Source organism: Cryptomeria japonica, chromosome 4 (assembly GCF_030272615.1).
Source record: "Cryptomeria japonica chromosome 4, Sugi_1.0, whole genome shotgun sequence".
NCBI lineage: Eukaryota > Viridiplantae > Streptophyta > Pinopsida > Cupressales > Cupressaceae > Cryptomeria > Cryptomeria japonica.
Genome location: NC_081408.1, coordinates 376,368,765 through 376,512,943, shown reverse-complemented (window position 1 = coordinate 376,512,943; position 144,179 = coordinate 376,368,765). Strand labels below are relative to the sequence as shown.

Sequence of the window (144,179 nt, the reverse complement as noted above, 5' to 3'; positions counted from 1 at the left end):
TAAATCCACTGAAACCGATCTTGTCAGAGCCCTATCCGGAGTCCCATATGGAGTTTTGCATGTAGAGGATATTAGATCATACATTCACTATAAGTTGGAAGATCTTGGAATTTTTGCTATATTTGATCAATATAGGGTAATGTATGACAAAGATGGAGTGTTGAAAGAACAGTATAGGAGGGTTACCAATAAAGGTTTTCACCATGCATTGAATTCTATTGATGATTTTGATGATGATCTTATGAGATATGTTTTGAGCCGTGTGCAAGACCAGTTTATGTGGCTTGATCGACCACATAAGATCACTAAGGAAGTGATTCATGCAGTAACTAGATTGTGTTCCACCGGTGAAGTTCCAGTACTGAGATCAGTTCCTAAGAATGATGTTACCGACTTGACCAAGTCACGATGGGATGGAAGAGCTATGACTGTTAATGAGATTGATGATCCCGCAGTGAAATTTGCTTCAATGGTCATAGGATACCGGGTATATCATTCTAGCAGGATGCACATCATCCCTGCTAGAGCCATCCATATTGCTTACCGGATGATCAAAGAAAATGTTGATTATGATTTGTCTGAGGCATTCAGAAGTCGGTTGGTGCTCAATCTTGAATCCATCAAGAAAGACAAAAGACTGAAGTTTAAATTTGGGCAACTGATTGTTGGATTGTTCTTCTATTTTCAGAATTACTATCCTGGTATTGGTGATGTTCAATGGTCTAAGGACACACCGGCATTGTTACAGATGAAGAAGAACATCAGGATGTTGGGTAATGATTTTGGTAAAGATTGTCTGGGGTTATTTCAAAGATTTTCAGAAAAAGATGCATGCAAGAGAAAGGATACCGACACAAGTTGTTGTTAGATATAAGGACACCATTTGTTTTTTGGTTGATATAAACACATGTCAGATGGAGGCAATTGATCCCAGGACAACTTGGGTGATGCCTATGGGCTACAAAGTTGAAGAAGAACTTTTGCTTGCTTATGTTGAACACTTTCTAGCACAACCGGTAGATACTATTGTTGAAAGATTTGGAACCTATAAGGAGAAATCTATTGAGGTGCATTTTGAGCTTGCCAAACTAGTAATTGCTAAGAAAGTGAGAAAGGAAGTTGAGCAGTTTGTCGAGCAACGAGATTTTACCAAGGAGGCAATAGTAGAGGCTAGAGAAAAATATGAAGCTAAAAAAACAAGAGCATATAGTGCCCCAACCGGTACCATCACCGGTAGACAAACAAGGAGTACAATGGTGAAGGATAAACCTATAGAGGCAAAGGAGGAGAAGCCTTCCAAGATACAATTCAAGAGAAAAGGTAAAGTCATTGAGCCCCCTTCACCTAAAGCACCCAAGGTGAAAGAAGTTTACAGGAAGAGGAAAAAGGAGCAAGAAAAGAAACCGGCAACTGATTATGAAGAAGAAACTGTATCTGAAGGTGAGAAGAAAGCTCTGAGAGCTAGTGGAAAAAATTCAAAGGTTGTAGGAGCATCTACTGTCAATTCCGTCAAGAAACCGATAACTAAACATACACCTTTTGAAAAGATGTTAATATATATTAAGGAATATGGTGTTCTTAAGGGTTTGGATAAGCTGTATAATAAGTTTAGTGAGGATGAACAAAGGCAGATAGAGGATGTTGTTGCTTTTATGATGAATAAATATAGTAAAGCCCTAATTAAACTGCAAGGGCAGATTTCAATTTTTTTGTATGATAAGCTTGATGCTAGATGGCAGGTAGCCATAAAACAAGATAGAGAATTTATTGAATGTATTCTTACAAACTTGCAACCTGAAGCCACAATGGAGGAGATAGATGAAATTCTTGCAAAGGCTAAATCATCTTTTAGATCTAAGAAAAGGTTGACAAGATTATTAGTTGGTGAATCCCAATCGGTACATGCTGAGACTGAGTAAATTGTGAAGAAATTTATGGGTTTGATACCTGATGAAGAAGAAGAGAAACCAGAGAAGTTTAAGGCAGAAGATATTCCGGACAATGTTGATATCAGTGATTTTCCACCTGATAAGATTGTTATGGGAAATCAACCGGAAGATGATAAACCGGTCAATGTACAAACTGAAACTATTATAATTCCAGATGATAATACAACATATTACACTGATGATATACAGGTTAAAGGTGTTTAGATGACTGAACAATAGGAACAGGAACTGAAGAGAGGAGAAGAAAAGCAAAGTGAGCAAGAGCCACCAGTGATCACTCAAATAGTTGATACTCAGACACCACCGGTAATGGAAAAGGAGAAGATAGAAGAGAAGAAAGAAGAGGAATTGAAACTGGAACCTAAAGTGATATCTCTATCACTTACTTCTAAGAAGAAAATTGAAGATGATGAGGACGATAATGCATTAAGTATACAAGGACCCATCAATATGGATGCATTAAGTTCTACAGAACTAATGGAGATTGCAACTGCCATTCAATCTAGAGCTAAGAAGAAAAGAATGAAGGAACAACAAAAGGAAGCTCAAACTATACAATGCGCAGTTGAGATTTTGTCTAGTCTGATACCGGAGACAAACACAAATAGACCGTCTACACCAATTGATAAGTTAGGTCAATTGGTTGTTGATGATGGTGAACAGATGAAAAGTTTTGAAGATGCAGCATTTTTAAATGTGGAAAAGGAATGCAAGAAGAAAAGAATAGAGCAGTTGATGAATGATATTGATAAAGACAAAGTTGCTCTGACAGTTAATAAAGATCATATTAAATATGCAATTGAAACCGGACGTAAAATCCTATCCACTGTTGCAAAGTTTTCATTATTCTGTGATGATCTGATAAAAAGGGAACAGGAAGCTGAAAAGGAACCTGAAGTTCTAAGTGAATCATTTAGCCCCCTAAATGATTCTGCTATAACTTATGGTTGATCGGTTGTTGAACTTCAACATAAGCTAAAAACTTATGAGAATGAACAGGTCAAAAGGACTAAGTCACTACAAAAACTCCAGACACTTTTGATCCCTAAGGTTGAAATTTTGCAAAGAGGTTACAAGGAAACTAGAGCTATTCTAGCTACACCCTAGATGAGTACAATTGATGCCATGGAGGAGTTGTCTTGCCAGATAAGGACACATGTTGAGATAACCAGTACTCTTTTAAAAACTTGGCACAATGATTTGAAGCAATTAAAGTCTCATTTTGGAGATGCATTTTCTAAGATGGCATTGTAAAACATTTTGAACTTTTATATCTATAAATGATAATGCAAATTTTGATGTATATTGCATTTATCTTTCATGTATTTACTTGCCTTTGTCATTGTTGTCAAAGGGGGAGTAGTAGTATGAGGTAAAATTTTCAATTGTAATGGGGAGTAGTAGTATATATGTTTGTAAATTTTGTAATGGCATGCAATTGCTAGGGGGGGGGTATGTGTCATGCGTTGAGTCAATTTTTGTATTGCACACTTAGACAAAAATTTCCTAAGTGTTGCCATCAATGCCAAAGAAGGAGATTGTTGGCTTGATGATGATGTTTTAATGTAATAGGTTGATTAATGACTTGTTTTATGTTGTCATTGATGGCAGCTATGTTTTGATAGTCATCTAAGTCTTTTAGGCTAACCGGTAGAGGAGACAGTTTTCAGTGAACCAACAAATAGGACTTCAACTAGTAAACAAGAACAGAGTTGTATTCAAGCAATCAGTATGAGAAATCAATGAAGAGTTAGGTGATGCGGTTTTGCAAGAGTGTTGGAGATTGTATCAGGTAGCTATGTTTCACACCGCAGTGGCATATTCAACAACATGAGTGAGTTATGTTGTACAGAGCAGTCAATCATGAAGAACATCTAACTGGTAGAACAAAGTCATTAAGATCAGTAACCAGTACACATTATGTTTTATTTTTGGCTTGTTATGTGGGTGGCCGACATAAGCAAAGCGTGTAGTGCAAGATTGACTAGATTCATTGAACCTAGAAAATTGTTCCAAGGTTGTTAGCTGACTAAGTTGATGTCTATAAAAAGTGTGATGAGTTATGAGATGAAGCATGAGATCGTGAGTGAATATTGAGAGTTTGATTGTGCGGTAATCTGAGAAGCTTTGTATGGATATGTTGTTGATGTATTGAGCAGAACTGAAGCGGATCTTATCAAGAACAGAGGTGCTACATGCAAATCATTTTACTGTTGCTTTCCTAATAGTTGCAGCAGTCAAATCCCCTAACAGGCCTGAATTTGTAAATCCCCTAACAAGGTAGCTCATTAACTTGAGTCTAAATCCTCTTGTGAGGTTGCTCCTAATAGGGCAAATCTTTTAATAGGGCTGAGGTAAATCCCATAACCGGGTGACTCCTAACAGGGTCTCCTCCTAACCGAGCATATTTGTAAGACCTTAACCGGTCAAAGATTTCTATCCTCCAGATAGTGAATCTTGTGGGTATTAACTCCCACCGTGTTTTTTCCCTTTTGGGTTTCCACGTATAAATCTTTGTGTTATGTGAAGTTGATATATTGGGTGTTAGCTTATGTGGTGATATTTCTCTTATGTTTATTAAGCTTTAAGTTATTTAAAGTGGCGATCATATTTGTGTTATTGTTTTTGTTTGCACTGTTTCACCCCCCCCCCCCCTCTTAGTGCCTTATAAGTTTATCAGGTTCAATTATACCTCGATGCTTGTGTCATCTTGCAATATCAAAATCCATGAAAGTTATACTCAGGTCATTATGGTTCAATTATACCAAAATGCTTGTATCAACTTTCAACAAATGAAGGCCCGATGATGAAAACAAAGGAAGCACCGACACTTTGATCAAAATAGATGGAAACATTTGGGAACGAGAATGCATTAGTATCATTTCATTATCATCTTAAATCTTGCATTAAGTTGTGTATCATTTTAATCTTGCATTAGTATCATTATCATTATCACTATCATTACCATATCATATTAAAATCTGCATTTAGTTGCATTATCATATCATGGCATTTAGTTGCATATCGTCGTCTAGTCACATTCATCATTGCATCCATCACATGCATATATATCGCATCATCATGGAATCTTTCTTCACTTTCATATCTTCATCATTCATCCAACTCTCATCTATCATGTCTTATACAGGATGTATCTTTCCTGAAACCAGATGCTTTGATCAGGTCTTATACAAGATATATCGTTCCTGAAACCAGCCATTTTGATCATCTTTGTCTTATACAGGAGATGTCATTCCTGAAACCAGACTTGATCTCAATCTTATCAATTCTATCAATCCATTTCATCTGATCCATTCTATCATGTCTTATACAGGATGTATATTTCATGAAACCAGATGTTTTGATCAGGTCTTATACAAGATATATCGTTCCTGAAACTAGATGTTTTGATCATATGTGTCTTATACATGAGGTGTCATTCCTAAAACCAGACTTGATCTCAATCTTATCAATTCTATCAATCCATTTCATCTAATCCATTCTAACATGTCTTATACATGATGTATCTTTCCTTAAACCAGATGTTTTGATCATGTCTTATACAAGATATATCATTCCTGAAACCAGACATTTTGATCATCTTTGTCTTATACAGGAGGTGTCATTCCTGAAACCAGACTCAATCTCATTCTTCTCAATCTGATCAATCTTATCAATCCAATCAATCTGATCAATCTTATCAAACCCATGCATGTCAACAACTATCCACTCCTTTATCTTTCAAATAACATTCTTCTTCTTTCGAGAGATCATTCATGCCTTTAGTGCACGAATGATCTCACGAGGGGGCATTATCATATCGAATCTCCATATCAGTCTCGTATTAGCTTCATATCGACATAATCACACCAGCTTCATATCGACTTTCATATCAAATCAATTCTTCATATCTGGGGCATCATATCGACAATTTTGACGACAACATTATCATATCAAATCTCCATATCAGTCTTGTATCAGCTTCATATCGATCAATCAAAATCACATCAGTGTATCATATCAAAATCATTATTTCATATCCAGGGAATCATATCGACAATTTTGGCGACAGCATCATATCAAAAAAATTTGATGACAAATTGAGTGTTTTTCTTTGAATCAACATGTGCTCACGCGTTGACTCAAAGAGGGGCAAAATGTAGACACCTAAAAGTTTCACAATGAATTAAGTGAATTTTATTCATTTAATTATCCCTAATTCTTCCAATTAATTAAATTAAGATTTAATTAATATCCCTATTCTTCTAATTGACCTTTTAATCAAATGAAAATTTTGATTAAATCTCATTCTTCTAGCCTAACCTATTAATTAAACTAAGGTTTGATTAAGTACCCTTAGCCATTTGATTAAATAAATCTTATTTATTTGCTTAAAATCCATTTACCCCCTTTTGATTAAATTCACATTTAATTAAAAATCCCCTTTGCAAATAAATAAATCATTGTTTATTTGTGAATAGTCCCCCAACTTGCAAAATCCTACAAATGCAAGTTGCATCCCTTTTGGCTAAATTAAATCATTTTAATTTAACTAAAAATCCTATTTTCCTCACCCACTTGCATTCTCCTACATCTCCCACTTGCCTCCATAATCATCCTTCTAGAAACCTCCTAATCCCATCTTGATCATGTCTAATCTCCTAATCATGTCCTTTCCCTAAATTTGGGGGAGTCACTTCTCCAAATTTTGAAGAAAGTCTTCAAAATGCATTTAAGACTTTATCTATTTCAACAAGTTAACTTGTTGAGTCTTCCAAACATGTAAGACTCTTACATAAACTACTATTGGTTTTCCTCTTTGGGCAAGTTAGCCTCCAAAGTCTTCAAAAGGCATTTAATGCCTCTTACAAACCCACACCCCTTAGCCATGATGGTTGTCCCTTTAACCATTTTCCCATGTTGCACAAGAGTTTACCTCTTGAGTAATAGCATGCCTCTCGAATTAATGACATTATCCAATGATGTCCCTCCTTGAGGTTACCCCTAATTGCATGCTTAGCATCTAATGCTTGTTTAGCATCCTCTCAAGCCCTCTCAAGGTGACATTTGTCAACTTGGGATTGGATTGTATCTCTCCCATGGATTGATAACTTTCAATCCTAGCCCTTGTTGAGATTACTCAATCTCAACCATCCATTTCTTTATTTTGCCTATAAATAGAGCTCATTTCTTCAATTAAAAAATCCCAATCTTGTGCATCAAAATTATAGTCTTTTTCAAGTTATCAAAGGAGCTCATTGGTCACCTTCAAGCATACAAGCCTTCTATCATTAGCATCATAGCGTTTAGCTTAATTGCATTATGTTTTAGATCATATCAATTACATGATTTTTCATATTCATCTAGCTTAATTAGCTCATCGTAATCTTCAATTTGGAATTAACTTAGCCTCATATCATTTCCACCATCTTGATCATCACTAGCTTTTCATCTTGCATCCTTAGCTTTTATTCATATCATCATCTTAGCAATTCAATAGGATCAAAGTTGCATTTATTTTGATCCTAGAATCATCATTAAAATCTCGTTCTCTAGGTTGTCATCTAAGAGATCAAGTGCTCTTCCAAGTGAGGGCCAAATGAACCTTGAAGATCTTTAGGCATAGAGGAGCATGGAATGAATTTGAGAGTTTATGGTTCGCTAACTTGTTTTGTGATTTTGAACTCTAATGCAATGTTTCATGTGTATGTTTGAGATGTTTTCCCCTCTTGCAGGCTGATACCACATTCCTGCCATACAAGAAGCAATCTTAATTTCTTGAGAACGCATCAATACTAGGATAATTTTGTCTAGTATCCTACATGAAATACTTCCTGGCAAGGTCAGTAAGATCTCAAACATTCCATGATAAAATTCATGATAACATTTCTTGCATATCATCCACATCCTTTAGAGAGGAGTAACGATTTTGCAAGAAATATGAAGCCTTTTGGAAACCAAGCATACCATTCCTTCGATTTTCTTGAATATGTACTTTCCCTCCTGCACATGCCCAAAAGGATTGCAAGAGAAAAATAAACTTTGTGGTTAAGAAGAGAATCGAGGCCAACTGAGGCATTCGCAAAAACTTTGGTTGAGTAGGATCCTCGGAGTCAGCGAAGATAGTACTATCTGAACCACATCCATGAGGATCTTAGAAAGGAAACCTCGTGAAATACTTTTGGCATGAATTTTGGGGTCTCTTGTTCAAAGGAGCCATTATTCACAAACACCAAACCATCAACACCAACAACAACTACTAGCTTCAAGTTGGTCGTGGCCATTAAAAACTAAAGCTATCGCAATTAAAAACTAAATATTGTGCGAACTCCTTAACGAAAAAGGGAAGAGCAAGTGTTGAATGGCGAACATGCAACTATTAAAAGATACTTGCAAATATCCTAGTGAGGAGTCCCCTCCCTTAGAGAACTATGAGGATATTAACATGGAATTATTAGGGATTAAATATCCCTAACAAATGGTGTAGGACTAAAGACCAATCAGATACTCTATTGGTCAACATTGTGTTGCTATAGGAAACAAATTTAAACAAAGTGGAGGGGGATTCACTCATCAAGCATTACAAAGGATGAACTAGATGGTTCTTTGAGAATACAAGCATTACAGGTCCATTTACCTTGTTAAGGAATCTCCCCAATTGACAATTGGCTAAGGCATACAATTCCATTTCAGACTTAAATTTCTTAATATTCAATATTTACATGTCTTCCAAAACAAAAGACAAAAAAATGTAGCAAATAAAATCAAAAACAAGATTGAGGCCTTTAGGAAAGAGAAATTTGTTATTGGTGGGGATTTTGATGCAATCCTCGATTGGTCAAAAAATAAGGGGGTTTGGGAAGAATCTCCCAAAAACAAAATAATTTTACAAGATTTGTTAATTCTCTCAACCTCATCGACATCGACCCCATTAATGGCAAATATACATGGAAAATTAGGAGATCAAGATTTCCGAACATCACTGAGAGATTGGATCATTTTTTATTATCTTTCAATTGGATTAATGCCCAAATGGTAACATAATCCTTAATCAAGCCTATTTCAAATTCTAACCATTATTATTGGATTAAAAATGTTCATATTTTATATATAAATACTCCAACACATTAAAGAAAAGATAAAAGTGTGGAACAAGGAATCATTTAAAGATATCTTCAAAGAAAAAGAGTGGATACAGGAAAAACTGAAGTCAGTTAATGAACAGGGCATTGTAGATGGGATATTCCAGAATGATTACATGAAAGAAAAGGAGTTTTTGGTTGAGAATGATGAGATCCTCACAAGAGAAGAAATCTATTGGAAATCAAATCCTAGAGAAACATGGCTTGTAAAGGGCAACCAAAACACAAAAATACTTTCATAGCATGACAAAAGTTTGTTGAAGTCATAATAGAATAACAAATATCATAGCAATTGATAACAAAACTCTAACCACCCCTACCAAAAGTCAACCCGAAGTGGCCAATTTTTCCTTGTGCCTTTTGGGATGGGAGAATTGGTTGATCCCATATGTAGTGATATATTGGAAAACATCTCAAATTTGATAAAATAAATAAAGAACAAGTTCTTAGCAACATTTGTAACATTTGAGGAAGTAAAATGCATAAATTTCCACCTCCACCCAAATAAGGTCCCAATGGATTTCACACTACCTTTTATCAGTCCTGTTGGGATTTCATGGGTTGTGATGTTTGGAAGATGGTTAAAGAACCAATAAAATTAGGCAAAATTCTAAGATCTTTTGATGATAACACAAACATTGTACTCATCCCACAAAAAGAAAGCCTACACCTTATTTGTTTATTATCATTCAATCTCTCTATGCAACATAAATTACAAAATTGTTTCCCTTCCATAATATCACAAAGGTATGATTCTAAAGATTGACATAAGTAACACATGTGATAGGGTTAGCTAGATATTTCTACTTAAAACTTTAAAGAATTGGTTTTTAGTAGAAATGGCTAGGGTAGACTTATGCATGTATCTCGTCTACTTGATAGTCTGTGATTGTGAATGGTGCCCCATACTAATTTTTTGAGGCTACTTGAGATATTTGGCAAGGAGACCACATGTCCTCCTTCCTAATCATAATCATGGCTGAAGCATTGAATGGGGGGTTGCAAAGAAAGTGGAGAGTAGAAAATCAAAAGTCATCCCAATTGCCTACAATATTGTGACCATCACACATTAGCTCTTCATTGGTGATACGCTACTTTATACAACAACTGATGCCCTCCTAAATGGCACAATGTTAGTCTAAGATCAATCAACACCAAACACACAAAACGTTAGAGTTAATCAATCAAAAACCAAAACATACGAAGGCATTCCAAAGGAGACACTAAAAACATGCTAATGAATCTAACTAAAGAAGTAAGACAATGAGATATCTCCAACTATCTCTTAACATGACATTAGCTCTTTCTCCCTTGTTCCTCTCCTCTCCAAGTTCCAAAATAGTGTAGCTCTCAGCAGCTTTTTGCACTATGGATGCTTATGGAGGATTGAGATTGTAGAATAGCTCCAAACATGAAATGAAAAAGCTATTTTAATGCTAAAATGATGTATTTTACCAAAAGACAAGATTTAGTTTGTTTATGCTAAAATGCTCTCTAAAATGGCTATAGTCTAAATGCATACAAGTTTTCAGGATCTGGATTATGAAGGAATGGGCTCTATTTATAGGAAAAATGGAGCAATGGATGGCTAGGATTGAAAGGTTTGATCAAGGGTCAAGCTTGAAAGTTGGGGATCCATGTGCACAATTGGCACCAATAAAATAGTGACAAGTGTCAACACAGGATTGGGTTGAAAGAAGAGGTTGGAGGCATTAAAGGCCTGAGAAGACCTCATGGTTATCTAAAGGCTAAGGGTCAAGCCTAAATTAGGATTACCCATTGAATTAGGAGTTAATCCCAGGATAAACCTTTGTGCAAATGATTAAGAGATAATCATGGTCAAAGTATTAAATGCTTGATGAGACCTTTGTGGTTGGGTAGAGGTTGAGTCAAACAAATGTTTTAACCATGTGGGAGGGTTGAATTAACCATTAATGGTTATTGGAGACTTTGGGGAATTAAGTGGTTGAAAGTTGGAAGCCTTTAATGGTTTTCAAAGACTTTGGGGTTTTTGGTGGTTGAAGGTTGAAAACCTTCAATGGTTATCCAAGACTTTGGGCCATTTGAGAAGTGACTCCATTTTGCTTAGGAATGTGACAATATTTAGGGGATGGATTAGGCTAATTAGGAAGGGGTTAGAAGAATCTAGAAGGGGATTAGATTTTGCAAGTGGATTTGGTGGGTGAGGGAAAATAAGATTTTATTAAAATAAAAATTCATTTATTTCAATAAATGTGTGCAAGTTGCATTTGTAGGAAAATGCAAGTGGGGTGGGGATAATGATTTAAATAAATGTTTTATTTAATTTATTTAAAAGAGGAATAGGGGGATTTAATTAAATAAATAGATTTTATTTAATTGATTGGAATTGGATTTAATGAATTAATTAAAATAAATTGAATAATTTATTTAATTAATAGAAGAATGTTTGGGGATGAATTAATTAAATATTAATTTAATTAATTGGTGGCTAGTGGATTTTTAATCAAATAAATACGAAATATTCATTTAATTAAAATGGACAGATTTATGTGACTACATTTGCCCCTCTTTGAGACGGTGCGGTTTATCGCATCGTTTCAAAGAAAGAAAAACTAGTGTGAAGAAATGCCCCATAAAATGTAAATTTAATGGGTGGTATGCCCCCTCGAGAGATGGGCCGAAAAAATTTCGAAAAATCGGGCGATCTCTCGAAAAAGAATGAGAAGTGGAGGGGAGGTAGAATAGAAGAAATTAGCAACAACAGTGAAAGAATGGAAGAAAACGGGGATAAAATGGAGAAACATCAAGCCAGTGAGTACCCTTAGGTCATACAGGAGATACAGTGAAAATGTGGTGGTTGTTCTTTCGAGTGATGCTATACAAGTGATCAAAATTGGTTGAACAATCTGGTGCAATCGGTTTAATTGCCCCGGTCAAGTCAAAGCATGACAGTTGATGCCAGTTGTTTGCTTGGACAAGATAAAGTCTGAGTAAGTGAAGCAAAGTGACCTGATGAGACTTAGGCAATTGATGCAATTGCCCGATGAAGTCAAGGTATATGAAACAAAAATACTCGTTGAGACTGAGCCAATTGATGTAATTGTCCGATGTGATTGTGTTTGATTGGTTGATCAATTGATGGTGTGTGCATGTGATGGATGGTTGTGGGGAATCATGGCAACCCCGTTGAGACTAGGTCATTATGATAAATGCCTGATGTAGTCTAGGATTACCATAATCGATTACCTATTGAGACCCGAAGATACTTGATCAGAGTATCTGTTGATAGTCTAGGTGTGTGGGAGTCGATGTATCTGTGTAGACAGAGTAACTTGCTTGATTGTGTGGATGAATGAGGATGGGAAACACAATCCCTCCTATTTAGAGATGGATGGTGATGAACGTGGCTTGATTGGGTTGATTGAGAAACGATGTAGGTATGTGATGCTGATCATCGAGATGGGGAGGGTGAGGGGGGGTGGGTTCGATGTTAGATAGAAGAAATGGAAAACCTATGACTCATTCCTATGGAAGAAGAGGAAAATAGAGTATGCATTATTATGACTATGTATGCATGATATGTAGCTATTATGAGTGTATGGATGGGTGGAATGCAACGAAATGCAATATATACAGATGAGATGAAATGACGATCCATAGTGCTCTATTTTCATCATTGAGCTTTAAAATGTTGGAAGAGAATACAAGCATCTTGACATAATGATTCAAGATGACCTGAGTATTCCTTTCATGGATTTGATATAGCAAGTTAATACAAGCGACTTGATATAAGGGTCAAGTCGACCAGAGTATTGCTTGCGGAACAGACAAGGATTATCTCCTTTCATGCATGACTTGGATCGTCCTCCTTGATCTTAGGCTGATCATATCCTGAGACAAGTGCATACCGTACTAAGAGATAAAACCTTTATCCAGTTTGGATGAGGTAGGAGGAACCAAAGGAAGAGCATTGTACCTGCAAACAAATAATATATACATAAAGAATAAAGAATATGGATCCTTGGTAATGGTTCATGCCCATATGGTCGAGGTATATGCTGTAGTCAGCAAGCCGTAATGATCTATGATTGCATTTTGCATAAGATCACGTAGCTTAGTGAACTTCCCACGTAGACACCATTAGTACATGCCCCAGAACTTCATTGGAAATGATGCGCAAATGATACAAAACAATGCTGAAAGATCCCGATACAGACAAACAAATGAATTACTCACGCATCAACCAAGCATTTGATAGCTTAACGGAATTTTCTTGTCAAAGAAAACGTCATCTTGTCTTTGTTTTTGATAAGGAAGGATGCATCCTTGTGTTAAAGACAGTTTGGTTTGTTGATGTTGATTGTGTGGTTGATTGGTAAATGGTCAGTGTGTGAGTAGTTTGTCAATGCTTGTTTGGGTATCTGCATAGATGGGTATGTACAAAGTTTTGTCATGTTTTTGTGTGATTTTCAATGTTTTCTGATGTTTTTTGTATTTTGTGAAACAATTTTTGAATGTTTGTGGATTTTGTTGAGACATTTTTGAATGTTTTTGGATTTTACGAGACATTTTTGAATGTTTTTGGATTTTGCGAGACATTTTTGAATGTTTTTGGATTTTGCGAGACATTTTTAAATGTTTTTGTATTTTCTTCAGGACATTTTCTGAATGTTTTTGTATTTTCTTGATGATTGCTTGAATGAAGAGCGTAATGATATATAAGACAATGTAGAATCTACTTCCATTACGAGGGTAAGGGTATTGCCCCCAGTTTGTAGACCTGACTATGAAAAGGTGAAATGCTAGATGTATGTGTGCATGAATGTGATCGCAACGAGCCTGAAAGATATTGGAGCCATTGCCTTTACGAGTGGCGCCTGTTTGCCAGGTTTTCACCATCGTACTTACCCAAGGTGCCACCGGAGTGGTTGTTCAACGTTTGGATGCATGATTTTTCTTTACTTTTTTGAATGTTTTTGTATTTTCTGATATGTAGGGGAGCCTGATGCCTTGTACACCTTAGGTATAAAACCTTTTGAGGTGCATGCTGTTGATTGGATCTGCGAGCGGTTCTCCTTCTGGTGTAGCCAACTGATATGCCCCGGACCCGAACACAGCAGTGACAACATATGGGCCCAGCCAGTTTGATTCAAATTTGCCTTGATGTTCTCTGTTTGGTTGGTTGCGAGGATTCTCTCGAAGAACAAGATCACCTACCTCAAATGTACGAGGTCTAACTCGGTGATTGTAGCTTCTACTCATGCGCTGCTGATAGGCTTTGAGATGGTTGTATGCAGCTTGTCGCTTCTCATCAAGTAGCTCCAAGTCCTGAAGGCGTGAGACTCTGTATGCGTCATCATCAATGAGATTGTGCAAGGAAACCCGTAGTGACGGTATCTCGACCTCAATAGGTAAGATAGCTTCTGCACCATAGACCAATGAATAAGGAGTTGCACCTGTAGGGGTTCGAATGCTAGTTCGATATGCCCATAATGCTGGATTCAATTGAACATGCCAATCACGGTCGGCATCATTGACTGTCTTCTTTAGGATTCTCAATATGTTTTTATTGGATGCTTCGGCCTGACCATTGCCTTGTGGGTAATAGGGAGTGGAAAAGCGGTGTTGGATATGAAATTTCTCACAAAGTTCACGGACATCCTGATTTTTGAAAGGGAGACCGTTATCTGTGACAATAGACATGGGTACACCATACCGGCAGATGATGTAATTGAGGATGAATGAGGCGATCTGCTTGCCGGTAACTTGGGTAAGTGGAACAGCTTCGATCCACTTGGTGAAATATTCAGTGGCGGTAATAATGAATTTATGGCCATTGGATGAAGATGGATGAATCTTACCCACAAGGTCAAGGCCCCATTGACAAAAAGGCCATGGTGTCGTGATTGGTTGCAGTTCCTGGGCCGGTGCATGTATCAGGTCGCCGTGAACTTGACATTTCTTGCATTTCTTGACAAAGTAGTAGGAATCCTTTTCCATAGACGGCCAATAGTATCCAGCTCGCAAGAGTTTCTTGGCGAGTGACGGACCACTTGAGTGAGTCCCGCAAATTCCTTCATGTACCTCTTCCAAAGCCTTTGTTATCTCATCTTGTTCCAGACATCGAAGGAGAGTACCATCAAGACTACGTCGGTATAGGGTTTCGGCAATAATGGTATATCGAGCAGTTTGGCGAATGAAGGTTTTTCGTTGGTTATTTGATTGGTTGGGAGGAAGGGTGTGATCGCGAAGATAGGCGTAGAACTCACCGTACCATGGGGATTCGGAGCCAACAAGGCGACATATCATTTCGGATTCAGGGATATCATAAGCAGGAATCCAAAGCTGTTCTACCAAGAACTCGTAGCGTGTTGAATTCTGTGAAAGATCTAGGAGAGATGCGATAGTAGCCATAGCGTCAGCAGCTCGATTCTGATCTCTTGGTATCTGCTCAAAAGTGATAGTAGTAAATGATGTCTTTAGAGTGTCCACCATTTGCTTGTATGGCATGAGTTTATCATCTTTGGTCTGATATTCATCAGTTGCTTGTCGAATGACCAGTTGTGAGTCGCCATATACTTGAAGTTCTTTTAATTTCCATTGTATGGCTAGCCTGAGTCCTGTGATCAAGGCCTCATACTCTGCTATGTTATTTGTGCATGGAAATGTGAGCCTGTAAGACTTCGGGATGCTATCACCTTGAGGTGTGATAAACAAAATGCCTGCCCCCGAGCCGTGCCTAGTGTATGAACCATCAAAATATAATTTCCATGGTTGTACTTCTGTGATCATGAATATCTCTTCGTCTGGAAAATTGGAAATGAGGGGATGATCACCTATGAGAGGTGCATCAGCCAACTGATCTGCAATGACCTGCCCTTTGATAGCTTTACGGTCCACATACTCAATGTCAAATTCACTTAGAATCATTACCCATTTGGCCAAACGACCTGTCAATGCTGCTTTGCTGAGTAAGTACTTGAGTGGATCAATCTTTGCGATGAGTTGTACCTTGTGTGTCAATAGATAGTGCCGCAATTTAGTGGCTGCCAAGATTACTGCTAAGCAAGCTCGCTCAATAGGTGTGTAATTGAGTTCATAGCCAACCAGTGTGCGAGAGATGTAGTAAATAGCACACTCTTTTCCTTCTGCATTATGTTGTGCCAGTAGTACACCCAATGCTGTACTTGTTGCTGAAATATAGAGTAACAACGGTCTACTTGGATCTGGTGGCATCAACAATGGTGGATTCATGAGATAGTCTTTAAGTGCCTGAAATGCTTGCTGGCATCTGTCATCCCATTGAAAGCGTATGTTCTTGTGTAGCAGGTGTGTGAAGGGGTGACACTTATCAGCCAATTGTGCAATGAATCTTCGGATGGATTGAAGCCGTCCTTGTAGTGTTCTTAGCTGACTGATATTCTTTGGTGGTGGCATGTCCATTATTGCCTGAACCTTTGCTGGATCGACCTCAATGCCTTTGCTTGAGACAATGTATCCTAGAAGCTTCCCGGAGGTCACTCCGAAGACACATTTCTTTGGGTTGAGTCGAACATGGTACTGTTCCAGTCTATCAAAGATTTTATCTAAGATGTGAAGATGTCCATCTCTTGTGAGTGATTTTGCTAGTAAATCATCCACATAGTCTTCCATCATAGTATGCATCATGTCATGGAAGATGGTGGTCATTGCTCTTTGATAGGTCGCTCCTGCATTCTTTAGACCAAAAGGCATTACATTCCAGCAGTATGTGCCCCATGGACATGTGAAGGCTGTCTTATGTTGGTCCTCTGGTGCGATCTTTATTTGATTGTATCCTGAAAAGCCATCCATGAGTGAAAGCATGGCATGTCCTACTGTCAAATCTACTATGATGTCGATATTTGGTAGAGGGAAGTCATCCTTAGGACATGCCTTATTTAGATCTCTGAAGTCAGTACAAATGCGGATGCCCCCTTTTGGTTTGCCAACTGGTACAATGTTGGAGATCCATTCTGCATAATCAATTGGTCTAATGAAACCAACATCCAGGAGTTTCTTGAGTTCTGTTTTGACTAGCACGGCAATCTGAGGATGCATCTTACGAAGCTTCTGCTTGACAGGTTTGGCTCCTTTTGCTACTGTGAGATGATGCATGACTAAATCAGGGTCAAGCCCAGGCATGTCTGCATATGACCATGCAAAGTTGATCTGACGCTGTTGGAAGAACTCTATAAATTGAGGTTGTTCCTCTGGAGTGAGAAGAGATGCCAGATGTATGATATGAGGGTTTTCAGGAGTCCCTACATTGTATTCTTTAGTCTCCTCAATGAGAATCGTCGATCGTTCCTGTTGTGTACTAGCAGGAAGAATGTCAAACCCTTCATCCTTAGGCGCCTCAGAGAGGTTTTCACCATTGGATACGCTCTTTCTTTTTACTTTTGCCGGATCAAACAGTGCCACAGTGTGGTTTTCACTGGAAGATCCATGTTTTAATGTTATATTTTTGCAGCTGAAGGGTTTGGCATCTGCCCCGAAGTATGCTGCGCTATTAAGTTCAATGGCGAATCCAGCTTTGTGATCCCCGCTTGGTAGATTATCCCTTAATTCCAAAAAGTCAATGATAGCCTCATCGTTTTGGAAGAGGTCAAGACATGGGGGATTTGGTTGGTTCCATTCAATGAGTTCAGGGTGGACAATGGGCATTACGTCATCGATTAGGTTAAGTGCGGGAGATGTATCAGTGAGGGTTAAGACAGTGTGGTGAAGGTAGTTGATGGTACTTTCCCTGTCAGAATCAGGCGTAGGATGAGACGTAGGGTCTGTGGAAGATGTTTCCAGCTCAGGTACCCAAGTGGTCTTTATCTGTGCTTCTCCGTAAACAGGAATGTCTTTGCGTGGCGGAGGTGGTGATGTGTCTTCCTCATCTGAAGTGTTAAGTTGCACTGAATCGAATTCCCACTCATGTGAGTCGGTCTCTGAATCACTTTCCAGCATCCGATTGCTATACCATACTGGGATGTCTTTGGAGTTAAACACGGCAGGTGTGATTGGTTTATGTATCCTTGAGGTGATCGGTGCTACAGGAACCGTGATGGGGTTTAAAGGATTTGTTACTGGAAGTATCGACAGTGTTGATTTAGTGGCTGCTGTTGGAACGGCTGGTGCCATAGATGTTGCTGCGGGTTCTGATACAGTTGTTGCTACAAATGGTTTTATTGATGTGATGGCTGCTGCGGATGGGATTACTGATTCGATTGGTGGGATGTTTGGCACTGGTGATGGTTGCGGTGGGGTTGTGAGTCTCGATGGTGCTTTGAGTATGAAAGGTGTCCTCTTTGCAGTAGGTGGGCAATATGGTTTGCTAGGTTTTCCTTTAAATCTGAGTTTAGGAAGGACTTCTTTTTCAAAGCCTAGGCCTGTATTACCTTTGGGCTTGAACTCTGGCAACAGCGGTTCTTGTCGTCCTTGTTTGCAGGATCCCAAAGCACTTTGACCATCATACCCCATTCTTTGCATAATGAGGAGGCCTTTGCCATACTGTTCTGTAGGAAGCGTAACTCGCGTTTTATCAGTGGTAACGGGGTCTTTATAGATCCAGTCTGCTAGGTCCTCATCTTGTGTTTCTTCCTCTTGACTCTTTCCAAGGACGAAAGGCGTTAAAGCACATGCGGGCGTGACTATGGATTGTTGGAGCAACTGCTGGGGTTTACCATGCGTTCTAGGAGAAGTGGGCATTTGTCCCACACAAAAGAGCTGACTCAAGTTATATTCCCCGGGACCTTCCTCTGTGACTTTCATCTTAAGCTTTTCTTGCTTGGGTATAGGAGTGTTTGAACTGGCAAGAGAGGCGGGATTTACATATGATGTGGAGGAAATGGCTTCCCTATTATTAGGAACAGTAATCTCTGGTTGATGGCTGATATTATGGCAAAATGCAAAGGGATTTGCATCGCCCAGGATTGTGATCTCTACACCGTTATGTGGGAACTTGATACATTGATGGTAGGTAGATGGAACGGCTTGCATGGCATGTATCCAAGGTCTCCCTAATAATAGATTATATGGCAGAGGAAGGTCCAGAACCTGACAGATGATGTGCTTTACCACAGGGCCTACTCGGATTGGTAGTACCACAGCTCCTTTGGATGAACGCTCTGCATCATCATAGGCCTTGATGGTGATCTTCTTGCGAGGATCCACTGATTCTACTGCATAGCCCAATGCTGTGACCAACTGTAGTGTGCAAATGTTTAGGCCTGCTCCATTATCAATCAAGACTCGCTTGATCCTGTGTTGGTTGACAAAGCCTTCAATGTGGAGTGAGGCGTTATGAGGTTGCTGGAAGGAAGAGTTATCACTTTCGGAAAAAGTGAGACAAGGTGATGACTTTAGACTTCCAACCATGGCTTGAAATTGGTCTGTGTTCAGGTTTGCAGGGACTGACGCCTCTTGGAGTGCTTGATCCAAGATTGTTTTATGAGAGGGTGACAGACGCAAAAGCTCCAAGATGGATATAAGCGCAGGGGTTTTGTCTAATTGTTCCACAAGATTGTACTGCTTTGGGATGGAGGTGGTGCCTTGTGGAGCTGCCTTGATGGTAACTTTGCCACGACGCGTAACAACATTGCAATTTGAGGTGGGATTTTTGAAGGTGATAGTTGCAATTTTTTCACTGGCATCATACAGGTGATTTACAGTGTAATTATACGCAGCTTGCGTATAATCAGTGGTATCAGGACCTCGACTGGACGTCGAAGGACCCCTTTGATCTTGCGATGGAAGTGGATTCTTGAACATCTGATGATCATTATTGGTTGTTTTTGGGTCATGCCCTTCAATTTCAATTTCTCGTTGCCTTGATCGTGATCGGGTTTGAGCCATTTTGTTTACAAGTTTGTTTTTGAAGTTGATTGAAGATGATGATGAGTTGTTTGATGAAGGATTGATGATTTTAGTGGATTGGTGGTATGTAGATCTCTAGCACTTTAAGGTAGATGCAACCGAAATTCCTTCTTTGAATTGCTTGTTTGTTTTGATAAGATTTGATGTGATAAGGTGTAGAGAAATCTGAGATGTGTTACAGATTTTGACTACCTAGCAATGAGAGGATTCACTCATGAACTAGTTTTAACCTGCGTAGATGTGTCTCTTAGGATGAGCTTATCCTAGATGTAGAAACAATCTAAAAAGTGATGTGATGTGTTTGATTTCAAGCAATATCTAAAAAGGAATCGTGGGACAAGAACCTCTTAATGTTTTGAGAGTTTTGGGATGGATTGATGATGAAGTGATGATGTATGAGTGAGATGATGGATGTTTTTGTTTTCAACTTCAATCTTTCAATAAAAACTTTGTGTCACAAATGGGACAAACTCTATCTCTTCCCTTTCAGGCGTTGGTGGCATTTCTCGAGCTGTGTTGTAGGTGATACAGATGTTTGGGAAGAAGTTGGGATTAATCTTTCCTCCTTGATTTTTGTGATAACTCAGAGCTCTATATTGCATAAAAGCTCTGCGGTTCAATGATTTGGAATCAAACTCGTTTGTTTTACCTTGAAGATAGAGACGTATGCGATGTAGAAAGACTCTATGGGAGACAAAGATTTGTCGATTGATATAGAAGAATTTCCTCCTTTTGATCAAAGCCTTTGAGCTTAGTGGTCTCCTTTTCAAGGTGATATTCTGATGACACTTCTTCTTTCGCAAGATGTGAAGAATGGTCATAAAATGTGATTCTTCGTTGTTGGCACTGTGTTTTTGGTATTTTTGGTTGTGTTGACAGATGTTGGATGAATACTTTGTTTTTGGGATTGATTTTCTGATTTTTCTTTGACAAGAAAACAAAGCAAGCACACAAACACAAGAATGTTGCCTCAAAAGGCACAAATGAGTATGGGTCTAGATCAACCCAATCCTTGGACTTGTTTTTGACCCTTCCTTTAGATTTATTTTAAGGTGTAATTCCAAAGCCTGAAGTCGGCTCAATTTGCACTAGGTCTATAAAACGAACACACTTCAAACACTCTTTATCCCTAAGGTCAAATGGCCAGTTGTGATAAATTTAGCCCACATCTTGATATTTCTTCGACTTTGGTACTACATACCTTATCAATCCCGTCGTGGCAGGTAAGGATGTGATATACTAAGTCTTGCACGAGCATAACAAATAGATGATCCCTATGATGGGGGAGTCACCACTTTTATCAAGCCACAAGTGACCTTTCAAAAAGCTATGTTTCTACTCAAGGAAATATGTATGGTGAGTATCTTGGGAGCAAAACCATCTATGCTCTTGCACTAAATTATACCTCAAATATCCTCAATCAATAGAACAGGTGGGCTACTACTTAAAGGTGTTTAGTCATGTTCGATGGCTTTGGACATAAGTTCATTCTGCAGTGACTCACTTAAGAGCCTTGTAACTGGTGGTGGGGCCCATTTGTCCTTTCGGCCAGTTACACTGTAGGAACAGCTATACCCAAGGCTACAGCTTTCGCTCTCACCTGATTTCTATAGCGGCTCGAAGGATTTACCGCTCGAGGTCGTTCCCAAGAGTATCAATCCCTTGGCAGGCCTCTCTTAAAAAGATAAAATTTTGAGCGTTACTAACACTTTTCTCTTGCACCTAGGACCACGAGAGCCAAGGGAGAGGATAGTGTGTGTTAGAAGTAGGACCACTCGACTGACTTTTTGTGCACAAGCGTGCCAAACACGTAAAACACTTGTTCCTTTTAATCCAGCATTTGCAAATGTGATCTAACTATTTGGAGATGTTGCTCCAACAGCCATGGTGTTCTTTTTAACTTCAAAGCAATATGTTTTGTAATCTAGAAGTTGAAAGTCCTGGTCAACTTAATGAAAAACACGATTGCATGAAGGAAAATTTGTTTTTGCCAAAATAAAGACAAGTGGATTGTTCTTTTTACTGCACCAAAAAAAATTTGAAGTGTGGATTGTGATTTTTAAGTCCCAATTGATGCAAGAAATAAAGTTTGTTTGGTTGATTTTAAGCACCAAAACAAAATGTATCCCTAACTAGAAAACAATGAAACTATTTTTTTTTTTTTGTGTTTTTAAGTTCTTTTTAAGCACTAAATGAAAATTTTTTTGTGATTTTTGTTGTGTTGTTTTAACCTGCACAAAGAAAAGAAACAAGTTAATAAAATCGATGCTCAAAGGGGGGCTTCCACAAGCCTAATTTTTGATTTTTTTCGGTTACAAGTCCCTTTGGTCGACACTCTGTCGCAATAGCGCTATTCTGTGTTTTTTTACAGAAGCGCTAATTAATACGAAAGCGCTAGTCTGCGTGAGCAGAAGCGCTAATTTACACAGTAGCGCTTAAATAAAAGAAAATCCCGAGAATACAAAAGCGCTAGAATGGAGTCAAAAGCGCTGAAACAGTGACAATAGCGCTGGAATGTTGTTAATAGCGCTGAAACATTTTCAATAGCGCTACTTTAGGGTCAATAGCGCTAAAAGAAATTTTTCAATAGCGCTAAAACGCGTTCAATAGCGCCGAAGCGCGACCTGTGTGGCAATTTCAACAAGAAAAATGTTAATTTCAAAAAAATCAATCAGAAGGTTGCGTGTTCGATTCACGTCGGGTTCACCAAATGATGCCCTCCTAAATGGCACAATGTTAGTCTAAGATCAATCAACACCAAACACACAAAACGTTAGAGTTAATCAATCAAAAACCAAAACATACGAAGGCATTCCAAAGGAGACACTAAAAACATGCTAATGAATCTAACTAAAGAAGTAAGACAATGAGATATCTCCAACTATCTCTTAACATGACATTAGCTCTTTCTCCCTTGTTCCTCTCCTCTCCAAGTTCCAAAATAGTGTAGCTCTCAGCAGCTTTTTGCACTATGGATGCTTATGGAGGATTGAGATTGTAGAATAGCTCCAAACATGAAATGAAAAAGCTATTTTAATGCTAAAATGATGTATTTTACCAAAAGACAAGATTTAGTTTGTTTATGCTAAAATGCTCTCTAAAATGGCTATAGTCTAAATGCATACAAGTTTTCAGGATCTGGATTATGAAGGAATGGGCTCTATTTATAGGAAAAATGGAGCAATGGATGGCTAGGATTGAAAGGTTTGATCAAGGGTCAAGCTTGAAAGTTGGGGATCCATGTGCACAATTGGCACCAATAAAATAGTGACAAGTGTCAACACAGGATTGGGTTGAAAGAAGAGGTTGGAGGCATTAAAGGCCTGAGAAGACCTCATGGTTATCTAAAGGCTAAGGGTCAAGCCTAAATTAGGATTACCCATTGAATTAGGAGTTAATCCCAGGATAAACCTTTGTGCAAATGATTAAGAGATAATCATGGTCAAAGTATTAAATGCTTGATGAGACCTTTGTGGTTGGGTAGAGGTTGAGTCAAACAAATGTTTTAACCATGTGGGAGGGTTGAATTAACCATTAATGGTTATTGGAGACTTTGGGGAATTAAGTGGTTGAAAGTTGGAAGCCTTTAATGGTTTTCAAAGACTTTGGGGTTTTTGGTGGTTGAAGGTTGAAAACCTTCAATGGTTATCCAAGACTTTGGGCCATTTGAGAAGTGACTCCATTTTGCTTGGGAATGTGACAATATTTAGGGGATGGATTAGGCTAATTAGGAAGGGGTTAGAAGAATCTAGAAGGGGATTAGATTTTGCAAGTGGATTTGGTGGGTGAGGGAAAATAAGATTTTATTAAAATAAAAATTCATTTATTTCAATAAATGTGTGCAAGTTGCATTTGTAGGAAAATGCAAGTGGGGTGGGGATAATGATTTAAATAAATGTTTTATTTAATTTATTTAAAAGAGGAATAGGGGGATTTAATTAAATAAATAGATTTTATTTAATTGATTGGAATTGGATTTAATGAATTAATTAAAATAAATTGAATAATTTATTTAATTAATAGAAGAATGTTTGGGGATGAATTAATTAAATATTAATTTAATTAATTGGTGGCTAGTGGATTTTTAATCAAATAAATACGAAATATTCATTTAATTAAAATGGACAGATTTATGTGACTACAACAACATTCAAAGATCCCGCAATTATAAAAACTACATTAGAAGAATGCATATACTACTCAGGGCAACTAATAAATAAAGAAAAATCAAAAAACTATTTTTCCAAACCAAATGATGGTGCAAAGACGAATAGCCACTTTGTTGGGCTTATGCATTGGAAGCCACCATACAAGTATCTAGAAATTCCACTATTCAAAGGGGAAATGAGATCCAATTTGTGAGATGATACCATTAGAAAATGCAAAAGCCTTATATCGTGGAAGGGATGATGACTCTCTTTGGAAGGAAGAATAAGCATGATTAACACAATACTAGTTGCTATCCCCTTTTATATACTCTACTATCTAGAATTAACAACCAAAACAAATACAGACTTCAATTGTATCCAACACATTTTTTTATCAAAGGGATATAAGGAGGTTAAACGGATCCCTCTCATTGCATGGTATGTTTCATGTAAGAAGGATAATGGTGGTGCATGATTAGGAATATCTAGATCCATAATTGAGCCTCGGGAGCTAAGTTGTCTTGGCAAATATATTGAAACCTCAATGCTCTTTGGTGGAAGATCCTATGAAACAAGTACCTTGTTTAAGAGATCTCTCACAATGTACTCAAAATTGCAAATCCTCCTTGTAGCTCACACTTGTGCAATTTCAAGATGAAGAGTATACCAATAATAAGAAAACATCTACACTAGAAGATAAATAGTGGCAACTTGACACTATTTTGATACAATTCATGGAATGATTATAAACCTCTTGCAGACTTACCAAAGATCAAAGATTACCTTGAACTATTGAAAGAAGATTATGGAGATAAAGTCAAAGATTACATGATAGTAAGGAATGAAACTAAAGGTCTAGACTACTCTTGGAAAATCTTTGATATCCTCTACCCACGAGTCAAAGGCACTACACACCAAGAAATTGTCACACAAAAATATGATGCCCTCAAACAAAGCGAGTGAATTAATCTAGTCTAGAGCCAAAATAGGAAAATGCATGGTCAAGATAAGTTATGAAATGTATATTTAATAGAATCAAATCCAAAGTTGCCCTTATGATTTGTGTTGGAGTTTAGATGTTCTTCCCAAATATAGTTCTTTTGCTTGGTTTTCCTTACACAATTCCATACTAACAAGAGATAGATCAACCAAGTTGGGCTTCTTAAAACCTTTTCATTACCCTCTATGTGAGCATAATGAAGCGATGGTAGATTCATTTTACCTAAATGAAATTGGTGAGTGCACAATTACACATGTACACATAGAAGCCAATCACACTATGGATTTTGTTATGACTCTAACCCTATAGTATGTATTGTGTTGAGTAGACGGCTTGTGGTACCTTAACTATTAAATAAGTAACAAAATTATTATTAATATGTATGTATGTATGTATGTATGTATGTATGTATGAACTCAAGTTGCACTAGGAGTTATATTAAAGTATTTAAGTTGACCTAGGTGGTACCCAAGGCATAAGTATGGTATATGTAGGAGGTATGGGTTAGTTATTATCATCATGTTGAGTATTGAGTTTCTATTAAAGACTATGTGAGGTATTCCCCTCGAAGTGGCATATTACTATCAAGTATTTGCAACATATTTCATTTCAAATTATTCTTATGCAAGCTATTTCAAAACAAGTGGTATCAAAGAATATGATCTTGGCACCATGGAGGCAAGTCATTTTCTTTAATTTTGGGGTCATTTTAAAAATTGCATACCTTTCAAATTTAGGTAAAAAAATTAGTTTAATATTTGAAGGGTATTTTAAGAACATAGTGAATCATCTTCAGTCCAAAAATTTTAAAAATTGGAGTAGAATTAGGTGATTTAATAAAGATTTAGGGTTTATGACCAATTTTTTTATGAAGCATATATCTCTCAAATAAAAGCAAATTTCTCCTTGATGTTTAAAGGGTTTTTCAGGTCACAAAGGAATATACAGTAAAAATTTCAAATAAATTGGAGCATAGGTAAGTGATTTATTAGAGAATTAGGGTTTCCAATAAATTCACTCCTTATGTTGCAATCAGCTAATTTCTTGGAAATTTTTCTAAGAAAGTGATATCTAGGCTTTGGTAAGTTACAAAAAAACAAATCATTTTGATTTCATTTGTGTGATTTCTTTCAAAATTATTATGTTGGAACTTGTTTCACAAAAAGAAGTAGAAAAACAAGAATAGGAATAAGACCAACGAATGAACAATCACAAGAGTAAGAGTAAGAGCAAGAGAAAGAGCAAGAGCAAGAGAAATAGCAAGAACAAGAACAAGAACAAGAGAAAGAACAAAAATAACAAGAGAAGAAGTAGAATTTAAAAACGAGATGAAGAAGAAAGAAAAAATGTTAGCATTGAGGAAAATGCTTTAGTAAAGAGGGAGGCAATATTATACCCCTAACCCTTTAGTGTGTAGTGTGTTATGAGTAGTCAACTTGTGGCTACCTTAACTATTAATTAAATTACATAATTATTATTATAATCATATATATATGTATTTATGTCATCCTAGGAGTTTTATTCAAGTATCTAAGTTAGCCTAGGTGTTAACCAAGGCATAAGTATGGTATTTAAAGGAGGTATAGGTTAGAACTTATTATCATCAATTGAGTATTGAGTTGTTATTAAAGACTATGGGAGGTATCAACCTCGAAGTGGCATATTATTATCAAGTATTTGCAACATAGATTTTTTATTATATTCTTCTTGTGCAAGTTATTTTATAAAAGATTTCTTCTCCAATCATGACACAGATCAAATGGAAAGAATCAAATTTTGAAAGAAATGGATTTGTGGGACGATTTGACCAGAAAAATTAATGAATGAAAATCCTCAAATGGGATTCAAAGCACAAGGAGGTTATGAGCTAAGGAATTTGATGCTTGCTTCCGTAGGAAGCTCTGGTTAGAAGTATGGTCATAGAGATCACACAAATTTTTGGAACTATGAGTCAACTCTATTTAAAATCTTGCCTTGACTGGTTAATAAACACAAGACGACAAAGAGTATACTTTTTCCAAGCTATGTGTATAATTGCAACTCAAGAGATTTGGGGACCCAACCCCATCGAACTTTTAAATTCTCTTTTAAATATGAAGAAAGCGTCATTAAGGAGGTCATTGGTAAGACATGACTACAACATGCTCACTCCATTACGCAATGTTGTTGGAGTTGTTTCTATACAAGGTGCTGAGAATACTAGATGATGAGAATTAGGTAATATCAATAATAAATAGATACATTTTTCCAACACTCAGAATGACAATGGTCAGTGTCATTTCAACATTTAAGAAAAGACTTGATTTTTTAACTAGTTGGTGATATGATCTACATCACAATTGCTAGGATGAATGAGGACCTCAAACAAGCAATTGTTATCTTAAGAGATGGGCTAGCCAAAAATAACATGGAGACCTATATGTTCTTTATGAATCATCAAGACAATTCTCACATCCTCACAAATCAAAAGATTGCACGAAATGATTTTTGTGCTACACACTCTACTACATAAATTAATTTTATATTAAAGATTGTATGAAACTATGTCATATGTAATGTATGGTGGCAAGAGGGTTTCAACGGGATTCTCAAATGGTGTTGGTTTTCCTCAGGGTCAACTGGGAGCTGGCACCCCTAAACCAGCTGACGATACAGACAAGCTGGGGGAGGTTGATTCTGAAGATGTTGCGGACCCGAAAACGGGGTTTCAGGTGCACCCGAGAGATGGGGCCCCTAAGTCGGTTTCTTCCATAAAGAATCCCTGCGACAAAGATGATTCACAGGTTCCCAGATCTGATCAACCGATCACTGGTGCTACAGAGCATGCTTTTCTTATGGGTGTCATGGGTAATCGTTGGGCTTCCTTGTTTGGGGTCAAACCGACTGGATAGTCTTCCTTCCCTCCTGTGTCTTTAATCTCTGATAGGGACAATGGAAAGTTATCTCTTTCGATTCCGGATCAAGTGATTGACCATAACATTGCTTTGATGGAGCTATCCCTTGTTGGTAAGTTTTTCTGGACCGAGACCTAACATCGACTTGGTTAAGGTTTTTGTTAGCAAAAGATGGAAGCCAAAAGGACAAGTTGAAGTTTCTACTCTCCCGAGGGGTTTTTTCTCCTTTTCTTTCTCTTGTGCAGAGGATGTTCTAGCAATTCTCTATATGGGTCCATGGGTCCTTGGGAGGTCTTCTCTTACCCTAAAAAAGTGGACTCCCTCCTTTGCTTTCTCTTGTGCAGAGGATGTACTAGCAATTCTCTGTGGGGGTCCATGGGTCCTTGGGAGGTCTTCACTTACCCTAAAAAAGTGGACTCCCAATATGGATATGTTTGATGCTTTCTTTGAAGTTGTGCCAGTGTGGGTTAGGCTTCCAGGGCTTCCCCTGGAATATTGGCATCAGGATATCTTTAAGGGTATTGCTAGAGGTTTTGGTGAACTCCTCTCGATTGATCCTATGACTGCGACTAGGAAAAGAATGGTTTATGCTCGTTTATGTGTGGGGATCACTCGATCCAAGGACCTTCCCACCTCGGTAGAACTTGTTTCCGAGTTGGGGTCTCTTTTCCAGGCCATTGAATATGAATCACTACCGTTTGGTTGCTTTGTGTGCAAAAAGGCAAGACATTGGGCGAAGAAATGCCCTCAGAATAGTAAGAAAGATGTGACCAGAACTAATGGCTCTAGGGTAAGGAAGCCTAAGCCTAAGGTGGTTGAGGGACAGGGAAATCCAACTGTGAACAAGGAGTATGAAGATTCCTCTATTTATGCTAAGGAACAACAAGAAGGGAAGAAGGGTGATTCCAAAGAAAAGGACCAGGATGTGATTGACCCTAAAGAGGAGGTTCCCGAGCAGGAAATGGCTGACAATAGTTTGAGGGGTGAGTCTAAAGAGAAGGACCTGGTTGTGATTGCTCCTCATGAGGATGTTCCTAAGTAGGAAAAGGATGATAACAATATTAAGGGTAGAAGTTCTAATAAGGTTGCTAATGATGCAAAGGAAAAGAGGGATGATATTGAGGATGGAGTTGATCATATCTAATGATGTTGGTTCTTGATATATCTCACCAAGCAACAGAAGGTTGGATTTTGAGGCTGCGGAGAATGGCCCCATCTACACCTTTAAGGATCGTCAATCCTCTCCTGTTCTAGGTTCTTCTTTTGGAGGCTTGGTTTTGGGGTTCCTGAATACATCTACTCCTGAGTTCTCTCCCTCCCAGAACTCCAAAGGTACTCTTTTACCCTTGGAACATAACATTATCATTTTGGAAACTATGCAATCTCCCAAGGATGAGAAGGGTAGAAACGAGAAAAAGAATATTAGCCTTGATGAGATTGAGTTTGATGAAGACATGTCCTACACAAAAGTGGAAAATAAGAAGAAGAAAATGTAGCAAAATTATGGATCAGGTGTTTCTACTTGCAATAGGTCAAAAGCGGATTGTGAGCCTCATTGAAGTGCGGGTCGAAAATCTAACATGTGGCAAAGAGAACATGAATGCTTGAAAAACATTGTTGGTGGGTTGCAAAAGATGATCCATGAAAGTCTATTTAATTCTCCTGGTAAGAAATGAAAATACTTTCTTGGAATATAAGGGGGATTAATAGTTGCCATAAACAAGATATAGATCGGAATTTCGCTAGGGATCATAGGTCGGATATTCTACTTATTCGGGAAACTAAGATGCCCAAGGAAAGGGTTGAAAAACTTAAGTTTTTCAAGTTCTGTGAATCTCAAGGTAGTAGTTCTAATGGTGCCTCTGGGGGTGTTGTTACCCTATGGAATTCTCATTTTATTCAAGGTATCCCTCTTTGTGATGAGGGTAACCATGTTGCCACTTTGTTTAAGCACACTAGAGATGGTTTTTCTTGGATTTTATCTAATATATATGCGCCAAATACGTTTCTAGAAGGAGATTTTGGGCGAGTCTTTCTTCTTTCCGAAGAAATCACTCTAATACTCCTTGGATTATCATGGGGGATTTTAATACTCCTCTTCAAGAATCTGAAAAGTTTGGAGGGTCCCCAATCCAGATGGACAACAAACAGGATCTGGCTGACTTCATTAATGATCAGTGTCTCAATGATCTAGATCTTTTTGGAGCTACATATACCTGGACTAATAGAAGGGTCGGGGATGAGTTTATTCAATTCAGACTGGATTGCACCCTTATTTCTACAGATTGGTTGCATCTTTATTATTGTTCCTTAAAAGATATGTCCAGAGTTGGATCTAACCATTTTCCTATAAGTTTTACTGCTAAACCTAAAGGAGGTAGAAGAAGGTTCCCATTTAGGTTTGAAAAAATGTGGCTTTCTCATTCTAGCTTGCATACCTGTGTGAACAATTGGTGGGATGTTAAAAGTGATGCTACAACGATGTTTCATGTGGCCAAAAAGCTTAGAATTGTGAAGGAGAGGGTTAGAAAGTGGAATAAGGAGACGTTTGGAGACATTTTCATGATGAAATCTGCCCTTCAAGCGGATCTCAACATTATCCAAGGAAAAATCCAAAGAGAAGGTTGTGTTGGTGATAATTTTTCTAGAGAGAGTGACATTCTTTCGAAATACCATAGTATTATTTCAAGAGAGCAAAATTTTTGGAGGCAGAGGTCGAGATCATTATGGCTTAATGTTGGAGACAGAAATGTCGAATTCTTTCATATCACCACTCTTAAACACAAATCAGCTAATAGAATTGATCACATTTTTAGTAATGGTGTTAAGCTTAAGCGTGAAGACAAGATTAGTGAAGCTGTTGTTGAATTTTTTGAGAGGCTTCTCAAGGCTGATTCTATGCTAGATCTAGAAGCCCAGAATTCTTTGGCGGAGTCCATTCCGAGGGTGTTGTCTGCTGATTAGAACAAAATGTTGGCTGCTATCCCCTCTAATGAGGAAATTAAGAAAGATGTCTTCTCCTTTGATGGTAACAAAGCTCCCGGCCCGGATGGCTTCCCAATGTTTTTCTTTCAAACCTTTTGGGATATTGTTGAGAGTGATGTTTCTAGTGTTTTCAAAGAATTCTTTGGAGCCAGATCTTTACTTAAGGAACTTAATGCCACTTTTAGTGTCCTCATTCCGAAAAAGTAGGGGGCTAACTCGTTGGATGCTTTTCAGCCTATCACCCTATGCAATTCCTTTTATAAAATCATTTCCAAGGTCTTGACTTCCAGGTTGCTGAGGATCTTGCCCCTTTTGATCGCTCCCTAATAGAATGGTTTTGTTCCAGGGAGACAGATCTTCAACTCCATCATCACTGTTCATGAGATTACTCACTCCTTGACTGTGTCTAAGGCTCAATGATTCTTGCTTAAGCTGGACATTGCTAAGGCTTATGCTAGGGTGGATTGGGCTTTCCTGAAGAAAATCCTTGTTGCTTTTGACTTTTCTGATAGGGTTATTTGTCTCATTTGGTAGCTTATCTCCACTGTTTCTATGGCGGTCATCGTCAATGGTTCGCCTTCCCATTTCTTCAAAACCTCTCGGGGCTTAAGGCAGGGAGATCCTATTTCTCCTATTTTTTTCACTATTATGGCAAAGAGCTTTGCTAGGTTTATCCAGAAACAAGTTGTGGATGGACTTTTAAGAGGATTGAAACCTTCTTCAGCTAGCTTGATATGCTCTCATCAACAATTTGTTGATGATGCTATTCTGATGGGGAGTTCGTTTGTTGGGGAAGCTAGAGTTTAAAAGTCAACTTTAAATCTTTATGAAAGAGCTTTGGGGCAGATGGTTAATAGAGCTAAAAGTTCTATTTTTTTCTTCCACACTCTTGAGGCGAGACAAAAGAAGATTGCTGACATTCTCGAATGCTCAGTTGGTGTGCTCCCCTCCACGTATCTTGGTCTTCCTCTAGGGTTTAAACCATCTGATCCTTTATGGATTTCTCTTATTGATCGTTTTAACAGAAAGTTGCCTGGGTGAAAGGGTGCACGTTTAAGTCAGGCTGGGAAAGTCCAACTTTTAAAGTCCACTCTTCATAATCTACTTGTATATGCCCTTAGTCTATTCAAGATCCCTTCAAAGTATGTTGCGGCGATCGAGAAAATTCAAAGAAGATTTATGTGGTCGAGAGTGGAGGATCGGAATAGAATCCCTCTGGTAGCGTGGGAGAATGTTTGTAGACCAAGGAAACAAGGTGGGTTGGGGATTAGGAGAATCAAACCTTTTAACTCTGCTCTCCTTGCTAAACAAGTTTGGAAAACTTATGGATGCAAGCGGGAATGGAACAACCTGTGGCATAATAGGTATCTTTCTAATATTCGTAATTTTTAGGAATTCCTTAAATATCCTCATCTCCCTGCGGGTTCTCATCTTTGGAATAATATCATTAAGGTTAGGGATGTTGCTCTTAGTGGGACCTGTTGGAAGTTGGGGAATGATCGGAGCATCCTCTTTTGGGATGATAGTTGGATTAGTAAAAATCCGTTGGCCTCTAACCCCGTGATTGGAGATTTTAGAGATGCTTGTGTTGCCTCATTTGGGCTGAAGGTGGTTGACTACTGGGCTAGCGGTAATTGGGTGGATCTTTCTATTATTAGCCCTACCTTAGGGTCATTGCAATCTACTTCGAATTCTTTTACTTGAGAGAATGTTAACTCTGAAGATGAGCTGATATGGCGGTCTTCTTCAAATGGTAAATTTTCAGTTGCTTCAGCTGCATATCATTTGGATCCTCCTGTTTCCCAGTAGTCCAAAATTTGGATTAAATATTTGATTCCTAAAATCAATATGTTCTTTTGGCTCCTTTTCGTGAACAAAATCATGACCACGGATAATCTCTATAAAATAAGTTTTTCTATACCTAACAGATGTTATCTTTGCTTGAAGGAAGCTGAGTCTGTTGATCATCTCTTCTTGCATTGCTCCTTTGCAGTTGATATATGGAGTCAAGTGCTTCAGCGTTGGGACCTATGCTGGGTTTTTCCTAGTTCAATTAAAGAGTTCATTTTTCATTGGAAGGCACCTACCAAGAACCACACTTTAGCGACTTTGTGGTCCTTTGTGTTTCCCCATGTGGCGTGGGGTATATGGAAGGAGCGAAAAAATCATATTTTCAGGGAAGCATATCTCCAACCGGATATTGTCTTCAGAAAAATTAACCGGGTCATCAATGACAATCTTTCTATTCTATGTCCCAGACCAAGTTCCCATAGCAGTGTGGCTTGCAATGACTATGAGTCTAGGGTTACAAGGGCCTGGGAAATTCATGTTGATGTTTCCTTGACTTTAAAGCCCAATTATAAAAACAAAACTAGCCAGGGTTGGAGAAGACCACCTCAGGGTTGGGCCAAAATTAATTTTGATGGCGCAGCCAAAGGTAACCCAGGGCCAGCAGGATGTGGGGGAGTGTTGCGAGATCATAATGGCAATCTTGTTTTAGTGGTGGCGCTCCCCTTTGGAATTCAGACTAACCACCTTGTTGAAGCCATAGGAGCATACCAATGACTCAATTCAGCTAGAAAACATAACTACAAGCTTGTGTGGGTGGACGATGATTCCAAAAATATTATTAACTATCTTAAAGGTATATCGAAGCCCTCTTGGAATGTCGAAGTCTGGATTAATAAGGCTAGGTCAATCATTAACTCTTTTGATCAATGCTTCATATCCCATGTTTTTAGGGAGTCCAACTATGTGGCTGACTACTTAGCTAATAAGGGAGTGAGAAGTACTAATCAAATGAGTTGGACCAATGAGGCTAATTTGGACACTGAACTCTATATGCTTGCTCTTCATGACAAAAGTCGAGGCAACTAAATTTATGAGTACTTTAGCCATCATAACTAGATATGTATCTAGAAAGATTAGCCCCTTCTCGCATATGACATGTGTTTATAGTGGTCAGTGTCATTATTGCATAATTAATTTGCATGCTTTGTGGGTCGATATTGGCTTCATTTGGGCTTTCTTTCTCAGTCTGAAAGTCATGAGTTTCTTCAGTTACAGAGTGAAGAGAAGAATGGGTGGGGCTAGGAAGAGAATTGAACCTTCAAGCTGTGTGCAGCTCAAGAAGGACAAGAAAATATGGAGGCTCCTGGAGAAAGGGGGTGTCACCTCATATATTGAGAGGTTAAAGGGGAGAAATAAGGATGTGATGGTTTGAGAAGCATTGGAAAGATGGCACTATCACTCTACATGGGCACAAGGTGCTAATTGATGAGAGTTTGATTGCACAAGTCACTGGCCTCTCGACTGATGGGATGAAATATTACATGGATAGAAACTATACAAAGATGGCGGTGCAAAACTTCCCTAAAAATGAAAAGGAGAGGGCCAAGATGGTGAAGAAAACGACAAGCTACTACGACATCTTTGTCATCAAGGAATTCTGGGTGAAACTCCTCAAGGTAATAATGGAATATTTCACTCTTCATCGTTGTTTCACTAGGGTTTATGGGCATCACTTTGTGCTTTTGAATCACTTTTGTTATGGTGTCAAGGTGTCTTTTCCTTTTTATCTGATGTCTGCCTTGAGGGCTAATATTAGGGACCATAAAAGAACCCTGTTAAGTTCCCTATCCTCCATGAAGGGCTTCTGGTGCTTATTGACTCCCATTTTCGTGCCCTCCCTGCCCCGTCCGATTATATCCCTACATCTTTTGAGGATGACACTAGTGTTGGGGAGTTGGGAGGTGAGGAACCCAATTCGGACTGAGGCGGATTCTCCTCCCCCTCATAAAAAATCCAAATCTGAGATTTCCCTGAAGGCTAAATCTCCTTTAGGTAAGGGTAATAATGTGTGGAAGCAATTGGTTGTTTCTTCTTCGTCCACCTCGGCTAGCAAGGATTCCCCTGGGTCTAGTGGTAATAAGGCTAATTATGAGGGCTCAATGAGCAGTAATAGGGCTTGCATGAAGCCTAATAGATAGAACCTTGAGAAGCCCCTTTTGCCACCCCCTTTGCCACCCCCACAAAATACCACCAAGTACCTTCATGCGAAGAGTGCGGAGCTGAGTGATAAGAGGGATGACTATGACAATGTTATGGGAATGGCCAGGGACCACACCATTAATACTTTTAGCATGTTCAAGTGGCTCTTTCATGAGCTTAAATAGGTCAAACTCAACCAAAGGGCCTTGGGTAGCAGGATGGAAGCTATTCCTGTGGTCACTACTCAAGAAAATCAGAAAGGTAACGAGCAATGGATGGAAGATGACAATAAATTTGTGGTGGACTGCATCAACAAAGCAGTTGGGGGCATTGATCAAATGCAAAAAAGATTTGAGGATAGGCTCACCCATCTGGAAGAAAACTATAAGAAAATTCAAGCCACCCTCAGGACAATTATGACCAACAGTCACAAGATTGTCAAACAGACGATGGATGACATGAATGCCATGGTGAGTAATCTTGACAAAGACAACAAGAGAAAGTTATGATCAATATTGGTGATGATAGTGAGAAGACTCGAGCTAATCAAGGCCCTTGGAAGCGGACCCAGGGCAACATGAAGAAAAAAGCTACGACTCGGAGCGTGGATTACAAAGAGATGAGGATGGTTGCTGACAAGATGAGCCCGCTGGAGGCTGAGGTCACTGAAACCATTAAGAGCCTCATGTAATTGTGTTGTCTTTTCTATGTTTTTTGTGTTTTGTGTTCTGGTTCTTTGTTGGTCTTTTGTCTGCCCGTTTGGGCGTTTGTTGGTTTCTTGACTGCTCTATGTTTTGTCCTATCTTTTGCAGCCTGTTTTGTTTTGGATCTTCTAATGCTTTGATTCTAAGCCTTTTAGAATCTTCTATGTAAAGGGTTTCAGGGCCCCTTCAAAACCTGGTTTTGCCTTAATCCAAAACAATTTGCCAAAAAATAATAATAAATTTATCTCTAAAGAAAAAAAGATAAATAATATTAGTAAATAGACATGTTATTTTATTTTACTATTTAAATAAATATCAAAAGTGAGATATTTACAAATACATTTATGTTATATAGAAGAATATAGAGTGTTATATACATAACACGTATAATGCTACTAGCATATATATTTTAGATAAATCTATGTAAAAGACATTGAGAGATACCCTTCCCAAAGCACTTATTCCACTTGCATATGACAAATTGAAAGAAAAAGTGTGCTTCAAAATCTCTCTCTCAATGTCTTCTACATAGATTTAATGAGATAAATCTGCTAGTACTTTTTCACTCACAAGGTTTTTGAGAAATTTTACCAAATAACAACACTGAATTGAATTTTCCAAAAATAATATACATCAAACTAAAATAATTGCTCCCATCTATTTTAAGATCTCCATAGTAATTTCAACCTAAGACTTGAAACATCATATGCAACCACCTAGTGTATGCATGGTCAAAATGAGAATGCAAGCAAGCATGTGTTTGAATTAAATAGAAGAATAGTTTTGATTGACTATGCAAACCCTCAATGCTAAAATGGAAAAAATCTTTACTACACACAAGCAACCTTGCGAAGACCCAATCTCACTTCTATTCCTTTAACTATCTTCATGCAATCCACAAGAATGTTTTTGCAACCAACAGGAACTCGTACCATGAAGAGGAGAGGACCAATGGAGCATAACAAATGTTTTAAAAACCCTTCTCATTTTTCTTTTACTCTAAAAATCCGTAAACCCCAATGTCAATTCTTTTCTTTTCACAACCCAACTAGTTATTTCAATAAGATTATTTGAAATAAAAATATATTTCACTTAGCATTTTTATTTTCAAATGCTTTTTGAAAAAATACATTTTGAAAGATTAGTGTAGCAATTTCACTAAAATTGACTAATTCATCTTAATTTAAATAATTTCATTTAACTTGTTGCATATTTCAAATGCTTTTGCTATTAAAATGCATTAGCTCTTTTCACATATTTTAAGCTTTAATGAAATGAATATTATTCTTTCTAATAATATTCACTAGATAATTCCTTTTTGTTTAAAATACATTTTATCTATTTAAACTATGTATTTAGCTTAAATGCAATATACTACAATTAATATGGACTTCTAAATTAACTAAATCCATTTAACCCCTCCTAAATCAAGTTGTATATTAGCATTCCTCATAAATCATTAAATTGTTTTGAACACTCAAGGCAACCAACTTGCATTTCAAGAATAAAACTAGCATACCTATCTTTAGAGGGACATAGATAAAGTACGTCGAAAGATATCATATTTGTTCATTATTCCATTTAAAAAATTATTATATTATTATATATAATTAATATTAAATAATTATTATATTATTATATATAATTAATATTAAATAATTATTATATTATGATATTGTAATTATTATTAAATTATTATTAAGATATGATTTTATTATTATGTTTTAATATATTCTTATTTTTATATTCTCATTAAACTCTTTACAAAAGTAAAAAAGCTTTTAGTACCAAATTATAATTATATTATTATATTTCTATTAAACTCGCAAAGCAAAAAATCTATTAAGACTACATCATCATCGTCATTATCATTACATGATATCATTATATTTTTGTTTTAGATTCTCATAATTAATTAGCATATTACACTCACATAATGACTGCACAAATATGTGTTAATAAAAACTAGAATCATTAAATTTGATGTGTATGTGACACTTAAATGCATGAAAAAAAAATAAAAAATTATTTAATTTCTCCTCTCAACTACCACTCACTTTGAGTTTAACTATTAATTAATTTTATCTATCTCCATGATACTAATAGTTAACTTCGTAATTATGTCAATCTAATATTATAATAATAATATAAAAATATGATAATATAATAATAATAATTAGTTTTAAATAGATTTTTTTGTTTTGGTGAAGAGTTTAATAGAAATATAAAAAAATATAATAACATCTTAACAATAATTTAATATTGATTACAATATCATAATATAATAATAATTTAATATTAATTATAATATAATAATACAATTATTTTTAAGTGGAATAATGAACAAATATGATATCTTTTGGCATACTTTACATATATTTCTCCAAAAATAGGTATACTAGTAATATTAGATTGAGATAATTACAAAGTTAACTCATTCAATGATGGAGATAGACAAAATTGATTGATCACTAAATTAAAGTGAGTGGTAGTTGAGAGGTGGAAGTGAAGATATAATTAGCATTAAATAATTAAAAATAATATAAAATTAAAATAATAATAATAAAATATTTTTTTTGCTTTTGATGCATTTAAGTGTCACAAACACATCAAATAAAAAGCTTCTAGTTTTTATTGAACAACGTTTTTGCATCCATATGTGAGTGTAATACGCCTTCGACATCTATTTAAACTATGCATTTGCCTTAAATGCAATATACTACAATTAAAATGGACTTACAAATTAATTAAATCCATTTAACCCCTCCTAAACCAAGTTGTATATTAGCATTCCTCACAAACCATTCAATTATTTTGAACACTCAAGGCAACCAACTTGCATTCAAGAATAAAATAATAGACAAGGAAAGCTTGCAATTCCTAGGCTTCACACGGTAGGGATCCTAAATCACATTGATTCAAATTACTGACCAACTACATAACCACAAGGAATATCCTTTTATTTGCAACCAAATAGGATGGGTTAAGCAACTAAACATACCACAAGAGTCACAAGGTCACTAACTCAACTACAAGGACTAGGTTTGATGAGAAGGTCAAGTGAATCCATGTCGTTCTCCTCCACATCCTTTCACCAGTTAAACCCCTGTATATATCCTACACACTCAAAGTGAAGCATCATATCTACGATAGAGATGGCAACAAAAGCAACATATAATGACCAATAAGAGCATGTGATCTAGCAAGGCACATAATCATCCTACAATTACATAATATAATAATCAACTCAATATAACCTTTAATCCAATCATAAGAAACATTAGGACAAGACAAGAGTTAACACGTAGGTGGGCATTACATTCCTAGCCTACCATTGAAATATTGGGAGGACAATGGTATAATGGGAATGGCAAAAATCAAGTGGTCAACTCATAGCTTTTGGTGTTGTTACTAAATACAAAAGGCAGCTAAATTATGCAAGATTATGTGTTAGTATCAATGGTGATAAAAAAGTGTCCTCAGCTATCATCTATCATCTTTTCTATGACAACTAGATTGAAAAGATTATAATTGAGAAGTCCTTTGTTTGTCAATTTGCCATAAAAGTGGCCATGTCGCTAGTCAATTCTTCGCCAAAAAAGTAATAAAATGATATGGAAAAAGAAAAATTTAGAAGGAAAAGATTAATAAGGTTGCGTTGAAGGAGGTTCCAATTTGCCTAGCTAATCATGAATTAGCATAGGTAACAAGTCGTAAAGAAAGATAAATTAAGGATTGGTTGAAAGAGGTTATAGGAAGGAATTGTAGTCAAGCTTTAAAGTCCAATGGTGAGAAAGTTGTCAATAAAAGTGGAGGGAGATTGTTAGTAGTATAGGGGCTGCAATGAGTAAAGATTTGACATGTCTAACCTTAGATGAACAAATTGTCTATGCAGCACACAAACTGCACTATTGATCATATCTATTAATTAATTAAAAATAAATAAAAAATAAAAACTATTATATTTTAATTTTTAACTAATTAATAAATATGATCAATGATACATTTTGTATGCTGCATAGACATTGCCGCTTCAAAAAACCTAAAAGGGAGGGTTCAAGAGACATCAATGAAACACATTGAGAACAAGGGGAGACTTCTCATCCAACAGTAAATTATTAGAAACTTCCTTTTCTAAGTTACCAACTACAGAATTAGGGCAGGTAGGAAGTAGGACCATACCTTGAAGGCTGCTAACATTTTCATCTAATAATTTAGTGTTGGATGAGAAGTCTCCCCTTGTTCTCAATGTGTTTCGTTGATGTCTCTTGAACCCTCCCTTCTAGGCTTTTTGAAGCTAGCTTTACACTCTACTCGAAGCTCTTTGAGAGCTACTAACCTATGGGTGGTTTTTGAGGTGGGGAAGACTAAGAAGGAAATTCGATTCAGGGAAACAGAGAAAGATGCAGCTGATAGCTGTCAGTGCACTTTGAATCTTATGGGTACCAAGCCACCTGTAAGGATTCTGTTTTAGCTTCTTGATTATAGTTCTCCTCTTATTGTGTTTTGGTTGTTAGAACAGCGTCTTTTGCCGTTGGTTAACAGCTTTTATGTGGATGGACTCTTTTGTTAGTCCTTAATTGGTTGATTGGGTTTCATTGTCATATCTGTGGTAGTCTGTCAAAGGGTTTGAGTTTTTTTTAAAAACCCATGTTCAACTTCCAATCAATAAAAAACTTATTGATTAGTGAAAGCTCTACTTCCAACTTAAAGACAAATAAAGCCGAGGTCAACATGTTATGTGAATTTCTTCTGAGCATACCACTGTCTTCTGCCAAAAAGTAGCTATCAATTCGTTGGTTTCAGGACTTGAGGTCGCAGACAATCTTGAAAAGAAAATCAACAAGGGTACATGCAAAAATACTTCCTTAAAATAAGAGTTCTGGGATCCATACAACCATAAAATTTTAAGGATGATAAAATAAAAATACAAAATTTTAATCAACATAAACTTACTAGGTTATTATGGTATGTTTCTTTGTTAGCTGATGTTCTGGACTTTGGTTACTATCCGGATGGCTATGTTATTGCTGTCGAACTGCTGTGACTTTTGCTGTTACTGGTTTGCTGTAATTTTGCTGCTATTTTTGGACGCCTTCGGACTGTGGATGTTATAGGGACAGCGCCTTTGTTATGCTCCTTTCAATATCAAAAACAAGTATACTCAATCTGCTCAACATCTGTGTTCAACAATGTGCTCAACAAAATAACTCAATCTGTTAGACATAAAATGAATTATATAAACTTACCACGGACGTATTCAAAATTTCAAATATACTTGAGAATTTCTATGAGTGGAATGTGATTGTTGCATTAAAAAAGTTTACTAATTAGTCAATTTGGTTTCCAACTATTAAAACCAATGCAAACTGAAAAGTCAGTGGATAAAATTAGTGTACATTATTCATTGCATGAAAGACTACCAAGTGAACCTTTTTTAAGAAACAGGGATTTAAGCCACAAAACGAATTTTGAGAAATGAAACTGTGCCTCAACATAGGTGCTTCAACTTAAACTTATCCTTATTCTTCATTCTTCTTTGCACTCTAGCCAACAAATCTTGAACACAGGAGACTGGGTCTTAACTCGGTTATTTTACCTGAATATTTCCTTACCATTTAATCTCATTTGTCTAATGCAGTAGAACTGCTGCTAACTAGAGCATCAATCAAAACAAATGTTTCTACTTCTTCGCAAGTAGTATGGTGTAAATGTAGAATTGCTTTGATTGGTATGTACTCAATTCACACATGTAATATGCACAAACACTAAATACTACAGGTCAACCTTCTTTAAAGTTAATAATTAATACCATTCAAACAAACAGCATAGCTACTGTATACAATTATATTGGTGGGGTACCATATGTGATAGATTGATCTCATACCTGTTGTGTTTTCCTTTCAATTGCTCATAGCAAATTACTGGATCAATGGGACACGAACTTGCTTGTATAGATGATAAGGTAACTAATGCAAAACAACAACAATGTAAGTCTATATGTTATTATGTAGTCTTGAATGCTGAAATAAAACAACAGTATTGGGGCTGGAAGACAGAGATAAGATCCTATTAAAAACTTATCAAAGACCATGAAAATAAGCTGATTTCAGCAAACGGGATGATTGATAAAGTGAATCGTGAAGTTGTCTAATTGAATGCTGCTTTCAAATGGAGAAGACACTCATTTCCCAGATCATTTCGTTGGTGTCAAATTTGTGTAATACCGCAGAATTCCAGTTAAATATTTTATCATCCCAAACTTGACCTGGTAACCTCATAAGCAAGGAAACATGCTGCATTGGCAGGAATGCTTCTAGCCATGGCAGGTCCTAAGCCTTTGTACAAACCTTTAATCCCTTCAGAAGCAACAATTTTCCGGAATGCATCAATTGAACCAGAGTACTTTGGCTGGCGGAAATCATCAATCTGGATAACACTCTTCACAACATCAGTTGGATATATAATCAGCCAGCAAGCAGCACCAGCAAGCCCACCTGAAGTAAGAAGAGCACTTCGGCCCAATTCAGAAGTATCACGTCCTCCTGCCAAATACTGCTTTAGACCCTCGTAGACACCAAACATAACTGCATTTCCAGGCACTTCTCGTGCTAAAGTAGGGATGAGACCCTTATATAGTCCTATAATCCCTCCCTCAGACTTTAAAACATGTTTGGCTACATTCATTGGTCCATTGTACTTGATGGATGCTGCTACTACTGTGGAAGCACCTGTTTAGAGGGAATCTTGAAGAACTTGATAAATGTTATATGTTAATATTTCAGAAAAAAAAAAGATTTACTAATAAAAATTTATGGAGTACATCAGCAAGGCTCAAAACTAAAAGATGTAAAGATGCATTGTACTGAACTGTTGAGGTTTGCTCTATGCAACGTGAAGTTTATTCTAATGTGTTTGAAGTAGATATCAACCTTTCCACGCACTATGCATATTTATTTCCCGTTGTATAGTGTAGAACTCAACAGCTCACTACAATGCTTAAGCCCTGCTGATGTATTCCATAATTTATTATCAGGAATGGCATAAGTTTAATCCAATCAAAGCATAATGCATCTACGCTAGTCCATATGATATATAAATGTTGATTCTACATATTTAGGCCAAATGGAGTCAATTGAACTTAAGCTAACTTCAAGTTGGCAGACTTTAAAATGTACAAAGAAATTAGCCAATTGACAAAAGTTCCTGACCTGTTGTTGTCCCGGCAGTGGCAACTGCAACAGCTTCTCCAGTGGCAAGAGCACTTTGAGCTTGCAATCTACACTTCACTAGTTCAGTTGGGCAAGCTAGCATTGACACAGCAACACCAGCCCCTGCTCCACAAATTACCTGCTGCCCCACAGAAAGGGGGATCCCAGGACCCGTTCTGACTAAGTTTTCCATCTGACCTCTTGCAGTAAAGAGAACTGCATTTAGTGCTGCCACTGTGGCTAATGGGGCTCCCATTCCTTTGTACAGGCCTTGAGGACCTTCTGCTGTGACTGTCTGCCTGACAGCATCCATTGCACCAGCATAGCGTGGGGGTTGGCCATGACGAGGCATTGACTGGCTCTGCAGCTTCACCTTGATTGTGTCAAATGGATGCCCACATATCAATTGTGCAGCTCCTCCAACAGTGCCAGAAAGCAGATCCTTGCTTGCATCATTTGCCATTATTCCTTTCAAAGCCAGTATCTATATGTACCACAAAGCTCAAATAAGATAAAACAAATTTAGAAAACAAAGAATGGGCGCCCTAAATAAATAACAGAACATTTTCCCAGGACTATTGATGGAGAGCTTGCCTGTTTAGGTTCCCCAGTCAATAAAAAACCATAAAAACAATATTATTACGAGATGGCTATAATAATCGCCATAAACCTTCCTATAAGTCTTACAGTTCTTTCCTATTGAACTTAACATACATTGCTTGGGTCTGTTCTTTCTTTTTCAGTACAAAGGAATTTCACTTAGTAGTAGGGCTGTAGTGTAATGCCCCCTTATGTTATTGTTTTGGAAATTAGGGAACAACTGACTTGCAAATCAATTGCTAGACACTTTTTTATATAAAAATTTCAATTGCAAGAGAGTTATTTCCAAAATAAACTTTAATAACACTTAGAATAATGATAATTGCTGCTATTTAAGAATGATAGATTATGATATCACTTATAGTATGATGATATATAAGATAAAGTATCACTGCTATCTCTGATACAGCAGTTTGATTTATGCAAAGATGACTTCTGATCTATATATCTGATCTGCACTTCTGATAGACAATATGAATTGTGCAATTAATGTAGTTGATAGCTGTTTCTGATATGGCACTGAGAAATATGCTTCAATCTGCTTCTATCACTTATAGAAATGTTACTGCTATTTCTGATTTGTCTATACAAGTATGCAAGTATATTCAATATCGCATATAGCGATGTTATTGCTGTTTCTGATCTTGTTCCTTAGATGTATGCAATCATCTTCAATATCACTTATAATGACAATATTGATGTGCCTGATCTGAACCTTAGAAATATGCAATGGTGGTGCTCTTCCTGATTTCTTTCCTTAATCGTATACAACCCAATTTGCCAAAGGCCAATGCTTACTTGAGCGATCCAATAAGGATGTATAAGAGGATAAGAAGTAATCGATGATGTCTTGATTGAATGGATTTGATATCTATTACATATCTTGCAATATCGAAAGGGTTGCATCTCATGAATGTTTAAGAGACATGTCACTTCCTAATCGCATCTCTCCATAACATAGGCAGATTGGTTTGTTATTGTAGCATTGTAAATTGTACACCCTTAATCAGGTTGTCCAATTTCACGCTTAAGTTAGCACCCGCCTTAGTGTGTTTCATTTCATTTTGCATTTTCAAGGTTCCTTTATGCATTTAATATTTAATTAATTAAATCTAAGGTCCTCTCTCATCAATTCACACATTATAAAATTGGGCCCTTAACCCTAGGTCAGCCCCTTTTTATTTTATTTCTATTAATCCTAATAAAGTCCTATTTCTCATCTTTAAAGTGCATTTTCGCACATCTAAACACCTTGGATTGACGCACTGAGCTGGATTTGACTTTGTAATCACAATATTTTGCTTCCCTAGAAATTTGAAAAAAAGTTGGCCGGACCGTAGCGACCACCACCACGGTCCCGACTTTTTCTCCCCGAATTTTGGGAGCTTAATTTGGCGGTATTATAATGTTCAAGTCCCGCTTTGTGCAAAATTTTATCAATTCTAGGTCAGCCTATGATCAAAATTAAAGTTAGGGTTTCATATATATAAGCTTTCCTTTCTTTATTTGAAGGATTCAAAATCAAGCAATTGAAGGAGCCTCTTATGAAGTGAAAGTGCAAGTTTTATGTGAAGTCTTCAATCAACAAATTCATCATCAATCAAGTCTTCATCAACCTTTTTCAGCAATCATGGAAGCTTAGAAGATATTGAAGAATAATAACGAGATCGCCGGTTGTTGATTGGCTTGTACCTCTCCCTTAGGGTTTGGTATGATTTAATGTTATTTTCATATCTCTATTTGAGTTTGCAGATCTACATATAATTCATTTTGAGATTTATATTATTGCTTTAAATCCATATTGCATTTGTGATTTGAAGCATTTACATTATGGGTTTTTACTCCAAACAAAGGGTAGAACTCTAGTTTGCATTTTAGCTCATAGGAATCTTACAAACACATGAGATTCTAGGGCACACACACTTTTCAATACTTTATTGGTTATTTGTGGAGGTGGAAATCACCAAAACAAGGGGTTTGACTAACGCAAAACCCTATATAACTGCATACACACCATTTGTCAAATTACAGGTGCAATTATAGGTTTCCGTCAGAGCTGCAACTTTCCAAGAAGTCTCAGTCAACAGGCACAGATCCAAATCCAAAATCAGGGCCTAGACCCCTAAGACCAGAGCGTTGGTGCAGGAGCACCCAATAGGCCTTCATGCCTTAATGAGGCCATGATGCAATATCCTAAGGATTTTGAGTCCATTTTATGTAATAAGGTCAATCATGACCATTCTTGATGTAATAAGTGTCTTTGAGGTCATTAAATAGGGTTTTGAATCATAATAAGGTCATATTGACAAGATTGTCAAAAGTTGTCATTATGTTGAAAATGTGTGTCAATGAGTCATGTAAGGTATTTTATGATGTATTTGGACCTATTTGAATCACTATGGAGTCATGGAAGTCATAGATTAGGTCTATGTTCAATTTGGAGCAAAATTGTCAAAGTTGACAAAGCAACTTTTTGCATTATGAGGGTAATTAGGAGTGAGTTTGTTAAAAACAAGTTGAAAGGGTGGTTGTAACCGTTTTGAAAGCTTGGAGGACATTATAAAGGTCTTTCCTCGTTCAATGTAAGGTTGGTTGCCATGTATTGAGGAAGAATATCAATAAAAGTTGAGATTTCCTGCACTTTCTTGTGTGTTTCAGACGTGACAGTCTGATATCAATTGTTTTTCTTATTGAAAACTTATTTATTTGCATTGGGAAGCATTTGAGGATGATAGAGGGGTGAATCCCCAGTAGTCTGATCTTTGTTTAGTTTCTTTCCATCAAGTTTTGTGATAGATCTAACAAATTTTGTAAAACACTGTCAAAACCCTACTAGGGTAAACAGTGAGAATATAAAATGTATTACTCCTCCATTCCAAGTTGATCAAAGGCCAGATCTTGGTGGAATGGAGAGCACTTGTATATATTTTGTTTTTGTTTTACTTGCAGGGATCCATGTTCACTTTTGCACGTGCAAAATGATGACAAATTGCTGATTGACAGTACCACAGTCTGAAAATACAGTGTTTTCATTAGTTTTGAGTGGTGTAAATGCAACAAAGGTGTTTGAATGGTGTTGTAAATGAAGAAAGGGATGTGTGAGGGACCCCTTGGCATGATCCAAGTGTTGAGTGACCAAGGAAGCCAATCTACTCATGAGGATTTATGACTGTCCCAGAAATTGCTTTGTGACTGTTACAGTTGACAGTGTTATGGACTTTCCCTTGTTCGCTAGATTGAGTGAGTATGGTTGAGAGTTGGTGTGTGTGAGGTCAAGTGAAGGTATTGGAGAGTGTGTGGGGTTCCTTTGATGTGGAACAAGTGTTAACAAGATTGAGAAACACCATAAATGAATAAACTTATTGACTGTCCCAAAGTAGCAGTGATTGTCCTTGTTGACAGTGTACAAGAACCTAGTGTTTGCATGGATGAGTGTTGGTTGGTTTTTGGTAGTTGGAGTTTGGAGAGAGTTTTGGGGCACACTATTGAGTACTTAGAAGCCTTTGAAGACATTGAGTTGAAGGGAGAAAGCCTTAAGTTGTTGACTGTCCCTAAAGGTACTTGACTGCCATTAAAACAGTGAAACAAATCTAGGAGTTGTGTGACCTTTTGGGAGGTTGTGTGGGTAGAGAGAGCCAAGGTTGAACATGTGGAGAGGCCTTGTAGGAATGACAAGGGAGTATGAGTGTGTTTGTGAGGAACCTTACATTTTGGGAGTTGGCATTAGTGGAGAAAAGGAAGTCCTAATTGGGGTAGTTTTGGTTGAGTGACTAGTAAGGAGTTTGTGGGTGTTTGAGCGTTGTGAAGCATGGATGTGGGTTCAAGATGGTTGAATATGTATGGAGGAATGTGTGTGAGTGGTTGGATAAGGGTTTGAGGAGATTGGATGTGTTTGGGCTATTGTAGCCTTGTGAGTGGATTAGGAGCCTAGTGAGGAATTTGTTAAGTTATAGAAGGATTAGACCTATTGAATAGGTAAGTTGGGAGAAAGAAATCTCCCTAATGTGATTTTGGTGTGGATGCTCTGCATCAAGCGCCCAACGCCCTGGTCCTCCATAGTTGGTTGCAGAAGTTGGCAGTTCAGATCTGGAGCCTTTCAATTTACAGATCTCCAGTTTGCAAGTCAGTGTAGTCACTGGGACCAGAGCGCCCAACACCCTGGTCTTGCCAATTCAAGCTCAATTTTCAGTATCAGGTGCACATCAAAATTCCCTTTTCAGCTTTGTACTCTGTATCTCAATTTCAGTTTTGTATTTGTCTGTTATTTATTGTTATCTTAGTTGTTCTCATACTTCCACTAGCTTAGTTTGTGTGCATCCTACATTTGACTCATTCCCTTTCATATCAGCGAATGAATAGAAACCCTAAAAGTATTCCTCGATTCTCTTTCATAAGAGTTAGTCAAAGTGAATCACTTCTTTAGGCTCTTTCATATTCCAATGTATGGATGAAAGTGGAACTAGGTCCTAAACTACCCGATCCCATTTTTCACCATCACAGTTATGTATATCGCATCTCTTCACGCTTAATGATTATTTGTTACCTTTGTCTCATCGATGTCATTAGATTGCACATGTTCATCGTAATTGCTGCTTAGCCTTAGTTGTTGTCTCTTGATCGCTGCCATCCATAATCATTCAAATCGCCTATGTTTAGTCGCTGTCTTATTAATGGTTGTGACCAATCATTTGATTAGTTAACTTCTTCCTTAAAGCGATGATAGTGATGATCAATCTTCTTCTTCTTCTATTAGTTTGCTAATAATCGATAGGCAATGAAGGGTAATCGATATGCTTTGCTGACTGTTAATACATCGACACCAAGTTTACTTGATCGATGCTTATTATCTAATTAGTTTGCCAATTGATCTTCTGTGATGATGATATCCTTCGACTTTGCTGATGGTAAATGATTCTCGATCAAGCTCTTTCTGCTATCTTCTCATCACAGTGATATTACTGATGGATGCTATGATATCTTCATCATCTTCTTTGGTCTGATAGAGATATCAAAGAAGACTTGCCCTTATGATCGATGCTATGAGTCTTTATGTGATGTTATATCTTCAGCATACTTCCTTTATGTTAACATGACGATTGTTGCAATGTTGGTATCGGTCTGATTGCTCTTCATGTGTGATGGATGCATTATGATTAGGTACTAGACTACTTTCTTGTCTTCACTACATCTTATCTTCTATGCTTCAAATGAGTCCTTGATAGGAAAATCGTGAAGTCTTATGAATAAGACGATTTTCCATAATATCTTTCATGTTATAAATATACAACTACCTACTTGAACTTTGTACAATTTGTTATTTCCTAACTACTAGCTAATTGAAAGTGTTTTCAAGGCTGCCACCCTTGATCACATAAGTGTTTTATTGCTTCTTATTATAAGGTTAAAGATGGGGACATCACATGTAGCTTTAGCCTGTAAGGGTAGCCATTCATAAGGGGCACTAAGCCCTTAAAATTAGCCAGTCTCTTAGCTGGCCATTGAGGGCCAATGGAGTTCCAAAGTACTAAATTTGAATTAGAGGCATACATCTAAGATCTGTAATGTCAGTGGGGAGAAGCATTATTCGAAGCATGCTGCCTAGGGTAATGGAAATTTGTGAATCTAGTTCAGCTATGGGGGGCAAGCAGGACAAGGAAAGTTGTATGTGGAGAGTTCCAAGCTCAGTCTTCCCAGCAATACTGATTTCATTTTGGTTAGTAGTATTATTGGAAAAGTATGATGTGCCTTGCATAATGACATTGGAATGTTTTTGTTAGGAAGGCATGTTGTGCACCTTGTATAATCACATTAAATGTTCTTGTAAGTTGTGGTCTTGGGATGCCACACTTGATCATTAGGTAGTTTCTCCTAGTGTAATGTTGTACAAGACATTGGAATTGCAAACATAATTAGGGGTCATGAAAGGATAAACAAAGAGACAAAGCATTGGAAGGAGAAATGACATATGAGACAAGGAGAACCATAAGGGATGCATTGGATTGTGGAGACTCTTGGTGGATGTCTATAATGTCCCCAAACTTGGACCTTGCATCGCTAGTACTTCTTCAATTTTGTGAAGTCTCTAAGAGAGACAAAATTGCAAAATGAATCGAAAGGTCATTAAAGGAAATAGGCAGAGAATTGAATGATCTATTACAATCATATCTTTATCATCCAAACTTAAATTTGTAAACTAACAAACTATCATACCAAGCTGATCGATAAGAATGATTAAGTCATTGTTAGAGGTTAAGTGTATGATGGGAGGTCATCATGCTTAATACGATTATATGAGTCAACAGTCAAGAAGGATCATCATAAGCGGTGATCATGTAAACAAACAACTCAGCAAAGTGTATGCTGATAATTGCCATGTAAGACTTGGTCAAGAAATCATTGACACTTCAATAACAAAGCACCATGACTTGGAGAATAAAAATGGTGATTATAGGGTAGAAGACTATCGTGTAAATCACAATTCATAAACACAGTAATATTGAAGAGCGACTATGTTTCTGAAGAAGACGACGATTAGATTAACACATGCAATTGAATAAAAGAGCAAATAATCATTAATTATGAATAGCAGCGACCAGAGCAACTAGCAAATAATGGTGGAGAGGAGCGATTAAAGCATTAATCATTGTTTATGAAAAGAGGTTATTAAGGAAGGTAAACATCTCATCACATCCAAAGGATGTAACCTTTCAGGTTTGCAAGATACATAATGAAGATTGATCTCATTCTCTCAAACATCATTGGACATCTTTATTTCTTATTCACCCTTTGTGGATTTTCTCACCTTGAGCAAGCAGCCTTTGGCTTTTGGATGCACATTTACCAGTGAAACATATCAGACACAGCGCCTATAAGTCACAAGATAAAACAGGCAAGCATCCATATGTGAAGATCATATAGAATCACTACATCATCATATATATCAGGCAAGCGATCGAAGGTCTTATTAGACCAGTACAATATACCATTGCATACATTAACAGTCTTGATCAGAAACAGCAAACCAAGCAACATAGTTTACACTGTCATATCAGAGATAGCAGAGTAAACTCCCCCCTTGCAGATCAGAGATCATCGTTGCACAATTATCATCAACTTTATCAGAGACAGCAGAGATACTCTATCCATACTTAACATTGATTACATTGCACTAATCATAGTGTTGGTGTCTGTTTTATCATCTACCAAACATTAGAATAAAGTACCCAAAGATAATTTATCCTCTCTTGAAAAATCACCACGTATGCTAAGATTGCTAGAAGATCACATGGCAATTCCAAGGTTTCTTTAGTCAGGTCTTGACATGTGGATAAGCTCAATGGGCGTTGTGATTTGCTGGTAATACACAAAGGGACTTATGCTTGAACGAGTTGTAAACAACTTTGGGACTTAGATAGATTTGTCGATTAAAGCTCTCTCTCTTTCTTTCTTTTTTGGGATTTTCGGGGTTTAAGACTTTCAAAAAGACAAAAGGGATATAAGGGTCGAGGATTCTACTCTAATCCTATGAATTCCAGAGATGGTATTGATTCGGTGAACTCAATAAACCACACTTTGTTCCGCCTCACTTAAGACAACTTACACAAAGTGGTTGCAATCTTCAAGGGATGTGCTTATGATCGGAAGTTTAAGCACATGCACAAAATGGAAAGCTCAGACTAACTTTGCACGGTGAATGAAAATCATCCATTCACCAAAAGTATGAGTGGAGATACACCATAAATCAATACTTATCAGATCTTTCATTCAATGTAACAACATGAAATAAATTCTAAGCTAATGTGTTGAAGAAATTGAAAACCTTGTTGTATCACTCAAACAATAGGGATTGCAAAGCCTTAAGAGAAAGCACACATGTAATACATTATTTGAAAAATGACCTTCATGCAACAATATTTCAAAACCCTCACACTCTCCAAATGAGAGGAGGCAACCATATATAGTAGTCTAGAAATTATGAACGGCCGAGATCGAACAATGATCAAGGGTTCAAATTGAAAGATAAAACCCTAATTAGAGTTTCCTAAAACTAACTACCCCTCTACCAATGAGAAAATTACATTTGGGGACACTTGTCCTTCTTGCTAAATATGAACCAATAATAAAAATAGAAGGTTGTTGCATTGTGAAATGTGTCGTCTAGAAGCTTTTGTGGATAAGTGATGCAGAGGGTTTGGTGTTAATGAGCAAGTTCTTTGGTTTCTTTTGAGGGTTAACACTTGGTACCATCCAATGGTCCAATCTCTCCAACCATTCAAAGGTTCTTAAGCCTGTCCTTGATCCTTCCCAAGGATCAATCTACTCAGGACAACTTAGTTTCTCTAGGAGACTCCTACTCCTATGTACTCAACCCCTAAACCAAGACACCTCACAACCCCAAGCCCTTTGCCAACAGGACCTTTTGCTCAAATGGTGGAATTTATCATATGTGAGTGTTTGTACATGTTTTATATGGTATTTGCATTGACCTTGACCCCTTTGATAGGTATTTACAAGTCCTTTGTGCCTTTTGTCCTTAGGGACCTAGGAAATAGGGCTACAAGCAATTAGCCCTCCGTTTCAGCTTTTCCCACTTTATCTATCAAACTATCTGAACAAGCCCTTGAACAAATTTGATATTCAAGTACCCTTTTGGGCATTCTGAAAGATTTCAAACTTCTGCATCTGGGTTTTGAGTGCAATTTTTCAAACCCTATTGGGCCTATTTTGGTCTAATTAGTCGATATAGAGTTTTTAGGTCTCAAAACCTTCACCAGTCGGATGGAAATGAAGTCAAGGCTCTTGGAGAGGGTCTGCACATGTCTAGGGGTCCCCTCTAAGCAAGTTTTGACCACCGGTGTGTCCACTGTCTCAAGGATTCATTCAATCCTTCACTACACAGACTTGCCACATGGAAGATGTCAAGTCTAGGGCATCACTCCAACAGTACCAAGGCGAGACCTTCTGCTCCCCAAACCAAGTAAATCATCTAGTGTACATGGTGATCCAACATTCCCCAGGGTTTCAGACCTTTCCCATTGAGGAATGTTGAATGGTGACTCCTTTTGCATCCAAACCCTGGTTTTGGGGGTTTTACCAGGCAGCGAGAAAGAAAAATCAACTACTCCTCAACCACAAAACTTCAAGACCTCAAACCTACTTCAAATGAAAGGTGATTCACTGCTACAACCGATTCAAGACATCAGCCCTTCCAAAAGTCCGTACAAATCTGTACCAAAGCCAAGAACTCAAGAAAAAGCAGTAAAAATGACACTTTCAGATTGGTAGGAAGCATAAATTTCATTCAAAGTCTCAAGCTAACCTTTGGGAATTGTTCCTCAGGGTTAAATAAGGCTAAGGAAGCCTTCCAACCACTTCCCAACATACAAAATGTAACCAACTAGCCGTTGGGCAACCACAACTCAAAAAATTGCAAAATTGCCTATGACAACATAGCAACTTTTGACAAATTATGACATCACACACTTGCCTTCATTTTGAAGGTTACAAATTCGACACACAACATCTCTAGGACCCCTAGACAACAAAAACATAAATAAAATGCCCATACAAGGCTTGTGACCAAGCATACAACTTTGGAGCCTTAGGGCTTATTACATAGCATTGGTAGCATTGGACCTACCATATCCATCTAGGACCTACACAAGAAACCTTCAAGACAACACATCATGTTGCTTGCAAACACATGTTCTATCACACCTTTGAGTCACCTTTGAGTGCCCCTGCACCAATAAGTCAGGTTCATTGAACTTGGACATGCTGACTTGGAACAATCCGATTGGTTGGAAGATGACAAGGCGCCACCTTAGCGTGTTGGATGTCTTCCTTGAATTCTCCAATTTGTGTGAAGAAATTGTCTAAGTATGGAAATTCGATTCTTCTTGTCACCATCTGATTTTGATTGGGAGCTTGTCTTTAATTCTTCAGGAAATGAAATCCTTCAAGATGTCTAAAATTTATTTAATTTTTCATCAAGTCCGAGGGCTTTTCTTTCTTGATACCTTGAGATTCTTTCAAGTGTCTTAAATTTGGAGAAGAATTCCTTTATGCTTTCGCCATAATGGAGGAAATTTGTAATAGTTTTCCCATACTTAGCCAAATTTTGGCTATCTCTATGCTTGGAGGAACCTTGCTCGTGAACTTGTCTTCAATTCTGAATTTGGCTTGAATTTCCATTTGTGTTCTCTGCGATGATCCCACCTTTAGCTGCCATTTGTGATCTGCAAAACCAAAATAAAATTAAGCCAGAATCGTTTTTGACAGATTGTAAGCACTTAGAATTTGGAAATACTCAGGGAACTTGATCTGATTTGAGAATTTGGAATTGAAATTGGTCCTCAAGAAACCTGAAAATGGAAAACTCAGTCCCCAAAATCTGCGAATTAAAGTTGAAATCATATTCAAATTCTGGAAAATATGTGAAAATCAGACCAAAATTTCCCAAAAATCTTGAAAAGTGGATTGAAAACCCCACAATCATGCCTCGGCTTCTTGATAATTTCCGAATTGTTCCTGAAGTCTCCTGAAATCTTTTAAAAACTCTCAAAACTTGTTGAAAACTCTTGAGACCTGCCAAGAAAAAACTCTTAAAATTCTCCTAAAGTTCGAACTTTCATCATGAATGAAACGAATGAATGACCATTTGTATAAACCTTCAAGTAGTTCGATTTTTTGCAATTAGAAACACAGCTGGTCATTCCAATCTTGAACTAGTTTTGTTTCTATTTTTCTTCCATTCATCGAACCTAGACATGTCTTGTTTTAGTCTCTTAAGAAAGTTTCTATTTTCATTTCAGTTGAACTCAGTCACTTGGGAAAGTTCTGATTTTGTTTCGAGTTTGAGTTTAGTTCCTTGAGAAAGTTTCTATTTTTTCAGTTTGAGTTCATGAATTGAACTCCATCTTTCTTTCTTCTTCCAAATTTTGAAACTTTCTAAAACTTTCTTCTTTCCCTTAAGCTCGAATTTTGAAACTTTCTTTCTTGAATTCTTTGTTCGAACTTAAATACTTGATAGCTGGGTGGACTTTGTGAAGTTTAGGCACCATGTATCATGCTAGGGCGGACTTCATCATGTTTGTGCACTCAACTCTTGATAGGGCGGACTTTGTGAAGGTTATGCACTTCATACCTTGATCAAGGGCAGACTTCCTTGATTTTTTAACTTCATACCATGTTATTCTCATTCAGTTGGGCGGACTTCATGAAGTTTGTTTCTATTTGCACTTGAGGCAGGGTGGACTTCAAAACCTTTCCTAACAGCTCCAAGGCGGACTTTATTGAAATCAGGAACCATAGACTTGCAGGTTGGGCAGACTTTACTAACTTTGTGCACCATTTACCACCTCCAAGGCGGACTTGACTGATTGCCTAACTTTATACCCTCTCTCTAGGGCAGACTTCCTTGATTTCTTAACTCTTTTCCATAGGGCGGACTTGGTGAGAATTGTGCTCTATCTCCATAGGCGGGGTTCATCCAATTCATGCATCTCACTTAAACCAAGGGCAGACTTTGCTGTTCTTAGGCACCAAGTGTATGCTGATATAGGGCAGACTTTATTAACTTCATGCCACATTGCTTGTTTGCTAGACGGACTTTCCTTGGGTTGTGCACCATTCTTCATGTTTCAAGAGGACTTTATCAGCTTGTAGGGGAAGGGCGGAAACTTAAGAACCTTTGCCTATTATCATTCCTTACTTCAAGTCGGACTTCATTAGCATGCTTCCCATTGTGTTGACTAGTCCTAGGCTTCAGCTCATGCACTTGGATTTGTAGGAGGGCGGACTTGGTGTGACTTGTTCACCATTCACTTGCACTTCTCCCACATGCTGCTTCCTTCACCCTTAGGCGAACTTCACTATCATCATGACCCACTGCTTCATTTTCAAGGCGGACTTGACTAAAATCAAGAACCACGGGATCGAAACCTAAAATCTTCATAACTTGTGCAATTCTAGCCGGATTTGCTTGAAATTTGAAATTCGTACATCTTTCATCCTTTGAATTCCTCAGGATCCCTAAAATTTAGGAGATTGGCTTTTTTGATCAAAACTTGAATTTTGGAAGATTTGACGATTGTTTTCAATGCATCTCAGTGTGAATAGTGCAAACCCTAGATCCACTTTCTAAAAATAGAAAAAGCAAGGTTCCCTCAAAAATAGGAAAAACTTTCTAAAAATAGCCATTTCGGGATCGTGCTCAAAATGCCAAAAATGAAACTTCCTAGAAAATAGGAAAAAGCAAAAAGCAAAATTTTCTAAAAATAGAAAATTGTCCAAATTACCTCAAATCAATTGCGATCTTTGTCCCTTGGGCTTTCTAGACACAATGACTACTTCTAGACTCTGTTCTAACCATGGCTTGCACACACTGACAAACTTGACAATACTAATGCCGGAAGGTCACAAGGCTCTAACAAAAACCCTAGAAAGCAAGAAAAAGGGAGGGTCCCCATTCTCAATGGGGCGATGTGTGAAAAAGGTCACAACACACAGCAAATCGGATATAAGATAATCTTTGCATGCATCTAAGTGTTATATCAGAGATAGCAGTGATAATCTATCATATTGATTAGTATAATATTTTATATCATCATATTATAAGTGGTATTATTGTTGCATTTAGTGGTATCAATTATCATTCTATTAAACATTGGTTATCAAGATTCATAAGGAATTTGGGTTTGGATATAAAAGAAGTCTCTTGCAATTGATTTTCAAGTTAATTGTTCCCTTATTCCTGAGTATTAACATAAGGGGACATTACAATGTCAAGAGTCACATATGGGTGTTTAGATTCACTTGTGAAACATGAATATTCATATGTGCAGCATGAGGTGTGAGGGATCATGTGTAGCAAATGAGGAGATATGTGTGGAATATGAAAGGTGATTGCCAATGGTTTTGTACCCATTGTTTAATGAAACCATTTGGTGATTTATTGTGAGCTTTGTGCCCATAAATACAAGCTCGTGACAATTTAAAAACAAACAAGAAGGTTGCAGGTTACATATTGTTGTGACAAGATCTAGTGAAGGCACAAAAATGGATGTATTGTTACATGGTGTTGTAATCATTTTCCAAATGTTGTTGGAATAATTTTAATGGGTGCAACTCATAGAGTTCACAGAGAAGAAATTCTCTAAGTGCATGTTGCATTCAGAACATGCTCTCTAAAGGTGCATGCTATCAAACTTAATAAAGGATGAAAATGGGATGAATTGATGAAGATCTCTTTTAGCACAAGTCAAATCTCTCGTATATTGTAATCTTGTTCTTTGTAGAGTGATGTTATGTTTCTTATTACGTTTGTCTATTTTGTTTTGTCGTTATGTTGTGCTAAATTTTGCTCGAGTCCCTTCTTGTTTAGCCTTTATTTACCCATTTGTTGATAACCAATTTGAGATATCTAATCTCGGTGATCCTTTACCAAACTCAACACAGTTGGGTTGACAACCTAGTTGCTTTTGGATGTTTTGCAAAATTCTCTAAGGGAAGGAAGTTATGGCTTTGCAGGTTTTTTCCTTCCAACCAACTCAAGTGCAATTTAGATGATTTTTCTTGCAAGGTGCAATCTAGTTAGGTTAAGTGCCAGTTCAATTACCAATCCCCACAAAAGGAAGAAAAAATAGAAAAAATTGTTAAGTAATGTTTTTGTGAGAATTCGACATTTTACTAAACTCCCCCTCTTAAGTGTAAATGTTCGGTTCAATTATCCTTTTTCTACATATCTGGTTGGAGCGACTTTATCCCCCTTTAATGTTTTACGAGTTCGAACTAGCCAAGTTCACATGGTCTTTCCCACAAATGATCGGTTCACTTGCCTTTTCCCACATCCGGTCATGCATTAAGCCAATTTAATAGCTTGTGGAGATCCAACCTCCATCTAAATTGGATCCATTAACCTTGCATTTCATCCAATTGAAAAGTTCCACAACTCGCACCTCCATGGCATCATGCCTTCGTCATCATTTCATTATCATCCCTTCGAAGACTTTCTTTGGCCAGCTGAATTGAACCTTTTTCAAAGCCTCATTTCAAACCTATTTAGTTGGATTTTATTGCAAACTAGGTCCATCACTTCCACCCGCATCTCATCCATTTGTTGACGTCACTATGTCATTTGCTAGTGTCATCCAACCTTTCTAACGCCATTATGATGACACCTCATTTGCAGCACCCCAATCCATTGATGACATCATGCTAACATCATCCTTATTGACATCATTTTGTCCTTTTGTTGATGTCATCTTCGGAACTTCTCATCTAAATTGAACATCAAAACATGTGAAGTTGGTTAGTTCAGTCCTAATGGTTTTTTTCCACAGTTTCACTTGAAAGTTTGATCTCTACAAGCCTGGTTCATTACTATGTAAGTGCATTTCAGTAGGAGGACAAGGTTTCAATGGAACTCAATAAGTTCTCGATGCTAGGCTAGACAAAAGAGACAAATAAGGATGGTGACAAAGGAAAATGTAAAGGTAAAAGGAAAGGAAGATTCAAGTGAACTAGACAAAGGCTTGATATGAATATATCCACTTGGAGGTCCATTTCCCGCATGTCCTGATGGAGTTTGATTTCCTACAAAAGGTCATAATGAATGGATGGCTCATCTTGCAACACTGTTAATGTGCAACCACCTTTGTAACTACCCCAATGTCTATCCAAGAAGGCTTCATATTGGCCTTTAATGCATTTTTGTGCCGATCCAAGGGAAATAACAATGTCCATACCTCATTTATTATTTGTGAAACCACTTTTTTGTCAGACAACACCTCCAAGACATGATTTCTACAAATTTTGTGGATGATTTCACTCGATATTACACTCAAACCTGTTGACGTGTTTTTTATGACAGCGTCGAACACAAAATAAAGTTACCAACAGTCACCTTATCCTCTCTTGATCAAAATTAGTCCGTATGCTAAGATTGCATAAAGTTCAAATGGCTAATTCCAAGGTTCCTCCAGTGCCTGGACGTGACTCAGTCGTTTGATGGGTTTGTTGTTAACCCAAGGGACCTTACGTGTGTTCAATTGAAGAAGATGATAAACTCATGCAAGCTCGAGAATTTCTATATGGATGATTCACAATGAAAGCCCTAGTTTTGGATTTTTTTTGGTTTTTCGAAATATGTTGAAAGTAAATGAGAGTAGGGTAGAGAGAACTATGCTAAAACTAATCTAATCCTAAGAACAGGAGACGGGATCACTCGTGCAAAATCAAACCACGCTTCGCTTCGCCAGCGGAGCACAACTATGCGAAGGCGGTGCAATCTTCAAAGGGTGTGTAGAGGTTTTTCAGATCACCAATATGGACCATCGGATCGAACAATCTTCACTGATGATTGAAGTTAAGCGTACACACATAACAAAAGGCTCAGGCTAACTTTGCACAGTATACAACAATCCGCTACACACCAAAAGTATGAGCTCAGATTCTGCAACAAGTACTCCTATCAAATCCGATTCTCCTAACAACATGTAAGCAAATCTAATCTAATTGAAGAGAGCAAGACCATGCAGATTGCTAAAATAGAACAAGAATACACCATCAAAATCGAACAATGTATTAAGTTGGCTACTTCAACAATCCTGATGCAACAATCTCAAATAATAATCTCTCCTCCCTACAAATGAGGGGGGTCGCCCCTTTATATAGTCTTCTGGCATTGGCTACATGCAAACCCTAATTAGGGTTTTCCCTAAAAGATTCTCCACTCAAGATGCAACAAGGTGGGAATCAGCAATAAATACCCCATAAAGCCCATATACAATTAATTACAATCCTACCAAAAATGGCACCCATAAAGCATTAATTAACCATTACATTCAAAAAGTGCCCACTATGCAATGAATGTACCCTCATGCAAAAATCACCCATGATGCCATAAATGCACCATCACCTCCTGAATGTGACGACTGCATGTAGAAGGAATCTGCCATAATGCCATAAATGTGACGGCTGCATGCAAAGAGATGCTTCATTAATTCAACGTCCATTGACTCGGCTACCACTTGGCGAGAAAAACCCCGGAGAGAGAAAACTTCAAGAGGGAGAATCTCCGACTCTGGAAGTATTTTCTTGAAGTTTTTGAACTTGCCTTGCTCTGGAAAAGATTTTCAATGATTTTTCAACATCTCCTATTTTTTAGGAACTTTCCTAAAATAGGGCCCGGGTCTGGGAGAGAGATAATTCTCTCATGATTCCAAATCTGCAAGAATTTTTGGATTCTGATAAGATTTGGTGTCCAAAAATGGAAATTTCAAAATTTTTCCTGAGGGGATTTCTGCTTTTCCATTCCTCCTTGACCCTTGGATTTTCATGCCTTAGACAAATTTCCAATTTTCAGGCTTAAGCATGGAATTCATTATGTCTTGGAATTTGATCATTTTCCATGCCTCCAAGCACCCCTCAATTCGGCGTTGTCCATTAGTCTAGGGCGCTATTTCCATGTGCAGAGGAATTCACACTTTGTTTGGAATCTTCCATCACTTCCTTGTTTTGGCGCCTTCACCATGCATTGGGCGGAATTTCACTAAAGGCAAGGAATTTCGTTGAATATTGAATCCTCCATGACCCATCCATTTTGGTGCCCTGTTGAGTGTTTGGGCGGAATTTCACTGTGGAGGAGGAATTTCATCAAATGTTGAATCCTCCATGACCCCTCCATTTTGGTGCCCTGCTGAGTGTTTGGGCGGAATTTCACTGTGGAGGAGGAATTTCATCTTTTCATGCTTCTCCTTGATACCTTGACTTGGGCCCCTGCCTTTGAACTTGGGCAATGATTCTGCATTGGTAAGGAATTTTGTGATTTTGAAGCTTTCCATGACCATCAAGTTTTGGCACCCTGGTACCTTCCTTGGGCGCAATTCTCCCTAAGGCGAGGAATTCTTAACTTCAACATTTTTCCATGCATCATCCACTTTGGCACCCTTCCATGTCTTAGGGCGGAATTTTGCTAGGATGAAGGAATTTCATCACATTGAAGGTTTTCCAAGATAACACCTCTTCGGCACCTTCATCATGGCTTGGGTGCTAATCTCCTTTAGGCATGGAATTCTAAACTTTCTCCATTCTCCTTGAGCACTCCACTTTGGCGCCCTCCCTTGGAGTAGGACGAAATTTTCACTAAGTGGTGGAATCCACAATTTTCCATGCTTTCCATGTTAACTTCACTTTGGCGCCCTTGGTGAAGTATGGGCGCTAAAACCACCTAGGCAAGGATTTTCACAATCTCCACGTTCTCCATGGACTCCTTTGTTTGGCGCCCTTGGCCAAACTTGGGCATTGAATTGACTTGGGGAAGGATTTTCATGATTTTTCCTCATTCTCTTCATCAGGATATATATGAAATATAACATTTAAGTATAAGTGCTTTAAGTTATATTTCATATATATTGTCAGGATGTTTGAGAGTGGTTTTAGGTCCCTAGGACTCATAATGCAAATTCTGGATCTTGGAAGATCTTTCAAATTTTCAGAATTAGTCAAATTTCAAGCCATTTTCGGATCAGGATGACATTGGTGGATTGATGTGAATTTCCAGACTTGGATGATTTTGCATGCTTTCCTCTTCTGGAATAGGAGTTCCAAACTTAACTATTTTGTTTTATCCAACTTGTTTGCCTTCCGACTCTTCCGGATTTAGAAATGATCTTCAGGAGCGTTCAGTCTTCAGCGTCTTCAGGGATGTTCAGTTTTCAGTGTTTTCTTGTAAAGAACCTGCCAAAAATAGATTTTCCCAAATAGTAAGTGTTTCAAAATGTCAAGGTTTGGGCAAAATAAGTCAGAAAAGCACTTACTAAAAATAGAAACTTACTCAAAATAGAAATTACTAAAAATAGTAAGTTTGATTTTTGGCAAAATTAGACCAATCCGAGGGGCAGTGAAACTTACTCAAAATAGACTTACTAAAAATAGTAAGTGCTCAAAATTCGCTCAAATTTTACTGGGAGGTTCCTTGAAGGGTCCCGATTCCAGTTCTAAGTTTAGTTTTTCCAAAACCCTAAAAGAAACCCCTAAAATCTAGGACTAAAGGAAGAAACCCTAAAATTAAGAAAATGAGTCCTAGACTTCATCAAATTCACCCAAACGAAAAGCAGACTTGACCAATATGAACCCCAAACACTCGCAAACTTAGAGAGAGACTGACGAGAGTGCTGCGAAAAGACCCAAAAAACCAAAACAAAAGACCGAGAGGGCCTAAAAAGTAGGGGGTCCCCATCTGGAATGGGGCGAGGTGTGAAAACGTCACAACAAAACCCATGAATTGTCAGTTCTCGAGTATTGTGGAGGTCAAAATGAATGTTATTTTATGCCTCTTGGTGATCAAATTGGACTTGCAAAGGACATGTTCTTGCACAACGTTGGGTGAGGTTGTGGCTTGGTCTTCAACCGACACCATGGTCTTCTAGCAACTAATACACCTTGTTGTGGGTATATCTACATTTGTTGCCATTTTGAAAAGAGATGAGAGGATAACATTTTTCACAAAAGGAGAGGCAATTGCAGAACCGACAGAGATGTGATATTCACAGGAAGCCCTAGGGTTTCAATTTTCAGATTTGGGTATTATAATGATCTAGGTTTATCCCATTGGTAGAGGCAACCTAAGTTGAGTGTCTCCTTGTGTGCGAAATATATTTTTGGACATATGTTGTTTAGTTGGTCAGCTAGAAGTCTGTAAAATCCTTGCAAAGCGTTTGTATCTTTTCAACATAGTAAAAGAAATGTTTGGTTCTGCTCAAGGGTTACTAAGTAGACTTGCTTAATATTCTACAACCATTTATTATTTTTTCTGAATGTATTGTAGAGCCCAGCTTGCCTATGTATTCTGAAAGGCGTGGTCTTTTGTAGTATCTTAACCTATGTTACCCCGAGTTTCCAGGACAAGGACGACAGGGGACAATGGGACGAGTTTCCGGGACGGCAATTTGTTTTGCCAATTTTGGGGACAGTGGGAAGACGGAAAAGGGGACAGCTATATAAAATATATGGAAAATTTAAAATATATAGGGAAATCTTAAATGTTAATATGAAAAATAGATAAAGCATGTATATATACGTTATATTCATATGAAAACATGGATAAAGCAGGTATATGTACATTATAGAACCTTAACATATCACATTTGTGTTCAGAATTAATTGTCAATACTCAATATGCATTCAGAATTCAGAATTCATTGTCAATACTCAGTATGCATTCATAATTAAAAATTCATTGTCAATATGCCAACACTTGCTTGCATGCAATTCATTGTTTCTTTCTGGTTGGAGGATATTTTGATAGTCTTCCATTACTATTATGACCTACAACCGCTTCTTTATGTCCTACAAAGTTTTGGGTGTTTGTGAAATTCATTACCAAGCTGTTATTCATATTTCTGAGTGCTTTTAGCTATGATTCAGACCTCTTTACCTTTCATATCAGTAAAAAGTCCAATATTGCAGACCTACAACCACTTTTTTACGCACTACCGAGTTCTAAGTGTTTGTGAAATTTATTACCAGGCTGCTACTCATTATTTCTAAGTGCTTTTGGAAGTGATTCAGACATGTTTACCCATCATATTAGTGAAAATTCAGTTTTACACAGCTATAATAAAATTAAAAAATGTTTTGTTTGAGCATTTGAGTCTTTTTTATTTATTTTTAAATGTGCTGGGAAAAGGGAGACAGTTAGGGGATGTCACACACATCCCCAACCATATTGGGGACGGGGGGACGTCCCCTTTGAGAATCACTGCCGTCCACAGGTTTCTGGGACGTTTCTCACAGATTTTGCAATTTTGGGGACGGCGGGGGGACGTCCCCTTGTTGTCCCCAAGTCCCCGGGGGACGAGGGATTTTAGCCCAGGGACGCATCCCCGAGTAACGTAGATCTTAACTAAGAACACCTAGGTTTTTTCTATTACATGTTTAATTGAATTCAAGGACTCTATTGCCCAAATGGATAAAGGCACCAATCTTTGACTTGCTTTTGTTGCAGATTTTGTCATTGATGTCAAATGTTGATGATCAAGGTTGTATGAATGCTTGTCTAGTTACTGATTATTTATTAGATTTTCACCATTTGTTCAGTTGTCTACTTGGTTGAGCTGCTTGAGCTCCTTGCTTGTCTTTTTGAGCTACTTGCCTGTCTGGTTAAGCTCCTTGGGTATCTATTTGAGCTTCTTGGTTGTCAACTTGAGCTTGATGACTGTATGTTTAAGTTGCCTACTTGTTTTCTTCACATGCTTGCTGATTTATTTTGCCAAGTCATCACTGAAGCATATTAGTGTGGGTATATCGAATGGTAACGGACATTCAAAGCTGAAGCCGTGCACCACATACAAGGGAGTCTTTATTTAGCATGTGCCTTTGATGTTTTTGAAATTATAAAAGGGACTCACGTTTTTTTGGTAACGGCTGGAGATAGACTATTAGCAAGTAGAATCAAATAAAATTTATTCGTGGCAGCTACCTTAATATCCATTTGACGAAATTGAAGGAGACTTCAATGCTTGGTATATGCTGTGAGAGTTTTTTGGGTCTGCAATTGTTATTAGATGCAGAGCATTGTTTTTGCCTAAGATTTGAGGCATTAAAATCTTCATTTCAAAGATATTGTGGGTTGAATTTTATTTTTGGTTTGTTCGCGTTGAACGGTTTTGAGAAGCTATCGACGTGTGTTGAACATACTCTTTGTGGTACACGTTATGCTCTTTGAATACGGGTTCAAGATGATTACAAGTGCGCAACATATCAAAGAGATTTGATGGTAGAGAAATGAGGTTACAGTGGCATGCAAAAGATTGTGGTCCGTGAAATAATTATAGTAGAAAATCGTGGGTTTGAGTTGTGACTGTGGTGTGTTTCAGAACTGATGTGAAAAGCATTTTTTTAATCTAAGGCTATGATAGTGTGTTTTTGAGAGACTTTGGAGTGATGTGCAGTTTCTTTTTATCTATTGGCTGTGTGATTTCTATGAAAAAGATTGTAAGAGCAGCATATATGAGTGTGTCGGCATGGATCATATCAAGCATGGTGATTGAGACATACAGATTTGAATTAAAAACATAGCAGTTGTCTCCTGTTTTGTTAGAGTATTTTAGAGTCTTTGCAAAGTGACCAAGTCAAGCATGGGCTTTGAATAAAATAGAGCATGCTGAGTCAATGCTAAAGGAGACTGTAAATGATGTGGTTGTTAGTTGTGCATGTTGTGTTAGAAAGAAGGCAAGAGCAGATATGCAGAGATAAGAAGATCACAAAAGTCCAGTTATATAGAACAAAAATTTTGGGAGACTTTGAAGCTGCGTTTGAGTGTGAAAAAGTGTGTGATAGTGCAGGAAGTCATAGGAGTGAACATTGGAGTATATTGCTTGATCTGGTGATTCAAGTGATAATATTGTAAAGGAACTAGCCAAAATAGATTCAGATTTCAGTATTTCTGAGTTGGTGCTCAACCTGAGGTTGGTGCCTCAGTTGTTCAGAGTTGGTGCTCTTTGTGTAATTCGGGTTGGTGCCCATTTTGTTAATGAAAGATATTGCATGCTGCGGTTTTTTACCCAAAAGGGTTTTCCATGAGAAATCTTGTGTTTGCGTCTTGGTGGTTACTCTCTTTAAGTTATATGTGGTTTCATGCATCTGAAAGTTTCCTCGCCCCGCCACCCACCCCCTCTTAGTATTTCCTGTGTGCTCTTTAGCTTTCTCTCCCATCATGCTCAGCACACTTAAAATGCATCAATCTCAATACCTTTTCAGTTTTCTTTGTGTGTTTGTTCAATTGATGTCTAAATGTATATAGAGGCATGAGACATCATAAAATAAATTCTCAGACACTTCTATTACATGTAATAATCTGCCCTCTTTGCCATAAATTCCTTGTCTAACTGGCTGTTGGTATTTCATCAAAAGCAATCACTATAGTGTCTGATTTTTCCCCCTTTCTATTTTATATCTGTGGTTCACCTGGTACCTGGTGCGTTTTTGTTTATATTTTTGTAGACATTCTTTCATTATAAAATACATGCATTGTTGAAATTACATATTCTAACAATTTAGGCAATGGCTACACAACTATCAAGGAATTTATTAAACTTCAAGTATTTTATCCACCATATAATAATATTGCAGGTTTCAAACATTCAACTACAACAGAAAATATACCGTATTCCAATTACACAATTATTATCAAAGAACTTGTAACCATGCTGCTTAAGATCACTACTTAGTCGCTGCTTTAACTCCAGCACATCGCCAAGAACAGACCACGGCTAACATTCTCCCACGACCCTTCCAAAAGCAAGTCACGTCCCTGGCAACTGGACGGCTAAACTTCTAGAATACTTATCGGCACCCTTTTTGATTGATTCAACCTCACAATACGTGGCAGGGGTATCATGCAGCTGAGACACTGAGTGCGACCTTTGAGCTGGAACCCGACTTAACTTCAACGGCCTAGAAGCTAATCCAATGGATATCAAGCTGCTGATTAACAAAAGAAAACGTTCTTTCAACCCCCTTCCCCTACAATAACACATTAATAACTGGACTTCTCAAACTGTCAATCCATTAAACTCTATGTTCTCTCTATCTGATCGACCTCCAGCCATACTGAAAAACAACACCCTTACTCTTACAAATTCCAATTTTTGTTTTGTAGATTTCCCAGATTTGATCTTCCACAAATGTGGGAAATGTTGTCGATGAGGGTGTACATCCCCAAAAGCCAAGAAATTTTCCAGATTCCTCTAGAAATCCAAATTCCAAGAAAATCACCAATTCCCAAATGATATAATCTGCATGTAATGCTTCCATTTATAACTCCAATTGGGCTCATTTCCCAAGACACTGCAAATGTGGGATAAATGAATTATATAATAAAAATTATTATCCCCTTATGTCTCCACAAGGAAAGGGTACTTTTAATTTAAATTTAACTTAGGAACTTTTGATTTATTGCCCAATTAATTAATAGCCCATTAAATTTGCAATCCAGGCGAAGAATTAAATGCACCAAAATACTGACAATCAAAATTGCTTCAAAAATTATTAGTCACTATGTCATAATTGACTTACTATAAATAGTAAGTATCTGGAAAACCCGACAAAACACCTCCGATAGGCCTAAAACTGAAATTGCCTATGCCAAATCGTTCACCGACCCCTGTATAGTCCTGATTAGTCCTCGGGACCAAGGCAAGATGGGCTAACGACAAATCATCTCACAACTGCTAAAAAGGGGACATTACAGTCCGCCCCCCTTGAAATTACTTGTCCTCAAGCAATCTCAACTCTGGATGCTGCAAAACATGCTCGCCCTCCCAAGTAGCATCCTCTACCGGCAAGTTCTTCCATTTCACTAAATACTCCCTGATGACCTATCTCCGTAAAGTATGCTCCCTAGTATCAAGAATGGCCTCGGGAACCAAGATAAGCTTCCCCTCATCATCAAGAGGAGGTAACTCTATTGAAGGTACCACATTATGACCCAACGCCTTTTTAAGGCGAGATACATTAAACACATCATGTACCTTACTGTCTGTCGACAACTTAAGCTCATAAGCCACCTCACCAACCTTCCTGATAACTCTGAACGATCCATAATAGTGTGGCTTCAACTTCTCTGCACCACTCCTTTTGAGAGTGGATTGTCGGTAAGGCTGCAACATAAGGTAAACCATGTCGCTGACCTCAAAAGATCTCTCCACTCTGTGCTGGTTTGCATATTGTTTCTATTGGTTTTGAGCCTTCTGCATGTTTTCCTTCAAGGACCTCATAATATCCTGACTCTCCTCCAAGAGATTCTTAGCCTTAGGTACCCGACTATCACCAAACAACAAATCCAAGAAACACGGAGCCTCGTAGCCATAGAGAGCCATAAAAGGTGACATCTAGATAGACATATGATAAATGGTGTTATAACAATACTCTCCTAAATGCAACCACTTCATCCATGCCTTTTGCTGCCCTGCAATATAGTTATGGAGATATCCTTCCACCCACTTGTTCACAATCTCGGATTGGCCATCTGTCTGCGAGTTATAGCTAGTGCTCGGTGTAAGGTCTGTCCCACGCAACTTGAAAAGCTCCTGCCAAAAATTGCTCGAGCCTGCTGTCCCTATCACTGACAATGCTTCGTGGCAATCCGTGCAACCTGAATACCACTCTAAAAAATAACTCTGTTGTCTGAACCGCTCTATAGGTGGATGAAATAGTGAAGAAATGTGCAAAATTTGTCAACCAATCCACCACAACATATATGCAATCCCTGCCTTGGACCTTAGGTAGGCCTATAATAAAATCCATTGATACACTGTCCCACTTCCTCTTAGGAATGGGTAGGGGCTGCAATATTCCACCTGGGAAAGAATGCTCATGCTTACAAGAGTGCTCATGCTGACACACCGGGCACTCCCTCACATACTATAACACCTCTATCTTGAGCCCTTTCCATGTGAAGCGCTCTCTCACCTGCCTGAAGTTTTGAAATAACTTGGGTGTCCTGCTGTGGGTGAGTCATGGAAAGCTCTCAAGATCTTCTGCTTCATAGCAGATCTAGGCACTAAGAAGATCCTCTCCTTGCAAATGATCAAGTCATTTACTACTGTGTGCCTGTTATCCTGAATAGTGCCATCAATAATCCTAGTAGCCCACTTGTCCTTCGCACACTCTGCAGAAATCAACTCCCTCCAGTCATTTGCCAACACTCCCAAAGCACACAAGTGAGGTCTCCTAGATAAAGCGTCAGCAACTATGTTTTTCTTGCCCTTGACAAAAACTATGTCAAAGTCATAAGCCTGCAGTTTGCTGACCCACTTCTACTGCCTATCATTTAAATCCTTCTACCCAAGGAAATGCCTCAAACTGTTATGATCCGTCTTGACTGTAAACTTACTGCCAACCAAGTACTGCCTGAATTTAGACAAGGCGTGCATTATCGCCAACATCTCCTTGTCATATATACTGTAGCTCCTCTCAACATCCCTCAAGTTCCTGCTCTCAAATGCAATGGGGTGTCTATCTTGCATCAATACCGCACCAAGGCCTTCGCCCGAAGCATCACAATGCAAGTTGAAAGGTCTATTGAAATTAGGAATGGCCAAAATTGGGCATATGCTCATCAACTCCTTAATTCTGTCAAAACACTGCTGAGCTCTGTTTGACCACTCAAAAGCATCTTTCCGAGTCAAATCTGTAAAGGGAGCAGCAGTCTAAGAAAAACCCCTCACAAAGCGGCGATAGAATCCACACAAACCAAGGAATCCCTTCAGTTGAGAAATATTCTTTGGCGGCGGCCAATCCATAATAGTCTTGATCTTATCCGGATCCAGACAAACACCCTCAGCACTGATATGTGCCCCAAATATAGCAACTATGTCATCCCAAAAGCACATTTAGACATCTTTGTGTACAAGGATTCACACTCAAGAATACTCAACACAATGTCTATGTGTTTCAAATGCTCCTCCCAAGTCTTACTGTAAATCAGTATGTCATCAAAAAATATCAACACAAATCTCCTCAACTGATCTCTTAATGTCCTGTTCATATAGGACTAGAAGGTAGTTGGTGCATTAGTCAAGCCAAAGGGCATGACTAAGAACTTGAATTGTCCATAATGGCACCTGAAAGTTGTCTTCTCCACATAATCCTCCGTGATCCGAATCTGATGGAAGCCAGATCTCAAGTCTATCTTGGACAAGTAACGGGCTCCATGTAACTCATCTATGAGTTCATCAATACGGGGAATCGGATATCTGTTTTTAATTGTTTTCTTATTCAATTCCCTGTAGTCAATGCACATTCTTAAAGTTCCATCTTTCTTTTTAACCAACACAGCTAAAGAGGCAAATGGGCTCTTACTAGGCCTAATGTTTCCCATCTCAAGAAGCTCTCTGATAGCCTTCTCATTTTCATCTTTATACCTCTTCGAATGCCTGTAGGGTGTGGTAATAACTGGTTTAGCCCCCTCCTCTAATTCTATCACATGCTCAAATCCCCCGTCAAGAGGTCTACCTGGTGGAATATCACCAAACACTTTGGAGTGTTTGGTCAACAATGTCTGAACCTGTGAAGGAAACTCCTACTTCTACTGTCCAGTAACCTCTAGCATCACCAAAATCTCTGTGGCCCACTGCACCTAGTCATGATGAATCAACCTATCCATCCGCCTAAGTGATACCACTCTAAGTCCACCATCTGATAAGCCACGAAGTACCACTTTCCTGCCTTGATGTTCAAATTTCATTTCCACCTCCTCCAAATTAAATGTGAACTCAACTAGAGAAGCCATCCAAGTCATGCCTAGTATAACATCATAGTCACCCATGTCAACCACATAGAAATCATCAACCAACTCATAATCACCAATCCTCATATGCAAGTTAGAAATTTTCTGCGTGCATAAAATTTTGTGTCCGCTAGCCACCATGACTCTAAACCCATCATGCTCCCCTGTTTGTAAACCCCACTTTGCCACTACCTAAGCATCAATGAAATTATGAGTAGCACCAATGTCAATCAAGGATATCACACGCTGCCCCTATATCACACCACGAACCTTAAATGTAATAGCCTTCTGAATACCTGTCAAACACGCTATCACCCTGTCATCACTATCATTCTCTCCAGCTGCTGATTTACCATCACTGTCCCCAAAATTTGAAGAATTTTTTGAACTTTCCAAAGCTGTATCCTCTACTGAAAAATACTCAATCTGCTTGGCCTTAGCCTTATGAGGACATTTATGAGAGGGGTCCCATGGCTCCCTATAGTGAAAACACATTTTTTTCCTTCTAAGTTCATTTAGTTGGTCATTGTCCAATTTCTTAGTACCCTCTCATGGCTGATGTGTGTCTTTTTGGGTTGGTTTCTTATCTTTGTCTTTTTTGAAATGTGAGTCCTTAGGCTGAAATTTACTTTTATAGGATGATGATGCCAAGTCTCTAGCCTTTTTAAAGGCCTCCTGTAATGTCAAAGGATCGTGTCCCTTGACCCAACCACCCAATGGATCAGAAAGACCATCCATGAATAAAACAACAAGCCTCCTCTCAGAGTTATCTATTACTAGCACTGCAATCCTCTAGAAATCTGCAATATATGCATCTATTGATCCCCACTGTCTAAGTTGTGCTAGCTCCTTGAAATGCAACTCGGGATACTTGTTTCAAACCTCTCAATCAATCGTTCTGTAAACTTGACATAGGAAGTAATTTGTCCATGTCCCATAGTCATCATGCCATGGTGCCATCACTCATGTGCAACTCCATCAAGGTGTATAGTGGCATATTTAATGGCTTCTTCTTCAGGCATAGGATTAAGCTGAAGGTAAGTGTCCACCTTTTGTACCCAAGCTCGTGCTGTAGTTTTTCCAAAAGTGTCAAAATATGGTAGAGACAACTTCCCTGCTTTCTTCCGTAAGTCGTAGTTTTGGTTCCTGTCACCTGCACGAGGCATATGTCTCATCCTCACATCAATGTAGTCACGTAGAGATATAGCTGCCTTAAAGTCTTGTCCTCCACTCTCCCAGTCTCTCCTAAACTAATTGGTAGATCTATAATATGTGGCTCAACAACCGGTTGTGCTAGAACTCTGGGTGGAAAGGTGGACAAGATGGGCCTAGAACTCTGTATCCTAGTAGGTTGTGCTACATGACCAAAATTATCACCCATCTGTCCTCCTCCATTTCCCCCGTTTCCGTTATGTCCACCATTGTTGCCTCCATTATTTCCCCCATTGTTGTCTCCATTATTTCCCCCATTGTTGCAACCGTTTTGCCCATTATTACCCCCTTGTTGATTGTTACTAGCATTATGTCCACCACCTAAGTTATTCACATTAAAACCCATATGTCGTGCTATCATCTGTGTCAACAAATCCGACCGCTGATTTTGTTGTTGTGCTCTTTGTTCTGCTAACTGTTGCCCTTGTACCAGCATGTCTAATAGTTGAATAAACCTTTCCTCACCTGGGTCTCTTCTCTCACCCATATTTTCAATGTGTTGTTCACCTGCAACTTCGTGCTCAAATACAGCTATATCGTTGGGGTAAGCGACAATGGAAATGGAATCTCCCTGTTGTGAAAAAGAACCTCGGTTAATACCCAAAATACCTAGCGCAGTTTGTCCTTTTGGAATTAATGGTGGTTGCCACTCTTTTCTTAGTTCACGCTGATAATATCTTCTCTCTCTGTCACTCATTAACCCTCACAGGTTGGCAGGTCTTAAAGCTCTGATACCACTGTAATAATCTGCCCTGTTTGCTATAAATTCCTTGTCTAACTGGCTGTTGGTATTTTGTCAAACAGTTGGCAATCAATCACTATAGTGTTTGATTTTTCCCCCTTTCTATTTTATATCTGTGGTTACCTAGTGCGTTTTGTTTTATATTTTTGCAGACATTCTTTTGTTACAAAATACATGCATTGTTGAAATCACATATTCTAACAATTTAGACAATGGCTACACAACTATCAACGAATTTATTAAACTTCAAGTATTTTATCCAGCATATAATAATATTGCAGGTTTCAAACATTCAACTACATTAGAAAATACACAGTATTCCAATTACACAATTATTATCAAAGAACTTGTAACCATGCTGCTAAAGATCACTACTTAGTCACTGCTTTAACTCCAGCACATCGCCAAGAACAGACCACGGCTAACATTCTCCCACGACCCTTCAAAAAGCCAGTCACGTCCCTGGCAACTAGGTGGCTAAACTTCTAGAATACTTATCGGCACCCTTTTTGACTGATTCAACCTTACAATACGTGGCAGGGCTATCACGCAGCTGAGACACTGAGTGCAACCTGTGAGTTGGAACCCGACTTAACTTCAACGGCCTGGAAGCTAATCCAATGGATATCAAGCTGCTGATTAACAAAAGAAAACATTCTTTCAACCCCCTTCCTCTGCAATAACACATTGATCGCTGGACTTCTCAGACTGTCAATCCATTAAACTCTGTGTTCTCTCTATCTGATCGACCTCCAGCCATACTGAAAAACAATGCCCTTACTCTTACAAATTCCAATTTTTGTTTTGTAGATTTCCTAGATTTGATCTTCCACAAACATGGGAAATGTTGCCAATGAGGGTGTACATCCCCAAAAGCCAAGAAATTTTCCAGATTCCTCCAGAAATCCAAATTCCAAGAAAAACACCAATTCCCAGATGATACAATCTACATGTAATGCTTTCATTTATAACTCCAATTGGGCTCATTTCCCAAGACACTGCGAATGTGGGATAAATGAATGATATAATAAAAATTATTATCCCCTTATGTCTCCACAAGGAAAGGGTACTTTTAATTTTTCCCCTTTAACATTAGACTCAACATTAATTAATCACTAAAGTTAAATATTTAAATTTAACTTTAGGAACTTTTGATTTATTGCCCAATTAATTAATAGCCCATTAAATTTGCAATACAGGCGAAGAATTAAATGCACCAAAATACTGACAACCAAAATTGCTTCAAAAATTATCAGTCACTATGCCATAATTGACTTACTATAAATAGTAAGCATCTGGAAAACCCGACAAAACACCTCCGATCGGCCTGAAACTGAAATTGATCATCACTTAAATCATTTGCCGACTGAGTGCAGGGAATTCCAAGTATCTAGAGCCAGCGAATCATACTACAGGATGTGCATATCCATCATCACAAACCAACAAGAGCAACAAGGACTTTGTAAATCACTTAGGGGAAATTCTACACCTAAATTTGGGGTCTTGCGGGAGGGGAACTTAAGTGAAATCTATTAACAATTATGCCACCCAACCTCAAGAGTTCACCAGTATCACCAACCACTCATTCAGAATCAGTTTGAGCCTTCTTTGGATGATAATCCACTTCACCAATCAGCATAGGGAATAATATAACTATCTTGCACTAGTCACTAGTCACACACAGATTTGCAGTATTGGACTTGAATTTGTAGATTACTAGCATCAAGTTATCAATAAGCAGTGTCCTTGAGGGTTTCATGCGTCAAGATGAGGACAATCACCAAGCAGAAGATATTTTCCAGGGATCTGAAGGCATCAACTTCTAGTTTTGATTTTATTTTCTGCCCAGATCACCTGAGACAAGAAGGTTTAAGGACCATCAAGCATCCACACCATTTCCAATCCGTGTTTCAATCAGTTGTAATATCAAACTGTCATTTTGTATCAGGTTCATCGCTGAACTGTGATTTGAGCTATTTAATATTTGAAATTTGAATATTACTACAAACTGTGCACATCAACATTTGAAATTTCTTTGTTGTGTTTTGTGCTACTTATAAATTGTTACAATAGGATACTAGGATGAATTAACCTCTTGTTACAAACTGAATTTGAGTTTAAAACCCTAGATCATAATAGTGGTATCAGAGCAGGCAATCCTGCCAACCTGCTGGATGATTGTGCATGCAAAGTCAAAGAGATTAGAGAGCCTTAGAGAGAGAGGAAGAAATTGGAAGCAACCACACAAGCTAACAGTAATGAAATTGGAGGCAGAGGTAAGGAGATGGCCGATCAGGAAGATGATTTGAAGGCATACCTTAAAAGGCAAGAACAAATGACACAAATGTTAGTGCAAATGATGTAGAACCTAACCAACACAATTACTCACAGCAGATCTATGCCGAACCATGATAGAGAAGGAAGTAATTCAGATCACTATGGAGCTGGAAATCATATTGATAACAGCAGAACCTTAACTGGATCAGCCCTTTAACCCTTCCAGCTCACCTTTTTGCCTAGAGTGAAATCACCACAGGGAGAAGCGGAGCAAAATCAGACTACAGATGATTTCACCGCCATTGTGGATGGGTTCACAAGACTTGATACAGATGCCAGAAGGGAGATTTCATTTGAACAATATAGTAATGCTAGATCAAACCAAGGAGTGACAAGAGATAACGTATGCAATAGTTTAATAGAGATCTTCAACACAAAGTGAGTAAATTGAAACTTCCTTTGTTTGATGATTCTGGAAATGTTACTGCACGGGCTTGTGTTAAAAAATTAGATATATACCTTTCACTTATCCCTATGATAGAAGATGAAGCTATCAATTGCCATTCTACATTTAGAGGGCATGGCTCATGATTGGTGGCATCAAGGTTTGATAACACAAGGACTTGACCATATTGTGTCATGTTGATTTCACACAAAAGCTCGCAGACAAGTTCAAGCAAAGGGATCAGGAAGTGTATTTCAAGAAGTTGACATGCTTGGGGCAGCATGGTTCAGTGGAGGATTATGTAGCAAAATTTCAAAGGCTTTCAGTCATGGTTCTAGATGTGACAAATAAGAGACTCGTGTTCTTATTATTGAGGGATTATGAGGGATTATCAAAGTCATTTTGTGGTTTGGTGAGAGATTTTGAGCAAATGACTTTGGAGTACGCCAAAGGGCCTTATGTTTAGAGGACTCCAAGGTGAAGAATAAGTCTTTTTCCAAGAGCGTACCAATAGGGGAGCAAAGTATCCATTTCATAAGAATGTTCCCCAAACGAAGATGTTGCCTCCAAAGCCTAGCAAGATGGATGAATCTAAAAATGAACCATGGAGGAAAACAATATGTTACATTGTAAAGAGCCTTGGGTACCAAGTCATAGGTGTTTGGGAAAAGGACAAATTCACTATATAGAGGTACTTTCTGATGAGGATTTAGAGATAGGAGAATTTGAGCCTCAGGATGTTGCAAATGAGGTTAAGCGCGAAGAGAAGGTAGAGGGAGAACATGTCAGGGGCACAGTTGTAGCACTTTCAAGAGCACCTAGATATCACTCCTTTTATGTTAGAGAAGTCCTACAAGAACAAAGGGTGACAGTTTTGATCAATAGAGGAGCCACCCGCAATTTCATTGATGAAAGGTTGGTGGCTAAAATGGAGATAAGGATAAAGAATTTGAAGGGTTTAATGTCAAAGTGACATAAGAGTATACTATTCCATGCAACCGAAGGATTCGACAACTAAAGTATACTCTAGGACACAAGATGCAAGATGACTTCTATGTGATTCACATTGGTGAGACAAAGTTGGTATTGGCGGTGCAATGGTTGCACTCACCTGGCAAGCATACATAGAATTATTAGACCTTAGAGTTGAAGTTCAAATATAATGGGAAGGAGGTAGTTCTCTGAGGCCTATCCAATGGAGGTCCCATGGTTGTTTCAACTAAGAGGATGGAGATAACTTTTTTAAGAGATCAAGTAGCCTAGGCAGCAGAGTGTTTGATTACAAATACCAGTCCATCCAAGGAGACATCTTAACATGTTGATATTCAACCCCTCTTGGATAAACATAGCAAGGTGTTCAATGAAATTCCTCCTAGCTTGCCATCACATAAGGGTTTTCAACATGTGATGAGCTTGAGGAATGAGCAAAACCCGTCATCACTACTCATTGTCATCCTAGGAGATACAAGGAAGAGATTGAGAAGGCAATTAAGGTGTTATATGACCTAATTCTAGTCCATTCGCTTCATCAATAATGTTGGTTAAGAAAAATGATGGGACTATGAGGACATGCATTGATTGTAGAGCTTTCAACAAGAAGACAATCAAGAATTGCTACCTTGTACCTAGGATTGATGAGTTGATAGATGAACTTCATGGTGCAATGTACTCCAAGATTGACCTATGATAGGGATATTTTCAGATAAGGGTTAGAAAGGAGGATGTACACAAAACAACTTTCAAGTGTCACTATGGGCACTATGAGTTCTTAGTCATGTCATTTGATTTGACCAATGCTTCAGCCACCTTTCAGTCATGCATGAATTAGGGTTTCATCTTACAATTGAGGATATTTGTGCTAGTTTTCTTTGATGACATCTTGATCTATAGTGAGACGTGGAAGGATCACTTGAAGCATATAGATGAGGTGCTTGGCATACTTGAGCAGCATTCATTCTACACTAATGTATTCAAATGTTGGTTTGGTTTGACTGAAATATTATATATTTGGGGCATAAGATTTAGTGCCCAAGGGATCAACGTGGATGAGGAGAAGATCAAAAGCGATTCAAGATTGGCCAAGACCAAGGAATTTATCACATTTGAGGGATTTGTGGTGTTGAAATTATTAGAATATTTAATTATATTTTAGTCACCTATAATTAGTTCCTTGTTTAATGGTCATTTAGCTTTTTAGTTAATTAGCTTTTAAGCTTTATTTAGCATTTAGCTTTTTCTTTTTAGTTAATTAGCTTTTAAGCTTAATTTAGCTTTAGCTCTTTAATCTTTTACTTTAACAATTATAGAACATCGTCTTGTAACCTCTATATATACGTGTGTATATCGTTCAATGTGATCATTCGATTATTGAATCATTCATTCAATTTATTTTTCATGGTATCAGAGCATGGAAATTAAAAATTTCGAAATTTTTTGTTATTCAAATTTTTCAAAGTTTTTAATGAAGAGATTTTTTTTAAATTGTTTTTTTTTAAGAAAAGAGCAGATTTTTTTTTGCAGGTTGAAAATTTTCCTAGGGTTTTTGCAATTTTTGACTAGGTTTTGACCCTTCAATTCAAGTCGAAATTTTATTCTGGTTGCAAATTCTTGGTGGGTTTTTTGAGACCTTAACTGGGTCATCGTCATATTTTTTGGGTGCATCGTTTTTCGTGCCTAAATTTTTGAGCCGTCAGATCTGCATTCTGTTTTTAGATTCTTGGTGGGTTTTTCGAGAGCTTTTCTGGGTTGGTCTCAATTTTTTTTGGGTGCCTCGTTTTCCGCACCTCGAATTTTGTGCCAGCAAATTTGCCTTGGAATTTAAAAACAGTTCACAATTTCTGCTATTTCTGTGGACGTTGGGATTTTTGCTGGTTTTTTTTTGGCACCATTTATGCTGTTTTAAGTGTAGAAAATTTTAATTTTTTGGGTTTCTTCCAAACCTCGAAATTCGTGCCTTGGAATTCGTGCCAGAATTCTCCTATAGGGTTTCAGTTTTTTCAGCAGCTACTTCTATTCTGATTTTTTTTTTAATCAGATTCTTCTGTCTCTTGCTTTCACTCAGTTGACCTTGATCAACCTCGATTTCTGTGATGGCATCATTAACCAACATCAAGTTGGAACACAGTCAGAAGTTCAACAGCCGCAACTGCAACACCTGGAAACAACGTATGCTTACCATCTTTGAGTGTCGTTGCCTTGATCAGCTTGTTTTGGGCAAGGAATCTCGTCCTACAACAACAGGTGATGATCAAGACAAACATGATGTGAAGAATCGAGAGGTTGTCATGCTTATCAAACTCTCTGTCACAGATGATCAACTCCCACAGTTGCCTTTAGGTAAAACAACAAAAGAGATCTGGGATCTTTTGAAGGATCTTCATGAAACTTCCAACAAGAGCCGAGCTTTCTTTTTGAAGAATATGTTGTTTTCTATCATGATGGATGAGAAGTCATCTATCCAGGCACATCTTACGAAGATCAAGGACATCCGTGATTAGTTAGAAGCTATAGGCCGAACCATGGTGGAAGAGGATATGGTAGTGATCACGCTGAAAAGCCTTCCCAGATCCTACGAGCATTTCATTGATACGCTCAATATCTCCTCTACTAGTGTCGATTTGAAGTTTCCTGATCTTTGCAACAAGCTGCTACAACAGGATCAATGGAAGCCGCAGTTTGGAAGCAGTGCTAGTTCATCCACTGAACAGGCTTTCACAGCCTCAGCTTCGCATAAGTACAAGGGTAAAGCTCCATCCTTCCAACAGAAAGGACAAGGTCAAGGTCAACCTCAGCAGTCTTCCAAAAAGAAGAGCTTGCAGTGTTCCTACTGTCATATATATGGCCATTTGGTGAAAGATTGTCGGAAATTGATAGCATCCCAGCAATCCAAACAGGGAGGGTCCAAGCAAAAAGCCAATTCTGCCACGCATCCTGATTAGAAGGAATCTGCCTTCTATGCATTCATGGCCCAAACCTCCTCTGATGATGTTCAATCATCAGCCTGATACATTGACTCTGGAGCCTCTCGACATTTCACACATCGTCGGGATTGGTTTACAGAGTACATGCCTTTCACTGATTCAGTGATCTTTGGTGGAGGCGAAGAGTATACTGTTGTCGGCATGGGCAACGTTCAGATTTCATCTGGTGGGAGGGGTTTAATATTCCTCAATGTATACTTTGTACCTGGTATGAAGCTCAATCTACTGTCAGTCAGTCAGATTATGCAGCATTCACCACAGCTGGATGTCGTCTTCGGGTTGCACAAGTGCAGCATTGTTGACAGGGAGACTCGCACTACAGTTGCAGTTGGTATTGAGGATCATGGTATTTATAGACTTGTTGATTCTCCTGGTTTTCAGGAGCTCGCCATGGCAGCTAGGAGTACTTCCATCAGCATTCTTTGGCATCAGCGATATGGGCATCTCAATGTCCACTATCTCTCTCAGTTGGTTTGAGAGGATCTAGTCGTAGGATTACCTGAGATTCAAACTCAGAATCATGGAGTTTGCGGAGCGTGTCAAGCTGGAAAGCAGCATAGGACTCCGTTTTCAGATGGAGACGCTTGGAGAGCATCCAAGGTCTTGCAACTCGTTCATGCAGACATTTGTGGTCCCATGAACGATGCAGGTATTTTCTATTATTTGTTGATGATTTCAGCAGACGCATGTGGGTTTATTTTCTTAAGCAGAAATCAAAGGTGTTCACCATGTTTCAAACGTTTAAGGCCTTAGTGGAAAAAGAGTCTAGCTGTCAGATAGTCACTCTTCGGTCCGATGATGGAGGGGAATTTTGTTCTACAAAGTTCACCAACTTTTGTGCATCACATGGCATTAAGCATCAGCTTTCCACACCTTACACCCCACAGCAAAACGATGTTGTTGAGCGTAGGAACCATATAGTCACTGAGATGGCTCGGTCTATGTTGGAGCATAGAAATGTTCTAAAACACTTTTGGGCAGAAGCGGTCTTCACTGCAGTCTACCTTCTGAACCGGTCTCCCGCAAAGGTCGTTAAGAAGATGACTCCAGAGGAAGCTTGGTCTGGCAGGAAGCCACTCTACAGCTTATGTTTGGATTCCAGATGCCACGCGCACCAAACTGGATCCAAAGAGTCAGAAATTGATGTTCATCGGCTACAATGACAACCACAAGGCATATCGGCTGGTTGATATAGACACTAATCACCTCATATTCAGTCGAGATGTAGTATTTGATGAAGAAAGAGGGCCTTTTCAGCCTTCCTCTCCTGATTTGAGCACTGAGGATCACCCTCCAAAGGCTGTAAGTATGGGTGTTCGTCTTCCCTTCGCTCCACCTGATGGGAGGGATTTAGTTGACTCTGAAGTTGTGGGGTCTCCCAGGCATGACATTGCACCCCCTGACTTTCCTCGAGATCTTCTCGATCCACATCCAAAGGAGCTTGCTCCAAATATTCCAGGCACTCTTCATCCTGCAGCAGATGTTGGTACTTCTACTCTCTAGCCTAAGTGGTGGGCCAAGACCATTGGTGATCTTCATGATGATGAGCTCATTGAGGGTAGATCAGTTAGAGGTAAGAGCAAGCAACACAGTTAATTTTGCTCTTATGGCCAACATTCAAAGTATTTATGAGCCTCAAACATATACAGAGGCTAAAGGTGTACCTGAATGGGAAAAGGCTATGGCAGCGGAGCAACATAGTCTTCTGAAAAACAACACTTGGTTATTGTCCGATCTTCCTCCAGGAAAGAAGCCCATTGGCTGCAAATGGGTGTTTAAAGTCAAGTATAAAGCTGATGGGAGCCTTGATAAGTACAAGGCTCGATTGGTGGCAAAAGGGTTTTCACAGAAGAAGGGCATCGACTATGAGGTGACATTTGCTCCCACAGCCAAGATGAGTACCATTAGGCTTGTCCTCGCTCTCTCAGCTCAATTTGGATGGAAAGTCCATCAAATGGACGCCAAGAGTGCCTTTCTCAATGGTGATTTGCAGGAAGAAGTCTACATGACGCAGCCTCCAGGTTTCAAGGTTGCCGGTAAGGAACACAAGGTATGTAGACTAGTCAAAGCACTCTATGGCCTCAAACAGGCTCCTCGTACATGGTACATCAAAATTGATAAGTACTTGATTGATCAAGGCTTTCAGAGGAGTCCTTCAGATCCCAATTTGTATGTCAAACATACTAGTGATGATATTCTATTTCTAATAGTCTATGTTGATGATCTCATCATTACTGGCAATGCAACACATCTGATCATGCAAGTCAAACAGAATTTGTGTCAGCATTTTGATATGACAAATTTGGGACTTCTCCATTATTGTCTCGGTGTAGAAGTTTGGCAGACTGATAGCCACATATTCATTTCTCAGTCAAAGTATGCCAAGAGCCTACTAGATAAGTTTCGAATGCAAGATTGTAAACTTGCATCTACACCTATGGAGAAGGGCTCAAATTATCAGCCAAATCAGATTCACCTGTAGTGGATGAGTCTTCATTCAGGCAACTAGTGGGCAACCTCATCTATCTCACCACCACTAGACCTGACATCAGTTATGCTGTGAGCTATATTTCTCGCTTCATGTCAGCCCCAAAAGTTGAACATTGGGTTGCAGCGAAGCGTGTGCTTAGATATGTGAAGGGCACTCTTGATTTTGGCATTCTGTACAGCAGAAGCAAAGATCCTAGGCTGGTTGGTTTCACAAACTCAGATTGGGCAGGTTGTGTTGATGGCAGAAAGTCAACTTCTAGGTATGTTTTCAGCTTGGGTACAGGTGCAGTCACATGGACCAACAAGAAGCAACAGGCAATAGCTCTTTCCTCAACCGAAGCAGAGTATTGGGGAACTGTTAAGGCAGCATGTGAGGCAATTTGGCTGCATAGGATGCTTGCAGACATGCAAATGTCTCAACTAGGACCTACTCCCTTGTTTTGTGATAATCAAGGGGTTCTAAAATTAGCCAAAAATCCAGTCTTCCATGAGCGGACAAAGCATGTGGAGCTTCATTGTCATTTCATCCGCCAGCATGTTGAAGATGGATCAGTGATACTGCAGTACATTCCTACAGAAGATCAGACTGCAAATATCCTCACCAAGTCCTTGAGCCCGACAAAGTTTCTCAAATTTACAGGGCAACTTGGTGTGATAGATAGCATGACCATTAAGGGAGGGTATTAGAATATTTAATTATATTTTAGTCACCTATATTTAGTTCCTTGTTTAATGGTCATTTAGCTTTTTAGTTAATTAGCTTTTAAGCTTTATTTAGCATTTAACTTTTTCTTTTTAGTTAATTAGCTTTTAAGCTTAATTTAGCTTTTAGCTCTTTAATCTTTTACTTTAATGTTATGTTCTAATTATAGAACATCGTCTTGTAACCTCTATATATACGTGTGTATATCGTTCAATGTAATCATCCGATTATTGAATCATTCATTCAATTTATTTTTAAGAAATTAGTAGCTAGCTGGGATTATGCTAGCCCGGATCATCAAACTTTAATGTTGCTAAAAGCAATTAAAGTTTGATTATTATTCACACACTTAAACTCATATAAGGCTTGGGCGTATAAGCATAATGAAACGTGTTCTAAGGAAGGACCCAAATTGGGTTGTTAAGCAAACATAATGTAACGTGTAATAACTTCATTATGAGGCAGGACCTATTGAGCGGTTTAATTGTAAAATATAAAATATATAAGCAAGCCGACTTGCTAACTTGACACCTCAAGTCAAGTATATAAACAAGTAAATTGTATGGCATTAAACACAATCATTACAACAGCGAATTATCTTTGCAAGACTAGCGAATTTCTCCAGCATATAATCAGCAAAGTTCTTCTGTGATTCATCTCTCTAGAGGCAACGATCCATTATTCATGAACTGCAAGTCTGAGAACAGCATCCTTGGTCAACGAATTGACTTGCATAATCTGTGCATGACAGCGAACAGACTTGTGAGATCTTGCAGATAAGTTAATGCTATTGTTTGTGCCCTAGTTTCATGTCAACATTCTGCTGTTCTGAGTTATCTGCTATTGAAGCAAAATTGTAATGTTACATTCTGTTTCTGTGTAATAAAGATTAAGATTTGTTGTTGGGTTTTTCACCTCCAAGAGGGAGGTTTTCCCAGGGTACTCTTGTGTTTTGTGTATGCATTGTGTTGTTTTATGTTCATTGCTATCAGTCTGACCTAAAAATAACATGTGGGACTTTGCAGCTACTATAGGAGGTTTGGGAAGGGATTTTCACAGGTTACAAGCCCATTTAAGGGACATGACGAGGAAGGGGGCTTTCTGTTGGAGCACTGCAACACAAAGAGCTTTTGACAAGCTCAAGAAGGTAATTAGTCCATGTCCTATTTTGGCTATTCCCAATTTCTCACTTCTTTTTATTCTAGAATGTGATGTTTCAGGATAAAGTATTGGAGCAATTTTCATGCAAAATATACACCCCTTAGAATTTGAGAGTAGAAAGCCCAAGGAGACAAAGAAGAGCCTCTCTATTTATGACAAGGAGATGCTAACCATCATGCATGCATTGACCAAATTCAAGCAATACTTGGTTTGTGGAAAGATTGTGGTGAAAATGGATCATAGAAACTTGAAATTCTTCCTCAATCTGAGGGGATCTTATAGAAAAAAGGGGCAAGTAAACTACAAGCCTATGATTTTGACATTGAGTATGTTAAGGGAAGAATAATGTGGTGGCTAATGCACTCTCTAGGATATTATATTTTTGCTCCGTGATTGATATATCTACTGATTGGAGGCTTCCATAATAGTTGAACATGCTAAGAACAAAGTTGCTATTGACATTTTGGATGGGAAGTAGCAAGATGACAAGTTCAGGGTGGTTGACGAGCTCATCCTCTACAACGATCAAGTGTATCTTGTACCAGAATCAAAGGTGAAGGAAATAATTTTGAGGGCATGTCATGATACACCACTTGTTGGTCATCTAGGATACTACAAGGCATACATGCAAGGGAGCGTTTTTCATGGAAGGGGCTCAAAAATGATGTGTTGAAGTATGTTAGGGAGTGTTTGGTTTGCCAACAAAACAAAATAGAGCATGTATTTCCAGCTGGGTTGTTGTAGCCCCTACCCATTCCAAATCAGAAATGGGAGAGTATCTCCATGGATTTCATCATAGGGTTCCCAAAAGTGCAAGGTAAGGATTGTATCTATGTGGTTATTGATAGGCTCATTAAATATGCTCATTTTCTTGCTATATCTTCATAGTACAAGGTTTCACAAGTTGTTAAGTTGTTCTTTAGAGAAATTTTTAGACTTCATGAGCTGCCAAGGAGCATTGTAAGTGACAAGTACAACAGATTTATGAACTTGTTTTCACAAGAGCTCTTTCAATTGATAGGCATGGAATTAACCCCAAGCACTAGCTTCCATACTCAAACCAATGGGCAAACAAAAATTGTGAACAAATGGATAGAAGGCTACTTGAGGAATTATGTTACAAGGCAGCAAACAGCATGGATCATGTGGTTGCACCTTGGGGAGTATTGCTACAATTCTACACATCAAATGTCGATAGGTATGACTCCCATCAAGGCACTTTACGGATATGATGCTATTTCGTTCATGGATTTGATTCTTCTAGATAGTAGAGTCCTCGAGGCAAGAGATATGGTGCACCAGAGCATGAACATTTTGAATGCTCTCATAGAGAATTTGTAGCTTGCCAAAAACCAACAAAATTTCTTTGTTGATCGCCATTGAACTAAAAGGGTTTTTGAGGTAGGAGACATGGTATTTTTGAGATTGTACCCCTAAAGCAATCCTCCCTCACGGGAAGTGGAGCCAAGAAGTTAAAGCCTGAATTTAATGGACCTTACATGATCCTAATGAGGGTTGGTGAGGTTGGATATAAGCTGGAGCCTTTAGCAAACAGCAAAATTCATAATGTTTTTCACATATCATGTTTTGGAACTTGAAGCCATCATTGATGTAAGGGAAAAAAGGCTTAGAGAAAAGATTATCCCAAGAATCTGGTCAAGTGGAAGAATTTGCCTCTTGAGGATGCCACATGGGAAGGAGATAACATTTTTTATCATCTGAATTTGCCTGAAGACAAGCAATATTTGGGGCAAGAGGACTGTCATATCAACTCAAGTAGAATAATAATATTGATTATTTTAATAAATAATAATAACATTAATTTTGGTAGCACCTACCTATTTTGCAAGAATATTTGAAATTTGGCACCAACAATCAACTTCCTTTTCTTGTGATTGACCATTCCAAATTCAAATTTCAAACAGGTATATTATGAGTTCTAACTCACGATTAGAGGGAATCATATGCTAACTACTAATACTGCGAGCTTGCCTGAGACGAAACCTCAATGCTAAGTGCCTAGAGGTCAGGATGAAACCCTTGCCTCATTATCTAATATTTTTGCGTTTTAACTTTTATGACTGCAACCTAAGCATTTATATTGTGTTGATAATCACTGAAATCATTCCTAGGCTAAGCACAAGGAATTTCAAGGGCTAAGCACAAGGAATTTCAAGTGTCTAGAGCTAGCAAATCAAACTACAACAGGCACATCTCTGTCATCACAAGCCATCAAGGGCAACAAGGACCTATTGGATCACTCAAGGGTAGTTCTACGCCCAAATCCGGGGTCTTCCAAGAGGGGAACTTAAGTGAAATCTATTACCATCTACCCCCCACCCAGCCTCAGGAGTTCACCAGGCAAATAGCCCACTCATTCAAAATCAGTAAGAACTTCCTTTGGGAGACAATCCACTTCAACAATCAACATAGGGAATAATCTAACCGTCTTGCACCAATCACCAGTCACACCCAGATCTGCAATATTGGACCCGAGTTTGCAAATTACCAACATCAAGTTATCAATGAGCAATGTCCTTGAGGATTTCATGCTTCAAGCTAAGGGCGATCACTACCTAGAAGATATTCTCCAAGGATTTGAAGGTGTCAACTTGCAGTTTTTATCATATTTTCTACCCAGATCACCTGAGACAAGAGGGTTTATTCAAGCACCAAGTCATTTATGATTTGTGTTTCAATTGGTTGTAATATCAAGCTATCATTTTGTATCAGGGTTCATTGCTGGACTGAAATTTGAGTTATTTAATATTTGGATATTATTATTACTACAGACTCTACAAATCGGTATTTGAATTTCTTTACTGTGAAATATCTCGGTCTCAGATAATGCTTCTAATCTGATTTGTGTTTTTCTTTTTACTCCTATTTTGTTTCATCATAATGTAATATTGCAACATGCAAACATGTAGATTGAACATGTAAGATGAACGATATAGATTTTCACGGAAATCAATCATTGAAATATAGAGAATCTAAATAAGCGAATGGAATTCTTTTGATATGCAAATTTATTGCTGTTTACAAACACATGCTATTGTTACAAATCAGAAAATGCCTAATGCCATTAGGTAAGACATACCCTGGAATGCCTCCACGCATAAAATAACAAACCCTCTGAAAAACTGTGAGATAGATCATTGAATCTCCATTAAAACTGATCAGTGTTGTGCAACTGTGAATCCTGAGATGAATTCACCAAGTGGGCTGATCTGGGTTTCCGTCCAAATAGCCAAAACCTCTAGGGTTTTCGTCCTAGGGTTTACTGAACATGCAAGCTAAAGCTCTCAAACTCTAAAGGAAAAGTTTCTTTGAAAATAACAACTCAAGAATGAATCCTAATTGCACTTTTTTCTCCTTTTATAATACTCTTCCTTTTTTAAAGTAATATTTACTTTATTTTTCTTTTAATTTACTTTTCCCCTCAAAAGTGACTTTACTTTATAATTTGTCATTGACATTATTATAAAGTCACTTTATAAAATAAAGTATGTCCAGCTGCTAATTAATTAAATTTAAATAGTCCCATAGGCCCTAGGACTATTTAACATTTAATCGATTAATTATCACTCAAACAAAAGGGGACATTACAGTCATCCCACCCCAAGATCGCTTGTCCTCAAGTAATCACATATATCAAATCTGCATTAAGCTCAAATGTTCCAGCCGATACCTGGATCCCAAATTAATCTAGGACCTTGGTATGTTTTCCCATGTGTATCTTCGTCAAGCTTCTGCTGCTCCACTTTAATATAAACATCATTATGCCCAAAGCTGTGAAGCAACTCATCATGATCCCAATGAAGTAGTGCACCAAACATGCCAATGCCAGGATCTCGATTCAGCATGCTCTCACACCAAATAGACATCTCTTATCATGCCACCAATGCCAAATGTCCATCTAAATCCGAATGAGTTCCCATGGATGTAAGAAATTATCATTACAAGTGCACAATCAATCATTTCAATACACCATATGCTGCTGGAAATCCCACTCAAAATGATGCAGCAAGTACCTCTAATGACAAAGGATGATGGAATCTCATCACTATACCAACCTCCAACAAAGAAAGAATGATCCCAATATTCCCAAATCCTCCAACCAGTTGCTATCCGAAAGGACCAAACTAAAGTCTTGGTGATCAAAAGTGTGAAACAACCATCTATCACTATTGTGAGAACTCTAACCCAATGAACTATGGCTGAAAATTCCATGCTCAGAAATGTAGAGCAGCCCTCTATCCTTGTGATGTAACTCAAAACCCAAAGGTTCGAACATGAAGTGCTACTGTCCTCTACATGTAATGTCCCCGATTTTGGCCTGGAAATTGTTTGTGTTAGATTTTTTCGAGAAATAAGGAGAAATTATTTAATTTAATATTATATAAGGTGTCTCATTATATTCATTTAAAAAACATACGTGAGATAACTTTATATTTTATTAAATTAATAAAGTGACTTAAGTATAAAATAAAAATAATTAAAAGTCACTTAAATTAAAAAAGTGTACCTACTCAAATCTTCTAGAAGGAATCTTATGATGGGTTATGAAAAGAATAAATAGAAGAGGGTAATTCATGGTTGATCATCAGTTGTTGTTATCTTCTCTTGTATTGTGGTTGTGGAGCCAAGGGCTGTCCGCAAATTTGGTCTTAGGGAACGAAACCTCCCTTTGATCTGCATAACTGAGGGGGTGAGAGATCCTCCGAAGGGTTGCTTTGAGAGTGACGGACACTCCGTCCTTCATACTGAGCTAATTGAGTTTGATATCAATTTTTCATGGAGTACGATTTTGTGGAAGACTTCAGCTTTGAGGTGGATGAATGGTGAGAATAGGGTCTGCACAATTGAAGAGGCTAGGCTTTGTGTTATTTGCTGGTGAAATATCAGATCTGAAGACACCTTGTTTCAGACCCTCTTACATCACGTTTTTACTCACAGGTCATTCTGAATGCATCAATTCAAGGGTTTGAGGACAGCATTATTTTTTGTAGAGTAAGGCGATTCCTATGAAGACAATTTATGGTTGATTTTGTGGAGTAATCAATACTCTTCAGTTTGAATCAGAAATCATGGCAGGCAGCTCCTAACCCACGATTTTACTCATAAGTCATCTATCTAGCACCGAATCTCAGTTCTAAAGACAGCGCTCCACTTGTCTAGGAAAGGCGATTATTTTTTTGAGGAAAATAAGGACTTGCAGTCACCACATTAACCATGCATCAGACTTCAGTGCAGCTGCAGGGGCGATCTGACAGGGAGGACAAATTAACATCATTAGAGACTTCCTAGCCGTGACATTGCTTTCTTCTTCTATTCCCAACCAGGTGATTCTACCAGGTTCACTTTGGCATCAAAATCTCTTAGTATTTATCAGTTGTATGCATGTCTTATTGGCTGTCATGTGTCTTCAGACATTCTGAAGTTCACTGTCAATTATCAAGTGCTTGGCATTCAATTAAGCCATTGTGTAGACATTTTGAAATCATACTGTTGTCAATTGTTAAGGAGGAATAAGGTTGCTTTAAGTCTTATATGCGTCATCATGGATTGCATGCCATATGTTTGATTAAATGTCTATAGCTGTAGATGTGCATTCCACCATTGAAAAGTTATGAATATGTATTAGTGGAGTTGGATTGAGTCCGTTATGTAATGTGTTGTTAGTCTAGACAATTAATGTGATCTTTTGCAAGCTTCTTTAGTGCTGGAAACAACATTGGATCAGACTATAACTCAGAACAGCAGACCAAGACTTGGTGTGTGAATTGTTTGACAATATTCCTTGTGTTAAACATTCATCATTTCTACACCTACAAGAGAAAGGGATATTACACTACATGCTCCATGATGTCTTCTTCATTTACCAAATATACTCTCCAAGTGTGATCAAGGAATGATATTGTTATGAAATAAAAGCATAATGTCAAACCTTGCATGCAATGTGGTTCTTCAATTCTTATCACATGTTCTTGCATAACAACATGATGAACAAAACCATGTAAAGATGGGAGATGGCTAATCATCAACATGAGACTCACCTTTATTTTGTATCTTCCAAGTTTGCCTTCATAGATGGTATCATAGGCTGCTGTCCCAAGGTGTGTGACATACTGAGAACTCCTCTCAAGAGCTGTCAGACTTCCCACCTCAAAGCTACTGTTATAAGTCAGACGAGCAACTAGAGTGAAGGCAATGATGTTTGTATACCCATGCATGAGAAAGAAACCCATCTCATATGCCTTACCTATCAAGTAAACATGTCTCCACAGATTCCAATCCACCCCAAAAACTGATGTAGACCCAAATAAATCTGAAAATGCAATGTACAACCATGTAGGGAAGCCATGTGTCAACCATGAATCCATGAAAATTATGTCACAACTCAACCAATAAACAGCTGCATGAGCATATGAAATAGGTGACAAATACATAGTTGTATTGTAGTTGTCTCCATTAATACCCAAAAGTAATTCATGAGTGGCTGATCCACTAAGAGTAACACCCAAAAGTCACTATGCTCATGAGATATCAAGAAATTGCTGTCCCATCTTCTAACCCATACCATCACCTCCATAACTGATATGTTTTCCATTACTAGCAAACTCCCAGGTGTAGAATGCAAAACAAACCAAACATTATCAAAATGCAAGATCTTCTTAGTAAGCAACCTTTTAGTCTCCCTAATCAGCTCTTCAAGGCAAAATGCTTCATATGATTTTTAACAATTGTTCTTCCATTGTAGATGATGCATGACTAACCAAATCAAAATCAATAATATTTCATTCCACATAAATGAAAATAAAACTTGTGGCTGGTTTATCAAGTGTGTATCTAATATCATCATTGTTTTGAACCTTCAAGGGGCTCTCTAAGAGAGGAACGTCATAAACTTCATGATGCAAACTAGACCAAACTGAATTGTCTAAATCATACCTTGGTATCCTACTTTCAACATCTATAATGGACCAATCCATTATTGTAATCTCTTCCACTTTGTGATCAACTTGATGGCTCAATGGTGTGTTATGTGTCTCCTCTTCATCCAAAGTTATTTCTTCTTTAGGACTCCCACATGATGACTGAATTTTGCATTCATTGTGTTCGCTTGTAGGCTACAAGTCACAAACAAGTGTTTCCTCTTTCTTTCCTTGTTCTTGCACCTTAAGCTCTTCTTCTTTCCCGGTGCTTTCTTTGTTATCTTTTGATTCTTCATCCTTCCTTTGCTGCTGATATGGACTTGTAAATACCAAATCATCATCATCCTCTTTCAGTATACACATAAATTGTGTGAAGGAAAGGAGGTCACGTATCTCCTTAGGAAGGGAGCAATACTTATGGTAGCTACTCATAATTGCATCATTTGTTGTCATGGCATGAGATCTCTTACTTGTACATGTAGATGGAGATGAAACCTTAGATTGCCTATAACTCCTTGAAAGTGAATCTTTAAAATGCTGCAAATTCTGAACTATTTTCTGTTGTGTTTGAGCAGGGTCCTTAATTATTTTCTCCAGGCTAGGTGCCTTTTCCTTCTTCAATGAAGTAGGAAGGAAGGTGGGTAACAATCTTCCATCCTTAATTCTAGCCATGGAACTAATCTTCAGTCCAAGCAACTAATTTTATACCCTTAGGCTAGTAGGATTATGGCTGAAAAGGTCTCAAGGTCAAGAGCTAACCCAATGGCATCCCGCAATAACCCACTTTCACAAACTTATCAAAAGTAACATGCAACCTTCTGGGTATCCCCCAAACTAACATGCAACGCAAATCCACTAACCAAGATTGCTCGGAAATAACATGCAATGGTAACCCTCTTCATAAATTGCTCCTAAACTGACTTGCAATCATCTAGGTTTTCACCAAATTGCCATGCAATAACATCTGACACACATGCAACTGCAAAATCTGACATACACTGCTAAAACCCTCACAGGCTGGCAAGATCACCAACTCTGATACCACTGAAATATCCCGGTCTCAGATAATGCTTCAAATCTTATTTGGGTTTTTGTTTTTACTCCTGTTTTGTTTCATCATAATGTAATATTGCAACATGCAAACATGCAGATTGAACATGCAAGATGAACGATATAGATTTTCAAGGAAATCAATCATTGAAATATGGAGAATCTAAATAAGCCAATGGAATTCTTTTGATATAGAAATTTTTTGATGTTTACAAACACACACTGCTGTTACAAATCAGAAAATGCCTAATGCCATCAGGTAAGACATACCCTAGAATGCCTCCACGCATAAAATAACAAACCCTCTGAAAATCTACAAGATAGATCATTGAATCTCCATTAAATTTGATCAATGTTGTGCAGCTATGAATCCTGAGATGAATTCACCAAGTGCGCTGATCTAGGTTTCCGTCCAAATAGCCAAAACCTCTAGGGTTTACGTCCTAGGGTTTACTAAACCTGCAAGCTAAAGCTTTCAAACTCTAAAGGAAAAGTTTCTTTGAAAATAACAACTCAAGAATGAATCCTCATTGCACTTTTTCCTCCTTTTATAATACTCTTCCTTTTCGAAAGTAATACTTTATTTTATTTTTCTTTTAATTTACTTTTCTTCTCAAAAGTGACTTTATAATGTCATTGACATTATTATAAAGTCACTTTATAAAATAAAGTATGCCCAGCTGCTAATTAATTAAATTTAAATAATCCCATAGGACTTGGGACTATTTAACATTTAATCAATTAATTATCACTCGAACAAAAGGGGACATTACATACTTTGTTTTGTGCTACTCATAAATTGTTATAGTGGGATACTAGGATAAATTAACTCGATATTACACACCGAATTTGGAGTTTAAAACCCTAGGAAATCATAACAATGACACCAGTATTGAGATACACAGTGCAGTGGGTATAGTTTGTTGTAAGGAAGTGTTCAACCATAGTTTCTACAACCAATCTAGCACCTCAGGGATACCCACCTTGGTCTTGCAAAGCTAGAAGAGGTCTTACCCACCTCAACAAATGGTCCTAAGTTGCCTAACTTGAATATAGGTTGTGGTATTCTTTCCAATTTTGACACAACTTGCACTTGGGAGATTATCAAACCTTAAGGATTTGGGGTCTACAGCTTAGATCACCAACAGGGAGGAAGACATGTTGGCCCTGAAATAATCTTTCTTTAAGTGAAACTTTGTGTGGGTGAATCCATTTTTTGTGCACAAGGAAATGGTGAGCCCATTGCAAGGAAATCTTTTGGTTATAAAAAGCTTTCTTAGTTATAATATGAGGATCTTCAAGCTGTTGAAGAGGAAAAGGTTGATGCCTTGGAAGTGATGCTCACAAGCACTAAAAAGGTTTCTTTGTGGAGAAGAACTATGGGCATTTTTGCCCCTTGGTAGTTAGTTTGTCTTTGGTTATGTTTGGCATCTTATACATATATACAAGTGGAAGAATGTTGGACAAGTGTGTCTTACACCTTGCATATTTATATTAGAATGTTGTCATTAGGAAGGTGTGAGTATAGTTTGTATGATAACATTAAATGTTGTTGTAATTTGTGGTCCTCATGGAATGGGAATGCCACACTTGATTGTTAGGTCGATTTCTTCTAATGTGATGTTGTATGAGACATTGGAATTGTAAGCATAATTGTGTATCACAAAAGAACTACCAAAGAACAAAGCATTGGAAGGTGAAAGGTCACATAGAACAAAGAGAACCACAAGAGATACCTTGGAATGAGGAGATACTCTTGGAGAATTTCAAGATATTTACGTGTATAGGGTGTGAAAGATCATGTAGGCTATTCTTAAATAGAACTCAATTCAATGGTCAAAGGTAAATTTTGGCCAATTTACCACTTTTTGGTGTGGATGAGATATAAAATTCCTATGGAGTATTTAACCATTGAAGCATGTGATTTTTAAGCAAAGTGGGTCATATATAGCACATGAGGAGACGTGTGAAATATGAAGTGTGAAATATGAAGGGTCATGGCTGAGAATTTTGTACCCGTTGTTTTATTAAAACCACTTGGTGGTTTCTCATGAACTCTATACTTATAAATACAAGCTCAAGGCAATGTAAAAACACAAAACAAAAAAAAGGTTGAAGGTTACATATTGTTGTGACAAGATATATAGAAAGAACAGCAATGCACGTATGGTTCCATGGCAATGTAATAGGTATCCATATGCTGTTGGATTGGCTACAAGGAGTGCAACTCATACAGAGCATTGAGAAGAGGTTCTCTGAGAGTACAAGTTACATTGAGGACAAGGTCCCTGAAGGTGTATGATGTCAAATTGGATGGAAGATGATCTCTCTTAGCATAAGTTAAATTAAATCTCTCTGTATATTGTAATCTTGTTCTTTAGATGATATATCAAAGTGGTGCTATGTTTCTTACTGTGTTTCTTCTTGAGAGGGTTTCCCAAGGTAACTCAGATATTTTTGTGTGTGTTAAGTTTTGTCATTCTTTGCACTAGGTTTGGAATTAGTAACTTATTCATCATAGTTCTCTCGAGACTATCGGTAATTTTCTAACAGGTATATTTTACAGTGTTCTCCCAATAATTAAATATTCAATTGAATGTAAATTTTGCTGGAGAGAAAATATAATTGTGTTTATGGACTATGTAATTGCTGGTGTTTAACAAACAGTGTGGCAATTCATACTTTGCAACATATGAGCTGTAGTAAAATTACATCGTGTCAGAAGATAGCAACAATGTCCATGGATTTTACAAGAGGCTTTTACATGAGCCATCTATTGTATTTAATAATTGTATCAAGTACAGACTGAATCCAATTAGGGGCCAGGTATAAAGCCAAACTCATTTTTCTTTGCTGGCGCCTTCCAGGTTGTACCAAACTTATTGTATCTTGAACTCCCTTCCGAACGAACTCTATTTTGAGCTGGCCCGGAGGATAATTCTAGTTGAGGCATCAATGGATGGATAAGAGAAACCAGCACTGCTGATGGGCAGGGAGCTGTGAAACAAGGTTTGGTGAGTTTAGTTAAAAATATGTGATAGCAGTTTTTTCTCTGGTGGAAATGCCTGGTCTAGTTGTCACAAATGCATAACATGGTGACCATAGTCCCAATCAGTTGTAGCACACTGGTGTGTGCAATTACTGTATCAGGATTGATGATAAGCCTTGGAAGTCTTTGCAGTGATCATAAGTGTTGGGTGCAATACCAGAGTTACTAATCTCTACCACTACCTTCAGACTTTCAGTACAAAACTTGGAGCTGTGGAATAGGTTTTGATTGCCCTGAGAGATCGACATTCAGATTGTGAAAGCAGAAAGAAGGCATAAGAATGTTTTGGCATGGTGCCTTGACAAAATGTGGTTTTTTACATTATAGTCACAGATATTAGACAAGAGATCTTTGGAGATTTCTATCAAATGCATTCGCAAGCCTTTGCTAGTATCCTCTCAGCTTGAGCCAATCGTGAAAATTTGGAGCAAGGATTGGAGATGCATGAAAAAATTGACCGTACAGTCTTTCTTTAGATGTTGACACCTTAGTATCATATAGAGTCAGAAACAGACGCCCATCCTGAAACAAAAATCTTCTCCAGTTGTTACTCTCAATTTTTCAAGTAGGGGTAACACCTCCCATCACTCTGTTTCATGGCCACAGTTCATTTATAACTTTAAGGTATACATTCGGGTATATGGCTCCACCACATACATGTTTCCTACACAAAATTGCCTTTTCCTTCATCGTGTACACTATTCCTTGACTCCTTTACTCAATGGATAATGCACTAGACTTGCATTTTACTTCAAGGGCTCATCTTCATGTATTGTCAAGTGACATTGGTAGCACATTAAGTTGGTCAAGTGTCTAGGGAAATTCTACCATGTACTTGGTGTTATTGAGAGAGTTCTCTTTAAGCTATATTTGTCTGTGTATAATTAAATTTATTTTATTCTTTTTAGAATTAATTAATTATAAAAGTGTGTCAAGATATTTTCTTCTTTTTAGAATTGATCAATTATGAAAGTGTGTCAAGATATTTTATTTATGTCCAAAGGCATGTAAAAAGTGTAATTTAGGGAAAAAATTAATAAAAAGTCATGTAATATTCTTCACCGAAGCTCAAGTGAGAAGCAATTAGAGTTAGGGTATTTTAGGTTTTAAAAATAAGCTATCAAGAATAATAACCAATAGATTATTAATTGGTTAGTTTTATACAAAGACAAAAATCTCTTCCGAAGGCACTAGAGTTAGGAAGTTTGTGTCCAAACATAGGTGAAATGTTTTCTTCTTTGAATATGCAACTTTGCTTGTAATTCTTGTATTGATGTTAATGGAATACAATATCTAGTGTGATCGAATCCAGTGTTGCTCATGAATGGATGTGCTATTTCCCTTTTAACAAAATTTGAATTCAACTTAATGATTAAATTTTAACCATACCCAATAAGACATAATATATTGCATGTTTTATTTTCCGTATCTTTCATAACTTGTGTTGCTAAGCTAAGGTTTGAGAAGGGGATATTTCAATCACCCACATGTTACTAAATCTGGTTAAAACTGTGTTTTTGTGAGATTTCAGCTGGCCTCTTATACAAATCATCCACCGATCTCGATTCCCATTAAGGAAGAAAGGCTTTTGATCTGTTTCTTCTTTTACTCTTTTCTAAGTACCCAGCTGCTCCTCTGAATATTAAATCTATCTAGGTTTCTCTTTACTACACATCTTTTCTTGTTATCTTCTTACTACTTTTGTAATTCGGTAAAAATTGAAAAGCACATACAAGTACAAAATTCCCACCATACAATGGAGGAGTCCCTTTTAAATGCAAAGTCTATAACATAATCTGTCACTGCTCACGGGGTGAATCACATATGCGAAGGATTGAGATGATGCTTTTAACAGTTGACACTACCTAGATGTGCTTAGGTGGGAACCTCTGGGTCAGAGTATAGACATATTAAACAATCAAAATCCGATTTTATTTGACGGTGCAGTTATGAATAGCATGTTTGACTATAAAATATGACTGCATACAGGAGTTTATGATTAACACGTTTCAGCGTCAAATGCAGCTCAATGCAGAAGGCACACAAACTGTTTGACAAAATGCAGAAAAGTACAACCTAATCAGTTCACCTTAGGTGCAGCATTTCGCAGCCTTCCCCAAAAGGAGCCAATGCCTAGTATTTTAAACAGGGCATGTAGACCGATCAAAATACTCAAATCTAAATTTTATGACTGTGATGACTGCTCCGATTGACTAGCCAGCCTCGATCCGGGTATGCATAAACAGATTCGCAACAGTAATATTGTGAACGACTGTATACCCAAAGTGGTTACCAAGATGAAAGTAAACCCAAACTGTATGACTATAAGATAAATACATTCTTGGGGTCCTGCCATATTCTACGATTTAATGTTCATTGATCTGTTTTGTTTTGTTTTGTTATGGGCGTAGACCAGGGTTTAAATTTGACGGTCTACCTTTGTCTAGCAATTTTTTTTTATGGTTTAGTCTTTTATTATCTTTCATTATTTATTAGTTTTTTTTATAAATTATGTAATTTATTGTGTCATATTTAATAGATACAAAATGTCAACTGTATGTACACATGATTTATAAATTTCTCAAAATCTCATGATGTATTTTTTTTAATTCTAGTTAAGTATATAGATACAAATAAATTATATAATATTATTGATAAAAATTTATATGATTCCAGAATGATTTATAAAAGAAATATGTATACAAATTAAAATAAATTACATAATTCCAATGAAAAAAAACTAAGTTATTAGAAGATGATCTAAAAAAGAGACAAATAAACATATATATTGTATATATCAAAATTGTTATTAAAATATTTGAAAATAATTTTTAAATCTGAAGATTTAAAAAGGAAAGTTTAAAATAATAGAAATTTCTATAAGAAAGAAGAATATTTGAAAAAAAAATAATGTATTTGATTTAAAAGAAAAAAAATTCAAGATAATGAAGTTTTCATTAAACTATATATATATGAATGTGTTAAACTTTTACTTATTTTGAAATTGTAAATATTTTAATATATATGTTCAATTAAAAATAATGTTATGCATATAAATAAGCAAGGAAGAATCTAAAAATATCTAATCACATGTAACATCAAAATTAAAACATTAGTTGTGTATTATTACATTATTATTAAATAAATTGAATGTAGTAATTATAAAGGAGATGGAAGTCGCCTTAAATAGATAATTACAAGGACGATGTTTCTAAAAAGAAACGATCGTTAATTAAAGACAAAAAACAAAAAGATACTAAACTATCTAACTGCCAAACTGAAAATAGAAAGTTGCTAGGTAAACTAGCTTAAGACAACTTATCAACATAAATGACCATTATAAGGCTAATAATATATAATATTATTTTAATACCCTCCCATAATGGTCAATTTATAAACTAACTACCCTACACAAGACAAAAACTTTAAAACGCAAAGAAGGTTGACTCCTTCTCCTCAGAATGCTCTGCAACATGAGCCTGCTGCTGAGACTCTCCCTGGTTGGTCTTCTAATCAGCCAACCGCTTTCTACAAAACCTTTGGATATGACCAAGCTTCCCACAATAGTGTCAGGTGAAATTCTTCTTAGAATCGTTCTCAGATGTGTGTTGTCCTTTCTGCTGAGTGGACTCGCCTTTGCCTTTATCCTTGGCAGTAAACGCTTGTTCTGTACTTACCATGTCATTGTTGCTACCAAATTGTTGTCTCCACCGAGCTTGCTGCAATAGCTTAGCGCACAACTCTTCAAACTTCAAGTCAACATTAGTGGACGTAATGTTGACCGTCTCAATAAAGTGTTCGTAGGAGTGTGGTAGACTCTTCAGCGTAATCACTACCATGTCCTCCTCTTCCATCTTGCGACCAATGGCCACCAGTTGATCGCGTATATCCTTGATCTTCATAAGATGCTCCTGCAGAGACATCTTCTCATCCATCATCATTGAAAACAACATGTTCTTCAGAAAGAACGCTCGGCTCTTGTCTGAAGTCTCATGGAGATCTTTCAAATGTGTCCATATCTTCGCAACAGTCTTGCCAATTGGCACCTCTGGAAGCGTTTCATCAGTGACTAGTAGTTTCAGCATCATAACCACTTCTCTATTACGTTCATCAAACTTGTCCTAGTCTTTGTCTGCCATTGTGGGACGAGTAGACTTACCCAGAACAATCTAATCGAGACATCGATACTCAAAAAATCGAGAGCATCCTCTGCTTCCAGATATTGTAGTTCTTGTCGTTGAATCGTTGATTGGCCTCCAACATGATGTTGGTCAATGACGCCATCCCTCCTGTTTTGTTATTCACAAAAACCAAGGTCAAACACAAACTGTAAAAAATCTAATTTTTCTGTCAAAAATCAAAGAAAAACGTTCAGCAAGTGGCTGGCACAAATTCCAAGACAATTTTACAAAACTTCGATTTTAAGGAAAAAACAATAAAACCCTTGAACAAAACGATTTTTTAGGAGAATCACACAAAACCCACAATAATTTTTTTATAAGGAAAAAATTATAAAACCCTCCCAAAATATTTTTTGTTGGAAAAATTATAAAAACCCTATCAAATAATTTTTTAAAGGACAAAATTATAAACCCTGGAATTTTGTAAACCCTCAATTTTTGGAAAATTGAAAAAACCTTCAACTCGGCAACCAAAAAAAATTGAGCTACACAGGAAACCCACGAAACCATGGAAAAAACACCGAAATCACCGTTTGTCTCCCAAAACTGTCGCAGAAGACCACGAAAGCCACCGTCGCGCGCCAACACAGATGTTGGTCGCGGGTAGAAATTGCGCTAAAAAAACGAAGCCGAAAAAACCGTCAGTCGCGAACAGAAGTTACACATACGCCACAAAAAACCCTTTTCACAAGCAGGGAAAATAAAAACACGCCCAGTTGGTCGCGCTAATAGAAAAAATCAACACAGAAAATTACCATCGTCGAAATCCGTCGCCGCTGCGTGGAAACAAATCGCGAGGCTGGAGAATAAACAAAAGTCGCACAAAACACAATCTGAGGTAACACCTAGAAAATGGTCACGATTCCGTTGCGGGTTGAAGATTCTGCGATTTGCAGAGCCGCCAACAAACACAAATGAACCACGAACAAAAAAAAAAAAAAGGGCTCCAAAAGACCTTCGAAATATTTTTTCTAGCTTCAGAAAACCCACGATTTTTTCATTAAAAAATCAATTCGAAAAAACTTTTGGAAATAAATTCCAGGTAAATAGCATGAATTTTAAAAATTCGCCAAAAGATCGTTTTGCTCTTATACCATATTACAATATTATTAAATAAACTGAATGCAATAATTACAAAGGAGATGGAAGTCTCCTTAAATAGATAATTACAAGGACGATGTTTCTAAAAAGAAATGATCTTTAAATACAGACAAAAAACAGAAAGATACTAAAACTATCTAACTGATAAATTGAAAATAGAAAGTCGCTAAGTAAACTAGCTTAGACAACTTATCAACATAAATGACCATTATAAGGTAAATAATATATATTATTATTCTAATAGTATGAGATTCTATTAGCATGAGATTCTATTAGCTAAAACAAGTACTTTCTCATTGCAGACAAAACAAATTGAGTGGGAGAAAGCATAAGACCATGATGAAAAGTCCTACATAATTATAGAAATCAAGTGGAAGACAAAAATATTAGATGACTTGCTTAAAGACTGGTCTACATCATTATAAATGTGAGACCATGTCTATTTTGCAAGAAGAGGGTGGTGTAGACATCATAGAATAAGCATAAGACCATGATGAAAAGGTCTACATAGTTATAGAAATCAAGTGGAAGACAAAAATATTAGATGACTTGCTTAAAGACTGGTCTACATCATTTTAAATGTGTGACCATGTCTATTTTGCAAGAAGAGGGTGGTGTAGACATCATAGAATGTGCAGTCTATGATAACATCTATATCAAATACAACCATTTAAAAATAGACAACTTAATTATCATATTTGAATAGATAACTTTAAAATAGACAACTTAACCATTATATTTGAATACGTCTATATCAAATACAACCATTTAAAAATAGAAAACTTAATTATCATATTTGAAAAAATAACCATTATATATGGATAGATGGAATTAAAAACAAGAAAAATTTATAATTAGAATTCACAGAAAAAATAAATATAAAAAATAGACTGAAATTTTAACAAGACAACCCTTGTCTGAAGTGTATGTTTTAAACATGAAAAACTTTGTACAGCTCTTGATACTATAGACTGCTAATCTTGTAGAGACAAAAGTCTTTCATTTACGAAGCCACAAAAACTATTCTGCAAAAAAGAAAAAAAGACAAATTTCAAATCATTTGTGAGACGAGAAGCTGAAAACAAGAGCTTGGCAATCAAAGCTTTTTCTGAAGGTCAAGGGGTGAAAGATACATATTTAGTGACGCTTCTATTTATTGTCCAAAGCATTGGATTAAGATCGTACAACATTTGGAGTTAAAAACAAAAAGAAAAGGCCTTTTGGCTTTCCAAATTTTCGAATCGGATTCGAAAGCGTAAGACTTGACAGGCTACCAAATTCCCTAATTAGACAGTTGTTTGATTAAACTTTCGGACCGATTCAAAAATCGAGTCACGGGTTGCAGGTATTATTGAAAGGTACAAGGCAATAAATTAAATGAGGCAATTTCAAAACGCGCCTGAATGAAAATTTGCCAGCATGCCAGAGATTGAGCCGGTGAAGCGTCGCTTAAGAAAAGGATTTCAACTCTAATCATGCATAGACGTCAGATTTCAACTGTACTGATGAATTTTGACGGTTGTTTTTATATAAAAATTTTTCATAATATTTTTATCAGAATTCAATTGTGAGTTCAATTCATTGATCTATGTTTCATGAATAGTGGTTCAAATGTTTAGAAGTTATTTTAAAATTAGAGAATTTTGAAAAAGAAAATAGATAGTTAGATTATTTAGAAAAAAAAAATTCAAAATAATGAGATTTTAATTAACATTTATAATTTAAAATAATGTAAGTATATATTTCTTTATTTATAAATTAAAAATATTCTTATGTGATGTTGCAATTAAAAATATAAATGTTATATAGGCAAATAGAAAAAAAAATAGAAATATTTAATTTATATATGTATATGTATATTTTTTTCTTTATTTGTAAATTTAAAATATTTTTATGTATTATTTTATAATTAAAAATATAAATATTTAATGGACACAAGAAAATCAAAAAATATTTGATATGTATACAGAGAAATAGAGAAAATCCAACAATACGTATGTGTTATAATTAAAAGTAAATTAAATAATACAAGTATGTGTATAGACACACAGAATAAATAATATTAATAACAATAAGTGTCAATGATCCTTTGGTCTATTGGTGAAGTTGACTGATTTTTAATGAGTCAACCAAGGATCAAGTCTTGTTGAGTGTGCATGAAAAAACATCAATGGCTTTAAATAGTGATAGAAAAGGCATATGTAGTAGAAACCAAATAAGACAAAAAAGTTGTTGAGATGTCATAGAATGTGTAGTCTCTAATAAAATGATAAATCTATATCAATTACAACAATTAATTAGATTGCTAACCTTGGAGTCATTAAAATATTTCATTTATGAAACCATAAAAACTATTCTACAAAGAGAAAAAGACAAATCATAAATCATTTGTGAGACAGGAAGCTGAAAACAACAGTGTGACATTGAAAGCTTTTTGTGAGGTCCAGAGGTGAAAGATGTCAAGTGTGTGAGCTCATCAAACCTTTACCCTTTCCCCTGCCTTTTTGTTTACCTGCTGTTTCTATGTTTTTGGAGATTAAAAAGCATTTGCATTCATTATGATAAAAACTCTGTATCTGCTGCAATAAATAAGTAATAAAAGATTTTGCCCTGTTTTTCTCGTAGTAGATGTAAGCATACGTTGGTGTTCTGTCATCTCTTGATTGCTGTTCTGTTTTTTTTTAATTGCTGTGTTAAATTGCTCAACATTTGGTATCTTGATCTTACAGACTGCTAACGTTGTAGAATCGTTAAATACACGAAAAAGTTTTTTTATCAAAATTCACAGGAAAAAATAAATATCAGAAAAAGACTGAAATTTTCATAAAGCTAACGAGACAACCCTTGTCTGAAGTGGATGCTTTAAACTTGGAAAACCTTTGTACAGCTCTTGATCTTATAGACTGCTAATCTTGTAGAGATATTAAAATCTTTCATTGAAGTGGATGCTTTAAACTTGGAAAACCTTTGTACAGCTCTTGATCTTATAGACTGCTAATCTTGTAGAGATATTAAAATCTTTCATTTATAAAGCCAGAAAAACTTCTACAAAAAGAAAAAGACAAATTTCAAATCATTTGTGAGACAGGAAGCTGAAAAGAACAGGGTGACATTCAAAGCTTTTTCTGAAGGTCCAGAGGTGAAAGATATATTTACTGAAGCTTCTATTTCTTGTCCAAAACATCGGATTGAGAAAGAAAAGGGAAAAAATTCTTACTGATGTACAACATTTAGAGTTAATAACCAAAAAGGAAATGTCAAATTTTTCGGACCTAATTCGAAAGCGTAAGACCTGACAGGCAACCTAATTCCATAATTAGACAGTTGTATGATTACAAGACACAGGTTGCAATTATTGTTGAAAACTGAAGACAATAAGGTTGCAATTATTGTTGAAAACTAAAGACAATAAGGTAAATGACGGAATTTCAGAACTTGCCTGAAGGTGGGCCGCGGGACTGCCTTCATGAAAATCTACCAGCAGGCCAGAGAGAGATTGAGCGGGTGAAGCGTCGATTATTAAAAAGATTACAACTTTAATGATGTATACAGACGTCTACCGTTGGATTGGAATCTAGGGCGTCATCAATAGGACTGAATGCCCACCTACCAACTCCTATAGTGGAGAATGTACGTGCGTGGGAGCCAGCTTCCACCCATATATGAGACCAGGCATTTGATGGTCACCCTCCCTCGAGGTTTTTTTACTAAATTTAGTTTATCAATTACAGTAGCAGAAGCATATTATAGTCGTTATACTTAATTTCACATATCTATAGATCTTAAATGATATATCGGATTTTTATTATTTTTTTGTTGTTTTCGTATGTAACTTAACTAATTATAGCTATTGTTTTGGCTTATAGGTAGTAACAACACGCATTGTGGGATCTGTTATGCATGCAAGGGTCAAAAACTGGTCATTTCAAAGTGTTGTTTGATACCTACCTAAAGATGCCCCAATAACCATGCACTACAACCACCTCAAAAATGGCCAATACTTATGCACAAATGCTCCAATAGTCATGCGTTATGGATACCAATGAAGTTGCGCAACTCCTCCACTTAAAGTCAAAATTCAAACTATTTTGGATACCAATGAAGTTACACAACTCTTCCATTTAAAGCCCAAAAATTATAACTACTAGGGGTAAAGTGGGCCGCTATTGGTACATGTGAATTTTATAAATGGGCTTTTAGTTATCATTTTTTTGGTTTCTTTAAAGCTAGCAATTGGGGAGTTGGGTGGGCAAGGAGTGAACGGTAATTGGAACATGGGCAGTAACCAGTGCTCTTCCCCTAGTCATATTATTAAAAAAATAGTTTGTTAAAAGTCTATACACGACTTTTTTTATTAGAAGTATTATTTTTCCTAATTATTTTTGTATGTACTGAAGGGTTCTAGTTTAATTGGTTGAATACAATTGGTGAGGGTGATGATGTGTTCCTTGATCACATCATCCACCGAGGTTCAAACTATGAGGTTGAGATTCTGTCCCAAGCAACTTTGGTAGAATGGATACTTCTGAATCCTTGCCTCCTAGTTAGAGAGGTATCAACACAGTCATGCTCCCGTATAAGATAGCATGGAAACTAATGTGTGTGTGTATATATATATATATATATATATATATATATATCTGTGTGTGTGTGTGTGTATGTGTATACATATGTACATGTACATGTACATGTACATATATGTATGTATGTATGTATGTATGTATATATGTGTGTGTATATACTTATATCTATATATACATATATATGTATGTATGTACATGTATACCTGTATATATATATATATATATATATATATATATATATATATATATATATATATATATATATATATATATATATACATGTGTGTGTATGTATGTATATGTATGTATACACATATATGTATATGTAGACACCTAAAATTGTCATGTCTAATTAAATAAATATTTTATTTATTTAATTATCTAAGCCTAATTCTTCTATTAATTAAATAAATTTTTATTTATTTAATTCATTCATTTATCCTCTTCTAGCCTTATTTCTCATTTAAATAAATACATTTATTTATTTAAATTATCCCTTTCCTAAATTAAATAAATATTTTATTTATTTAATTGTCCTACTTCTTCTATTAATTAAATAAATCTTTATTTATTTAATTAATTCATTATCTTTTTCTACACATGACACATGTCATTCATCTCTTAATTCATACACTACCTACCTCTTTCATTATTTTGCTATTTCTTTTACCTACCCTCTAATCCTAGCCGACCTCTCTTTTTACACCTCTCAATCTTAACCCTCCATTTCTTATTGTGTCTTCTATTTAAGGAGATGTTTTCTTCATTGTCAAACCCTAATGGCTAATGACACATGCTAATGACTGATTTTGGAGTACTTGGCTACACTACGATCCTACTTGCAACCACATCCCGTTCTTTGTTGAGCTCTTGTGCATACAAAAATCTGAGAGCAAGCATATCAAACAAGATCAATAGAGATAGGAAGAATGGAGATCAAAACCCTATTGGACATGTGATGGTATAATCTTTATGATTTTGAGTTATTTTGCATTGTCTTAGGTTATCTTCATATGTTATGGTGGATCTTTGTTCATTGTTAGGCTAGGGTTTAGTGGTTGAATCCATTTTAGTCTTTCAATATTGTTGTTATTTGTTATCAATTTTCACCATATACATTTTGGCACGCCCGGTGGGACTCTTGTCCCTTTGCATTTAACATTTTTGTTGCAGATTTTGCATTTTTGAAGTTGCAAATCGGACGGTTTCGACAACATTTTAGGTTTTTTTTCGCGTCTGCGAGTGTTCGGATCGCGTTTTTGTGTTTCAGAAGCGTCTGCGATATCGTGAATCGCGCCTGTGTTTTTGCCAGATTTTTATTTTTGCAGGTTTCTGGAATCGCGTCTGAGAATTTTAACCGCGTCTGTGACTGATCTTATCGCGTCTGAGTTAGGGAGAGGCGTCTGTGGTCTCTGATCGCGTCTGTGAACTACAGAACCGCGTCTGTGTAGTTCAGACGCGTCTGTGTCTGGTATAAAGGCGTCTGTGCTTTCTGTTTTGTAACTTTTTCAAGTTCCTTCGATTCGGGTTTTCGGATTTTGTACTTAGGGTTTCAGATCTGGTTTATTTTCGGCTAACCCTTGCAGATCTAGCTAACCTGGTTGTGTGCAGCTTGCTTTGGAGGCTAAATACGTTTTATTGAAGGCCCCTTTTCACAAAGTCTTTTTGGGTTTTTTAAAATTTACCTAACTTGTGTGCTTGCAGGAAGGGGTTATCATTTGAAACAACCCAAACTACTAACAATTTTGTTGCAGGGCCTTAGCTAGAGTTTTGTAATTTTTATTGTGTGTCTTGTTTCATAGCTTAGCAAACACTTCAATTGGTGCACTAAAATTGGATCATTGTCTTTTGTGTCTTGAGCAATAGGCTCTTTTTGTTTACTCTTTAGAGGGTCTGTCTTCCCGTGTGGTCATTAGGACTACTAGTGAGAAGAGAACGACCCAAGTGGTAGCGAGGAAAACCCACCTCATCCAAACCACTATAATCAAATGTATTCATGGTGAAAACTATGGATAACGTGTGTTGATTAGTTCATACCGACACTATGTCTCCCCATAAACCCGTTTGATCAAATTTATTTGATCATTTGTAGGGCGTAACCCCTACCGGCTGGGAGCCTTCTGTATTTACAGAGCTGAAAGTGCCGCATGTATGGCCACACGAGCGGATGCCCTTACTAGCACCTCTTTGTTTTAGATGCCCAAATCCTTCTAGTTGTTGAGGCAGGAGGTCGGACCTCTGGTAGCGGCCCACACACATACGGTTCTTAGTAGAGATACAAAGTTCGCCATGGGGAGTTTTCATGGGGACTGATGCTTGGCTGACCCGAGAAGTGAGTGCCGAGGGTGGAACCAGTGAGGTCAAGCATCTAAGTATCCGCTCTGAATAGCGTAGCCTCGGGGGTAAAACCCTATGTGGGATCAACAACTATTGTCTTGGCCAGCCCTAAGATTTGTGCTTGTCTTATGCTAAACACTCAAACATTCAAGACAAAACAACAAAACATTGTGTCTTTTGTGTCTTCAAGTGTATGCAAAAACTTTTTACATCAAACAACACACTTTTTGGAGTCTAAACAGTCTGCAAACATTGAGTCATCAACACTGTGTCCTCTTGTCACGAAAAACAGTCGAAAAATCAGATTTGGTCACAACAAAACAACTTCACAGATAGGAAAAATTGCACTAAGGTTACAGAAACGCGTCTGTGTCTGTTCAAACCGCGTCTGTGTCGAATAAGCGCGTCTGTGAAGTACAGAATAGCGTCTGTGTTTTTAACAGCGTCTGCGTCAAACAGAGTAGCGTCTGTGTCTTAAAACCGCGTCTGTGAAGTATACAGAGGCGTCTGTGTCAGGATTTGAAAACTTTAACAGTCAAGCAAACAAAGAAAATCAGTTTCGGCATATTTGAGCTTCCTAGGTTGTCTCTTCAGGTTTAATCTAGCATTCAGCCTGTTCTAAGGTTTCACACAGTCCATCATTGCTTCATACCTCATTTTACATTCATAGTTGTCTAAACTTGAGTCAAAAAGGTCACTTGCTTGTCCTCACTATACTCTTTCAACACACTACATACAACTACACTTTGCTAAGTGGTCCCTCATCAAGGTTTCTTACCTTTGGGTCTCATTTGGTCTTACTTAGAGTCAAGGTCAGCTTACCTCATCAAGAGAAACTATCCTCTCTTTGGAAGTCACACCTACTCTACTACTTACATACTTGGTCTTACACTTTGGACATTGCAAGTACACCTCAAGATTCATTTACACTCCATACAACTCTTGGTCTTCCATACTCTTGTCATTTTCGTCTAGTCTCTCACATATTGGTCTAACACCTAGTTCATGGTTGAAACCCGCCTTCAAAAATCTAAGAGAATAGCTAAAGAAGCTCAAGAATCCGCAAACATGAGTTCTTATGAGTATGACAATGATCTATTCTACAATCCTGAACACACTACATTACCAGACATGAATGTTTATAGACACAATCCAAATGTGGAAAGCGCAAACACTATAAACAATGCTACACACAATGACACAGTGGACAATTCTTCAATACTATCAGCAGACATACAAGAATCTATAATGGACCCTCAATTCAATAGATTGGTTGAAGAGATAATGAGGAGAGATCGTCAATATTTTCTAAACATGATGGCACAAAGTGGAGCCAAAATACCGCATGATTTTGACTTATCTCAACTTATGGAAAGTAGACCTTCACAACAAACTCAACCTAACATGGATCAAAGGAGACCAAATAGTGGAGGACCAAATAATATGATGCCGGAGTCACCATCAGTTTTGCTTCAAAAACCAGCAATACCACATACACAAGCTCAAATATATGATACTTACACTCAAAGACCATCATGGAGGCCTTATGCTCAAACACATGCTCAAGATATGGGTCAATTAAGACAAGTGGATACACAAGGACATCCTCAAAATTTTGACACAAGGAGACCTCATGTCAAAATTGGGGGCAACACAATGGAAAATGAAAGGCCTATTGAATATGGTTTATATACGCAAAACAGATATGGGGTCCCTCAACAAGAAGTTATGCCAAGTGCTCCATATATGTCGCAACAATATAGACCTCCATATGGACATGTCTACGATCAGTATCATCCATATATGCAGCAAGCTCCTCCTCAAATGGGTGTTTCAAACATGAGATATGCTACAAGAAATCCATCTCCTCCCAAAAATAATTTGGAGCAACAAATTAGAGATCTACAAAAGAAAGTGGAAGACATGGGCACATCAAAACCCACATATACTATGAGAGATATATGCCCTTATCCCTTCGATAAGAGCATTCCAATGCCTCCGTTTCCTCCGCACTTTGTAACACCAAAATTTGACAAATATAGAGGGAGAGGAGACCCCAAGGCACATATAAGACAATTCTTCACAGCTTGCATTGAGGTAGCCGCAGAAGAAACATACTTAATGAGGTTATTCCCACAGAGCTTAGGCGATCAAGCTATGGAATGGTTTTCTCAACTACCTCCTGGTATTAAGTCATGGGGCGACTTGGCAGAAGCATTCATTCAGCATTTCTCTTACAACATTGAAACAGATGTCTCAGTTACTACCTTGTGCAATACGAAACAAAAGGAAGGAGAATCTTTCGCAACATTTTTACAGAGATGGAGAAACTTAGCTAGCAGATGCTCTTGTGAGATCCCGCAAAAACAAATGGTGGAGATGTTCACACAAAACGTTAATAAAACTATTGGCTATGATCTCAGAAAAGCTTGTTTGTCTACATTCAAGGATGTCATTGAAAAGGGCCTAGCAACAGAAAAAGTCTTAATTGAACAAGGAGTTATCAAGCTATTCAAAGAAAACAAAGAGGACTTCAAAGGAAAGGACAAACCAAAATTTTGGAACAAGAACAAGAACACGGTTAATGATGGTGTTGTTGATGCCAATACAGTGAGACCCAAGTTCGTCTTTTCTGGTTCAAATTCTACCAACAATCAAGTGAACAATCAAACGGCTGCTAAACCACGAAGGAAGTATACTCCATTGGGAGAACCACTTGAATCAGTATTCAAAAAGCTTGTAGCAAACAAAGTGATCACGGTCCCAGATTTTCCTCCATATGAACCAAAGGTAAAACCGAATTGGTGGAATGATGATGAATTTTGCGAATTTCATAAGAGCAAGGGTCATAAGACAAGTAATTGCCATCGATTGAAAAACATTGTACAAGATCTCATTGACAGAGGAGATATTGAGATTGAGGGACATTCATCTAACCAAGAGCATGAGGTGTTTAAGGAACCATTCCCAAAACATGACAAGGGAAAAGGCAAAGTCACAGATGATCAAGCCAATTACACTAGAGCATCTTACAATTATGATTCCACTATTAATCACATCTCAATGGACAATCATATTTCTACCATTACTATCAAAAACAAAAAGCCTGAGAATCCTTCTCAAAGACCCAAAATTGTCCTAAAAGGTGTGGGATCTTCGTCCGCATCTACCTTTGAATGTCATGTTACAACCCGTCGAGGTAAGATTACATTGCCAGGTGCCTCTACTAAGAATACCAATCTTTCATCAACCAAGCCTGAGTACGACCTTGTAGAACAACTAGGGAAGACACCTGCGCTCATCTCTATTCTTGAGCTCTTACGTATATCTCCTGCACATAAAGCTATCCTTGATAAAACCTTGAGAGATACTGTTGTCCCTACTGATCTGAACGTGGACCAGTTTCAAGACATGGTGGGATACTTATCTGTTCCACACTCCCTCACATTCACAGAAGCCGATCATGCATCCATAAGTCAGCCTCATAATGCACCTCTACACATTGAAGCCTTCATACATAAACACCGAATAAAACGAGTCCTGATAGATGGAGGAGCAGGTCTTAATATTTGTACATTGAGCACCATCAGACAATTGGGATATTCTGATAAAGCTGTGAATTCTACAAACCAAATCACTATTAAGGCTTATGATGATGAAGAGCGTTCGTCCAAGGGCACGGTCATCTTACCACTAAGAATAGGGCCAGTCACAAAGGACGTGGTTTGTCAAGTCCTGGATCTAGACCTCACGTATAACATATTGCTAGGACGTCCGTGGATTCACGAAATGAGGGCAGTCCCATCAACATACCATCAATGCATAAAGTTCCCTCATAATGGAGTCGAGGTAACGGTCAATGGTGATCCAAATCCATTCATATATTGCAATAACTTGAGATCACATACTGAGACTATCATTCCCAGCAATCGTGAGGCTACTCCTTCTTCAGCATATATTGATCCTGAGTCATTAAAGCCCTCGACATCCAAACAAGGTGAACTTAGAGGCAAGTTTCAAGACAAAGGCATGGGAGAATACACTCTGAATCAAACAATGTTCTTACGACAAGTCATGAACTCCCCCAAGGAATATGGGAGGCCACATCCTAATAAGCAAATCTCCCTCATGCTACTCAAATGGGATCCTACCGTCTTTCAAAAATGGGGCGAACTAGAGGAAGAAAATTTATATAAAATGCTATATAAGGACGCTGAAGAGGATACACATGATCAAATTATAATACCCTGTGAGAACTATGGCAAAGGTTTCAAAATTCTGCAAAGATTCGGGTATGATGGAAAAAGTCCTCTTGGACTACGCAAAGAAGGTGTCATGGAGCCTTTACAACCTGAGCTAACTACAAGAAGGGAACGCTCCAAGGGGCTTGGTTTTCTAAATCCCAAGATTCACAATAAAAGAACAAAACAGATATGGCGAGTCAAAGTGGCTGAAGTTCAACAAGAAGATGACTATTCTACAGATTCCAATGAATGGGAATGGGGTTCAGACAAATCCTCCAGCGACTATGAGCTCAACGAGACATTTAGAGAGCCAGAGGAACCTACAGAGGAGGAGGAGTTTTACAAGAAATTCAGAGTTGGTCAAGAACCGACCCATAAGGATCCCGCACAGTCAACGTTTCAAGGCCCTAGGTCAAGATCACATAGGATGAGGACACCTGTCCCTGAGGGTGCTACTAGTGATGATAATTTGGACTCACTCACGATCGAAACTGATGAGGAGAGTGCCATTGACGACCTCGATGACTATTTGGACATACCTGAATATAACCACATCTTCACTATTAGCCTTGCGGACTCTAAAAACACTAAAGACCTTCCCCTCGTTCACCCCCAACTCATTGACTGGGATCATGACGGACCAGCATAGTTTGATACATTTCAAAATGACGAAGCTATTGTCGATTATCTTGGCATTCGCGATGATCTTCCTCCTGGAGACCATAAAGCAGGATACGCCATAGAGCTTAGTAACATGGCATACTTTGGTGAGGGTGTCGGGCCTTCTAGTCGCAAAAATGTGAAAATAAAAACAAAACAAGGGTCTTATGGCGAAAACCACACTGTGGCGCTATCTGACTCTAAAAAAGTAAAAAGAAAGGACGTATCTGAGGGTGAAAACCTCTCTGAGGCGCCCGAAGATGGAAGGCTTGACATTCTCCCAGCATCATACGAGGAAAAATCATCCATGTTGGTAGAGGAGACTATAAAGACAAACATTGGTACAACAGAGGTTCCACATAACATATTTTTGGCTCAATCATTGACAGAGGCCGAGAAAGCAAGATTCATAAGCTTCTTTAAGGAACGACAAGTCAACTTCGCATGGTCTTATGCTGATATGCCTGGACTAGACCCGGATTTAGTAATGCATCATTTAACAGTCAAACCGGGGGCAAAACCAGTAAAGCAGAAATTGAGGAAAATGCATCCACAAGTGGCATTATTAGTCAAGGCAGAGCTGGAGAAATTACTGGATGTCGGATTCATACGTCCAATTGATTATCCCGAGTGGATTTCCAATTTAGTACATAGCAAACCAGATCGCAGCATCCGAATATGTACAGACTTCAGGGATATCTACAAGGCTTGTCCAAAGGACGATTTCCCATTACCAAACATTGATTTAATTGTTGATCTCACAGCAGGCCATGAGATGTTATCCTTAATGGACGGATTTTCTGGATATAATCAAATCAGGATAGCACCCGAAGATCAACATAAAACATCATTCACTTGTCCATGGGGAACCTTCTGCTGGAATGTCATGCCCTTTGGGCTGAAAAATGCAGGTGCCATGTATCAACGAGCTATGACTACTATCTTCCATGATCTCATGCACATAACCGTGGAAGATTATGTTGACGATATTTTGGTTAAATCAATAGACAGAAATACACACTTGGACATACTTTCAGTTGCTTTTGATCGGTTGGAAAAGTACAAGGTAAGGCTAAATCCTAAGAAATGTGTCTTTGGAGTAACCTCCGGGAAGCTCCTAGGATTTATTGTGTCTGAAAGAGGAATAGAAGCTGATCCAGCAAAAGTCAAGGCTATCTTGGACATGCCGCCACCCAAGAATATCAGTCAACTTCGATCTTTACAAGGGAGACTCCAGTCCATACGAAGATTCATAGCACAACTTGCAGATAAGTGTAACCCTTTCCAGCACCTGCTACATAAAAATATCAAGTTCAAATGGGATGAGAACTGTCAACAGGCTTTTCAGGCCCTTAAAGACTATCTTTTGAACCCGCCAGTTTTGATGCCACCAATTCCAGATCAACCATTGCTACTTTACATATCAGCTACTCCAACAGCACTGGGGGCACTCCTAGCACAGCAAATACCCGACGGCAAGGAAAAAGCAGTCTACTATATCAGTCGCACATTGGTGGGATATGAGCTGAACTATACACCAATTGAGCGTGCATGTCTCGCTGTGGTCTTCGCTTCACAAAAATTACGACATTATATGCTCACTCACAAGACTAAGTTGATTGCCAGAATTGATCCACTAAAATATCTTCTCAACAAAGCTACACTTACTGGGCGGCTGGCCAAGTGGGTAATGATTTTGAGTGAATTCGACATTGAATACGTGGACAGAAAAGCTATAAAAGGACAAGCAATTGCAGATCAATTGGCAGATGCTCCCATGATAGATGATGTTCCTCTACAGTCAGAATTTTCAGATGAGTCCATTCTAACAATATCACCTGCAAAGCCATGGCAACTATACTTTGACGGCTCATACACACAGCATGGGGCAGGAGCGGGTATACTCTTTATAACTCCTCAAGGCGATTCTATACCAAAGTCATACCGCTTATCATTTCCTTGCACCAACAATATAGCGGAATACGAGGCATTAACAATTGGGCTAAGAATTGCAGTTCAGTGGAAGATCCAAGAGCTTCATGTTTTTGGGGATTCTCAACTGGTCATCCGTCAAGTAACTGATGATTATCAAACAAAAGATGAAAAGCTAATGCCTTACAAACAACTAGTAGATGATCTGAAACAGCACTTTGCAAAGATAGAGTTTGAGCAGATACCAAGAGAACAGAATCGTGCTGCTGATGCCATGGCTACAATTGCTTCGCTCATTGATCTACCGCAAAATGAGACCTGCTATGAGTTCCTGGTAGACAACCTGCTGATTCCTTCATATGAGATCACTCCTACGGAAATGATATGTGTTGTTGGTCCTGAATCCCAGTTATATGGTTCCATATTCACATACCTTCGCGACAATATCTTACCTCCCGATCTATCGAACAACCAACGCCGCACTTTCATTCGCCAATCCTCTCGATACGTCATTTTAGCTGATATCCTATACCGACGAGGTCTAGATGGCACCCTCCTTAGATGTTTAGAGAGTGAGGAAGCTTAGATTGCATTACGAGAAGTGCACGAAGGGATATGTGGTCCGCATACTAGTGGTCCTACCTTGGCCAAGAAACTCATCAGGACTGGATACTACTGGCCTACTATGGAAAAAGACGCATATCAGTTTGTCAAAAAGTGTAAGCAGTGTCAAATTCATGGAGACCTTATACATGCACCAGCACAGGAACTACAACCACTTGCATCTCCTTGGCCCTTTTGTCAGTGGGGACTCGATCTCATAGGCAAGATTCACCCTCCTTCTTCCAATGGACATAAATTCATTATCACAGCCACAGAATATTTCACAAAGTGGATTGAAGCCGTGCCTCTCACACAAGTTACTGGGAAACAAATCGCTACTTTCATCCTGAACTACATCATTTGCCGATACGGGATTCCTACTTCCATTATTACTGATAACGGGCGTCCCTTCAAAAATCAGGATGTTCGTGAACTCTGTGAGCGCTTCCATATCTCTCACCGTTTCTCCACACCATACTACCCCCAAGGTAATGGCCAAGCTGAGGCATCTAATAAAACAATTCTCAAAATCCTTAAAAAGACAGTCGACGACGCTGGGCGTAACTGGCATGTCCAACTCAATCCCGCACTTTGGGTCTATCGTACCAGTGTCCGCACACCTACAGGAGCTACACCCTACTCACTTGTCTACGGCGCTGAAGCCATCTTGCCTATTGAGGTCGAGTTACCTTCTTTACGGGTCTCCTTGAGAAACATAATCAACGATGAAGACTACAGGGTCTCTCGCTTACAAGAACTAGAACTGCTGGAGGAACGACGACACACTGCTTTTAATCATCTCAAGGCTTACCAACAAAGAATGAGTCGCAGTTACAATCACAAGGTCAAGCCTCGCACATTTGAGGTAGGTGACTTAGTCCTCAGAGAGAACCCCAAGAATCAGCAAGACAGAGATAAGAAGGGCAAATTTGAATCCAACTGGCTTGGTCCTTACATCATCACAGCAGTATATGGATCTGGGGCATATCAGCTGTCCACTACAGAAGGTGAACCCTTGGAGGATCCTATCAACAGCATGCACCTTCGCAGATTCTACAGATAAGCTCTTTGGAATATCCTAATGCAAAAATACAAAAAAAAATCAAAAAATTTCAAAAATACAAAAAAATTATAAAAACAAAAAATCGTTACTTGGTGAAAACCTGGCAAACAGGCACCTTGTGACAACAAAAAAAATTGAAAAATCGAAAAAGTAAAGAGAAATAATTTCGTCCAACGGTGAAAACCACTTCGGTGGCGCCCTGGGCAAGTACCATGGTGAAAACTGGGTCACCAGCGACATGCGTAGAGACATTGCTCCTCCCTCCTTCAGGATTCACTTTCATCCTTTCACTTTGCACACGCTCACAACCTATTCACTCACCAATAAACTTACCCATTCCCATCATGGCTTGTTATTGATCTACCCAAGATTGGTTAGCCATCCATAACCCTCCCTTTTCACTCCCTTTCCATCCATAATAAATCAGATCCTATCTGTGACTAAGGCAAATCCTACGTCTAGTAATGGATGTGGAACTGAGAACATCACATGTTTCGAGGAATACAGTTTCTTCCAGCTTCCTTCAAGTCTATCCGCGCACAATCCGCAATAAAGCAACATCTGCATCGCCAGTCCACAATAAAGTTCCATCTTCTCCACAATAAAGTATCAGTTTCATGGATTCAGTCAATTTCAAATGAGACACAGCAGCAACAATGAGCTTCAACCAAATCAAATCTTTCAACAGACTCAGACAACATATGGTTCAGTGCTATCTATCCTTTTTGTGAAAGTGAAAATTGTGACCACAATCAAAATTCGACTTATACAAGTGACAAGAGACACTAAACTTGAGGACTACAGTGGATGTTGGTGTCGGGTCTTGGTTTTCTTTTGATTTTATCTTTTGGTGACATGTCTTTTAGCTTTTCCAGGATGTCTTTGACTAGAGATTCTATCTCCAGGATGTCTTTGACTAGAAAGGCGAGGATGAGGTATCATCACCTATCTGCATTTGCTGTCTGTGGATTGTCTCTTAGTAATGCTATGACTTGTCCAAGGATATGAGGACATTGTGAGTCTAGTATGAACTGGGGCATTCCTTGTTTGTGACTGTCTTATCTCCATGCAAACAGGTACAATGACTTTCTGGGTCGAACAAATGTCTCGATTGTCATAACCTATTTTGTCATAATAAGCTCAATGATGATAACGCACAAGAAGCTCTTTCACGTTCATATCTTCTGTCTTCCATCCCACTTTCTTGATTGACTTCCATTGTCCTTCTCGAGTCCGCGTAGCCCGCTATCACATGACTGAGTATGATGACACACCAAAAACATTTGCATTTCATGTAGCTGCACCTACATCATCACATATAAGCATTTCATACATACATATAGATATCACAATTGCATCACATCCTGCATATAACACATGTTAGTACATCTCACATTTTCATTATGTAAATAATCATTTGCATTATCATATTCATTTGCATTACATACATTCACATTTGCATCATGCATCTCATATACAACATAAAAGAACAAAAATATATTGTATTGCATCATATAAGCATCCATATCATAAAACATATACATCATAGAAGCATTTCATCACATAAGGTACACATGCATATAGCTGCCGCAAAAATGAATCATCTCTCATATATAATCACAATGTGTCATGATACAATGATGTCAAAAGAATCATATGGCTACAAAGAATCACCCGCAGGTGTCTACAATACAAAAAATGGTACATATACTGATACAATGGGGAGCCCACTATAGCTATGAGGAACTCCCTCCCTCGGAGCCACCTGGCCTCGACGGAGTCTGAGCTGTAGATGGTCCCGCCCCAGGATCCCCCTGTCTCTCTGGTGGTGGTGGAGGCCCCATGACCCCACCGCTGGATGCCTGCCTCCTGCGACTCCCTCCCGTAGTCGTCGTTGTACGCGATGATCTATGGAAGCTCCTAGCCCGCTGATCTGCTGGCACGGCTGCATAGTATAGATCCCTCCAGTAGGCGATCTCCTCTCCGGCTCGCAAGACATATGCGTAGCCTGCCCCTGCATCCTCTGTTGCCCGCCTCCCTGCCCTCAGAGCTGTCTCGGCCTCAGTATATCTCTGGATGGCCTGATCCCTCTCCCGCTCTGTGTCTCTGACCCTGATCCTGAGGTGATCTCTCTCCCGCACCAAATCCTCAATCTCATCTGCCTGGCCCTGGCAGATCTCTCGCAGCCTCAACAGCTCATCCTCCTCAGGATCTCCGCCCTCAGCCTCTGCCTGTGGCTCCTCCTCTACAGGTGCTTGTCCCTGTTCCTCTGCCTGCACCTGTCTAGGTGCCTGAATAGGTACCTGTGCCTATACCTGTCCCTGTCCCTGCACCTGTCTAGGTCCCTGTCTAGGACCCTGTGCTGCTGGTACCTGTAGGGGCAGTCCACCCCGTCCTCTCACCACCGGAGCTGCTCTCTCCTGTCCTCCCTCCCTCCGAGGTGCTACTCGCCTCTCTCCCACCACTCCCCTCCGCCTCCGCCAGCCCCTACCTCCATCCCCTCCACCATCATCATCATCTCCTCCACCCTCTCCCTCCAGTGGCTCTGCCGGATCTGTCAACCTGGGAAACGGATGCTCTGCCCAATACGCAGAGTACTCTGCATCCATCCCTGCATCATCTACCTCTGGCCACATGTCCCATGGCATCGGCATCATCTCTGCTAGCTGTGTCACCGCCTGATCATATGATAATAGCGGCCCAAACTGCACCTGATCTCTGACCGTACGGGCATACATGCCCGAGCCCCGTGGCATCCGCTGGATCCGCCCAAACTGCCTGCATACCCTGTCAACAAGCTGCCTCTCCAGAATATAGGGCGTCCGCCCCATCAGATACCTGCTCCTGAAAACATATGGTAGCTCCAATGCGTCGTCCTCCCACTCCTCGCACCCCAAATACGGCCTCCAGATGACCATGTCTATGTCATCTATGACGCGCCTCCAATGCTCCAATCTACCAATCCGAGGCTGGGAAGTAATCATGTCGTACAAGTGCACGAAGCTCCGTCCCTGTCCTCTGCCTCTGAAATGAATGGGTCGTGTGATGGGAAGGTGCTCATAAGCCCACACCTGCAAGAGAGTCACGCCGCAGCCCAAACCCACTGATCCGTGGTACACAAACTGATGCAGCTCATAATACAAATGTGCCAGGACACATGGCCCCCATGCATACCTGGTGTGCTCTGTCATCAGCATCTCCAATGCCCCTCCCCAGCCCATTGCCAATCCTCGTGTGGCCCTGTCTGGACACAAATACCCACTGATGGCTCCCCCAATAACTGCCGGCAATGCTAAACCTGTGGCAGTCATGGTATCCCAGGCTACATGACCTGCTCGCATCTCCAACCCGGGATCCTGGAAAACCCGTCTCAATGCCTCCCTGTCACCGTCACGGTCATAGGGAATCAACTCTCCATCAATAGGGATATGCAAAATCCTGTAGACATCCTCTAATGTAACTGTCATCTCACCCATCGACAGGTGAAACGTGCACGTCTCCAAGTGCCATCTCTCAGCTAACGCAGTCAGCAACCCCATGTTTGCCCGAAACTCAGGCACATAGAGCACATGTGTGAGACCCATCTCCTCAATGGATATCATGTCCTGAATCGACAACTCTGGTCGCAGTCTCTGAGTCGACGGGAATCTCTCCCGTGACTCTAACATCGGCAAATACTCCTGCAGTCACACAATCAATTTTGTCCGTTATCGTGGCATTCACTGTTTATCACAAAATGCTACTTGCTACCTAAATGCATCTGGTTATCTATCCTAGTGACACTCACTGTTCATCACAAAGTGTTGCTATCTACCCTAGTAGTGCTCCCTGTTCATCACAAAGTACTACGTGTGTGACATTCCTTGTTCATCACAAAGTGTTACTCACATTCGCACTCCCTGTTCATCACAAAGTGCTGCCTATCTTGGTGCTCCCTGTTCATCACAAAGTGCCTTGATCTATCCTAGTCATCCTAGAGGACCTGCTTGAGTGTATCCTCTCAGCAGCTTATCCAATCAACAGCGGATGTTCATCACAGAACTACCGATTTGACCTAGAAGACTAAAACCATGCATTTAGACACACAAACGCACTTTTCACTCATAAACGCGCTTATAGACTGCATAAACGCGCTTCTGCAACACAGACGCGTTTTCTGAACACAAACGTGCCTATGCCATGCACAAACATGACCAGGGAACACAGACGTCCCTACATGACATAAACGCTCCTACAAATCACAGACGCTTCTACATTTCACAAACGCGTCCGCATTCATCACAAACGCGGTTCCAGGCACAGACGCGCCTGGACCCGACACAGACGCGCCTGGCACCGACACAGACGCAGTTGCGCGTTTTTGCATATTTCAACTACCCTATTCCTAGCGCATTTATTGCTACTAAACATGCATTTATGACAAAACTCGAAATGCGTGAAAGTACGAGGAGGTTTTCGCGTACTTACCGGCTCTCCTGCATCTGCTGGTCGCTGGAATCGGCGAACACGGTCGAATCTATGAGTGGATGCCATCGCTGCTGACTGCTGCTGCTCTTTTCTCACTCTGCACTATGATCTTCTAAGGGTGTAGATGACAATGAGGATGTATTTTCCCCCATGGTCTATCTTATAGATTGCCCTCGTCTTCATTTCCCGGGTCAGTATTCTTCATCCCGTGACTTTGTCACTTTATTCGCTCAACCCATTCTATCCCATCTTTCTTATCGAGAGATTGTCTGCAATCTTTTTAGACATTTTCATCCAATCTCTCGAGGGGGCATATAATTCCCATACTGGGGCAACTTTGTATCAGTTCATCTTATCTTCTTTGAAACAACGCGACAAGCCGCATTGTCTCAAAGAGGGGCAAAATGTAGACACCTAAAATTGTCATGTCTAATTAAATAAATATTTTATTTATTTAATTATCTAAGCCTAATTCTTCTATTAATTAAATAAATTTTTATTTATTTAATTCATTCATTTATCCTCTTCTAGCCTTATTTCTCATTTAAATAAATACATTTATTTATTTAAATTATCCCTTTCCTAAATTAAATAAATATTTTATTTATTTAATTGTCTTACTTCTTCTATTAATTAAATAAATCTTTATTTATTTAATTAATTCATTATCTTTTTCTACACATGACACATGTCATTCATCTCTTAATTCATACACTACCTACCTCTTTCATTATTTTGCTATTTCTTTTACCTACCCTCTAATCCTAGCCGACCTCTCTTTTTACACCTCTCAATCTTAACCCTCCATTTCTTATTGTGTCTTCTATTTAAGGAGATGCTTTCTTCATTGTCAAACCCTAATGGCTAATGACACATGCTAATGACTGATTTTGGAGTACTTGGCTACACTACGATCCTACTTGCAACCACATTCCGTTCTTTGTTGAGCTCTTGTGCATACAAAAATCTGAGAGCAAGCATATCAAACAAGATCAATGGAGATAGGAAGAATGGAGATCAAAACCCTATTGGACATGTGATGGTATAATCTTTATGATTTTGAGTTATTTTGCATTGTCTTAGGTTATCTTCATATGTTATGGTGGATCTTTGTTCATTGTTAGTCTAGGGTTTAGTGGTTGAATCCATTTTAGTCTTTCAATATTGTTGTTATTTGTAATCCATTTTCACCATATACAGTATATACATACATACATACATACATACATACATATATATATATATAGACACACACACACACACGTGTGTGTGTGTGTGTGTGTGTGTGTCCCAAGGTGAGGGTCCCATCCCCCTATAGATAGTAGGTGGTTTCAGCACCACCACCCCCACTATATATAGAAAAGGTAGAGAGAAAATCTCAACCCCCCCATCCGTTCCGCCTTTCTAATAGTAGGGGTTCTACCCAGCACTATAGCTATTTATATTTAAACTTTGAAAAAATAATTACATAGTGCACCAGATGGATTTAATTCCATCTACCAATACATTGATTTGTTCGAGCTACTGAGTAGAGAGAAGGTCCCCAAACACATTAACATAATTGGGAATCCTTTGAATTTGTTGTTCCAACAACTCATTCCTGAACTCACATAAACTCCAAAATCTTTGTGGTCAGTCATCTCAGAACTCCAACACAAAAGCTCCCACCGCCATGCCCACCACACCTAAGTCAATATCCTACTAGTTAGGGAAAATTCAATTTAAGAATGGGTGGAACAAATTCAAACATAATTCTTGTCGTCCCTGGTGTCAAGACAAGGAACACCCACGTGTATATCAGACTGCAATTGCAATCCAACCATTCTCTGCAAAAGAGTCCATTATGCCACAGTTTGTTGGATAAAATGCAATATTCCATCTTATCCATGTTAGAACTGCCTTACTGACAACCAAGTCAATCCTTGGATATGACATCCAATATCTCAAATCCAATCTAATTTGGGGCCCAAATCACCTCAACTAGAGCTTGTTCAACTCCTAAATTGGCCAATAAATCGGCCACTTGATTTGCCTCTCTATAGGTATGTGAAATGGACACATTGCCCAATCTTGACATACTTTCCCTATTTTTTCCTATCTAGATCTTTAGTTTTCAACATCGTATTTCATTCTTACTTACAACGTTTATACATATAAGAGGATCTCCTTGAATATCAATATCACAGATGCCCTTGTCAATACAAAGCCATATTCCTCTAGCCAGAGCCTCAAATTTCGCTTTGTTATTTGTAGCAACACCAATGGTCCTTGACAAAGCCCAAACACAATTTCCTCCATCATCTCTAATTATGCACCTTGCAGCAACCACTCTTGGATTGCCTTTTGCAACGCCATCAAAATATAACTTATATCTGCCTTGAACTGGAGTCACCCATTGCATATCTTTCCTTTCTCTATCTTTGCATGAAGCCAAACAAGACAGAGGTCTAAGCCTTCCCCATTTCTTCTTAAAATCACTATACCAAGTTCTTTTTTATTCAAGTTGGCCACTATTGCCATTTGTATGCCACCTTAAACCCTCTATAAAATGGCTAAGTCTAAAACCCCAAAGGCTAAAACCCTAAACCCTAAGCCTCATGCCTTAGTAATTTCTTGACCATGTTATAATTTTTAGTTGACTTGCTATCATTGATCATATCACTTAAAATTACCAACCAAGGCCCCTCAGTCGTTTCATCGACCAGCCCTGTCTTCAAACGACCACCCCTCCTGATAACCTCCCTTCCTCACTGTCCTACAATGCTTAATTAGCATTAACCATGATGTGATGGCTGGCAGGGCGTTGCGGCCGCTTAATCATAGATTAATCTAGGCCTTTTCATTCAACGTGAGTCATCCGATCAAGGATTAGACCAATCTTTGGACACGTGGTGCACAGGTGAGGAATCACGCGACTATCATCATGTCATGGCTAGGACTAACGTCAAACTTATCAGGCCCTCTAGTTCAACACGAGCCGTCAATCTTGTCCAATGTGACTGTTACCAAAAATTTTGCACATGCCAAATTGGTGCCCTAATGAAGCCTTGCATTCATTCATATTGAAAAGGCCAAATCATGAGCAAAAAATCAGAAATATTGTTTTTTTCTAACTTGTTTGCTTCATGTGCAGATATAGGAAAGTAAGATAGCATGTGGGTTAAAATGTGGCTCCCACGAGGGTTGAGCTCAGCATGTTGTAGATCACAGAGATATTATGCACCATTGCAGATGAAATGGTGTGGCTATTAAAACCTTAAGGCCAAAGGAAACTCAGAGCAAAATGCAATCGGCTTGTGTAAAGTTTTTTACTTGGGCGCCAAAGAGGGTTTTAAAAGGCCTTAGAGTTTCCAAGCGGTTTCAGTTGCCTGGCAGGAGGACCTTTTTTAGCCCACATTGGTCGCGTGGAGGGAGTTTATCACATTTAAATATAAGGTCACGTATAACTATAGTGTCAAAGCTTACGGGCTTTTGGCAAGAAGAGGCAGCTCGTGGCCTGGTGGACCCCGTGTGCATGCATCTCAAGGCATCCTAATTTTGTGACTGGTTGGCGGTAAGAGACTAAAGAGCAAGCAAGTTGAAGAAAGATCAACGATGATTGCAGAGATCTAACGGTTGTCGCAATGAAAAGATGCACACCGGGTTATCGCCGCAACTTGGCGACTGGTGACGTGGCACACCAGAGAGTATAAGACCAAGAACAAGTGGTAGACAGGTGGCAGTCTAGTGGCTAGTGACATGGCACGGATGGGCGACATCGAGCAGATCTTGGCTGCGATGAGTCCCGAAAAGGTTTCATCGAAAGCTCAATTCCATCGACATCGAGCAGACTTTGGCCGTGATGAGTCCCGAAAAGGTTTCATCGAAAGCTCAGTTCCATCGACATCGAGCAAACCTTGGCCGCGATGAGTCCCAAAAAAGTTTCGCCGAAGGCTCAGTTTCATCGACATAATAATATCGATGAAACTGTAGGTTCGATGAGACTGGTAAACGGCTCACTGAGAGAGTAGTTTGGCCGAAAGAAGGATATCTAACAAAGCAAGACGCGTGGCAGGCCCGACAGACAGGTGGTGCCCAAGCGGATCTCATGAGCCAATCAGAGGGTGACACATGTTGACATGCGACACAAGAGAGAAGACCAGTCGGTGCTAAAGATCGAGCAAGTTTAGGAAAGATCAACGGTAGTCCAAAGGATCTAAGGGCTATCTCTATACCGCTATAGAAAGGAGCTCGCCAGTTATCATAGCGACTTGGTGACAAAGCACGTGCAGAAAAGGCAAAGGGGAGGTGAGGGGCTAAGAGGTTAAAGATCGAGCAATTTGAGGGTAGATCAACGACCGTCGCTATACCGCAAGATAAAGATGCTCGTTGGTTATCTCATGCGACTTGGCAACTCATGACGCGGAAGTAGAGGTGGTCGTCCAGGTGGCCGTCCAGGTGGGCTCAGAACGAATGAGGATGTGCCACGTGGTAGAGAGAAGATGAAGAACCAAGGCAAACCAAGAGTAAAGATCGAGTAGATTGATCACATCCAATGGTCAAGCAAAAGATTCGACGGTGGTTGCTAAGCCGCAAGGAAAAGTTGCTCGCCCAGTTATCGATGCGACTTGGCAACAAGGTGGGTCAAGGTCCAGATGGCAGACAAAGTGGACCCGCGAGCAAATCAGAGGCTGACACATGGCAAAAAAGTCTATAGATGAGCGGATGTCTAAGTCAACCTTGAACTTGAACTTCAAAGTGGTTCACTGTTTCAAAATGGTTCAATGGTTCAAAGTTCATTATCGTCGCTCATTCCTGTGGGCCTAGGATGGAGAGATAAAAGCAAACAAGAAGACTAAAAAGCAAGCAGGTTCCCAACAAATCAGACGGTAGTCGCCATATCGCAGTGGGAAACTGCTCGATGGATAATCATGCGGATTTGGCAACAAACGGTGGGGCCCGCTAGGAAGTAAACTAAAAAGTTAAATGCAAGCGGCCATGGTCAATGCAAGTGATCCAGTGGCTGACAATAATATTAAGTTGCATGGTGGACTAAGAACTGGTTGTTCGAACGGTGAAAAGCCCGCCAAGCAAGGAGATAATTTCTATATGAAAGATTAATGTAGATGCTTATTGATTGTCTAAATATGCAAGTGTTACATACCATTGGAAAGCTCGTGAAACAGGAGGATCATTTCCACAACCATTTTTTAACAGAAGTTTCAACATGGAGAGCAGTTGCCAAGGAATGCATAAGAATTTCTCAGTGGGATTTCTTTTCCACACAGTTACAATTCAGTTTATCATGCAACTTCCACATGGGGATAACTATTTTTCGCATTTAGATGTGCGGATTTTTAAACAGGAGGATCAATGGCAGTCCTTTTGAGCAGTAAAGATTATTATTTTACAGTATTGTGCATGAGTTTTTATGCCATTTTTGGGGCAGATTCGCCCTAGGCTTTTCTCATGCAGTGTTTTTTAGGGTTTTTGAAGGGGATTCATCATGATTTCTATATATTCCTTCTCTCCTTATTTTTTCCCTCTGGTTCTTTCTTTTTTGCATACACATTTTTGCAAAAAAGCATTGTAGCTCAGCAGTATTTGAGTTTTGCGACAGCAACACTCCTTTATTTTTCAGTAATATAACAACAGATTTCCTTATTGGCACTTCTTGTATTATCTAGTGAATGAATGATTTGATAATTTTCTGTGATTTCTATCCTCTAATTTATCTCATTCAGTCAATTTGTGGTGCAAGGAGATACGTGTTAGTTGCAGGTTCTAGTTTGTGTTAGTTGATTTTAATTGCTTGAAGCTATGAAAACTTGTTGTTTTCCTTCATGCATGCATTAAATTCATCCCTTTCTAGGAAATGTTTATGCATCTACATTTTCAGTTGAGTTGTGAAGCAATCAAGGTTATTTGTTGAAGGTTTTGTGGGTTAAGCAGGTTGCACATCTCAGATAAGATATTTGGTGCATCATCTTCATTAGAATAGATTTTCAAGCTTTCTATCCCTTTTCTTATCAATAGTATTTACAAGAGATTCACCAAACAGGAAGCCGACCTGATCTCCGGAGATTCACCTTCACTTTCAGCAACCCACAGGCTCGAAGGTGTTTCCATGTTTCACAGGATTGCTTGTTTTCGAACTTAGCATCACGGGTGCAATCCTCAGTGACAACAGTGACACCTATGTGGCGATGGTGGACCTTGTCCGACAGGGCATTATAAAGGCCATTTTTGGGTGTCTCTTGATCGTTTGATGATGTGTGAAAGGTTGGGATCAACAACCATAATTCAAACCTACATCTAAACAATTCAAAATGCAACAATCAAGTGGGGTTGTTGTCGATAGTAGGTTGAAATTGATTGCTTTTCTTTGTCAACCACCCTAATCCGATCCAAATTCAATCCAACCACCCTAGAGTAGTGCCATTACTTCATTCTCATCCATGTAGATGCATTTTGTGACCTCCCATGCTTAGTTATGACTAGCAAAGAAACATTATTGGTAAGAAAGGCACCTTGAATGTCATTCCAATGATAGGATCACCCTGATTTTTAGGGATTTGTCGCTCTCCTCAACTACAGATGCATTCAATGGGCTGATTATTTTCACTTCAAAGGACATTTTTATGCTCAAGCAATTAAATTTCGATTTGATCACCCTATAGTCATCTTTGCAACCTAACCCTAGCCCAGTTAGGGTTTTTGAATTCCAATGCTAACCAAAGTTATGCCTGCACTATAGAGCCAATTTTGTAACCTATTTTCAGGGTTTGTCCCCTTTTATCTTCTGGAAAATACTTCTGTAACTATAATTTTTGCCTTGTCTTCATATTAATAAAAGTTATTTGTTTTACCTTATTTCTATTTCAAGTATCTTGTGTGTGTAATCTCACCTTTATACTTACAGTTTCTCTTTCTTTGTTTGTGTTGTTTGTGGATTTTTTTCAATCCTTTCTAGTATCTCATTTAGTTCTAACCTCCATGCCTCCCTTGGAGAAAAGTTAAAGATAGATGTTTGAGTATGTTTGGGTAGCCTTTATTGATGTTTTGTGCAATTATAGGCAAGGGAAGACAAATTATAATCTTGGTTCATCACCTCCATTTACTTTCTACATTTGTTCTCCCCTTTTCCTCTGCAAGTCATTAGAATAGGTTTAGAAATAGGCTTTATAAGTGTTAGGTTGGTTCAACACTACACCTTGATTGGAAAGGAAGTTGTCCTTCTCTGTAGACTCGGACTCACTTGTGAGGGTCCCACACTTGGAGGTTGTTTTCATGTTTCACAAGGTTGCTTGAGTTAATAGCTCATGCAAGGGTGCAAACTTTTGTGACAACGGTTTCTAGCACACCTGGTGGGACAGATTTTCAAGTTACTACATTAGCCTACCAACGATAAATAAAGAGTTTCAACATCCATGATAAAGATCCAATGTTGCCCTCGACATCTTAGCCTTCAAGAGGCTCACTTTCAAGCACTGGGTGACACTTTGCGCACATCTTGGTTTTCAGACCAAACTTACCATTTTCATGCCCAACATTCAAACGACATCTTCTAGAGGTATTTTTTAATATGCATAGCTCTCATTTTCAAATTCTAGAAGAAGGAGAAGTAGACTTTATTTATCACCAATTAGGGGCATTCAAGCTGAAGCTAATCCATCTCCTAGATCTCATTCTACTCCTCCACCTATTACACTGTCACAACCTAGGGTTCCAACCACTGTTGAATAGATCATTATTCCATATGTCTCTCCCTATAAATTAGATATTGGTACCTTTAATGGAGGGAGTCCTCTTGTCTTAGCCCAAAAACATGATATACCCAGTGGCAACATTAAAAAGTATACCTAATTTCACTAGTGAGACCTTCATTACCCTAGTTGAACACATTCAAGAAGTTGTAAACATTTGCACTATCCATGATATTACAAAGGATGATGTTGTTGTCAGACTCTTTGCCTCATCACTTAAGGAAAATCCTTGTAGTGGTATAGAGGATTACCGCACAACTCCATTCATAATTGGGATGAATTAGGTGAGAAATTATGTAAGCATTTTGAAGATAAGACTGATCATTTATCACTGATAGAATAGTTGAGTACTATCAAAAGAGCACCTCATGAATTCATGGGAGATTTTAAATTTAGATTTTAGAAGACATGGGATAGAATCCCTGCTCTAGTAAAGCCATCTCCCAACCATGCTTTCTTCCACTATCTAAGGGCTCTTAACAGTGATATAGCTACCATGATACAATCAACAAGTGGATTAACCCTACAAGATGCTTATGATGTAGCCATAAGGGTAGAAAATTGTTTAATACAAGATGGTAAGATAGATCCAAGGCCACCAATGCCTTTATTCCTAGAGTTTCCTAATCAATGGGCCACATAGGCCCCTATCCCAGCTGTATCTACAAGTCAACCATCACCTTCCACTTCATCTTCAAATAAGATTCATGAGCTCAGGGATATGATAAAGAATCTTGGCAATGAGTTGGTGACAATCAAGATATAGTGAGCCCAGGGTAGCAAACCCTATCTATCACATAATTAGAATTATCAGCAAAATTAATGGAACTATGCTAAACCCTTGAGTAGTGTAAGTCATGCGGTTGCAAATCACTCAAAAGCACTTATTCCAGTGCAAAATAATTGTTGACCTTTTTCTATCAACTTATCCTGAGGATAATCGATCTAAGAAAATCTAGAGTTTTTGCATAGCCTTCGTGTTATGCACCTTTTGTTGGCCTAATGGTTTCTGCATAACCTTCGTGTTATGCGCATTTTCTACAGAAGGGAACCCTTTTTTCCTCTGAGCTTCTTTGTTCTATTCTTGTGTTGACTGGGCCAATCGGTCAACTCACTTATTCATTACCGGCTGGAGGGTTCTCTATCCTTGGCCGGTCGGTTCCCCCTTTTTTATTTCCATCGGTTGGTGATATCTTTTCTGGCTTCCGCGACCCCGCTTTCCTTTTTTGGCTCCTCATTGTTGTTTAGCGGGTGTGCAGGCTATTAGTTTTGCCTTTGCCCACGCCTCCACATCATCTTTAGGGTCCTTTGGTTTTACGTCACAGGCAGGCGGGCATAGGCTTGTTAGCTATCCTCCCCACTCCCCCGCGCTCTTCCAGTTGCTACCATTATGTTTTGTGAGTGTGCAGGAATGATTTTACTTCCTCTCGCCTCCCCACATGGTTTCTCAGTTGCTGGAGTTTTATGTTGTGGTTGTGTGAGAAGCTTGTTAGCTATCCTCCCTGCTTCCCCGCATAATCTCTTTGGCGATGCCCTTCTGCTCATTGGGTGAGCGGGCGATGTGATATGTGGTAGCAAGGGACTTGTCTCTTCCTCCCGCCCCCTCACATACTCTTTTGGCAATGCAATGGCTTCCTTGTCGGCTGGCGGGAGACGAATGCGATGGGCCTGACCTTTCTTCGTCGTTGATCATCACTTGAACTCCATCCAACGACGATGACTTAATCTTTTGTTGGGCCTTTTGGACTCTTACATGGAGAGATCTTGCAGGTCCATTTGCAAGTGGGTGGTTATCAACCCGATGGTCGAGATTGGTTTTCTGCTCAGTCAACGCCCCAAATCGGATCCATTTTGATTCCAACCAATGGGGATTTTCACCATTACTCTAGAAGTGACCTTGTAGGCCAATTTTAGATGCGCCACCATGCCTATTCAATGCATTTTGAAGACTTTTTTGCCTCTGTTGTGTCGCCATGATGCATCTATCACAGAGATCTCTTCTCTTGCGGACCTTTTTGCCTCTTTCGGAATGATGACCACTTGCAAAGGAGATTTTGCATGCCATCAAATCCCATTTGTTGATCTGATCTTCTTCCTTCCATCTTGCAGATATTTTGTAACCTAACCCTAGGAGGGTTAAGGTTTCCAGCTGTAGTTTTCATTTTGAGTTATACCTCAACTATAAGGGCAATTTTTGTAATTTTCCAGAGGGATCTTCTCTTCTTTTTCTCTTGCAGAATTCTTGTTTTCTACAACTGTAAATGTCACTTTGCCTTCACATGAATAAAATTTGCTTATCTTGCCTTATTTAGTTTTCACAATTTGTATAATTCTTACCTTCTTGTGTGAATGTGTCCCTTTTGGTTGTAATTCCATTCCTTCCCATTGTTTTTCACAGCAAGGTTGCCTTGCAAATTCACAAACTTTGAATTTTTTGCTCTACTCCATATATATGTATGTATGTATGTATGTATGTATTAAATAAGAGGACAAATGGGTTGTCTCCAAAAATAAGGATAGATTGTTGTTGATGATATTATTGTTGTCTTGAAATTATCTAAACATACATACATGTATACATACACATATACATACATATATACATACACATATACATAGATATACATACATACATACATATATACATACACATATACATACACATATACATATGTATGTATCTATGTATGTATATATGTATGTATATGTGTGTGTGTGTGTGTATATGTGTATGTATATGTGTATGTATGTATATGTGTGTATGTATGTATGTATATATGTATATGTGTATGCATATATGTATGTATGTATGTATGTATGTATAGATAATTGCAAGACAACGATAACATCATCAACAACAATCTATCCTTATTTTTGGAGACAACCCATTTATCCTCTTATTTAATTATCATGTTTATTTCAAATCTATTTATCAACTCCCAAGTATATTATATAGATTAATTTGTTTGTTTATTGATTGTATTTCTTTAATCGTTATAGCTAATTTAGGAAAGGTATTTATTTTCCTTATATTTTTTGTGAGCTTAACATTTTCAAACATGATTTAATGATTTTTCATAAAGGTTTTCTTCTCCTTTAGTAAGGGTTTCAAATCTGATTGATAATATTTTATATTAATTTTTCCCTAGGTTTAATTATGTTCTTGTGTGATAGTTTGTTGCCTTGCTTATTTTAAGGTTTTACTTGTTATTGCTTGACCTTATTTTTGTAACACCCTGACTACCTTTGTTTTGACATTTAATCTTTGCATTTCCCATTGTTTCAATTCCAAGATTACATTTTGATTTTTTATAATTTTACAATTTTGAAAGTGTTTTTCTTTATCTTTTTTATCTCTCCTAGTCATCTTATTTTGTTCTTTCCACAAGGTACTTGTGATTGAACTATCCTCCATTGTGAATTTGTGCTCATTTAAACTGTATCATGGCTACCCAATCTAGTGATAGATGAGGTACTTATTGATTCTCATATTGAGAATGATTTAAAAGATCATTTTGAACAACACAATTATGACCATGACATATATGCAACTAAACAAGTCATTCTTTTATTGGAAAATGATTTTTGATGTACTTACCAATGTTCAATCTCCTCAACAATTGGAAACTCCTTTACACAATATCAATGGATGGTCCATTTGGCACATATGTTCTTCATGGCATTAACACTTTCTTAGTTTCTTCTAATTGTGTATCCTCTCATCCTCCATCCTCTCCCAATATGTATACTTCCATGACCATTGCTTGTTATGTTGTCTCCCTTGGTCAAACCATACATCTTCCATTGATGCCATTAGGGATTTACTTGATATGCATCCTTCAACACGCATCCCCACTAATACTATTCCCCATAAATAATTGTAATCATATTATTCTTTTTTCACACCCTATGTCCACTTCACTTCGTAATTCAATTCCTCTTCCATGGCCATGACATTACCTCGGGTCTCACACATCCTCGTTATATTAACCATTATTTCTAATCTAAAGTATGTTGAAAATTTTGAGGACACGTTACACTAATGAGGGACTAAGTATATTATATATCTGTGGAGTACCTGTCAAACAAATTCTATGGAACAGTACCAACTACAAATGCTAGATAAAATTGAATTTTATTCAAAATTGAGAGATTTCATATAATATATGGAAAACTCTATGAAAAGGATGCAAACCTTCAAATCTACCTTGAAACTTCAAATTCAACTAATATATACATTTTACAAATAAAACTAAGAACTTAAAAAATTACTAAATTATGGTTCTCATTGAAAACTAGAGTGACTACACTCATGTTCATCCTAAAAGTTGAGATGGATGATGATATATTACCTAGAAAACTAAAACAAAAACTAGAAAGTTATTTAATTAGGTACCTCAAATTGGTCAATCATAACTCCTAGTTCATTAGAGCAAAAATCAAAATTCTTCGTGCATTGGAGAGTCCTTAAAGAGACTTAGTTTGATTTGTTAGAATGGGTGATCTACAATGCCCCTCCTAGACAAATCCAAGTTTCAAATTTGCTCTGAATGCCTCAAAAATTCAAATGACAAATATGTAGAAATGACCTAAACAATACATTTTTTATGTAACTTCCTAGATTTGAATATTCAAATGCCACTCGAGTGCTCCATGATATGATTTGAACCAATTTACCACACTCTTCATATAATTATTATTCGAAGTATATCTTGGTTACACTATTACAAGACTCTGTTAATCTTAAGAAAATGGAGGATGAATTTTATAATAGCAAATATTTCATTGCATAAAATCTTTCACATCTTAAAACACTTGCTTTTTCAATTATTGCATATTCATTACCTTTTGATTTTATCACACTTAGATTTGAGCTATATAAGCTTTTACTTCTACATTTCTGGAGTTAACACATGAGCATAAAAACTTATCCATGTTGTTCCTAATTACTTACAATAATTATTCTACTCAATAATTTTATTCATCAAGACTCTTGTCTCTATACATTGTTTTAGAGGAGTTAGCTACTACTTTATGTTAGAGTTTATAGATAGTTACAAGTATAGGAATTTGGATCTTTGCAATACTTCTTCTACATAAGAAAGAGCTATTACACAATCGCAAAAGCAAATAAATTGATGTAAAAATCAAAAGGTAATAAAAACACAATAATATATAAAACCACATTTGCTAATAATAGAAAAAGTGAGAAAATAAATCTCATGAATTTTTATTATTAGAATCACAAACTAAAAATAAGAAACATCTTCCTAATAAATTTAGTCCCTAATAAAAATGGTAATGTATGAATATAATTTCGCAGTCACCCCTACTTAAGTGCAACATATGGAAGTTTTAGACAAAATTCAAAAGGGAAGATGGGTCCCAACAATGAAGCATAATTAGGTACCTATTTACAAATAAGTGTCTCTCAAAATAGGAGAAAAGGCCCTCCCAAAAAGAGAGAAAACAATTATGTACAAGTAATGGATCGTGCAAATAGAAAACTTCATTATAAATACACAATGCATACCCCTTTCATAGGAGAGGGTGAATGAATAAGATGGTGTCCTCCCCAACAAAGAAGTAGCTCCAATGCCAATGGTGAATGCTTGAATATAGAAAATAATCCACTACCTATAAATAACACTCCCACCCTTAGGAAGAAACATATACATTATTGTATGTAGAAGTCATTCATATAAGTTGGATGAATAAAGAACCAAATCAAAATAGGTGCCTTTGAATGTAAATCTAGTATCCTCATGCTAGAAAAAGATGTCTCCTCCCAAACAAGAAATTAATGCTCAATCAAAGAAGTGGAACCAAGATAACACAAAAACTAGATTGTATCTAAAGGCATAGAAGATGAAGTGATGACATCAGTATCATTAAAGAAGTAATGCAAATCCTTTAAATATAAAATATGAAGCTCAAATTTTTTTAATTTTTTTTTATAAATAGGAATCCCAATAAGGTGGACTTGGAAGACTAATATTGTCTTACAACTAATGATAAATGGAGGCCCTCAAGAAGCAACATTAGGCTCTAAAGTGACAACAAGTGAAGGAGATGAGATATTAACAAGAGGAGGAGCAACAAGAGAAGTCTTTGTATCATTATAATATTCAATACCTTCAAAATATTAAAGGTCCTCTAAAGTATCATCATCACAGGGTGTATTATTTGCACATAATGGATATGAATCAATCCATAACAAGATCGTCTAAGAATGGTGACACATTAATAAAGGTACAAAATAGAACACACAATGTCATAATCAACATAACAAATTAACCCTATAACATGTTCAATATTATCCCCCCATGCTAACTTCCTCCCCAGTATCCTCATATATGACATAATTACCAAGGTTAATAGAGTCATAATTACCTTGTAAGTTTGATTTCATGTTATTCATTGTTTAGTTATTCATCTAATTTACCACATGCATGCTCTAAGCCTCTTCAACTTATATGAGTTATTGATCTAACTTCTCTTCTTCAAAGAATATCGTGTGTATAGGCTCAAATCTGACCATTACTACACATGTGATATATTCTTTAGATAGTAGCTTTGATACAATTTTCATCTTTGAGCTACATTTGGTTTCAAAGACAAGGTGGAGCTAAACTAGATATAGATATACACCCATCTTGGTTGTAAAATCTTTAAATAAACAAAGATCAAAGGTGACAGTAATATCAATGAAACCGATGTCTTGAGTGAAGGTGACACTTGGGTAGACATACAAGGTAAGAGGGATATCCTTAAGGATTCTAATGGTTTACAATCTATTTTGATTCAATTATCTAATTGCATTTTCAAACTTTGATAGATAGATTAATCCCAATGTAATTTGACGATGCTCTCAGGCATGGCGATGGCAATTGCATTAGAGTCTATCATTTAATTGTACCAATTTCCTTCTAATTATTATAGTAAAATAAATTGGCATGGGCTTGTATTGACTTATCCCTATACTAATATTATGAAAAGAAACATGTGGATCAATTAGAGTAGCTTTAAGTCAATTTATTGTGTTCCTTCCGATATGAAAAGAATGAGTTGTCACCTTAGTTGGATTTTATGCGTCATTAGAGCGTCTTGTAGAAAACTTACTTCTCAAGGAATGAGCTCGGAAGCTAGGATCTACTAGGTAAAACCAAATTCACTTGATATATCTACTTATCAACCAAATAATTATTCACCCTTGGTGTTACTTTCTCTTTAGCTACTCCAAATTGCCTATTTGTGTTCATAGTGTTCCAACTTTGAATTGTGGGAATATTGTAGTTTAAAGCAATTAATAACCTTTTGGGTCACAAGTTTAGGTTGTGGCTCTTGATTTTGGCCTTGTAATATCCTCCTTCTAAATATTATAATCTACTATCCTCCTTTTGGATTTGGTAATGTATTTAGATTGCATTAGAGGAATTATGGAGGTGGAAGCAACATTCGCAAAGTTTGCTTGTTCCTCTCATCCAAGAAAACAATGTATATTTGAGAGAATCTTTTCATATAATTCCACGGACATTACTTGTATTGGAATAAATGAACCACGCTTTGCACTCCAAATGATTTAAGTGAGGCCTTTAGTGCTAGTAATCATCACATAATAGGAGCTTATCTATGTGCAACAATATTATATTATAATTTTAACTCTGTGGACAAGATTTGGAAGCATAATTGACATTACAAGGGAAACATCATATATTGACATCTTTTACGAATTTTTCCTACCTTGGGACAAGATCTCTTATAGGATCATGTGAGATTTGTTGCAATGGAACGTTCATAAGGACAATGTGTTTTTGTGGCTACACTACGATTGGCTTTTGACTTAACCTTGATTTTAATAATTAAACTTGTTCTACTATCTATTTGGATTCTACTAAGGTCTCGAGCATTGATTATTTTGATATATTGGTTTGAGGTATGCAACCTACTATCTCTTCAAATTGATGATATCATTTAACTGGATCTTAAGTATTCTCTTCATGTCGTGTTGTTTTGGACAAGGTTGGCGAGCATTTGGAAAGGGAAGGTTTGTGCCTAAAACATCAACCTATATTTGGAGTGGGACTTTGGAAAACATAGGTAGCGACAACCTTGGTCGTAGCCTTCCGTTATCTATTAGATTTTTTTCTAGCTTGAACTACCAACTCATATACCATGGGTAGAGACTCTCCTCCTAGTGATTAAATCATCAATGCAATGTCTAGGTTGAAAACTTTGAGATGGCACGTGAATGTTGTTTTGGCTCAGAGCCTATGTGAACATAGGTGTCCTTTCCCAAATGTTATTGATCCTACAACTTCGTAAGGTGTTCTTTTAGATGATAATCACTTTTTGCAACAATTAAGGCATGTCTCATTTTTCTTTGAATCTTTCAAAGAATATGTCACCCAATTGACCCCATGAAGTAACAAAAATAGGAGCTAATGACTAGTCCTACCTTTGAATGAGGCTACAAATGGCATCAAACCTACATTATATTTTTTAATAAAATGCATAATCCCCTGTAGATGATTAATTGGTGTTTTAACTCTCATCCAATGAACTTCAAGAGGGATTCAAGAGTATTGGAGAGAATGGGGTCCCAATAATAGAGGGAATGGAATATTTATATTTTAACTTGTAAAGTTTTGGGGGTTTTGTTGGGCTATCATTGGATAATGAGGTGGTGGAGATGGTTGTACAATTCAACTTTTAGGAGTCAACTAGAGGTTGAACTAGGATTTGAGGGTTGGTAGCTATAAGAGATCTACTTGCAAGCCTTTTACTCATATAGTAAGACACATATAAATTTAATATAGTTATTTGTGTCCTTTCACGCATGCTAACACTATTTCCTTTAGGCATGTTAAAACTATTGATGTTTAAATTGAAATCCTCATATAAATGTATGTCATATATGAGAAGCCTATAAACATGTAATGTGATTTCTAGGATGATCTTTGTATATTAGAAGTAGGTTCTTTGTGAAATTTTTAATGAGATATTTAATACCAATTTGTAATGAAAAGGTAGAAAGAAGTTAAATAAAATGCAAAATTAAACCTAATTTTAAAAATGAAGGGAAATTGGAGACTATCCATTTATGAGATTTAACATTCATTAACTACTAATATTGCACATCAATAATCGAAAGAAACTATAATCTAAGTCAATAAAACAAATACAATCATTGATTTAATATATTAATTATATGGTGGTGCAATTTGAAATAAGTTTGATGATACAAAGACAATTGCAATTAATAAATAATCGACAAACTATCAAGTTTATATTAATCACATGAATTGGGCATATATAGTACATTCTACTAACAAATGAGCACAAAGCTCCTATTTATTTAAAAGAATTTCCCAAAAAATCAAAAAATTAAGCAAGACCACTACACATGAAAAAAAGAAGTTTTCATGGTTTTGCCTACACAATTGCAACATGTAATTGTGTACCTTAATAAGATTTGAAAGGAATATCCCCCTAAAAAATTGTAACTTGGAAGTTGATGATCATGATGCTAGAAGTTTGGCATGATATTCACCTTATCATTATTTGTTTGACTTTTAAACATATGTATGTGAGGGTTGCTTAAACCAATGTGGATGTGTTGGGTGAATAGTGCATCAGTATGCTTTGATAGGATCAATTTTGGTTTTGAGATATGATGGCTATTAGATGTAAATCCCCATGGAAAATATAACGGTGTAAGTGGTTATTGATAAGTTCATCTCTTGTAATTCTTCCACCAATGGTGCAATGATATTATAGTGTTAGTTTTACAATAACTTGAAGATATACAATCTTGCCATGTGTCTTATGAGTACATTTCCCATCATCCTTCTCATTGGTTTGTAGATTTTAGGAAGGAGAAAAGAGGAACCCATTGAAAGTGTCGTCTTGGATTGCTTTGATAAATGGTGCATCAATATGGGGTTATCAAACTAACTACATATAATGTTTTAGGTTTTCATGTGTACTACTTGTGTCATTCTTTCCTTTCAATTATATATGCATTAAAAAATATGGAGGGGCCCGACAAAATCATCTATGTGGATGAATGAAATGATGGAACGTAAATATTGAGTTTATAGACTAACTACCTTAATATGATGCACAAACTATCAATCATGGACAAGTGAATGATTTTGAAGTGCTCTTGTTGTGCACCTGTATTATATATGGAGTTGAGAAGTGGAGAGGCTTGCCAAGATCAACACATAAATGTTTTCAAGTGGTAAAATAATGTGTTGTTATCAAGCTAACAATATTTTGAAGGCACATATTCTAGTCATGTGTTCTACCTGTAGGCACAAAAAAAATCATCAAATTTATCCTCATTTAACTTCAAATTTGTTCCAAACATCGTGTAGATCTGTAATCCGTTTCATCATTTCATTATTATCCATTATTCATATTTTCTTTTTCATATATCATAATATATGCATTATTCCATCCTTCATTATATTATTATCATTCATATTATTCATCCACTAAATTTATTAAATAAACATTTCATTATATTCATTTATCCACCTTCATTCATTCACCTTATATACATTTTCTCCATTTGTTTAATAAATAAATTAAAAAAAACCCTTTAATATTCCCCCCAACCACTTACCACTTATTGTTACCACCTATCCTCTCTCCTTACCACTCATCCTTCCTATACCACTAACCTCTCATTATCCCATATTCACCCCGATGCCTAATTTCTCCCTAAGAACATCTATAAAAACCAAGCCTCTCTCTCATTCATCCATCCATTATCTTGATATCTTGAGCGCATATTTGTTATCTTTGCAAGCATTGATCTTTTATCCTTTGCATCTTTGTTTTCTCATATTCTAGCTTTTATATAATTTTCTTGCATTCTCAAATCTCCATTTCCTCATAGCCTTTTGCATAAGTGCTTCTGAGAGCAATAATGTTAAATGTGAAATCTTGAGGAATAGGAGGGCAATGGAGTTAGATTTGTAGTTGCGTGCATATGCTTTGATAGTAGATAATTGTGTTTTTCATTTTCCAGCTTGCATGTGTGTGTTTATTGCAAGAACTCCATTGTTGGATGCTGGAATGCTTCCGAATCTGAGATTTTGATAAGCACATTTCCTTCATCTACACTACCCAATGTCATTAATTATTGGCTTTTATTTTTTTAAATGGATCCACCTTGTTAATACGTAGATACCAATGAACAACACATCGATATTGGATCACTAAATTAACAACTTCAATATTGTGTCTATGACATTAATCTTAAAAATTATTAAATGAATTTGAAGTTATCCTTGTACCTTTCTCCTTTGAACAATTAACCTCGAGAAGGCTTAAACTATTTGTATTGAAAATAAAAAATTTCAAAGGAAAAGTGCTAGACACCAAGGATCAATTAGATCACGTGAAAGTAATTGAATTTCCTTAAGTTGGTGTGGGAATACTAAAATGTGAACTCCACTTAAGAGAGATAATGGAGCTATAAGAGAAGTGTGTAACAAAATCCTACTTATAAAGGATAATCAAGCATGAAGAGTGAATGCTCTATTGGACCTATCTAAAACCTTCCACCTATAGATTGACGAGAAAATAAAGGTAGTAAATTGCATATTGTTTGAGCTTCTATGAATTCACGACATTGTAGATTCACACACATGGGATGACAATTTTCCATACCTTAACATGCTTACAACATAATGCTTCATAACTCTAAGGGGCATAATCCTTTTAGACATGTGTCAGGTTCCAATTGGCAACACTCCTAATGTATCCTACGATGCACCAATAATTTCAAATAAGTGCATATAGAAATGAGAAGTGGAAAAATTATAACGATTCATTCAATATATCTAAGACCTTCATTGATAGGTCTAATAAATGCTTTAACACAAAGTGCCATGAAGCCTATCATGTATCACAAACCTTTTGGTTAATAATAAAGTTTGGCTATATCCTTAGAAGGAACATTTTTCAAGTCCACACCACAAGATCAAACCTCTATGTTATGGTCCTTAATATGTAACCGTACTATGAATAGTCAATGAGTGCTTTCATTAGATTTGACTCTGTAAAATTTATCATTAAGATTTCAAATCAAACTTCATGATTCAGGATGAGATAATCATCATGTTAAATATGGTAATTTATAAGAAATCTATAAATTTGATTTTTTATTTAAAGGATGTGACTCGGTTGATGAGATATCAACAAAGAGTCATTCTCCCAAATTGGAAAACACTTGGATTTTAGTTATATAATGATGACATGAGGCTCCATGTTGCTATTGTTGAATGCCTCTTGACATTATACTTTCTTATTTTAAATTTGGCTTATAATTTGATTTTTATATGCACTTGTTTAATTCTATTTACATTTATTTTCAAACATTTCTTCCTTACCTTGTGATACCATCTTATCCTTGCAAGAGCATAGGAATGATCCTTGAATCCTAAAACATCAAATTTAAATCAAATTGTCTTGCCCCTTTCTAACAATTGGTATCAGCGTACTTAGCACATGTTCCTACTTACATGTCGCTATGTCATGGTGTTTAAAAATATTTATTGTATATTATTTCATATAAGGTGGATTTAGAGCACACTTCAAATTTTAAAGACAATAAAAGAATCAAATTTGCATCATCATATATACCATCTACATGTCTACGAAATTTGTTTTCGATCTTATTCATCAACATTAATTCAATCTACTGAGGAGTTTGACCTAATAGAATTCATTCACTTAGCAAGTTACTAATTCCTTAATAATTAGAGTTAGGATATATATAGATTTTGAAAATAAACTCTCATAAAATAACTAATAGATTATTAATTTGTTAGTCTTATTAATAGACAAAAATCCTTTTAAGAGGCACTCAGGGTTTGGAAGTTTGTGTCCAAATATAGGTGGATTGTTCTCTTCTTTGAATATGGAATTTTGCTTGTAATTATTGTATTTATTTTAATGCACTGCAATTTCAAGTGTGATAATCCAATGTTGATCATGAATGGATGCGCTATTTCCCTTTTTATAAAATTTGATTTCAATTGATGATTGAAATTTAACCATACTCAATAAAACATATTATATTTCAAGTTGTGTTTTCAATCTTTCATAGTTTATGTTTCTAAGGTTTGAGAAGGGGATATTTGAATCACACACAGTTTACTAAATCTCTAAGTCAAAATTGTGTTTTTGTGAATGACTAATGTAAATCCAGATTGATTACAAAGATGAACGTGGCTACATAAGAGTAGAAATCAAATGAAAAAGAAAAAAATTGATGATTCATTTAAAGATTGTCTATATCATCTTATGATGAGAGATTATTGAATGACCAAAAAGGAGACGTGGCATCACAGAATGTGCAGCCTATTATAACATCCATATCAAATACAACAACCACCTTAAAAGGAAACAACATCACCATCATTTTTAAAATTGAGTAGCCAACAACCTATACTTAGTACCAATCTATAATTTTCCTGCTACTGGTTTTTAACTCATTTTGTTAAAATTTACAGTAGAAAATAAATATCATGAAAAGACTGAAATCTGCATAGAGCTAACAAGACAGCTATCGTCTGAAGTGGATGTTTTAAACATGAAACGCCTTTGTACAGCCCTTGATCTTATACACTGCTAATCTTGTAGAGACAAAAGAAGCCACAAAAACTATTCTTAAAAAAGAAAGAAGACAAATTTTTCAAATCATTTGTGACACAGGAAGGCGAGAACAACAGTGTGGCATTCAAAGCTTTTTTCTGAAGGTCAAGAGGTGAAAGATATATTTAGTGAAGCTTTTATTTCTCGTCCAAAGCATTGGATTGAGCAAAACAGAAAAGGTAAAACCTCTTACTGATGTACAACATTCAGAGTTAATAACCAAAAAGAAAATGTCAATTTTTTGTGACCTAATTCGAAAGCGTAAGACCTGACAGGCAACCTAATTCCCTAATTAGACAGTTGTTTGATTTAACTCCTCAACTGTATTAAAATTCGAAATTGGGACGCGTTCATATTGCAAGACACAGGTTGCAGGTATTATTAAAAACTCAATGCAATAAATTAAGTGGGGGAATTTCAGAACTGGCGACTGCTTTGATGAAAATTCTGTCATTATGCCAGAGATTGAGCGGGTGAAGAGTTGATTATGAAAAAATTTACAAGTTTAATGATGCATACAAGTCTGCCGTTGTATTGGAATGTAGAGTGTGGCCAATACCTATTGTATTGTAGTTAAGCAACAAGGGACCCAATGCCCACCTGCTCATTACCCGAGTGTAGAGTGTACGTGCGTGGGAACCAGCTTCCACCCAGATATTAGACCAGGCATTTGGTGGTCACCCACCCAACAAATATTTTTATGATCGATCTCCGTGTTGGGATGGAAATGAAAATGAAAATGATGTAATGGAGATATTTAATAAGAGAAAAGCACCAATTACTAACTTTCATGAAAATGAAAATGAAGAAATGGAGATCTTTAATAAGAGAAAAGCACCAATTACGGTGCATGTTCTAATAACCTTACACTCTTTGTACACCTAATACATCAATTATTAACTTCAAAGAAACCAAAAAAAAAAAACAACTAAAAGTTCATTAATAAATTTCACATGTACTTATAGCCACCCATTTTTTAGCATTTTTGGACCATACTGGCTCATTTGTGCACCTTTATTGGCACCCATAGAACATGACAACTGACGCATTTGTACATAAGTATTGCCAATTTTAAGTATACGGTTATTAGGACATCTTTAAGCTAGTATCGGGTGACACTTGAAATGTGTACTTTTTGACCCTTGCAAGCATAACGAATCTCACAATGTGCATTGTTACTTCTTATGCGTATACACATTTATCTTTCTATACATACATACATACATGCGTGTGTGTGTGTGTGCACGCACATATATATGTGTATGTGTATGTGCATGTGCATGTGCACGTGTGTGTATATAAATACACCCACACAATGTGTGTGTGTGTGTGTGTGTGTAAATTGGCTTATACTTATTGTATATATAAGTTCTCCCTTTTTATTGTATCTCATTTATTTGAAGATAATGCATACTTGACCTCTTTTCTCGATGGATTTTTTTCTCGCAAGGGTTCCTTCACATTAATCATGTATTATGTGATGCTCTTATGTTGCTGACTTGTCCCTCTTTGTTGTTGTTTTATGATGATGTTGTGCTTTATTTATTCATATAAGATGGTGTTATTAAGCATGATAGGTTCGCTAATTTTTAGCATCATAAAGAAGATGGATTTGATCATGATAATTGCATATTAAGGATAGTTTTAGTTTTACATATAATCTTAAGATTTGTATATTGCTGTGATCCAACTTTGTATTGTTAGAGTAAAAAGTATTAGTTTACTTAATTAATTAAATCATATTGATTTAATAATTAAGTCACCTTTTACCGATAAAAAAATAAAATTAAGTCACCTTTTCTCTATTTCATTTATGCTAAATTTAGCAGTATTAATAATTTATTAATTATTAATTGCTTTTAGGGTTTTCCTTTTTAGGTTTGATCTCCTTTTATAAGGATTGATCCTTTTTGTAATTCATTATCTAATCATCATTATTGCATTCTTTTGCTCTAGGTTTTCAAAGCAATCTTTGTGTTTTATGAATATTCCATTGTTGTGACAGGTTATTTGCATACAGGTGTTCCCTGCGTTATGTGAGGTTGTATTCTAGATGACATGGTATCAGAGCTTCAAACCTGAGGTTTTCCTATTCTTCAAATTGGGAGATTCTACATATAGCAGGTCTTATGTGCAATTTGGGATGATTTGGACCTCACCATTGAATCTGGCACGTGTCAAATAGTCAAGATTGACCTTTTGTTTGTCAATTTTTTATTCACGGAACCAAATCTGTGAGGGTTTGAAAATTTCATTTTGTTTGTGATCCAGGGGGCACCTATTTTTTAGAGCAATTTGGGCAAAAAAGGACATCACGGTTGGCTTCTGGAGGTTAATTCCACGAGTTTTGATATATAATTCGATATATTTTGGCATCAGAGGCAAACAAAATTGTTTTCTGGGGAATACGACCCTCTGTACGGAACTCTGTGGCATGTAAAAAAATTATATACCTCCATTCGGTCGTCGCTTGAGCACCACTAGTGGGCCACCTGCTCTCTTTTTTTAAGCTTTTCAAGTCTATTGGGATTTTTACGCGATATCGGGAGCAAACGGAGGCGTTTTTTGACAAACTGTATATCGTTGGAAAGCTCTTTCCGAGATGGATCAATTTTTTTCTTTTTTTTTTTTTTTTCAGATTTTGCGGTTTTGTAACATTTATTGTCTGTCAAAGCTAGAACTTCTTTTTGGCGCTTTCAGGGGCGTATCTTTTGCATATGAACTTCATTTTTTTGCAAACCAATAGGCGTTGGAAAGGTGTTGGAATGCTCAATCTAGATTTGTAGCTTATTTTATCAGAAATTTTATTAGGTACACAAACATTTGTCAGAAGTTATTTTTATTTTTCAGCTTTCCAACTTTCAAAATTGTATTGGGGTTTGGTTTTTGTGTTGTGGGAGTGTACTTTTCTTGCTTTCTGTATTATCATATCAGAAATCAGAATCCTCTCTCTTTAAACACATTTCAATACCATAAACATCATGGCAGATACTTCTTCATGTGACCGTCTTACACCACACAATTATCATACCTGGAAAGCACATATGACAAGACTTCTCATGTCTAAGGGGTTATGGTACTGTTTGGATGAGGTTCAAGCTCTCTTGACAAGACCCTTTGAGGTTTTACAACACAGGAATAGAATGGATGAGTCCATGGGTTTGATATCCTTACATGTTACAGATAGTCTTCTTTTTCACCTGAAGGGTTGCTTAACTCCTTGGGCTATATGCACTAAGTTTCATAATATTTTTTGCACCATTAATTAGTTTAGGGCACTTCAGAGTGAGGCATAATTGACCACCTTGGCACCAGATTCTTTTCCATCTATTGAGGATTTCTTGATGAAATTCAAATCAATGTGATCATTATTATAGTGTTGTGGTAAAACCAAGATAGACACTGAGTGTATATACCTGATTATATCTGGGCTTCGAGGTTCCTTTCAGATATTCTCTTCTACCTTCTATTCCACCATGGATGCTTTGGGCACACAATTTACCATGCCTTCATTTGAGGTATTCTATGATAGGTTGACATGAGAGCAGTCTCACTTCACACAGTTGGATAATCTCCCTAGATCTAAGAACCAAGCATTGGTAGCTTAGCCATCTAAGGGGAAGCAAAAGAAAAAACAAAAGCTGAAGACAGATTCAGCAGGCAGTGAGAGTTCCTCCAGACCTCCACCAAAGTCTAGTTCAAAACCACACTCCAACCCTAAGCAGGGTAATTCTTCTAATCTTCCCCCAAGACTAAGAAG

General features: G+C 37.6%; 1 protein-coding gene across 1 annotated transcript; it reads right to left on the bottom strand.

Moving 5' to 3' along the window:
- Positions 1 to 41,613: 41,613 nt before the first annotated feature.
- On the bottom strand, positions 41,614 to 102,707 carry LOC131047467 (mitochondrial carnitine/acylcarnitine carrier-like protein). Its single transcript, XM_057981374.2, has 3 exons — positions 102,551 to 102,707; positions 42,890 to 43,373; positions 41,614 to 42,409 (listed from the first exon to the last, which is right to left on the bottom strand). The coding sequence occupies exons 2-3, from the start codon at positions 43,350 to 43,352 to the stop codon at positions 41,931 to 41,933; spliced, it is 942 nt and encodes a 313-aa protein (XP_057837357.2). The 5' UTR covers positions 43,353 to 43,373; positions 102,551 to 102,707; the 3' UTR covers positions 41,614 to 41,930.
- Positions 102,708 to 144,179: the final 41,472 nt, after the last annotated feature.

Excerpts from the sequence above, each read along its gene's own strand:
- LOC131047467 (XM_057981374.2), bottom strand. The coding sequence starts at position 43,352 with ATGGCAAATGATGCAAGCAAGGATCTGCTTTCTGGCACTGTTGGAGGA. Across the intron at positions 42,410-42,889 it reads CACTGCCGGGACAACAACAG|GTGCTTCCACAGTAGTAGCA; the intron begins GTCAGGAACTTT and ends CCCTCTAAACAG.